Here is a 144,179-nt window from a genome sequence, read left to right as displayed (position 1 = left end):
GTATTTTACTTCCTTTTGTGTTCGCGAAAAATTTCGGTTTTTAGATTTCAACGAAATATCCATTTTGACCACCACTGAATCCATTTTGACTAGTTTCGGCATGACGTCTGTACGTACGTACGTATGTATCTCGCACAAATTAAAAACGATTAGCTGTAGGAAGTTGAAATTTTGGATTTATGACTGTTGTAACATCTAGTTGTGCACCTCCCCTTTTGATTCCAATCGATTGGACCAAAAGTGTCCAAAAAAGCCAAAAATCCAAAAAATTTAGATATTGGATTTTTTCTTAACTTTTGCAATAAGCCCTTATTGAAATATTTTCAACGATATATCATAAGTGGTATTTATTTTCATTGGTTCCAGATTTATAGCCAAATAAAATGTTAATTAATGAAATATTTGGATCTTACAAGGCGCATCGGTTCAAATCCGACTTCATCTCCTTTTTTTTAACTTTATTTCTTAATTTAAATATATTGATTTACTAATAATTATTAACTTCTAATTGTTAAAAAAGTTTTACTATATATAATAATTCAGTAATAACAATAAAATAAAAAAAATATGAAAAAATACCAGAGGTTATTATTGAAATAATAATCTAATAGTAATCTAATAGGCGTAAAACGAAGTCATGTGATCTTTATATCAGATTTTTTTTAATTTAAATGAAGGAAACTATTATTATTACTAATAATAATAGGCTATATAGATATATAGCCTATAACACTCCCGGTAACGTAAGGATTCTAACGCGAGGTCATATATCTAAATCGGTTCAACCGTTGAGTAGTTACGTTGGAACAAACATACGTACACCCTAAATACGATACAATCTTTTTTGGGTAGTCGAGTCAAAAAAAAGAACAAAAAATTTTTCATAATTTAGAAGTATATTGAAAATGCTTTGAGTACATATGTATACTTTTAACGGGATGCAGAAAATTCAGGATTCTGTTAAAACCTTTTAATTATATTTTAAATAAATTAATCGGAAAATTTGTTTAATAATTCGGTAATTTATTTAAAAAAGGAAACGGACGCATACATTCTTTCTCATATTACGAAGCATGTTGAGTAATAAGAACAAGTTCTGTATCTAGTATGTAGAGGTTTGTGTTTTTTCTTTTCCTTTTTTTTTAGCAAAGATTGTAGTTCATTAGTATAAACGCAACAATAAGTTTACATGTTTGGTAAAGAATATATATATATATATATATATATAATGTCGGAGAGGCGAGGAGATTTGTCAGGGATTCAACGTTTTGTGTTTCACTCATTTTTATTATTACAAGTGGAGAATATATAAGATTATAATAGAGTTCAATCAATAAAAATGAGTAGATAACTCGTACAATGAAATAATTACAAATGATAATTATCACTTATCAATAACTCAGTAGCACACGAATTATAATATAAGATTAATTTAATTTAGAATTCAAATAATATTAAAACAACTTGCGATAGACCGAGGCTCAGGGAAATAACGAATTCGCGATCACCAGGACGTCTGTTCGATCTGGGTTCCAAAGCAAGACTACCCTTTCTCAATATTCTCAAATAATATGCCTACTGCATATTTCCTTTTCCTTATTAATTTTATGATACCCCTATCGTCCTGGGATCCCGACTACGTTGACAACCATGTGCCTACCTAGGCCTAAGCCTACCGCAATAAAACAATTTAAACCTTATTTTACAAAATATTACAAGTAATAGTACATTTCTTAAAACTACTAAAAATACAGATATTCTAAAGAATATTCTCATCGTTTTGTCGGAAGATACTCCACTGTACTTTATTCTCCGACATATATATATATATAACATAGTTTTTTGTAAACTATCGTTAAATATTGTATAAAAATATATTAGTAAATATAATGGTTTCCGATTTAAAAGCCTCTTCACTTGCAGATTGCCTACGGTTACTTAACATTATACTCTTATGAGTAACGTGTTAAGTAACCACTGGGTTTTGAATGACTTTCTTCCGACAGCTGGTTTGTATTGCAAATTTCATACTTCTGTTATAATTGGCGTGAGTGTTATTGCAATTACAAGTTCGCTTGTAAGACGATGAGAACGTTATTTCTGGACACTTACATTTGACAAATGAACGTGTATAAAATTGAGCCGATGGCTTTCTCATACCTCGTCCCCGATATAACTGTAATTTACATATTCTGTCATTCTACAAACCCATATCTCATGCTCGGCAGTAGTTAGGTAGATTTCATTGAACCTATTGTAAAAGGTACCATGTATCGACTTCCGGAAAATTTCGACATCTCTTCGCGTTTCACATCCCCCAGACCCTAAAACCACCGTCAGTTTATTTATATTTATATTTCACTTTCTTGTGGACACGATAACTGCCGTAATTTTGCGCCAATCAGTTTCAAATTGATACATAAAATATAACGATCTAAAATCAGAGTTCGTTAATGGGCAAAATCATACCATGGGGGTGGTGATGGGGAGGGGGCTTTCCGAAAAAACAAAATATTACTATAACCTTCTTATTAGGTAAAATATCGAATTGTTTTAAATTTACTACTATTTTTTGGATAAGGGCCTAAAACATAATTTAAGTAAAGTTTTTTGATATCACCAACCACTGGCCCAGGTAAGGAAAAATGGAGTTTCGAAGACCAAAAAAATCATACCTCCCTTAATAGGCACAGTATTGATTGGTTTAAAGTGGTCGTTAGTCCTCCAAACATTACCTAAAATTTTGTCTGAAACAATTTTTGATATGACCAACTCTTACGGCAAGGGATGACTAAAATGTTGCTAGAATTCTAAAAGGATGGGGCTTATTGTATGCTAAACAATTGAAACATTTTTTCATATGCAACCATTGTCGTATTGGGTAAATTCGAAGTTTTTCTTAACTTTAAGGTGGAAATCTTTTTTATCCCCTACTTAGCACCGGTGAAATCTACCTCCGCCTTCAGACGTGCCTCCGTTTTAAGTCTTTAAATAGAATTTATTATAACACAATTAAGTTTTTTTAGCATGGCATCATTGGTATTTTATATAAACTACATAAACAATAAAGGCTCAACTAACCAACAATAGTGAATGTTAAATTATTCTGGCGCTATCGGATTTTATTCGTCCATCATCAGGAACAATCGATTAATTATAAAATCTATAGTTGTGCATTTAAATAGTAGAATGGAAATTAAAATGAAACAGTTGAGAATTTCTTACAGACAAGACGGTTTTATTTAATGTATGACTTTATATAGTTTTAATACGTGACAATCAACTGTTAGGAATATACAGATTTTAATAATTTATTTTATTTCATTTTAATTTCTATTCAGCTATTTAAAACCACAACTGTAACTTTTATAATTAATGGATTATTCTTGATGATGGACGAATAAAAACCGAAAGCGCTAGAAAATTTACCATTCACTATTGTTGGTAAATTGAACCTTTGCTGTTTATATATTTCATATAATAGAATTATTATTGTCGTAGAACCACACAATTAACAGTAATTGTTATATAGGTAGTCTAATTCTGTTAATTCTATTTATTTTTATTCATTTTGCTATTTCTAAGAAAATCTTTTTTTTTAATTTATAAATGAATTTTAAGTTCACGGCAATTTTCTGCTACTCTTTTATTTAAATAATTATTTAATTTAAATTAAAATTAAAATTAAAATTTAGACTATTAAATCAGATAATTAAAATATTATATTTTATTTAAATTAATACGTTTTTGTTAAAATTAAATCTACGCATTCATTTTCTTATTTTTAACTAAACTGAGGTTTTTCAGGTTTTAAATTTCTAGTGAAAGTTTTTTCCCATTCGGATAGTTTTTACTATGGATACACATATTGTATTTTTTTTGTACTCTTCTTGTATTAGATAAACTATTAAAAAAATAATAAAACACACTTACAAAATGTTGAAAAATAAAACTTTTACAATCCTTAAATTTTTTTTTGTAAATATATATAAAATTAATAGTATTGCTTGTTTATTAATTAACTTGTTTTTAATTTGGTTATGATTATAAAAAAAAATTGAAAAGTAAAAATTAGAAAAGCGTTATTTTTTGCTTGTTAGCACATTATTTTTCTAGCCTAGTAAATACCGTACATAATTATAGTATTGGTTTGCTTGGCATTTCTCCTGTCACCACCCCATTCAGTCGCTCTAAAGCATAAGACCGAATGTCTGTGCCACAAACGGATACTGAGTCTCGAAGCAGTTTAGCAACCAGTGTCCTAACTAGCTCCTAGAGCTAACCTAAAAGTGTGAGGGGATAAGCGTGGTATCATACACCACTTGCTTGCGTGTCCCACCGCCCACTTGTCACATATCACTAAAGTGGATAGATAATTATAGTATGTGGAGTCCACGTAGGGACTTACAATTTGCACCTCTGGATCTCCTCGTTTGAAAGAGGGAGGAGATGTATAGGTGAATGGGTAAGGCGGATGCAAAGCCATCGCTTGTCCACAGGTGGTAGGAGAGATGATATATCGACAGATTGATTTCTGACCTTCAAATATAGCTGTAACAAAAATATGAACTGGGGTACAAGTTGACCCAGTTTCTTACCGATCACAGATGTTTTAAGGTATATCTGTGCACACAGACACCAAGACCCTCTGTAGAGTGTGATTATTGCAAGGAGGAAGATACCACAAAACACATGATGTTCATGTGCAATCAGTTCCTGCATCTTAGGGAATCATGTCGGAGAGAATTTGGTGTGCTAACCCAAGAGAACGTCATTGGGACTATGCTGCAGACCAAGTAATTGTGGCAAGCAGTGTTAACGATGTTGATAAGATCATCTGAACAAAGGTGGCAGAATGAATGTTCAATTTTATCTGAATCACCCTTAGGGCTATGTTCATATTAAAAAGCAGGTCTGGCCTCAATGTGGAGCAACAAATAAAAAGGTCCCACACATCACGTCATGGTTGCCATAGTAACAATGCTTATATTCTGATTCACCGTAGAATACAGTATTACTGGCAAAGGATCTGATTGTACATAAACTAAAAGAAAATAATTAAACTATATTACTTGCATTTACACATAATAAATGTTCGGTTTCATATTTGTCCCAATTGTGTAAAATCATTACTGGAAATCTTTCCTAATATTTGTGGACTTATTTTAAATACAGAACAAAGCAACATATAATGATTGAAACCAATACAACGGATATCTTTAACATTCTTATCAAAATAAAAATAGTCATCAAGTGAAAAAGAAACAAAAAGCAGCTGCAATATCTCTCAACCAAGTTTCTAAATTTTACTTTTATTAGAATAGTAATTTTGCCGTATGCTTTCATGTGATGAATACATCAATTATTTTGATCTAATTGCTTATACTTCTGAATAGAAAAGGAACCAGTCGAAACTTTGTGACTCTTGGAATAGTATCCCCTGCCAGTACTTTCTAAAGATTTTATTACACATAATGGTGCCATTGTTTTCCATCAATAGTACATTTACAACTATTACTTACATGAGCCCACTGCTGAAAGCTTAATTAATTTTCAGTCATCATTTTTATTGTTTTAATTTTTATTTTATTTTGCCCTCTGAATAAAATTCAACAAGCTAAAGATGGATTACTTCCATAAAAACAATATTCTTTAAAAATTTCATTATGTTTGTAATTTGAACATATTTCTATCATTACAAAAGTCTATCTTTTAACCATTGTAAAAGAGGAAATCTGAATCTACTCTTAAACATTTTGTTTCATTCTCTGACAACAATGGTGTTTAATTTATAACAATTTCCTGTCATGAACAGAACAAAATTATTATTTGTAGGGCTGAATATCATCTTCATTTCATTAGACTTGATATGTTGATGTGCAAGTGCATGTTTAGCTCACTGAAAATAACAACAGAAAACTACCTCATTTGTAACTTAACTTATTAAGCCCGGCATCGATTACTTGTGCTACATATGAATGACTATTTCATTTAAAGTTTTTAGTTCAGATAGTCTACAAACATTATAACTTCCTGACATTTGTATTTATCCGTAAAATCTGTTGGCATCTGTATCTCAAAAAACACTCAAACATTTTCCATGAAGCAAAAAACAGAATGCAAAATTATAGTTTCAACTAATAATCTAACTTCTTCTGTTACAATTATGTAAACACAAACAAATTTAGTATCACCTTTTTTTACTGCTACATTTTTGTATTCATGGATTAACAAATATATGGTAAATAAAAATGGGAAAAGACAAAAAAATGTTTCTCAAAATAACCACTTTCATTAAAAAATTCTTATTTCTTATTTGGGTAAAAGAATAAAACGTTACTAAATACTATGCACTTTTAATCTTTAGCAAATATATAATCATGTTTGTACCTTTCCCGCACTGTTTAAATGCCAGACAACTGCTGTACCATTTAACTTTTATATCTACAAACAGAATTCTGGATCTAATCCCATTTACTTAGAGTTAGTATTAAAAAATTCTGCTCATTATATTGTCACTGTAGTAAATGGATTTTCAACCTTTTCTATGCTCATTACATACACAGCATTTTTAAGTATACAAGAATGGAGTAGTTATTATAATTTACTAACATTTATATGTAGTCCGTTTTCAAAATTAAATTTTATTATAATTTTTAAAATGGGTAAATTTCAATCAAACATTATTTTACTACATTATAACTGACATAGGTTTTGTAAATATTATGAATCCAATCTGTAATTTAATAAGTAAAACTCCTAAAGATTACATGGACTACTTATCACATTCATTGTTAATGTACTCATTCAAATAAAAAACTGTCTCTTTTATTATTGAAGACAAAAAAATAATCAACATACTTTTTCTCGAGGGTTCACTTCTCTTTATGTCACATACCATATTATTTTTTCCATGTTTCCATCATGTAAAAAGTGAAAGTGAACCTTCATATTACAAGTTTTTTAGAATATTAAAGGCATCCCCACTAACTAACACTTTGGTGACTGGACTGATCTCTACACAAGTCCTAACTAATAGGGAAGAAATAACTTGTCTCAGTTCAGATGAACAAGGAAAACCCCCCTACATCATAATGAAAAGAATAGAGAGGAAAGAAAGAAGGAATAAATTAAATTGAATTTTTATTTTTTAATTAAAAAGTTTACAATATTTTTTATAGTTGTTAATTAGTCTTAAAAAAACATACAAGTAATTCTGTAGCATCCACATATTATTTACATATAAACTACAATTTTTTTTTTTTTTTTAAGTTAATAAAAATAAACATCTAATATTTCTATAATTAGCGCATTAAGCATTCTAAATGTTTTTCTGCATCAACAAACTTTTTAATTGTCATGATAGGAAAGTTCTATGACGAACAAAGTTGTTGAAATTGTTCAATACCAGAACACATCTGTTCATTAAGAACTACTTAATACTTTGACAATTAGCACAGTTTTTTTTTAAATTATAATTTACTTACTTTCAAATGACATGGAAACTGTTTCAAATAACTTTTTGGGTCTAATATAGGAACTTCTTCTTAAGAGTTTTAAACTGCTCTTATGTTGTTATACTGTTCAATGAATTTAACTAAGAAAAGATAATAATCCTATGCAATGAATAAGTATTAGTCTCTTGCTTTAACATGTGCAACATTAATAACAAAACCACAGGCGATTAATAATACTGCTAAAAAAAAAATGATGTTAATTAAATTCTAAGAATAAAAGATTGGATAATTAAGTAGAAATTTTAGCATTTACATCCGCAGGTTGACACACTATTTCTTCTCATAATATTTCTTCTTTAAACTGTTATAACAAGTTGATACTTTTATATATTGGTTTTCCTTTTATAATTTTAATACATGTATTGTAATAATCTGATCTTTTTTGTTCTTTATGAAGAGGGGAAACCTTTTATAGGCACCATGTAGTCTTATATCTCATAGTAGTGTGGGACTCTCCCTTGTGTGCGTAACCACTAAATACCCTCCCTATACAACATGAGATGCTGAGTCCAATTTTCCAGTGTTACCACAGCACCCCATCCATGTGATCTGTCTCCATCCACACCTCCACTTCTGGCCCCACACCTCAAACAGTGTTATCCTTAGGGTTTTTTAACCTTGATCTTGGGGTCAGATACCTGCCTCAAGGGAGACTCAGAGGGAGTTATTCCCTCCTGGACATCTTCCACCAACTTAGTTCAGATGATCTTAACCAACATTGTGGACACAGTATGCCACGATCATTAGGTCTGTAGCACAATCCCAATGATATACTCTGGGGTTAGCATTTCCTATGTTGCAGGAATCGATCAACTCTGTGTTCTGCGGTATCCTCCTCCCCTCCTCTGCAGTGGGTCTCAGTGTCTGTGCACATAAGTATACCTTAATAAATCCATGACAAGTAAGGAACTGGGTCAACTTGTACCATAGTTCCCTGTGTTTTTGGCACAGCCATCTCTGGAGGTCTGAGATCAGTCTGTAGATCCATCTGCCTTTCATTGACTGATCCCATCTGCAGATAAGTAATGCCTCCTCATCCACCTTACCCGCTCTTTGACATCTTACCCCCTCCTCCTACTGGACTGAACAAGGAGATCCAGGGGCACAAGTCTGGCCACTATACCGGCACCATCGCCTGAGAGGTCCAATTCCCACAGCGTACCCAGAGGAAGACAGCCCTGTGTACACAATTAAGAATTGGACAGGCTCTCCCCCTCTCCAGCATGACGGATCAGACTGGAGTTCTATACTGTACTTTCAAGATTGTCATCTGAGACAAGACCCTCCGCTTCGATGTGCAGGAACCCACAATGTTGGTCATTGTACAACTGATTCCAGTAGCCATTTTTTTGGCTTTAACCAATACTTCTATTATGTGCCTCTGGAACATTGGGTACTTGTCTATTCACATTCCGAATTTCACTGCAGGGGTAGGGTGGACTGCTGTATTACCGACCCTAAATGAAATCGGAGTTAGCTTATGTCCACCTGAGACTACGACTACTTGCGTCATCTGCAGTGAAAGTTGAAGCCCGATCTTCTTCAGGCACAAAACAATAATTTTTTATTGTTCCCAGTGCCAAGTGGCCAGTGAACATGGTTAGGGTTGCCCCAATAGGAAGTAATAAACTGATCTATCTACCTGAGAAATACATAAGAAGCAAGTATTCAGCCAAGACACATAAGTACTGCAGTACTATAAGATTTTTCAAAAAAATGTAATTGTTCCCATAATCAGATTTAAAAAAAAACAAAATAAAGCAGATAAAATAAATGTGGGAATTATTGGATAACCATCAGATCTTATGCATTGAAAACACTTGTCAGGCAGTTTCAGAATACCCTAGCTACAAGGAAGATTATTCCGGCCATTCGGCTTAATCACAGATGGTAAATTTAAGAAGAATAAAGCCACCCACATGGCATTTATAGATCTGAAGAAAGAAAAATCAGACCTGAATGTTGGTAAAGAAGATTTATTTTAAACTCTGTGAAAGACTCAAATTAAATTTATAAAAATAAAATTTGAAAAGCAAACTCTGATTTAGAAAAAAAATGAGATAAGGATGTAGTATTTCCCTGTTACTTTTTAATTTGTTTGAAAAAAAGCAGTATAGGCATTGGAAAAAAATATTAGTAACCATCTAAGTGAAGAAAATATTAAGACTCAATGATGATATTGTTCTTCTGACCAACAAAATATGAATTAAAATGAGATGGATTTATTAATAGATGAGAAATACAGTTTAAAAATAAAACTAAAATTAAAAAAAAAAATGTGACAAATAGAACGATAATGAGGAATTAAATGTTGAGTCAGTGGAATGCACTGATTTAGAAATTGAAGAATTTTGTTACTTAATAAAATTACAAAAATATGAAGGAAATCCAGATGTCAGAAGCAGACTGGTAAAAGAAAGAAGACTTCTCCTTTTAAGAAGTACTCTTCGTCTTTCTTCTTCTTCTTTTGATACTTGTAATATTAAATATATAACCTAAGAATTAAAGAGTAATTTTTAAAAATATTTGTCGAAACTTGAAAGATTCAGTTAAAACTTAAGCAGTAAGAAAAATGAAAAGGAAAAGAAATAACCCTTTGAATTATGGTGTTGCAGGAAGATACTGAAAGTAAGGTGACTATAAAATTAAAAATAAACAGATCTTGAGGTAAATAGGGAATAAGAGAATTTTTGACAAAATCTTATAGGTAAACTGCATTGATGAATCATATATTTACTAATACAACCAGATTAGTTAATCTGATAATAAAAAGAAATCTCTGTAGTAGGAAAATATTTAAAGAAAAAGATTAGAATATATAAAACAGATAATGTAGGATGCTGTAAACATATTGAGGTTCAAAGATTGAACAGAACAGAAAGGATAAAGAGTAATATCAAACCAGTCAGTAGATTACAACTCTATAAATTAAAAGAAAAAATAATTCTTAACCAAAAGCCAGGTTTAGCTTGCACAGTATACCATCAACTGCTATATATAGCCAAGATAGCACTACAGATATATTTTAACACAAGAATTAGGAGGTAATTAAGACATTCAAATAACTAAGTGGTTCATTAGCCAATAAAATATGTAAATTATGGAATTATTTTACATCTACAATATTTTAACTAACAAGCAGACCAGAGGCAACAGTATTATTATTATCATTATTATTACTATTACTATTATTATTAACTGATGGAACATTTCCTTTCAATTCGTTAATTGATCCATTGGTAACCTACATAATATAATATTATTTAATAATAATAATACAGGGTAATGTACAGTATCACTTACAGTTTATATCTGAATAAGCAGTAAAACAATAACTATAATCATTGGCAATACAATGTAAAAGGATGATGGCGAGATGGGGGGGGGGGGGATATATCTACTTGCTGTACCACCAGAGGCAATGGAGGGTTTAATTTAATAGTATTATTATGTATGCCTACTAATTCCATCCATCTATCCCCTTTTCATTCACTAACACACACCAGCACACTTTAACAATCACCCGTACATTCATGAAATACGGCATTGAAAGGAAATAACAAGAATTTGCACAAATACAATGATATATAATTACATTTATATTTTTTCCCCCATTTTATGTTAATTAATTTCATTCATAATTTAACTCTCTTTATCAGCAATTTTCATTTTTAATGCTTTATAATGAGTTTAAACCGATCTATGTTACTGTAATCTGAGTATTACTTATTGAATGTTGCTGAACAAAATATTTATACTGTATCATTAATTATTTTGAATTATATTCAGTAACTTGAATTATATTTTAACTCAATGCTTTGAAATGTAAAAAAAGGAATTAAAAAAAAACCTAAAATCTTCAACGTTTGTTGTCATGTGCTAGATAATACAAGTAAAACAAGATTAATTATTTTAGATATAATCTTGATTTAAAATTACATTTGTATATATGTTATATGCCATAATCGAAACATTTATTGGATGAACTAAGATGTATCATGAGTCATTGTAGAACATGACAAAGCCATTTTAAAGCAAATTAAACTCCAGTTCCAGGCATATTTGAGAAAATGAGAAATGAAATGGTCTCTTATTTTATTTTTACTGGTGCAGAAAGTGGGGATTGAAATGGTTTCCCATTAGCCTTTTTAATGAATGTACACAGATTATACAGTTGCTTATCAGTATATTAAACCCACCAAAATATAGATAATATTCAGTCCTACAAGTCACAACTTCACACGGTTAATCTCAAGGATTGGCTATTCAGTAAACATTATTACTTTCGGTGAAAGCAACTTTGATTGGTACCTCTTATAACTTATGTATTTTACATGTGCAACACATGTACAAAAAATAAAAGAAATAAATTGATTCACTATTATAAAATAATGTTGCTACATACAATGCTTCAGGTCAAAAGGGAAAAAATTATTAAAAAATAAAAATAGTATTAATTATTGTTAAAGAGCTGCTAATAATGAAATTTATTTTTATTAGCCAATTTCTTTGGATTTGCAGTAGATATATGTATACATTCAAAGAAATAAATTATGTATATCCATTAAGGCTTTCGATTTGTAAGCAGCCTAATGCTAATGTAGAAAACACACTCAGTAAATCCACTTAAGACTTCCAAATTTATGATCAAATGTACCTTAAACTGTAAATTCTACCCAACCAACAGAAATTTTTTAACTTAAAACAAATTGCTAAATATTACAATCTGTATGAATTCTATCAAACAAAAATCTGTCAAACATAAACTTAAAAAAAAGGTAATAATAAAATTAAAATAAAGATTAAAGGTTTTACTGTCACTCTATCAAAGTTAACTTGTAAAATAAAATAAAAAAAATAACATAAAGTATATATATACATAAAGTTATGCATCTTCATTTTTTAAGCTTGATCTCTTTTCATTTTTTAAGCTTTCTTAAATTTAAATTAAAGTACATTTTAATTTATAAAAAACAAAACATTTTCTTAATTGTATTAAATTATATTACTTGCAGCAGTCCAAGTGTAAAAAATTAAATAACAAAACTTCAAACACTGCTTTATTCAACAAACCAGCACCACGTCTGTTCAGTGCAATCCCTAATATCCCTATTATGTATATGCTTTACTATGTACGGGGATGAGAGGTGGAGAAATAATCCAGCCAACAGTCCTAAAAAACATAGTAAAGTGTAACATGGATAGCATATCGTGGCTTACTTTTCTGTATGCATCAATGCATTTAAATATATAGCGACTATTTGACTATTTCTCTAAAATGTTAGCTTAGAAAATCTGAGCTTTCTTTGTAAACTGGTCTTATTCCTTTGAAATAAGCAATTTTTTCAGATATCTCTCATAGTGTGTTCAACTCTTATAAGTATGAATTCTCTGAATATAAGTTTTGTCAGTTTAGATAAACAGCTGGCATTCCTCCAGGAAGGATTTTAATTTATTCAAAAAATTTAAATATTTTTTTTATGTAGTTATTTCTATCATAGGAAAAGTGCTTCATGATTTTTCCAATTGTATTAAATTAATTAGTGAATTTTTTTCAGGTTGTGATTACGTTTTAAAAACTTATTTTTAAATCAATTTTCTAAAAGTAGGAAGGCTGTTTTTGGTCATGTAAAAACTTTTTACCCTTTATCTAATATGTGCATTATCAGTATTGTGTTAGCCAGATTATTTTTTTTAAATTGTCAACTTTATTTATTTTGTTTACTAGTTTCATTTGCCAGCCATATTTTTTTCAGTTTATAAACTTAAATTAAATTATATTCATTTAGAAAATAAATTTTTAACAGAATGAAAATTAATGAAACAAAAATTCAGTATTTGTTTAAACCATTAGATTAAAAAATTAATTGTCTGTAAATTAGTATTACAGCATGTTAAACGTAAAACTAAACTTTGAAGAAAAGCAAACAAGTTAGATTTATCAAAACATAAAATATGTCTGTTCTAGACTAAAATAGAAAAGCATATGTTTTCCTAACCATATTACCATATTAAAATTTAATACTAAACACACACATCAGTCTACATAAAATATCAATAACAATTATTTTAATATGATTGATTGGAACCAATCGAGCTATACAAATAAATAAAAGTAATCAATTTTTTATACTCTTAGCAAAATTATTGTACTATTATGAAGGACTTTTTAAATATAAAACTCTGAAATTATAAATAAATTTACTATATTCATGAAATAAGAGTAATCCTATATATTTTAGCCATAAGTCAAAAGAAATATGCAATATTTTTTATCAAAAGAATATCCTACAAGAAAGAAGGGTGAAGAGTAAGGTTTCTTAATCTTAAAAAAACAGAGCTTATAAACAATTAACAAGTTATATACTTCTGGATTTTTTCAAATAATGCTGGTGTATATAGGTGTAATATATATATAGGTGTTATTACGTTACATTAACAAAACAATACATTAGAGTTGAAAACTCACCTCATGTGCAATACCAATCAAGACACAACCCTATCTTGATTGGATTACACCACCATCTGTTTCAAAGCACCATCCTCAAATTTTAACATCCGAACCCCATAGAGGAAGACCCACCTTGTGAGGCTTCCAGTCACCACACCACCACCACTGTTCCTAGCCCTGATGAGCTTTAATGGGATTTAAATTTTAACAGCACTAATTTTCCATGTATACTAATTCCATGTATTTTCCATGTACCATGGCAAATTTGAAGATTTTTTACACAGCCAATCCCAAGTTATTAACACAACTAGTCATCAATGTCCATACACACCCACCTACTCATATAAAGAATATAAAAATTTATTTAGATAACTTACAGATTCAGTTGAGGTCTAATTTCATAGCAAACACATCTAGTTTTGACTTGCATAGTTCATTAGTACTGAATTCGGCCACCAGCATTATCACCGGTGTTGTTAAAAATGGATACATTTACTAGTGTGGAACGTACTTGCTGTATGTTTTGATTTCATGATATGCAATCAGTAACTGCAGGTCAATGTAATTTTCATAGACACTAAAGAGAGCCTTCTAGTAGACATACAATTTACTCTTGGTACCAAACCTTCGTTGAGATGGGCTGTTCTACAGCAGCTTCAGGAACTTGATATGCGTCACATGAGACTAGCATTCCACATTTAACTGTTTGGCGAGTATTTCGTAAATGATTGCACTTGAAGCCATACAAACTAATCATGGTTCAACACATTATAAATGTTGACAAAATTGCTTGCCTGCAGTTTTGTGTGGAAACAATGGATAGAATTGCAGACGATAAATTTTTAGACAATGTAATTTGTAGTGATGAGTCAACTTTTCACGTAAGTGGCAAGGTGGACCATAATTGCCAAATATGGGGAGTGAAAAGCCTCATGAAACTTTGCAGCACAAAGATTCATGATAGCCCCAAGGTCAATGTTTTTTGTGCCCTAGGCATACAAAGACTGTACAGTCTGTTCTCTAGGAGACAACCATAAATGGTACATTTATTTGGACATGTTTTAAAGTATTCTGATTCCTCAGTTAGGTGATAATGACCAAATTGGATGTCATTATTGTCAAAAAAATGGGGCAGCCACCTCACTACCGCCTAGAAGTCCAAAATTTTCTTGATACTCAATTCCCAGGTCAGTGGATTGGCCATGAAGGTCAAATTGCATGGCCACCTCGCTTCCCAGATTTGTCTATGCTAGATTTTTTCTTGTGGAGGTTTCATTAAAGATTGAGTTTATGTAGTACCTTTGCCTGCTGATCTTGTTGAACTAAGACTTCGAATTAATGCCACAGTCGCAAAAGTAACTTTCAACATGCTGCCTAGAGTCTGGAATGAAATCAACTTCAGGTGAGATTATAAATGGAAGCCATATCAAACCAAAGTGAATGTTGAGTGACAAACATGATGTGTTTTTCTAGGAAATGAGACTTTAACCAAATCTGTAAATTATCTAATTAAATTTGTAAATGCTTTTACAATTGGGATGTTTTTTTTGAATCACCTGGTGTTTTATTTTAATGAAATGACCTTGTTTATTTATAATTAAAATGAATTATGATATAAAATGAAATTTTTGAATTGTTAGCTAAAAATTTAAATCGTGTTTGTCATTTTTATCAAAACTAAAATCCTGTTATCATGTTTAAAAGTTTAAATATTTATACATAGTTGTATTTTACAAATTTTGCATAACAAAATAACCACTGAATAAAAAAAAAAATTCTGAAAGAAAATGAAATCCACCATGTTAGTTCAATAATTTGAAGTAGTTGTTTAGAAAATTATGATATCGCATAAAGTTATAAAACCATTTCGGTGTAGTTTAATTTCAATAAATGGTTGTAATATATAAATGGTTTAAAATGAAAAAAAATTGTCGTATTGAAATTATTAAAAAATACATTAACAGTTAATGATTTTTTTATTTATTTGTATTTATGAGTATTTAAAAGTAAAACTTTAGTCACAAGGAAAATCAAAATATAAGTTAAAATTAAACACAATAGGGACTGCTTGTGGTTACAATACATTAAAATGATTAATTGTTTGCTGCAGGATCAAAAAAAACCTAGTGGTAAAACAATATCAGCGGGTTATATTTTATTGTATGTGTATAAAATAAAATACAAATAATATAATGTCCATCATAAATAACGAAATAATAATGTCCTTTAATTATTTATTCCTTATTTACATAATTAACTAATTCTACAATGTATAATACACTATTATATAACTTCTTATTTTTTTGTGAAAAACGCTTTTGCGTTATCAATGCCCCAGGTTAAAATAATAATAAGAGGCTTCCTTTAGGATATTAAAATATTAGCAAAATATGGTTAAACTATGATAAAAACTAAGATAATAATTGGAATAAAATTGAAACTGTAAAAGAAACGCAACAATTAGGATAATACATGAAACGATAACAACAAAATAATAACAATATGATAAAATAATATCAAAATTTTGACGAGTTAAATCCTATTAAGTATATTAATTCTTTTTAGAAGTAATAATACCCGGCCTCTTGTGCATTCTTGTCATTTCCTAAATCGCTCCATATGTCTCTCGGCAACTTACATTTGCGACTTAGGCTGCATAGCATATGCAGTCCACAAGGATGTGGTACACAGTCAAGCGGCATTCGCATCGGACGCGCAGTGGTGTGCTCTCCATTGACATCAGGTGTCTGTTCTATGTCCTAATCGCAATCGACACAGGACCATTTCCTTTCAGCGAATTTTCCTGCATGAAGAGTCCCACAATAACACCGTGTCTTTTATGTGTCGGAGTTTATTATCCGTTGTTGCAGTTCAGTCATCTTGCCATCTTCTTCGAAGTGTATGTTTAATTGAATTGATGAAATCGGCAGTTGTAACTCGAGTAGAGAAAGACGGTTGGCTACATGCATCTTTAGCAGCGGAATCTGCACGTTCATTACCCAGGATTCCCACACGGCTAGGGATTCAGTAGCAATTCATCTGTGGGATGTAACAATTTAATTCAGCAATTGTTTTATGAATTTCGGTGACAATAGAAATTTGGGGTGTGCTATACGAATCGGTACAGATAAGGATGTGACGATATTTTGATCTAATGATATTCAAGACCATTTTGATGGCGTACAGTTCAGCATTGTAGACACTTGTAATACCAGGTAGGCCAAACACATAAGTTCTGTCATTTACAACAAAAGCGCATCCTACGGTATCATTCTGTTTTGATTCTGCTGTGTATACTACTGTGTCTGGGTTTCTCTCTGATAGAAAATGGTAAAATGTTTGCTGAAAGACGAGAGGCGTTATTAATTTTTCATTACATGGTGAGGTCATAATTAAAACTAATGGGGTCAGGTTTCCACGAAGGGTATGTACAGGGACAGTTTGGGAAAATAGATAGACAGTTTGGTCAAAATGTACAAGGTACATTTATCGCAGGGTACGGACACCCATTAGTGCTGTATTATGTGGATGGTTTTCATATCATTGGGAATGAGGGTTTGCGAGGACTGCTTTAAAAAACACTGTTGTCTTTTAAGAAGGGCAGAGTAAGGTGCTAGTAGCTGGTCCTGCCTACCCCAAAATGATGGCTCACCGCATTCAACAAGTATGCTTGCGACAGGGCTTGATGTAAATGCACGAGTAGCAAGATGAAGAGAAAACAGTGGTGGTACAGCATTCAGCATCTTATGCGGTATGACACACTGAAGATAGACGATACAACCATAATTTAATCGGAATTGGGCTAAAGGATAACAAAAACGTAACATACATGATCGATCAGCTCTCCATTTGGTGTTGCTAAGGACTTGTAGCATATCATATCTTGACTTTTTAAACATCTCGCCTTTAACTGTTTTAATGTGTTTGGCCCATGTAAAACGACTGTCGAAAAGTAAACCTAGAAATTGAACGTCAGGAGAGATTGAAACTGGCTCTCTATTGAGCAGGACTTGTGGAGTGAAATGGTCTCGTAGATTTGAAAAGACTACACATTTTGTTTTCTCCAGTGAGAATGTGAAGCTAGTGATTTTGGACCAAGTTTCAAGGCAATTTATAGTATTCTGTAGTAGTCTCTCAGCTGTGGCTGTTGAATGAGTTATGGTATATTTAGCGAAATCATCAACAGACAGAGAACATGAAACAGGTGGTTGCACACATTTAGTAATGCTGTTGATGGTTATAATAAACAAGGTGGCACTTAATGCAATTCCTTGAGACACTCCATTCTCCAAGGTAACGCTACTCAATACAGAATCTCCAAAACGAACACGGAATGAACGGTCATTTAGAAAACCCCTAATAAAGGCAAGCATATTACCCACATTAATTGGTTTATGGTCACTGTTGTGTAAGTCATCACAAACAGACCAATTAATATGAGGCAGTAAGCTTGGTGAGCATAAAGAGATGTCAATGTTGAATAAAATACCAGTCGATGACAACATAAACGTGCATGATCTGTCATTCAGTAGACAGAGGTCCAACTCCTGTCTCACTTTTTTTATGATATTTCCTTGAGGGGAACAGATTGTTGAGCCCCATGAAATATGTTGGGCATTAAAGTCTCCTACTATTAGCAATGGAGACGGTATTTGGACGACGAGATTTTGTATATCTAAAGTATCAAAGTATAATGTATGAAGTATAATGAGAGGTATAGATTGCAGATGTGTGATTTGAATGGGAAAGAGATCTCTATGGCGACTGCAGGGATGTGGGTAGTTAGTGGTATCCTTATAGCATATACCCCGTTCTGCAAGAAGATAGTAACCCTGCCACTTTCTCTACCATTAACGAGACAGTCATATCTCTCATAGAAATAGTTTCTGAGGGTTATTGCATCTTGTAGAAGATGCATTTCTGGAAGCACATTACTAAAGGTTCTTGTGCACATATCAATATCTAACATCTTCTATCTGGGAATAAAGATGGAAGTAACTATAGAATTACAGATATATAAAATTTATTTATAGGCGATTCTGATTTTCCTGCTGTAAATAACATACACTGTGACTGCAGATTATTTGTCGAATATTATTCAGGGTTTTCTTTCTTGTATTTATAATTTTTATGAAGTGCTTGGCTTCTTCGAGCACTTCATCCCTTACCATATCCTCAAGGAGACCTCAAGAAGGTAGTGGAGATTTGGAAGCCAGTGATGCCGTACCAGGCATTGATCCTTTGATAGATCTCTTTAAGGGATCTTTTTAGTTTGCTGTATAGGTTGTGCAGCAGGGATTTTATTTGGTAGTGTAACGATTAAAGGGGTTTTCAGTAAACCACTGTTGTCATTTCCACCGATAATAACTTTTTTTGTCTGTACTCTTACTTAGCTCTGAAATAGTTTCTGCGAGTGAGACAGCATGACCAGACAAAATTTGAGTGGAAGGTTGAAGGTTAAAATAGGGAGAGAATAGGTTCTTCCATCCCACTCTGACATTTCATTATTCTCTTCACCTCCATAACACCTTGGGGACAAAGCTCTTTGGCAATTTCGCTAACATCCATCTCAAGAAGATCCCAGAAAAAAGTACTCCTAGGCTAATATTCAAGGTTTTTATGACATGCTGCATTAATACTTTTACCACCCATATTGGTTAGACATAAGAGCAAACTACCTGCGCATCACTGAAAGTCTCTAGTGTTGATCTTGTGAAAGTCTTAGTCTTGATCCGTCTCTCAGTTATTTTACCTTCTTGGGGAAGCCGCTTAAACCAATTACTCTACCTTACTGCTCAGAAAGGTGAAACCTTATGAAGGGGGCCACCTTCCGGATAATTGTGTAGAACTACAAATCTGACACTTGCATATTGCAGGTGTGATTTGTCACCATTTAAATTATTATTTACCTCAGGGTAATTATTGTCATCAGACAAAGCTGATCGAGATCTTTTCACAAGTCTTAAAGTTGGTGGTCTTTTCAGATGTACCACCAACCATCATGGGGTTTATCTGTGAAGTACTAATTTTGGTCCCACAAGTACTGGGTAAATATAGGACTACCTCTACAGAGCCATGTGTACAAAGGCTAGAGCTAAATACAACTGGGTTCACCCAGCTACCTAGAGGACATTGTTCAACACTGACTACGTAGAGCCATCCACCTACCATGGCATTGGCACAATATTTTTCACCATGGGTTATGCTTTATTTCATAAGGTGTCACAACACCACCAAGTGTAAATGTAATAAGAAACAGTGTAGGATGTTGTTGCGTAGTTGTGTAAGGGTATATGTTGTAATTGGTGTAGAGTATGTGTATAGTGTAAAGTGTTCTGTAAAGCTCTGTATGTAGTGGGGAAGACAAGCTGCAGAGGCTAGGCCTGTGGGGACACCAACCCCCTATACTAATAGATCACATATTAGTGATATAATATTTATGGTATAAATTCTGATATACCAATACTTATGTATGTGTAAAATATATAATACATTATATGAAGTATTACAGATGTAAAAAATAGACAAGAATTAAGGCTTTCATTAAAAAGATTGAAATAGGAACAGTGATTTTCTTATTTATAAAAAAAATTTTAATCACCTACTTTAAAGTACTCTAATTTAAGGTGAAATTATAAAACTTTACCTAAGTCTGACTGAGCATTTGCAAATTTCTTGTAAGGTTATGCGCCTGAAAACATTCATTACAATGCACAATCACATAAACCATGCAACATTCCACTTTCAAGTGACTACCAGCATGAACTAGACACAAAAAAAATTATCTGAAACTAGCTGATGCAACAGAACACTGACAGACAGATTTATATACAAATTTTAGAACCAAAGACATTAAGACAAATAATTACTTTTAATTCCTGATATTACTTTTTGTAATAACAATTCAAAGTCTTAATCATCTCATACAGAACTACGCAAAATAAAATACTGAACAAAATACTTGCTGCCAGACAAAAACTTGCACAATAAAACAAATTAAGTTTATCTAGGGTACAAAGACTTGACTGCCTTTAGTATAATTAGTTATGCGTAAGACAAACAGGATGATTATTTAATAACAAATAAGCACTTCACTCCAATAAAGAATCTAATTTTACAAACCAACCTAATGAGATAGGTTAAATATTCACAAATATCAACAAACAACAATAAATCTTACACAAAACACTAGAAGATGTAAAATCTACATGAGTGATTCAAAATATAAAAAAAAAAACTTTTTTTTTCTAAATTCCAAATGAACTACATGCAGTCTGTGAATACATCCGAATAATCCAGTTATTTATAAATTAATCCAAACATCTGTGCCATATCCAACAAGCATGAAAACTATTAATCTTCCCAAAATCATTCTAAAGAAATCTCATGTAATGCAAAGGTAGGACAAAATTTCTTTTAAAATATTTATCTTAAATTAGTGTCCATGATAATCAGTTTATTAGAAATGATTTAATTAATTGGATGCAACATTTAATTTATTTATTTCATTATAATGATAACAGATTTATGACCATTACAGTTATTTTTGCTTTATTTTTTTTATGGTAAGAAATTTATTTTGTAGCATTTAAAAATGTCTGTCCAGGATTCTAACCCAGAATCTTCTGGATGAAAAGTGTAAATATCACCACTCTGTTGTGGTGGTCAGTGGAGTGATAAGGAATGGGGGTTTGTAGTAAAAAAGCAAATAAATAAAAATAAAAACATGAGATATTAATCATTATGTTAAGTATAACATGATAATTCACCTCATTAATTTTTTTTTGAGTATTTTTTATAATTTATTTTTAAATGCTTTTTTTTTTGTCTTCAGTCATTTGACTGGTTTGATGCAGCTCTCAAAGATTCCCTATCTAGTGCTAGTCGTTTCATTTCAGTATACCCTCTACATCCTACATCCCTAACAATTTGTTTTACATATTCCAAACGTGGCCTGCCTACAATGCATTATTATAAAATGCATTATTATTATTAATATTATACTTTCAAATTCTTGGTGTTCGTGTGTTAGATTTTGAAAAAAATAATAATAAATTTATCACAAGCTGTTATTTATCTACATATATACATAATATAAGGAATCTATTAGACAAAAGAGAAGAAAGACTAAGTATAGGTGAAAAAATAAAGTGCATAAGGTTCCTGATGATACGATAATTCTAGCTGAATGCTTCAGATTGTTAACAATTCATTCTGAAGTAATGGAAGTAAACAACAAAGAAGATTTAGTGGTAAGGACAAATGAAGGAAGAATAGAAAAATTAAAAAAATATAGATATTTGGAAACTATGTTGATAGAGGACTGAAAAAGAGCAATAGAAATTAAATTTAGTATATCGATTGTAAAGGAAGCCTTCAGTAAGAATAGGAACTTACTATGTGGTAAAAGTATGGACTTAGAGTTAAAGAAGAGAATAGCCAAATGCTAAGTATGGAGGATATTTACACTTTTCATCCAGAAGATTCTGGATTAGAATCCTGGGCAGACATTTTTAAATGCTACAAATGAACAGGATTAAAGCAGACAGAGCACTTTTGCATAAAGTGTGAAAAATAAAAGGAAATTGTTCAGGATGTATGGTTGACAATTATATTGGAAGGATCAGTAGATGGAGAAAAGAAGCAAGGATGAAGAAGGAAAAGTTAATAGATGAGGTGAAGATTAGAATCTTCATGAGGATGAAAAAGAAGGCTTGGGACAGAAGTGGATAGAGGCAGCAGTAATGTAAGGGATATACACCAGGCAGAACACAAGATGATACTTAAAATTATATATATATGTTTGTTTGTGTGTGTTTGCTTGCGTGCACACACTCGTGTATTTCCTAATTTATTTTACTAATATGGTGAACATTTAATAATATAAGTAGTTTCAGCAGTTAAGTACATAAAATCATTCTTGATAACAAAATGCTTTTTATTGAAACATTTAAGTACATTATAAGTAGACTCCATCATAATCCAGGTCTTGTCTAATCAATAAAGAGATTCATTAGTACAAGTGTTTAAAGCTTTAGTTTACATTCATTTTGAATATGTTCCTGTAGAATGGAATAGAGAAAGTATAAAATAAACAAAGTAGATGTTTCAAATTTTTTTCTTTATCACCTGAATTTGAATTTTACTAATGATTGAGATAGTTGTAATAATAGTGAAGCAATAAAATGACTGTATTCTTCAGCCTCTTTAAGACTTAATAGGTTAATAAATTATTAATAGTGAAGTATTATAAGGTTATAATATTGGTATTTGAGTATCATATCATTCATTTGGAACAACAGTATATAGTCAAAAAGGATGATTTATTTGCTACACTCGAATGTTTGGCGAAGATAATAAGTTCTATGAGATAATCAATTTTTATTTACCTGATTACATGGAATTTAAATAAGAAGTTATAAGAGTCTATATTATACCGGATGTTTAATTTTAATCCCCCCCCCCCCCCAAGCAATTTTCTCGTAAATTATGCATAATACAAAAAAATTACATAACAAAAGTTGCTTGAGCTGGAGGGGGACACCTCATGGTGACCTTGAAGTATATCTTGACCTTTATTTCAAGGTTAATATGATTTTTTTTCAAAGGGAATGATTTATTTTTGACCCCACAAATGAAAATTGTACATTGAAATATGTGGTCGCACACATAACCTTGGAATTTTTTTGAAAGTCATGGCTAATCATCAGAGAAATGGCATACAGGTGCTGGTTTCTTTTCACAGATATTTACAGTCAGTGATTTGTAAGTTGTGAGAAGAGGATTTCTATCTGATACTGTCTTCAAAATTAAGAGAATTTTTTCAATCGGATACGGTATGTGATTAAACCACAAACTTCAAGAAGATGAAAAAAAAACAAATAAAACAATCGTAAAACGTCATGACTAAATTCAAGTATGTCGGCGTGACATTTTTGGCTCTTTTCATTGGCGCTATCGAAAAAGGTAATTCCATTTGAAAAACTTCGATGATCTTGGAACAATTTTCAAAATGGACCTCAAGGTCATGGTCAAGGTCACCGACGGATGTCCCCCCTCCTATCACATAACTTATGTAAAGTAATTTTTATGCACTTTCTTATAGTTTGCTAGATAAATGGTCTGGAATATGGATATTGCATTGTGTGACCTTCAAAAACGTATAACCCGTATAATGCTGTCATCTATATAACACTGTCTCTGTTGACCGTCAAGAAAGCCGTATGACCTTCAAAAAGTTCCAAGGTGATATGTATGATCACATATTCCGATGTAAACTATCTATTCTGCTCTTTCTATTGATGAGGTTAAAAATAGGTCATTCCATTTGAAAAAAAATCGTGTTAACCTTGAAATAACTGTCATGGTCAATTCCAAGGTCACCAAGAAGTGTCCCTCGCAATATGGGGGATCTCAGCTCAAGTAATTTTTTTTTAGGTAATTTTTTTTTGTATTGTGTGTGAAGATTACGAGAAAATCGCTTTGGGGGATTAAAATGAAAAATTATGGGAATTATGATTTAATAGAGTATTTTTACTTTTTTTTAGAAAGACCTTTTGATTTTTTACATCCCTGTACTCGTACAAGGAAGTATTGTAAACACGAAAAATTGCAGTTTTCAGATTTCAACGGAAATATACATTTTGAACATCACTGAATCCATTTTCACTAGTTGGGCGTGAAGTCTGTACGATCGTATGTATCTCGCATAACTGAAAAACGATTACCCGTAGAATGTTGAAATTTTGGATATAGGACTGTTATAACATCTAATTGTGCACCTCCCCTTTTGAATGCATTGACTGGACCAAAGTGTCCAAAAAAGCCCAAAATCCAAAAAAGTTGGTTTTTGGACTTTTTCTTAACTGCAATAATAAGCCCTAATTAAGAGCTATTCAACGATATATCATAAGTGGTACTTATTTTTATTGGTTCCAAAGTTATAGCCTAATAAAATTTTATGAAATATTTGGATCTTACAAGGGGAAGGCACATCGGTTCGAATGCGACTTCATTTCCTTTTTTTTATTTTATTATTTATTTTTTTATTTAAATATATTGATCTATCAATAATTATTAATCTCTGATTGTAAAAAAAATTGTACAATAAATAATAAAAAAAAGTGTAATAAAAAATATATGTAATTTAATAGGAGTACAAGGAAGTCATGTAGTGTTCACATTATATTTTTATATTTATAATATGTCAGCCTGTAAGGATAAAAATTGGATTTTATTTTATTAATTTTTTATTTTTTATTTTTTATTGAGTTCAGGATAAGAATTAATAAATTATTTGAATCACATGATAAAATTATCCTGGATAGAAATAAAAAAGGAATAAATTATTAGAACTTGAAATTGTTATCAAAATATAAGCTTTTCTTTAATGTAGTTCAATATTTATTGAACTAACTATTTATAATTAAGTGATAAATAAAAAAATCAAATGAGATTTGTTAGAGATCTCAAAATATTATTTACCCTTTCCTGGAAATGTATTAATTTAACTTTGAAAATATGAGAATGGTGTTACTGAAATCTTAAAATATGTTTGTTATGTACTTGAAGTGGGATTGGTCAGTTTTCTTAATCACAAACAAAATGGTATGTTCAAATAATTGTCACAGTTGAACAATATATCTGTACATCTGTTGTCATATACCTCATAATCACTTAACTGCTCAGTTCAGGTAGACATATTTTCACAAATAAGAATCAATCGGCTAATTTCTTTGCTAACAGGTAGAATTACCATGACTAACAACTATAAATAAATTTATTATTACTTTGTATGTTCAAAAATAGAGACCTAACCTTTATTTTTAAAAATATTATTTTAAAAGGTTTTATAAAAAAAATTAAAATTATTAATTTTAATTTTTTTATTTTAGGTATATATTAAAAACATTTAGATGTTTAAAATTATTAATTATTAGTGACTAAATCACTTTCAAAAAGTTGAACTTTTTACTTATTTCCTTAAAAAAAAAAAAAAAAAAAAAAAATATACATAAGAAGATATTACAAATGTTCTATCTCAGCCAAATGTCTGGTATTTTTTTAATTTAATTTCATTGATCTTGTCATTCTTGTTTAAATATTTTCACAGAATGTTTATTTATAATATTAAAAGAAATGAAGAATAAGTCATAAGCTACTATATATATATATATATATAAATATTTTTCAGCTTTTCTCATCAACTGTTTTTAAATTAATATAGAAAAGTTGGCCTGTAGGTTATTTATGTTTGTAATAAAGCAACAATGCTTAATTTATATTATCATGTTATTACATTAATTTCCATTATCATGTCTACAGCACAATAAGGCTATCATTAAAATAGTGTATTTGATAGTCTTATCCACTAATAAATTATTTTGTAATAACTTGATTATTTTTTTATTTTTTTTTTTTAATAAAAATGTATGTGATAAAATTTTATGATACATTATCTATTACTAAAAATTTGTGTGTATTGTAGAATGTTAAAAATTAAATTAACACATTTTAAAACAACATTCCTGCTGTTTGTTTCTATTATTACACATAAATTCATCTTTGGTGAGTGGAAAAATACTGATTTCTTCTCACATTAATATTGAAATCAGTATTTCAAAATAATTATTTTAGATTTAGACCTTTTTCTTAAAAACCATCCTTAAGAGGATTAAACAGAATTAATAACATAATCCCTAACTCAATTTGTCTTTTGGATTTATTGTCATTAAAACTTAAAATTTAATATAGATAATAGTTCTGATACTGTATAAAAATATATAATAGTTTCTCCGTTTATAACAAGCCTAAAAGAATAAAGGTGATAGAAGTTAGAATCTTTACTTGATTATAAACATGAAAAAAAAAATTGGAGTTATCTTTTTAATCACCCCTAGGAGGGTGAAGTAGGATAATACTAAGGTAGGGTGTTCCCATGGATATTTCTAACACATTGAATAGAAACTAAAAATTTGGTTCTGACTCTGACATTCTACTAAAAAATTTACAAGGATTCTGTTTTTATTAAAACACCTTCAATTATTTAAAATTACTAGGTATTATAGCAACTCACTTTTAGATTAATGGATTTTTTTTCAAAAACAGAGCTAATTACTGGCTCATTCAATCTTCAGTAAAGTAGCACTAATGTTTAGCTCACCGGGCTGGTCTAGTGGTGAACTCGTCATCGCAAATCAGTTGATTTCGAAGTCGAAAGTTCTAGAGTTCAAATCCTAGTAAGGTAATTTGAATACTAGTTCATGGATATTGGTGTTCCTTGGTGGTTGGGTTTCAATTAACCACACTTTCCAGTAATGGTCGACCTGAGACTGTACAAGACTACACTTCATTCACATTCATACTCATTCATTCTCTGAAGTAATACCTTATGGTGGTTCCAGAAGCTAAACAGAAAAAAAGAGAGAATAGTACTAATGTTGATGGTGTCTTTGTTGAAAAGGTTAGGTAACTCCTTGAGTATATAATTGAATAATATATTCAATCTGTGTTTTGTTTATTAAACCCTTATGTGTTTTTAAATTCGCATGAGGTTCAAGTGAGTTGAGATCTTCATTTTTATCTTAATATTACTACATATTAAAATTAACATTTTGTGGCTAATATATTTTGTACGTCCTTTTTTATATGATCTGATTTGCAAAATTTGCCCTATCATTGTGAGTAGTGTCTGAATCTGTATCTGTTCTTTATATGTGTCCAAATTTCTTTATATATCATTCTTTATATATACATCATATGTGTCCAAGTAACATTTAGTACAACTATTACAATTTAATTTTAAATCTCTTGCTTATGAATTGTGTTTCTTGTTTTGAATGCAGCACAGTAACCATGTTCTCTGAAAATCTTGGCACTTCTTTTTTTTACTGTTCATTGTTGTGTGTTTCACACATACCTAAATAACTAGACCTAAATATACCTATTCCTAATACCTATATAAATATACCTGTACCTAAATAAGTAGACACATGTGTGTGTGTGTGTGTGTGTGTGCGTGTGTGCATACTGACACATACACAGATGTAGATAATCATTATATATTCTGTAAGTAGGTGTGATTTTGATGCTATTCTGTATTTTATATAGTCTATTGTTTAAAAAATGGGTAAATAGCGATTAACCTGCTCTAGGTATTTTGTTGTATTTAACTGGACTTGTTATCATCTGCCTGGCAAGTGTAATTTGATATGTGATGAATCAGCAACATGAGTTTTTAATATCAGGAAATATATCAAAATGTACAAATTCATCAACAACTGTACTTTATAATCATCGAATAAAAGACAACCTTGCATAAATGATTCTTAATCTTTCAAACATAATTTTCATGAAGTGAACTTTATCGTATATTTGGACAAATAAAATAATTAATTTTCCCCAGTTACTGATATGAACAGTCAAATCTTTTTTAATCAAATCTTGAATACTATATTTTCTATAAATGACAATGAACTTACAAACTAAAACTAGAACCTACTATTTTCAGAGATAATTTAAATATATTTTTAAAACAATAAACAAAACTAGTACAATAATAATAATATTGCACTAATAAATAGTAAATAATATTATTTTGTACATTCAAGGAATCGAAATATATTTTTGTGGGTTGGTTTTTTTTTCACTCTAGTTCAGGCGATTTTGCCACCCTAAATTTTGCTTAAAAACTTAGAATACCATAGGAAATTTGAACAATTTTTTTAAAAATTTTGATAACCACCACGATGGACCATGTATTAAATAGAACAATTTTACTCTTGTATGCTTAAGCTTTTGCTTTACTTCAAGATTTTTCAGACTGCTGCTAGAAATGCTGGGGGTTGCATACTACCAGACATGGCATTACAATTGTTCAAAAAAGAATTTGAAAGATCTTTGTTGTTTATGATGTGTCTGAATTAAAATATATATTTGTTTGTTGAATATCATTTCATTTTGTGTATGTAAAGAATGTTGAGGAATTGTTGGAATTGTGTCTTTCATTGTTTATATGCAAGATTAAAATATTGTAATTTATGCATATGTTACTTGTTTCAAAGAGGCAGTCTGCGAAAGAGTTTTCAGTGACAGAATGCAATGCTTTTATGTATTCTTTGAATCTTGAAAAAAGTCCATCCTGTTTGCCCTACACAGATATTATTACAGTCTGAGCAGTTAAATTTATACATTCAAGATGAATCAAATTTATACACTACTTATGGCAAAATTATATCCAGTGCTGTACTCTGCTTTCTAAATCTGTATGAAGTTTTTTACTTTATTGTCAATCATGAATTTTAGAACAAACAACAGAACTAGACAAAAATGAAAAATTCTTAACACTTACATTACTTAATACTTACATTACAATTACTTTACATTACACAGATTTAACACTTTAATTGTGGCAACTTTGTAGATCAACATAATATTTACAGAAATATTTCTTAACTTTTACAAAATAATAAAACTAACTAATTTTATAAATCTTTGGATATATGCTTTAAAAATATCTGTTCCAGTAATTATCCAATTCCTTCATGAAGTGGTCAAATTAGTATACCTGTTCATTTAGTGTGGTGGTTTTGTTAAATTTTGTGTTAATTTTCTTCTAGTTGAAGCTCTATTTAGTTAATTTTTTTTAGAAAGCAGCATCTTTAGAGCATAGTATTTAACAACACCATTTTACAAAACCTCAGTGTGATGAAGTGTTTCAGAATTAAATATTTCTAAACCACATTACAATTCATGCACTTATGGTGCCCTGCAGCTATTATTTATTATTTATTTTTTTTTATGAAATCGCCACAGAAGCTTGAAGCTTGTGCACGGGATATGAAAATGGAATTTTGTAGCACATGAAAAATGTCATGCCTGATCAAGATTTGAACCCAAGACCTCTGGATGAAAGTAATCTAGTTTACTATGGCCAGCCATAGTGCAAGTGTTAATATTTTAAAACATTGTAATGGTTATAATGACTAATCTAATATTCAAGCAGGGTTTATCAGAATTCAATAAATAGTATTTTCTTTAGTATTTTTCCAGATGAATTTATACACATTATAATGCTTGGAGACTGGCCATACTTCATCATGGTGTACAAGCCCAGATCACACAAACTGCTGTTACAACTGTGGTAGGTCCAGTCATAGGAAGGCAGGATATAAGGCTCTCCAGAAGTGTCTGTCTTGTGGAACTGTCAGGCACTGGATGGGGCCCAAGTCTGTTTGAAATTTCAAGCATGAAGATCATCCTATTGAATGTAAACAGGAGCCGGGCTGCGCACTACCTTGTGCGATAGACGGCTTACAAGCACAGCGGGGATTTCCTCATCATCATGGAGCCGAATCAGGCTAGGGTGTCCACTGCTCTAGATGGACTGATTCAGGTGGACAGATAAGAACTCAGATGTGGTGATTTTGAACGTCTTGGGGCAGTTTGCTGTGGAGCAAGTCACCTCTTGTGATAACTCCGTCAAGCTTGAACTCACTCACTCTGATGTGTGTGGCCTTCCCGAACTGAGAATAGTCAGTTTTCAATAAATTCCTTGACAATGTGGAGGTATGTGCCAGGAGACAAAACAAACCAGTTATCACAGCCGAGGACTTTAATTACAAAAGCCTAGAACTAGATGGACTCCGGGACACAAGAAGGAGCTTTCACTTCGCAACAAAGTTAGCTACCACGGATCTTGTGGTCATCGGTAAGCCGGCAGTAGCCACCTTTACAAGGGGAAGGGATAGATCTATCCTAGATGTAGTTGCGGTCTCAGCGAGAATACACTACTGGGTAGAGAACTGTAGAGTGCTTGAGGAAGACCTTCGCAGCAATAAAAAGGCTGTTCTGTTCCAGATAGGACATGGAACCACCACACATCTTGTGTGGTGGCTCTCACAAGATGGAAACCCAGTGAGAGACAGACTGAATGGATCCTCCGGGTCATCACTGAGGATCCAGAACTGAAAAGGTTGCATGAACCTGCAAGATTGAATAAGCTCCTGCAGGAAGAATGAAAAAAGTATTCCAATGCGATAAGGCCCAACAGGAATCAAATCTACTGGTGATCCGATGAAATTGCTGGGCTGAGGAGAACAACATATAGGGCTACAAGAGTACTACAGATGATGAGGGATAGACAGTCGGATGATATTGACTTGGCTAAAGTGAAGTATAAAACTGCTAGGAAGAAACTAAATGCTGCAATTAAAAAAGCAAAATCAGATACTTGGAATAAATTAATTTCTTTCTTGGACTCCGACCCCTCGGGAAGAGGCTCTCAGATAGCAAATAAGAAGCTGGGTAGACGGCTCCCCCTGACTGTCTAGGAAGCAGACAAAGAGGGTGATTATCCCTTTTCTGTGTTGAGGAAAAAGAGTGGATTGAGATTTTCAGTGATAAGGTACACAGGTTCTCTCTGGGGGAGTTACAGTTGATGAAGAAAAAGATCAATAAAAAGAAAAGCCCAGGCCCGGATGGGGTGCCAGGGTTGGTAATAAGATTGGCAGAGTACCATCCCTGGGCCCTGTTGGAGGTACTGAACATGGCTCTTGGAAGGGGAGACTTCCCCTACAACTGGAAAGTTGCAAGGTTAGTCCTGGTCCTTAAACCGGATGCAGGAGAATAAGAATTATAGACCTACAGGTCTTATTAATTCAGTAGGAAAACTGTATGAACAAATGATTGCTAGACGGATACTGGAGGAGATTGAGCTCTCCAGTGGTTTCACAGACAACCAGACAGCTTCATCTTGGGGTGCTCTACTGTTGATGCTATTGACTACATGATGCGATCGGCTGTAAAAAAGGAGGAAGAGCCAGATTCCCCTGTTAATTTTACTGGACATACGGAATGCATTTAATAGCGTTTTGTATACTTTGGAACGTGGCATACGATGGCCTTCTGCACATGGAGTTACCAGGGGGCTTCGAGATGGTCACCTACACCGATTTGTCCCTGTTGGTGGCTGTAAATACAGACAACCAGGTTGAAGAGTTGTCCAAAAAAGCTATAAGGAGAGTCAGTGGCTGGCTCAGAGAAATGGGGAAGGAGCTGGACTCCCAATAAGTCGGTTTCTATATTGAAACCGCTGTTGCCAATCGTTGGCTGGCAGAAATTAAGAGATATGACTGTTGGAGAGATCCAGGAAATTTACTAGACAATGGTAACTGGTATCAAGTATGGTAGCAAAATATTCTCAATATGAAGGAAAGAGAAGAAAGAATTGGAATGCTGACTGAGCTGGGTACTTGGTAGGATTTTTATAGTGCCGCCAGCGGAATGATAGTTTCTGGGAAAAGTCCTCAGAGAGAGGCAGAAGAGCACGACCAGAGGACAAAGGGGTGAAGGACAGTTTTCTGCTGAGCTGTCGCTGGTCTGCGCTTGTGTGGATCCTCCGAGTCTGAAGGCTCCTGCCAGGGCCGTGATAATGCTTCAATGCCTGTCTGATCCCCTGACAGGGAGGGGGGAGTTGGTGCAGGGGTTTAGGTTTAGTCAGTAGGGCACAGGAACACATATGCACTTTAATTAACACCTTGTGGAACCTGTGGTGAGTCTAACACTAACCCTATGGGGCGTATGCAACTGATATTCCCCATCCTCAAAAAAAAAACTATAATAGAACAAAGAAACATTTCCATTTATCTTGGCAGAGCCAAACAGTATCCTTTTAAGTTTTGTTTCTTTTGTTTATGTGCAAGTTTCTGTTACATGAAGTGACTTATTCTTTATTTCTTGAGAGTAGTAATTGGTTTTTGGTTTATTTGTTTTATATTTTGAGATTAACGCTGTAAAAAATAAACTGAAATTAAGTAAAAAGGCGATGATAAAATCTAAATACCTAATAATCTTAATACAAAACCCATTTCACATAATGTCAACCAAATCAGTTGCATACATGTACCTGATTTTATACTAATTAATTTAATTTTGCAAAAGGTTGCTGGTTTAGTAGTGCAAAAACTTGTTAAACTGTGACACTGAAATTGTTAAAAACAGACTAATTTTATATATTTAAAAAAATTGTTTATCAACATACTTTTTTTAAAAACTTGTCATACAAAATAGTAAATATTTTTAATCTTATTTCACATGAAATGATAAAAAAAACAGAACTTAAAATATATAAAATTAGAGGTGGTGCTCAAGACTGTTTGAGTTGAACCTTTAAGAATTGTCTTAAAGGGGGGTTTGATTAACTAAAGAATATTAACCTACAAAACATTCTATCAGATTTTCAGATATGCCTCAAACTTGTTTTTTCCAGATTTTGATTTTCTTACTTCTATGTCAATCGGGTAATTTTATTGACCTTCATTAAAAATGAACTAAAATTAATTTTATTGACAATCAGACATTTTTCTTCTTAGTGTACAATTTCCATTACTTTGGAATATTGAATACGACTCTAATGAATTTCACCATATTTAATTGCTCTCAGATGAGTATGTCTATCCATACTTGTTAAATTTTTTTATATTTTATAACACCAACAGCATTTTCTGTCCTCACCTTTCCTTCCTAATTAGGCCAAAGTAATTTTATCTCTATATATTATACATACGTGACCAACAGAGCTAGTTTTTCTCCTTGTGATGATACTAAAAAATCTGTAAATGTATTCCTAGAACTCTTTTATTCATGATATAATTTCAACACCCACATTTCAAAGGCATATGATCTTTTGATAATTATGTTTCTATGCTTTAGACCAAAACAGAAAAAAAATATATTTTAATGAATCTATTTTGAGTGAAAATGTACTATTTGTAAGCAGGTTCTTCAAACTGAAAAACACTATTCTTGCCATTCCTAAGCAAGCTTTATTTTTATCTGCTTTTTCTTGATCATCAGTTCACTTCTCAAGATATTTCAAATTTCTGGACATTCTCAATGTTTTGATAAACTAATAGTTTATACAGAGTTCTCATTCCTCAAGCCATATTATTGTATCCTTTGAAACACCTAAGTCAAAACATAAGATGAACAGTACTGGTACAGAATGCAACTGCAAAAACCCTAACATTGTACAAACTTATTTCAGTCACTTATTCATTTATTTTAGGTTCACCAGTTGATCTCTAATCACTAACAATTTTAATGCATAAACAAAGGAAATGTAAAATAAATAAGAAGTAGGAATTTATTGTAATATTTTTCTTTATTATACATAATATATAATATAAATTTCCGTATACAGTGAATATATGTAACAAAAAAAAAGAACAAGAAAAAAGCCATCTTAGATATTTCATTAAAATAATACTTTTATTATAACATTATATAAGTCTTTAAAAATCTTATATACAAATAAAAAACACACATATTATAACCTATTGCAAAAAAAAGTAACTTAGTATATTAAGTTTCAGAATATACGTATAAAAATAATGTAATCATTTTCAAATTTATTGTAAGAAATACTGTAAAGTACAATAAGCCTACATTTACATTATTTATTGTATAGATATAAAAATAGATTCATATGTATAGATATAATTTTTTATTCCCAGTGTAATTAATGTAAAAATGTATTTTTAAATGTTATTAAAACATAACTTAAATATGAAAATGTTTTCTAAAAAAAACAAAATAAAAAACAAACATGGTAGCCAATCAAACTTTTTTTAACAGTACAGCCACAACAAGAACACACTTTGAACTTAATAGCGACACTTATAATAAATAATAAAAACAAATTATTATTAAATAAACTACAAAAATCACCCAATAAAATCACTGCAAATTTAATTACATAATAAAATTAATATTATCTACAAAAGTTTAATTATTAATAAATAAAACATTCCTTTTATAATAAAATTACTTAATACAATATTTTAATAATAAATTTTTTAAAGCAGCAAACAAACTTTAAAAAATAATTGTTCTTTAAAGAGTTAAAAGAAAATTAAAATTAAACTTTTTAAATATATATTTTTTTTTAATTTGATGTTTTAAATTGTAAATTACGTGTTAAATAATAATAATAATTAGGTTTTCTAAAATAAAAATAAAAAATTCATTTTTTTATAATATTTAATATTTACTAGTGGCCTTTATAAAATATTATCTATAGATAAACTTTGGCATTGATTTTGTTAAAATACATTATATAATTAATATAATTAAAGTAAGTAAAAATGCCAACAATTACACTTTTTAATCGTTTAATTTTATATAATCAGTACATTACAAATAACCAGAGTTAAATTAAGTACTATTACTTTATTGATTTGATCATTTTTTTATGTTAATTATGAATTTGTTAAAATTATGTTTGATATTTTACATTAATTTTCAGTCTATTAATTAAAGGCACCCTAAGAAATGGTTTTAATTGTAAAAAATTCTAAAATTTTTTTTTTAAGGCAAAACCAAGTAAGCTACTATCACCCAAAATTCATGATCATCAAAATGTCGCACTAAAAGCTATATAAAAATTTGATTCCCTTATATTACTTACAAAATTATAAAAAATTATCTACAATGCATTTGTTAGATTTTTTTCAATAAGGAAATAAAGCATAATTACATTAAAAACTTATTTTTAATCTACATTATTTATAACTTTATAAACAACAATAATGAAATTGTTTTGCAATTCTTGTGAATCTAATAACAAAAAATTTATGTAGTAGATTCATGAATAGAATATTAAGGATGAATAAAACCCCTGCAGTAGTTAATCACTTCTTAAGTAACACTTTAAGCTTGTATCAATTTCATAAACTAAAATGGCTATAAATAGACACTATCACTCACTAAATTTACATAAAATATTACTCAACAAATTTATTAAAAAATTGTAATTGTTACGGTTTAAATAAAAAATCAGCAATGTATTTGACATAGGTGAATTGAAAAATCAGGCTTATTGCAATGCGCCCAACAAACTGAAAAATTACTGGGTAATTGAAAATTATAAATATCTTTTTTTTTCCTGTTTAGCCTCCAGGAATTATAATGATGATATGTTTGACTGAAGTATAGTCTTGCACAGTCTCAGGTCAACCATTTCTGAGATGTGTAGTAAATATTATATATATATATATATATATATATATATATATATATATTTTTTTTATGAACCTTTTTTAATCACTTAAGGCAACCGGTAACTGCCTATATGAAGTTGCCTTGGTTGGCCCTAAGTGACGTGGCTGTAGACTAGCCCACCCGATGCATTCAGCCTTCAACTGGTCGAAGGCTGGTTGGGGTCCCTCTTGGATCATTGAGACAGCATGATCCCCCACTTCTGGTTGCCATGATGTCTCTCCTCAAGAGGGCTACCCTTCCTGTTCCTACCTCCTAATCAAAAATAAATATAATCTAACCAAACATAACCTAACCTTGCTTGACTTGCCAGTCAAGGTTAGCAAGCGTAAATTAAGTTTGGTTAGATTGTATTTATAATTATAAACAATAATGTAAATATATTATATTTAATTTAGCTGGATGCAATGCAATAAGCCTGATTTTTTAATTTGCTTGATATATGTATGATGACAAAGAAAATAATCTCTGAAGATTATACTTGACAGATTTTTCCTAGGTAAGATGAAACATAACCTAAACTATTCCAATATCAGATAATATTCTACACATTATTTTAGATTATGAAATATAATTATTTCATCAAAACTGTACCCAAGTGTACATTTAAGGTAAAAATATTTTTATTTTTTTTAATTTAGTATAAAAAATTTATATTTCAATGTTTATCGATAAAACTTTTTTTTATATAAAATTCAGCTTAACATTTTCATCAATACGCATAAAAGATATTTTAGAAAATTATTTTAAATATGAAGTTTGTATTATACAAAGTATTTTGTTACAATTTTACAAAAATAAATAAATTCGGCTTGAAACTCAATATTAAATTAATTTGTTAAAAGTACTATATATATATATAGTACTTTTATATATATATATATATATATATATATATATATACACACAAAAATTTTGAAATTTAATTAATAGATAAATAATTAGATCAATTCTCTTTAAAAATAATAATTTTTTTTTTTAATACAATTCCATTAGTTCTTCAGTAATTTTTTTTTTTAATTTTTGTATTCTTTTTTTATTGTTGCTTGAAATCAAAATAGGAAAAATAATTAGACATAGAATTATTTAATATCCTTAAATTAAATTGACTAATAAGAAATAAAAATATTTATAATAAATAACAACTAAACATAAAATAGAGATCAAATAAATAAAACTTAAAAACAAAATTCACATGATGAAAATAATTTTAATATATCATTATATAACAATAATTTATCTTTTGTAAAAAGTTTTTTAAAGCATTAAAATTGTACTGCTATGAAATAAATGTAAATGAATAAAAATATTGTAAATTACATTATTTAATATATATATAAATAGATACAATAATGGTTTAAATGTAAGCACAGTACACACAATGATAAGCAATAAACCCTGGGGTAAAAAAAAACCCCTTTAAAATCCATGGCTGGATGAAATTTCAAACAAGGTAACTTTTTTGTTTTAGGCTGTTAATTTTTTAAATAGCAGCTCTTAATTTTATTTTTTTTGTTACAGACAAAAAATAATGTAGTAATTAATAATCTGTTAATTTTTAATTGTATATATTTTAATATTATATCAACTGGAAGGTTATTTATGGATTTAAAAAAATATAACCAGGTTTCCTACTTAATATATCAATAACCCCCCGCCAAAAAAAAAACAAAAGCTTTTAATTGAATATTTGTAGCCTATTTAAAAAAAAGAAAGAGAGAATAATCAACACCTTTCTCCCACTACATAAAATCACACACACATATATATAAATTATGTTAGCTTTTTAAAGTCTAGAAAAATTAATGAAAGCACGTTATTGTCTCTAATATTAGACTTTTTTTTAAATCCTTCTAGGAAAAATAATAAGAATAAATACACAAAACATATCAACATAATTTGTCTTAATCTGTCAACAGACAGATTTCATACTGGCTCAAGCAGCTGCCCAAAAGTTGAGATTTACATGAAGCGCTTTAAATAACAGTAGTTAATTTAAATCACACTTTCATGTATGCTTGTATATTTCTTTCATTAAGTCTTAAATAAAGAACACTGTATAAAATTTCTTCATATATTTACTTCAATATATTATATCAAAACAATTACAAATAGTAGTTTCACAGATTACATGTGCTTTCATTTATGAGTCACAGAGGGTGTAGTTTTATTTCAAATTTACAAATTAATAATTGTAAGATTCTATTTTCATTAAGTTTTCTAAGTGTAAATGTTTGTACCTCACTAGTGCAGCTCTAAAATCAGAAAAAATTGATTTTAGGAATTTAAAATAGAGATTTTTAAAAACTTAGCACGATTCATTTTGTAATAAAGTTAAAGCGAAATCAATATTTTAATTATTTTATTTTGTTTAAAAATTAATAATTTAGTAAAATTATCATATTTTTTCTTTCATATTTAATCTATGGCAAATTTTTTTTTTAAAACATGTACAGTAAAATATGCTAAAATGGCTTTATAATTTTGTTGATAAATTTAAGCCACACAGTATTAAAAATTGATGATCTTTAAACAGTTCAATTTCTAAAAATAATTTTTTTAAAACAGAACAGATTTAAAAGTAGAAAAGATGTATTAAGTACATCAGTAAACATAAAAAGTAATACAAGAACGGGTTAAGAAAAATATAAATGCATAACATAATTATTAACTTTGCTTGTCGCATCATGTTTTCAGAAAAAAAAATTGAGAGAAAGAACCCAAAATTTCATTCTTTTTTATTTACATCCTAGAGAAAAGAAGTTTACAGATATAAAATTTTGCATGTTAAAACGTAATAATCACAACTTTTTTATATGACCGATCCCTATATTACTACTTTTGTTAGACATAATTACTTTTACTGAGAAAATAGAACTCCTGGTTATTAGTAAATTAAATAATACGTTTTTTCAATAATTAAATAAAGTTTATTATAAAAATTTTTTAAAATATCTAAATAGCAGTGGTAAAAAACTAATTTAATAACAAGAAATAAACTTAATTCCTTTTAACTAGAATCAATGAATATATAATTTATTTGTTTACTTTTTTTAAATATAATAAATTAGTGAGAAATTTCAATCCATCCATTTGTTCTAATCTAATTAAGCACTATAGTAGTAAAAGGCTTAATTATTTTAATACTGATGGAGTTTAGAAATACTGGATATATCGATACATTATCAACATTTCTAAATATCCATCAAATTATTATTTTTGTTTTTTAAATCACCTGCCATCGTTCTGATAGATCAGGTTTATAAACTTAATTCATCATTACACGGTAATATCTAAAATAATCACAAAACTACACAGGCATATTAACATAACACTAATTATTTCAAAAACAATAACACAAATTAAAAATTATTGAATAAATTTATATCAGTATTTTATTATTATATATTTTATTTATTTATTTATTTTTTTAATATCATCTACCTACCTATAAATCATAAAATCTACTTTTTTAAAAGCCAATAATACTAACATTTTATGTTTATTATAAATTCTTCTATTTTCTTAATTAAAAAAAAAAAATGAGAGAATTACATTTTTAAGCAATTTGTGGTTTGTTTATAGGTAGTTTTTCTAATGGTAAATCATCTTCTTTTTGCTTAACTTCTGAAAATTGTTTTTGAATCTGTGCAAAGGATTTACCTTTAGTTTCAGGTACAGTAAAGTAAATTATTATAGCACCAATAATACAGAATACTGCAAAAATCCAATAATCCAGATAGTAGCCCCAATTTACAGCGACGATATGGTACATTTTTAAACTTATGAAACAAGTTATGGTTTCTGTAATATTTGTCACGCCAGATGCGATACCTCTTGTATTTGATGGAAACAATTCAGCTCTTAAAGTTGATACAAGTGGTCCTAATCCAATTGAGAATAATACAAAATATGATGCGATAGTTACAAACGCAATCCAATCATATGGTTTTAATTCGTTAGGTATCTGAAAAAAAAGAATAATAAAATAATAAAAGACTGCTTGTAATAGTTTTACAATATGATACATGAAATCAACAATCGTTTTCCTACTTTACAATACTTCATAACTCATCATATTATTAAACAGGATTTTCAGTTCCATTATCATAAACTTTCAACTGCAATGGACTGTAACTGATCATCAAAGTGCTGCAATGCTAGCAATTTCTTTCTGTGAATACTTAATGAAGAACATTTTTGAGGAAATTGACTATTTGAATATTTTAAAGAAAAATATGACCTTAATTAGGCGAAATCTCAAGATACTGAGGGTGACCTTGCTCTACAACCTCGTTCCCCAGACCTTTTAAGTTGAAGATTTAATGGTTATCAATGCCCCACATATAGAAGTAATTTGACCAATTTTTGTTCAAAATCTGTCCAGTGGTTCTGGAGATATAAGGCGATTTAGAGGCCAACACTGAACACATGTACATGAACATTAAATCCGGAAATTTTCCAACCGGTTTTTTGCGTTCCTTGGATGCCAAATTGTCAAGATCTGGTGATAATGCACTTTTTTTCACAAAAGAAAGTAAATAAATTAAGTTTTTATTTTACATTACTTGTCCCAGTCTTTCTTACGGAAGGCTCATGTAAACTGCCTCAGATATAAAAGGCTTCTTTTTATTTTTCTGAGGATAATGTTCACAGTAAAGTCAGTCCCAGTGTTATATAAAATAAAGGTGTGCGGCATTTAGAGGGCTGAATATCAACTGAACAGTAGTTATTACTAGAATGCAATATATGTAAAATGCATCATTCTCACCATGACAAGACAATGATTTCTGTCACACCTTTTTGTAGACAATGTCAGCAGAGTTTGAAAAATTCATCTGCCATATTCCAGGCCTCTCAAAGAAAAAAATTAATAGAAGAAATAAAAATAAATTTATTAAATTAAATAAACTTATTTTCATTTAGGAAATTTGTATATGGATCCTCCTCTATGAATCATGAGACCTTGCCGTTGGTGAGGGGGCTTGAGTACTCAGTGATACAGAGTAGCTGGACCGAAGGTGCAACCATATGGTATCTGTTGAGAGCCAGACTAAGGAATGATTCCTGAAAGAGGGCAGCAGCTCTTTCAGTAGTTGTTAGGGGCGTGAGTCAGGACGATTTAAACGGCCATATCAACATCACTCAGTCCTCTGAGTACTGCGCAGCTGAAAGCAATGGAAAACTACAGCTGCTTTTTTTTCCAAGAAAATGTGGCTCTCTCCATTTTCATATAGCAATGATGGAGGCGCCTTCCTTGGTAAAATATTCCGGAGGTAAACTAGTCCCCCGTTCGGATCTCTGGGTGGGGACTACTAAGGATGGGGTCACCAGAAAATTAAAAAATAACATTCTACTAGTCGGAGCGTGGAATGTTAGAAGTTTAAAAAAGGTTGGTAGGCTGGAAAATTTAAAAAGAGAAATGGATAGGATAAATGTGGATGTAGTAGGAATTAGTGAGGTTCGGTGGGAAGAGGAAGGCGACTTTTGGTCAGGTGATTTTAGAATAATAAACTCAGCTTCAAATAATGGGTAGGCAGGAGTAGGTTTCATAATGAACAAGAAGATAGAGAAAAAAGTAGAATATTTCAAAACGCATAGCAATAGAATCATTGTAATAAGGATAAAATCAAAACCTAAACCGACAACGATTGTTAATGTCTATATGCCTACAAGCGCCCATGATAATGATGAGGTAGAGTGTGTATACGAAGAGATTGATGAAGCAATTAAACACATAAAAGGAGATGAAAATTTAATAATAGTTGGAGATTGGAATGCAAGCATTGGAAAGGGCAAGGAAGGAAATATAGTAGGTGAATACGGGCTGGGCAAAAGGAATGAAAGAGGGGACAGACTATAGTTTTGCACAAAGTATAATTTAGTAATTGCCAACACCCAATTTAAAAATCATAATTGAAGAATATACACTTGGAAAAAGCCAGGCGATACTGCAAGGTATCAGATAGATTATATCATGGTTAAGCAAAGATTTAGGAATCAACTCATTGACTGCAAAACTTACCCTGGAGCAGACATTGATAGCGACCATAATTTGGTGATAATGAAATGTAAATTGGGATTTAAAAACTGAAGAAAAGGTGTCAGATGAATCGGTGGAATTTAGAAAAGCTTGAGGAAGAGGAGGTAAAGAAGATTTTTGAGGAGGACATCGCAAGAGGTCTGAGTAAAAAAGATAAGGTAGAAAATGTAGAAGAAGAATGGGAGAATGTTAAAAAGGAAATTATTAAATCAGCAGAAGCGAACTTAGGCAGAACAAAGAGAACTGGTAGAAAACCTTGGGTTTCAGATGATATATTGCAGCTGATGGATGAACGTAGAAAATATAAGAATGCTAGTGATGAAGAAAGTAAAAGGAACTACCGACAATTAAGAAATGCTATAAACAGGAAGTGCAAACTAGCGAAAGAAGAGTGGATTAAAGAAAAGTGTTCAGAAGTGGAAAGAGAAATGAACATTGGTAAAATAGACAGAGCATACAGGAAAGTTAAGGAAAATTTTGGGGTACATAAATTAAAATCTAATGTGTTAAACAAAGATGGTACACCAATATGTAATACTTTCGTATTTTATACTTTACCTTTCGGTAAAGTCGATAGATGGGTGGAATGTATTGAAAAGTTATACGGAGGAAATGAATTAGAAAATGGTGTTATAGAGGAAGAAGAGGATGTTGAGCAGGATGAAATGGGAGAAACAATACTGAGATCTGATTTTAAGAGAGCATTAAAAGATTTAAATGGCAGAAAGGCTCCTGAAATAGACGGAATTCCTGTAGAATTACTGCGCAGTGCAGGTGAGGAAGCGATTGATAGATTATACAAGCTGGTGTGTAATATTTATGAAAAAGGGGAAGTTCCGTCAGGCTTCAAAAAAAGTGTTATAGTAATGATACCAAAGAAAGTAGGGGCAGATAAATGTGAAGAATACAGAACAATTAGTTTAACTAGTCATGCATCAAAAATCTTAACAAATATTCTATACAGAAGAATTGAGAGGAGCGTGGAAGAAGTGTTAGGAGAAGACCAATTTGGTTTCAGTAAAAGTATAGTGACAAGGGAAGCAATTTTAGGCCTCAGATTAATAGTAGAAGAAAGATTAAAGAAAAACAAACCAACATACTTGGCGTTTATAGACCTAGAAAAGGCATTCGATAACGTAGACTTGAATAAAATGTTCAGCATTTAAAAAAAATTAGGGTTCAAATACAGAGATAGAAGAACAATTGCTAACATGTACAGGAACCAAACAGCAACAGTAATAATCGAAGAACGTAAGAAAGAAGCCGTAATAAGAAAGGGAGTCCGACAAGGAGGTTCCCTATCCCCGTTACTTTTTAATCTTTGCATGGAACTAGCAGTTAATGATGTTAAAGAAAAATTTAGATTCGGAGTAACAGTACAAGGTGAAAAGATAAAGATGCTACGATTTACTGATGATATAGTAATTCTAGCCGAGAGTAAAAAGGATTTAGAAGAAACAATGAACGGCATAGATGAAGTCCTACGCAAGAACTATCGCATGAAAATAAACAAATACAAAACAAAAATAATGAAATGTATTAGAAATAACAAAATTGGATCAATGAATGTGAAAATAGGAGGAGAAAAGATTATGGAGGTAGAAGAATTTTGTTATTTGGGAAGTAGAATTACTAAAGATGGACGAAGCAGGAGCGATATAAAATGCAGAATAGCACAAGCGAAACGAGCCTTCAGTCAGAAATATAATTTGTTTACATAATAAATTAATTTAAATGTCAGGAAAAAATTTTTGAAAGTATATGTTTGGAGTGTCGCTTTATATGGAAGTGAAGCTTGTACAATTGGAGTATCTGAGAAGAAAAGATTAGAAGCTTTTGAAATGCGATGCTATAGGAGAATGTTAAAAATCAGATGGGTGGATAAAGTGACAAATGAAGAGGTATTGCGGCAAATAGATAATAGAAGAAAGAAGCATTTGGAAAAATATAGTTAAAAGAAGAGACAGACTTATAGGCCACATACTAAGGCATCCTGGAATAGTCGCTTTAATATTGGAAGGACAGGTAGAAGGAAAAAATTGTGTAGGCAGGCCACATTTGGAATATGTAAAACAAATTGTTAGGGATGTAGGATGTAGGGGGTATACTGAAATGAAACGACTAGCACTAGATAGGGAATCTTGGAGAGCTGCATCAAACCAGTCAAATGACTGAAGACAAAAAAAAGTATATGGATATAAGGATACTTCAAAGATTTAAAATTTTAATTCCTACTGGCACAAATGACAACTAAGTCAACAACTTATCTATATAATTCAAATTATTTGAAAATTTTTTTCATGAGGTACAAGAATTAATAATACTGTCAGATAATTTTATCAACACAAATGAATTTGGAAACAAGAAGACTAATAGGTTAAAGCAATTTATGATATCCACATTCCATCCCCACTAAAATGAAACAAAGCAAAACAATTTAAAAAATGTATATTTGGGTAGAATATACTATCAGTAAATAAAAAATGCACATGTGTATTTATTTTTTAACTAGATAAATGCAACATGGCATGAAACTGTAATACTACGTGATACTAGCCTGGTAAATGTCATGATACTAGCCTTGGTGGCGAGGGGGGGCTAACATATTAAATGAAATATTATATTAACTTATAACTTCTAAAAAAAAAAAACTGTCTGATTTTAGTCAACTTTCACTAACATTAATCAAAATTTTAATTAAATTATTAACATAATTAAAATTATAAGTAACATCATGAAAACAAGATTCATAAATTTATCTAAAAAAAGTATTTTATAAAAAAAATCTCATTAAATATTACAAAACAAAATAGTAATGGACAATAAAATCATAAGGAAATATTTTTAAAAAGTTTATGATCTTTAAATACACATTCTACAAAATTTGTATTTAGAATTTACTTTTGAACCATAAGTAAAAAAAAAAACATTTTAAGGAAAAGGTGGCGTGAGCCCATGAGTTTTTCATTAATGAAAACCTTCAAAAAATTACCTATTATTTTCTTATTTATTTCAGACACGGAACGGAACGCAAGATGGCGGGAGTTTCTCCCTAGATCTCAGTGCCTAGATCGCATGTCCCTTGCTACTGTATCTTTCTATTATCGGGCGGATTTCATCGGTTATTTAGTGGCGGTTATAAATTTTAAGTTCTATTGATTGATGGATTTGGTAATTTGTGTTCCTATCCGTATGGACCAGCGTGAAATTTATTTACTGGTTCTGACCGTGGGAGACTAACCTTTTGAGCCTAGTAATACCGGCGTGATTCCCCTTCAGTACATCCGCTGAAGTTCTTTCGGTACCAGCACCTATGGGCTAGCAGGAATACGCCTACCGGGGCCCTAATTATTTGGAGGGAGAAATGCGCCCCCTTCTCCGGACGGAGTCGCATATGCTGACTGAATGAAATTGTGGTCTCTTCGTGGGACGGTGTAAGGTGTTGTCTAGGTTTTTATAGTTTTAACAAAATTTAATTGTGAAAACGGTCACTTCGCGGCCGAAATTTTCGCGCAGTTTCCATTTATAGTTTACGCGATATAGAGGCTCCTAAACCTGGTTTGTCCTTTTTTTTTTACTCTCGTACCGCCTCTTCACAGTAGTTCGTATAATACGGCAAGAGGCCGTTTCCTTATACCCTGTGGAGTGGGGTCCTCTCGGCAGATGTCTCGGAGATGGCCATGTTCGGACACGGCCGCTCTCCCGAAGTCTGCGTGCCTGCACCACCCCCACCTCGGATACGGTGTGTAGTCCCGCATCGTAGCGAAGTGACGTTTCTGACGAACCACGGGGGTCCAAATATCGTCCGCAACGCTATGTTTTGGATTTCATAGAAAGGCACCTGATATATAAATCTCTTCCACGTAGGTTACATAATTATAAAAAATTACTGTCCGTGGCGCGAGTGGTAGCGTCTCGACTTTTCATCTGGAGGTCCTGGGTTCGAACCCCGATCAGGCATGGCATTTTCACACACGCTACAAATCATTCATCTCATCCTCTGAAGCATGCCTAACAGTGAACCCAGAGTTTAAAAAAAATAAAAAAATATTAACTGCCACAATATTTATTAAAAGTAGATAAAAGATTTGAAAAAAATGTTTTTATATAATGTCCACCTGTCCAATTTTTACATAGTTGATTAAATTACCACAAAAACTGAATTTGTGTATGGGAATACGGAATTTTTTAGCTGAAAAGAAATGCCATGCCTAACGACCTTCTGTATGTAAAGCTAAGATGCTACCACTCTTGCATGGAGGTTGGCAGAGTGGCAATATTTTTGTTTTAAATAGTGTAACTAAAGATTAATTTACAGCAAAATAATTTTTTTTTTTTTTTTTACATAAAACAAAAAATGCATTTTACAACCTTGAAGTGTGATGAAATACAATTTATGTTTATGCTGCAATAAGTATATTAAATATAAATCGGTTTCAACTTACAAGGCCCCATCACTCAAAGTTTATATTGAATGCATATTTTTGTTGAAATGCATGTATTGGTGTGAGATGGGTAAAATAATTTGGAAGATGTTGGGATGACCTGAGCGGGGGGCTGTTTATCAACTGAACATTTGAGAATTGCCAGGCTGTGTCGAGCATTAGCTTTTGAACAAGGTTGCATAATTATGTGTTGTTTGTTAAATTGCGGTTAACTGTTGAAGAATGTATATTCTTCAACAAATGTATATTCTATTGTCGGCAAAAGTTCAAGGAGAAATTTGAAAAGGAAGTAGCAGTGAAAAGTGTTATTTTGAAGTTAACTGAAAAAAATTTCACAAAACAAGTTTGGCGTTACACCACAAATGAACCTGACACAGGTCAGTTTAAATGAGACAGGTCATGCATGCAGAGAAGCAACAGTTGCAAGATCAACTCATAAATTTTTGTAGAGACCAAGCCGAGGAAAGAACACTTCAATTGGTTTAGCCCAAAAATGAAAAATGTATTGAACGCAGGATTTCCACAAGCTAAATAATTCAGATTATGCTAAAAGTGTTCACTACTGTCAATGGTTCAAAAACTTCATTAGAGACAAGATTACTATTACATAAACTGGTTTTCAGAGATTAAGCATGGATTCACTTTGGTGGGTATGTTAATAGTCACAACTAATGGACCTGGGGTCCTGAAAACCCCAGGTCATCTCTACACCCGCAAAAAATAGGTGTATGGAATGCAGTTTTAAGGTGATAAATAACAGGACCCTTGATTTTGAAAAAACTGTGAATGTTGTGTCTACCAAGAAATTATACCACATTTCATAGAGTTGAAATGTGAACTGCAAGAGAATCAGCATGCCTGCTGGTTGCAACAGGACAATTGCCATACAGCTCACTCTACTAATGAAATGTTACAGGAATGTTTTGATGAAAGAATCATTTCTAAAGGATTGTGGCCATCCAAATCCCACAATTTTTTTTTAAATTTAGTATTGCCACCTTGGGGTTAATTTTTTAACATTAATTTATTTTATTGAATTACTCTCTTTGAAGTAAGGGGGCCCACAAAATCAAAAATACTGAATTGAAATATTGAATTTGGAATTGCAATTCCAAATTACTAAAACTTATTTTTGTAAACGTTTCACAAAAACGCCCCTTTAATGTGAGGCCCCCAATTTAAAAAGGAAAAACAAAATGATTTTTTTGCAGTTTCAATTTTAATTTATTTAATACTAATTTTTCAGCACATAAATGTCATTAAATTATTTTCTAGCTGGGAAAGTCATGCAATACTTTGCCACCTTGTTTACTTATTTGTACAAAGTAAAGGAAGCATTATGATCACAAAAGATGTTGATTTTCAGATTTCAACGGAAATATCCACTTTGACCATCCATGAATACATATTGACTAGTTTCGGCGTGATGTCTACGTATGTATCTCGCATAACCAAAAAACAATTAGCCGTAGGATGTTGAAATTTTGGATTTAGGACTGTTGTAACATCTAGTTGTGCACCTCCCCTTTTGATTGCAATTGACTGAACCAAAAATGTCCAAGAAAAAACCCAAAATCCAAAACTGTTGGATTTTGGACTTTTTCTAACTTCAATAATATGCCCTTAATGAGAACTTTTCAACGATAAATAAATTTTAATTAATGAAATATCTGGATCTCATCAGTTCTAATCAGTCTTCATCTCCTTTTTTTTAATTTAAATATATTGATTTATTAATTATTAACCTCCGATTGAAAAAAAAAATGTTAACAACAAATAATAATTCAATAATAACAATAAAAAAAAATATGAAAAACATCAGAAGTTATTAGTGAAATAAAATTTTATGTACTTTAAAAATTGTATATGTAATTTAACAGGTATACAAGGAAATCATGTAGTGTTCACATCAATTTTTTTTTATTGTTATTGAATTATTATTTATTTTAAAAATTTTACAATCGGAGGTTAATAATTAACGTAATAAAACATATGTACATACAGAGGTCATGCCGAAATTAGTCAAAATGGATTCAGGGATGGTCAAAATGGATATTTCCATTGAAATATTAAAACTAAATCTTTTGCAATTACAATACTTCCTGTACTTCGTACAAGGAAGTAAAAATGAAGAATAAAAAAAAAAACATTTTTTACTATTTTTTTTTTAACATGAACTTCAATTACAGTTGTGTTAAACTAGCAATAAAAAGCATGTTAATAATTAAAAAATTGTTACAAAAGCATTTCCTGCAGATGAGAATTGTGGACATATCCAATTGAAATTTAAAACAACTTACTTTGACCCACTGGTTATGCAACATCAGAAATAGCAAATCGTTGATAAATCTTAACCAATCGCTGAACAAGCAGTATTTTAATTGTTGCCATAAGAATATGTGTCAACAGAAGAACATGCCATTTACTCTCATTGCTACCTAATACACTGTTTAACCTCTACAAACAACGGGAATAATTTATAAAATGTAGCTTTGGCCATTAGCATTTTAACTTGCTTCACACTCCTCAATTTTCAGCATGATACTCACAAAGACATTCTAATCATTGTGGAACATGATGGTAACATAACCACAGATGTAGTTCATCATCTTACCAAGGAACCAAAAAAATCCTTTATTTAAATTTTATAAAAAATAAAAACTTTTAACAATTAAAAAGATGTTTCCATTCTTAAAAATTGTAAGTTTCATTTACTTGTCACCTTATTACAAATAACTAACAATTGACTTTTTATTAGTTTGTTGTCACCTTCAAAAAGTCTTAATTTAAAAAAGAATTAACAGTAAAATTTCATAAACTTTAATATGACTTGTTTTTTTAATTTTATTTAAGTAGAGATAGGCCTACAACATTTCTAACAATTTGGTTGACGATTGTAAGTAGGAAAGCATAGGTAAAGTTTTTTTCTTGATAAAAGTAAGAAAAGAAATCTTGTACCTTACGTTTTCCAATATTTTTGAAAAAAATTATTTGCACAAAAATATTTTTGATGATTATTATGGTATCATGAAAAACATATTTAGTTACAATAATACAATAATAAGCGATGATGAAAACATTATATGAAAAATTGTCAAATCGGGAATACCAGAAGAACTTCCTCTACAAAATGAATAAACAATCATGGAAATAATCCATTTAGTCAAGATTAACACTAGAACACATAAAAAAATACATGTTGCTTAAATTACAAACCGTTTTTTAAATCGGTTGAAAACTAAAAACAAGCCGCTTTTAACACTAGAAAAAACAATGTGATATAGCAATTCAAGAGATAGATCTCAAGAGAATTATTGTTCATAATTTTATTGTTACTATCATCTAATTCAACCTACTGGCCGATTAAGCGAGTAAACCATTTCAGTGACACTGGTTTAAATCGATTTATAATTATGTAATTATTAGGTTTGAATGCAACTGTTACAGGAATACGTATGTCATAAGGATTCATTTTATGTCAATACTTGTGAGTTTGAAATTTTGAGAAGATAATTGTTGAAATGAAATCTGTATTTTATGTTTGACAATAACAATACATTATTATCTGGAATTAAGATAAATAAATAATAAATCACCTTAGTTTGTGCAAAGTAAAATAATCCTGCTAATATTTCACAAAAGGCACAACCAATCGCCGATGTCAATAATAACGGCCTTCTTCCGATACGATCAGCGAGTGCTGCTGTAATGAACATAGGTAAAAATAATAATAAACCCAATAATATGGCATAATGTTCTGATTTTAATGAAGATCCTTCAGTACTAGAAAATGTTTTTTGTGCATAACTTAGTACTCCTAAGTAACCACTAAGAAATTTAGTAGTCGCAGCAACTTGTAAAATGAAAAACGCTTTACGACTGCTAGGAGTAGCAACTAAATCCCACCACGTAGCTTTCTGACTCATGTCTTCTTCAACGCTGTCCTTTATTTCCTGTAAATAAAAAATAATAATAAAATCAGTGGTTTTATTTTAAATTCAAAAGAATTTTTATCGTTTAATAATGAATTCTGTTATATTAAGTAGTAAACAAAGAAATGACTGAAAAAAATTAGTATTTCACCAGTTTTTATACATAGGTAATTTTCAAATACATGAATAAATTTAACACTTTTAAGATTTGTTATTAAGTATCAGTGATGTGAACTTTATTGACATATATGTAAAAAAAAAACTTATATAATTATGGTTTTCCTTCAATGAGACTGTTTTGAAAGCAGAAAAATATTTACAGATATCTTAAAACAGAACTGACTGTGGAACATAATACATATTAAATTACTTTGTTATAAATCAAATCAATTTGTTAACTTTAGATAACTAATAATAGTCTTAATAAAAAATATTAAAAACAAATAATAAGTAATAAATAATAATAATTACCAAAGCCTTTTAGGTTTTAAAATGAAAAATGATATAAATTACAATATATAACTGGTTGAAGTTAATTTAGCAGGACTTGAGAAGTCAAATTAAATGTACTATACCATACACATTTTGAGATATTACCCTCTTGTATCATCTTACTGATCAGCAATAAATGACCAACTAAGTGACTACATTACATTACAATGACTACATTACTACATGTATGTAATCAAATAATATACTTAGTTTATGTGATTGAGTTTGTTCATTCAGTTTAATTCGGTGGGTTTGTAAATTTGATATTATTCAACTGTGCTGAGATCTTTGTATTTATGAATTACATCTAATAATTATTGTATATACGATAAATGTCTTTGTATGTACATCTTGATTCTTATGAGGCGATCTATGAATATTGACCAAGTTATATGTACTACCAGTACTGTTCCTTACATACAACTGTGAGTAAATGGTGTGTCCAGTCTGCCCTATATAGTATTTAGTGCAATACTAAATTTTAATTTGTACTTATGTGTACAAATCATAATAAATGAACAAATGTAGATTAAATTAATTATTCAGTTATGCACATAAAGTGATTTCCTAACCTTCATTCAATTTACCAGATATTCTGCTGCCAAATAATTAGCTATGAAAGGTCTTTCAAAAAAAGTTCTGATAATATGAAAAAGAGTCTGTTATCATATTTTGTCATGCTGTTCAATGAAACCCAATATTTTGAGTTGGTTTCCTCCCTCACAACACATGTGTACTTATTGAACTATAGTTTATTTTAATGTACATTTTGAACATGTCAAGTCTTCATTAGAGTTTAAAAGAAAACAATAAAAAAAACCATTAGTTTATTCTATCATAAATAAATCATTATATTTTAAACATTTTATTACAGTAATATGATATATCATTTTGTTTAGAATAAAAAATGTGATTTAATCGAATAAATAAATCTTTAATAGATGTTTATATGAAGTTTATATATGATTTACAGCAATGTAATAGCATTAATGAACATTATTTAATCAGTTCAAAGCTTAATTTGAACCAATCAATGTTACAAATAGTCAGAATATATGTATGAATCAGCACAAAATTTTAAAGAAACATTTAATAAATTTTTTTAATGTTTCAACTGAATTTTTTATATAACATTAATACATAAAATATTTGTAATATATGCTTCATTATTACCTGTATTTGTATTTATACAGTACGTATTGTAATATTTAGCCAATACATTATAACTTTATGTAGTTTTTTTTTAAATAGCTGAAATGAAAGAAAATAATCAGTTATGCCAGATTTGAAAAATTATTTCTGCAATAATTAAAAAATTAAAAATAATTGTGATTTTTTCAGCAGGTTCAACTTCTTTTTAATTATAAAAATATTTTTGTTGAATTATTAATATTAAATTAACATAAAATATAAATTTAAAAAATAGAAGGAATTTAAATTTTGATAAATCTTATATTGTTATGTAAAACATAAATTCTGATTTGTTAGATGTAAAAAATTAAAAACAGGTGAATAATTTGATAAAAAAAAATGAAATAAAGACTCTTATTGATTAATGGAATGCAATTACGTTTAATTAAACATGAATAACTCAAAAGATGCACATCAAAAAGACTAAATGCATTCAAAATCAGAGTGTAAAATCACATACAGGAAAATTAGTGATATTCAGCAATGTATAACTAAGTAGCTTTCTTTAAATCATTTTTATATATCATTGAAATTAACAAAACAATAAACTTGAATTTAGTTTCACTGATCATTATTTTAATAACTTCATTAAAAGCGTAAAGAACTTCTACTTTTATTCATTTTAGGTAACAATTACTGAAACGTGAAAGCTAAATATACTTTCAGAATAATGAATCAAAATAATAATTCATTTAACTCTCTTCATTAACCTTGACATACGTTCTTTCTTTTCTTTTTGCACTCCGAGGTCATTCAGCACATTAATTATAAATATTAAATTTACAAAAATATAGGTGAACCAAACGTCATTTTGAATAAAAATTAATTTACAGAAAATTAACTATCCGAATTCATTCTATCCACTTAAGAAATTGTTTTTGTTTAAGTAAATGAGTATAGTTTTATTTATACATTTTGCAATACAGAATGCAATTGATATATGTAAATTAATTTTTTTATGATGCGATGCAAAATTTTGAAATTTTAGAAAATATAAGTAAATATTAAATGAGCCAGTTACATTTTAGGAAGAATTATTGGGTGATTGTGCTACCATCTGTTGTGAATCCAAGCATTATAGAGTCAAGTATAACTGCAAATAAAGCAGAATAGACATTACTACTATATGTTGTTTTTATACTATTTTTAGAGATTTACACTCCATCGATAAATTGTGAAAGGTTTTATCATTTAAAAAAAAAAAGTAATGCACATTACTTTTACAACATAATAACGTAATAAAGTAATAACATGATAAAGTATAAGTTTTTTTACTAGTTTGTTACTATATAGTGTTGCATGATGCAATTCTTAAAATTTTATCAGTATGGATTGTAATTTACAAAAATTATAAATCTTATCTTTTTTAAAGTAAGATGCAGATTTAAACCAAAAAAAAAATTGAATAAGCAAGAAAAATTTTTGTTTTAAGTATTTTGAATTTCTGTAGTTAGAAAGTTCATATTTATCCAACAGGGATATCTGCTGTAACAGTTATCTGGCCACAAGACAGATAACAGATACCCAGAAAAGTTTATAACCGATCACTTCCTAACCCACTATACCAAACGCATATCAAATCTACAGTACCCTCATATCCTTTCATGGACCTTGAAGGATGTGATTTACATCAACAAAACCTAACTGCGGATGGTTATAAAAAACTGAAATGGTTTTGCAAAAGAGGTGATCTACCCACAGAGGAACTGTAACACCCCTTCTAGAGTATAATTTAGAGACCTTCCAACTTTCTCATCCTCCCATTGGGAGATCTCTACTTTTTATCCTAGTTGGGAACAGAATATTATTAATCGAAGACTGACCAACTTAAATTCATCAATCAATGAAAATCAATTCCTCCTGAAATTAAAATTCCATCTGAAAAGATTGTTCAATAGAAAAACAGCACTCTTGCCACTCTCAGAATTATCCAACACGTAGCTAACTGAACTATAAAACATTCAGATGACTCCCAACTGGATAATTAGTATTAAATATACGCATATGCTAACATATGAGAAACTAAACACTTTTAAAAATATTTATGTTTATTTTAGTACTTGTACAGCAACAAACTGAGAAAAATGACTAGAAAATTAAATAACTGAAACCTTTACGCATGGGAATATGAAAATGGAAATTTGTAGCACGTAAACAATCCCATACCTGGCTGGAATTCAAACCCGGGACCTCCAAGCTGAGATGTTACCACTCTGCACAAAGATTGGAAGAGAAAATTTTGAAAATGTTACCTCATAAAAAGAAAAATAAGGTTTAATTCTTAAAGTAATAACGGGATAATTTCTATCATGTAATATCATGCTCAAAGTTTTGCAATATGGCTGAATCCCCAGCTATATTTGGAATTAAGGCAATGAGTGCGCTGACAGTGTGGCAAAGTAGGCTTGTTTCCAGCCTCCTTTCACCAACTGCGTCGCTTCAAACAATCTTGTTTCCTGAAGAGGGTGGTTCATGATGAATGGCAAAGTGAATGGAATGCTAACATGAACAATAAACTTCACTCAGTTAAGAACACTGTGTCACTATGGAGCTCCTTATGCAGAAATAACCATCAAGAGGAGGTTATTATTTGCCGTTTGCAAATAGGACACACTAGGCTCACTCATGGATATCTGATGACTAGACACACCAATTTGTGCTCACTGTGACTGCCAACTTACAGTGTACCACATCCTTGTGGATGGTATCTGTAATGCAGCATTGTGTCACAAGTTTAAACTAGGAGCCAACTATTCTAAGGGATAATGAAATGTTATCTTATGTTTCACGATTTCTTAGGTCCATTTATATCAATCATTTATATTCAAATATATAAATTACTGTAGTGTGTTCAAACTTTTCATGCCATTTGCCGTAAAGCAGATGGTAATTTTATTACTTTGAGATATATAATGTGATATATCTTTGTGTTTTGGTTTTGCTTTTAACACGTTACACTTTTTTTACTTTCCAATGTATTTTTGCGTGTCTGGATTTTTTGTTTTTAATTAATTTTTAATTGTCCATTTTTTTAACATTTATTTTTTACAAAACATATATTGTATCCGGACGATGATAACATAAACGATTTTTTCGCGCATAAAAACCTAAAAAAAAAAACAAGTTTTTTTTTCAAGAGCAAGCTTCTGGGATTATCATTCAAATCAGATCTCCATGGCCGAGTGGTAGTTTCTAAATTTTTCTCAAGTTTAAATCCTTACTAGTGCTAGGCTTAGCTTTTCTCTTAAACTACTCAAGTTTTATTCCATACTCCTCCAATACACAAACTTATAATAAAGCTTGTGGTAATGGAAATGATTAAATAAAAAAACTTTAAAAATACCAGTACTTTGTCAATGGACCATACAATAAGCCATCTGAGGTTCATTAATTTAATGTTAGATTCTTAATTTAACATATGAGAATACAGAGCGAGAATACATGAAAATGAAAATTAGAAATGCAGGAAACTATGACCAAAATGAAACGAGAATTTCAACTACAAAAAATTACTACACCTATTCACAATCAAGAATACCATCTACTTTATTGAAATTAGTGAAGATAGGCTATAAATAATTTCCTAAAGTAATCTTCATCCTTCATCTAATAATGTTTTAGAGCAAAAAACAATACTTTTTTAGATTCATACTCTGTCAGACTGAAATGTTTCTTATTTAGTCTACATCTTTAAAAAAGTTTATTGAGAATAAAATAACGCATCCAATTTTGTATTGTAAATGACCTTATGAACTTATGGTTATTTGTTTTTTTTTTCTTTAGAATTCGATGCTTATTTTAATTAAAGATTTTTGTTTCTATACATAATATCCATTTAACTATATCTTTAAGAAAATAAAATGACTGCATATCAATTTATGATTTCACAAAAAAAACTCTATATTTTTTTTAGTTTTTAGAAAGTATCTTTTTTTCAAAAGGTCGTCTATTACTTACATATCTTATCATATTGACTTGTGACATAACTGACACTGGAATTATTATATAATAACCATTATATCTGAATAAAATTAGGCTAGTGTATCATAATTAAAAATTGAGAACAGTAAATCACTAACATTTCTTTGTACTGACAATCATATATAATATTATCAGTAATCTTTCTTTCTTTAAAAAAAAAAATAATAAATCATAGTTATATTAATACAATAATATTCAAATAACTCAATTATATGTGGTGGTGTTGCATGGATCATATTGGAAATGATAGGTATGCAATCCACACATAGAAAAATGGAGGGCAGTTGCCAAGAACTATTAAGGAAAATTATGAAAATAAATTAAACAGAGTAGTAATACACATTAATAAAGAAAATAATAATATAAAAAAGAGGTGGTTGTAATCCATATTAATATATATTACTAAGGAAATACAAAGAAGGAGAAATTAATTTGTTTTCACACTGTTCCAGTATTTTTTATTACATGTAATGCATCTTAGGTAGATAAGGCATCATGTCAAGAGTTGTTCTCTCAGAATAATGCTGTTCACTACATAACCAGTAGAAAACAGAATGAAGTTGAGATGCATTTTCGGTATAGATTTATGCATTGTGAGCTTGGGATGCTAATAAACAATAGTTTTATACTCTGATCAGTAAAAAAGGTACAGGAAACCACTTCACTTATAGTGAAATGGATGCTTGTATTTTATAAGAATGTATGTCATTTCCAGGAAGGATTAGTGACTTATGCTAATGTTTTCTAAAGTTGTATAGTAAGTATACATCCAATTAAAATGACTCAACACAGAAATACTATGTAATAAAATTGATACAGAATTGTGAAGTCATTATTTGAAAATATATATTAAATAAATATGAAGAAAATTTAGTTTTATCTAATAACTATATTTAATTAACCATTAACGGAATAATAATGCCTTTGTAAAATGAAATGTTTTAATTGATAACACTTGTTCTGCGACAAAGAAATAATGTAGACCATGTGTCGCACAGTTGTTCCATCCCTTTACCAAATTTTTTTTTAATTGGAAAGGGAATTTTCTGCAAATCGCAGTCGAATAAGTAATCCAACAATCATATGGGTGCTGATCATAACGTCAGAATACATATGATCATATTCGTTTCTGGACTTGGTATTAAATAAGGAAGGGAAGGTCAGGGAGGTCAACCTCTGATGACAGCGTATCTGAGGCCTCAGACATGGCATCGTCTTCCTCTATTTCGGATGCCAGTGACGTTCTGCGGCTGACATCAGTTGATGAAAGTTTCGTCGGTGCTGTTAGCATCTTTGCTAGGGAATCTAAACTAATAAGCGATGATGTCTCCGTGGCGGATGAGCCGGACTCTATCTCTACTGCAGTACTGGGACCAGCTGAAATAGATGCTCTCACCGAAGCTGATCTTTGCGCTTTTGGAGGCTCTATTGGTACAGGTTTTATATTCTCTACGTCTGGTGGTTTCTCAATAATAACTTGTACCTCCATTTCCGTAGATTCAGATTTTCTTGTCACAATTTCTTTAAGCTTGTGAGTAGACGACGGAGTGATAGCCAAATAAGCTTTTACGTAAATCTTTACTGATTCTATCAGCATCTTTCTTGATTTTGTCACACTCTTTGCTCTTTTTCCTCTTCGCTTGTGGCGAATCGGAGGATTCTAAACGAGGGTGTTTACGTGCACCCTCTGCCACATTTGATTGTTCAATATTCATGAACGGTTGATCCCTTCTATAGCAAGGCTAGCTGCCGGGGTACATCCCCACTCCAGGGCTACTAACCTTGGAGGTCCGATCTGGTACTCCGGTGGAACCGGCATATGTCCTAGCAGAGGGCGGATGCGCAGTCTCTGCACTGACTCCAGGCTCCTACTCACCGAAGCTTTCAGAGCTCCCATGCACCGACATACATGGGCACCATTGCTACATGCTTGCCATCACAGGGGGCATGTGGACAACGGAAGGGTCTCCGTTACACCTGCAATAATATTGACCCTGGCCGCCACATCGCCAGCTCTAAGAGTGGTATGAGTCCATTTCCAAAATCGTTTATTATTCAATTTCCTGCAGGTAGCCGAAAAATCCAGTCCGTTTAGTGACCTGAAGTTGGAAACAGGTCAAACGTAAAAAAGCATAACCAAGGAATTAACTCGGAGCCCCGTTAGCCAGCTATATGTAATGTACGTAAGTACAGCTGTTGCCGCCCTGTACGTGGAACATAGATGTTGTGTTCCGGACGTGGGGATTATCTACCTCAGGGCAAGAATATATTATAAAACATTAAGAATATATTATAAATTTAACATTTAGAATATATTATAAAACGTTAAGATACATACATAATTGATATTTAAAATATTACAAAATCTGGTGACAGATGAAAATGTTCAAAAATATTGCATGGTAACCGACATCTTGAACAGAAATTTTAAATGACATGATTTTTGTTCATTTCCTCTTTTAGGATTGCAATCCTGGGAAAATTCAATAATTCTTTTGTTTTAAATTAAAGCATAGTATTAATATGCTATGCAAAATACATAATAAATAAGTACTTAATGTGAACAAAACAGTTTTCATTTCTTTTCAAAAAAAAAAAAAGGAAGTGTGTTATGTGTAAAATATAATTAACAAATATTAACAAAATAGAATGTCTATGATATTACAGCTGAAATATTTAGGAAGCATCCTAACAAGGATCTTGTTTTACATATTATATGTTAGTGTGATAACAATTGCGATGTACTGTTATCATTACATCATTATTGTTACCATTTTCATTATCATTCCATCAATTAATTCACCGTTACAGAAATAATCTGTCTACAACAGATGTATATTTAAATTGTACTCACAAAACAATAAATGTTTTTAAATATTATGTTAATATTATAACGGTCAGCACTTACCTTAAGATCATCTTTAATGTTCATTTGCGTTTGCTCCTTGTGTAACCACATGAGCGCTTTTGCTGCTTGGGCTTCTCTATCCTTCATCATCAGGTAATATGGAGATTCTGGCATAAATATGAACGTTACAAGAAACAATATTGGGATTACCGCGTTAAATATGGCCAGAGTCAAATAAGAGACATAAGGGCCTATACAATATTGCAATAAAATTCCTAAATAGAGCATTCCTTGGAAAAATGTACTGATCGAACCGCGAATTTCTTTTTCGGCTATTTCACCTAAATACGGAGGATTGACCGTACAAACGACACCAACTGCCATTCCTTGAATTATTCTACTGATACATAACACAATAAAATTTTTACTGAATATAATTAATAGCCAACTTATAAACCACATGGGTGCTGTAAATAATAACATATTTTTACGGCCCCATACGTCAACAAGGAAACCACACGGAACTGGTGTTATCAAATTTCCAATTTCAATTAATGATACCACCCATGACAATTGATCATCACTCATATTAAATTCTTTATTTTTATCCTCCTCCCATATTAACATTGTTGGTGAAGTCCATCCGTAAGCGGCTCCAGTCATTAACACTGGCAATGAAGCTGAAACAAACAAACAATATAACTTTAGATTTTATTTTTTCCAACTTAAAAATTTGCTTTTTATTTAATATTAACATGTGTGACTCATTTACACAAGTAACATATAGACTACTTATTTTGTATCAATTATTTCCATTTTATATTAAACAACAAAAAATAAATCCTGAAAGTATAGAAAGAGAGCACAGGAAAAGAGATAACTAGCATGAAAACAACCAATTATAATAAAATTATTACTTAAAAATATTATACTAATTTAGATTTGCCGCACTTTTTACAATAAAAAAAAAATGTAGCAATCTAGTTGTATGAAGAAAAGAATTTATCAATTTTATAAAATGTATTATCAATTAAAAATTATTTTAATTATTTTGTGAATTATGTAGTCTTTTATTGCGTTCAGAAGTTTTTTCATTAATTTTACCCACAAATACTTAGAGGGTTTTTTTAATAATAATACTGTTCAACTTTGTATTATGAGCACAGATATTTACATTCTTCTGTAAATAGTGATAGGACAAATATTAATTTATTCAGATATTCTAATACCACCATATCCATTAGTGATAACTTTCTTTTTTTTTTTTTGAGGGGAATAACTATTAAGTAGAAGTTGGGAGGATGCTACTAATCATCAACGACTGGAATAATCTGAACACCAGGATTGACACCTTGTAATGGTGCCTGTTTCCTAACCACACAGTTATGAAAAACAACAATATATATACATATATATGATAAATGGAAGGAGTATATCTTGAGCTTCTCTATCAAAATAATCAGTACTACATACATATAACATGATTTTTCAAAATATTCAAATTTTATATACTTGCATTCAAAATGTTGAAATCTTTAATACTTTTTAGTATTTGAGTAATCATTTATAACTCTTTCAATATTTTTAAGGTTAAATATTTTATATACCTAACACTTTCACGACTGTCAATAAATGTAGAAAATTCTACTTCTTTTTACCACATATTAAATGAGAGAACTACTTTAATATAGATTTTTATGAATTTTAAAAATTGTTTGAAAATTAGTACATGATATGATATGGCACCCTCATAAAGCAATTCCCATCTAATATGGGACATAACCATGCCCTGATCAATTGCTGTATTTAATTTTTCATTATTTACAACATTTTTTTTTTTTAATGTGTATATACCAGATACTACTTTACCAAATATAAATTATGAACATATTTGTCCGATGCTAAAAAGAATTTACAATTAACATTTTCATTTAATGTATTAAATGAATGTAATTAATCTGTTTTTCCTTTTATTAAATTTAATCTGAAATATAATTAAATATGTTTATATAAATATTAATTTCTTCATATTTCGATATTCACGGGCAAAGTATCCATCTATCTATAAGGCAATTTAGAGAGAGGTAATGCTAACTGAAAAAAATTTTCTGCAAATAAGGCAGTGCTAACCTGTATTATATTACTTCTCAGTTTACTTATGTATATCATAAATAAAATGATTTGTGGTCTTTATTCCAACATTGTTCTCCATTTTTGTCTTTTTTTTAAAGTAAATTTCAAATTAAACACAGTAAGCAGTTCCAGTTGCTCTTAATTTTCTTCTTATATTATAAAAAAAAAATAAATAGACATTAAAGAAAACTTCAGTGAAATCCAAAACAATAACTTTTTTTATTACCAGAATTTAAAATAAAATTTTTTTCCAAAATTAAAAATTATTTATCCTTTAAAGTATTCTAATAACCATACCAGATGGTATAGCCAAAGTGTACAGTTTGCGCAAGCATTTCAATAATCTGTATCCCCCAAAATATTTTGAGCTTCAATTTATTCCATAAAAAAAAAAAATCTGATCTTACCTTAAATATAATTTGCAAAGCAGTAATACAAATAAAACTAAATTAAATTTTCATTTTTTAGTATAAATAGTCATAATATTTTTAGATAAATCATAAAAAAAAACATTTAATAAAAATTAAACATTCTCAATTACATCTTACTTTGTTTTAATAATAAAAAAGTGCTATTTATGCTTGAATTAATACTAGTTTTTCACGTATTAATTTGACTGTCGGTGTTCAATAGATGATAGCAATACAAAAAGGGTTGGTGTATGATTGAAGAAAATCAAACAATGAAAAATGATTGGGCTTTATTCCTGTCAAGATGATATAATCTTCAAACAAAAAAAGATTAACAAGACAAGCAAAATGTAATATAAGCGAGATTTTTTTTTACTACTAGAAGAATAATTTCTTGAATTAATGATATAATAACAAAACAAACTAATAACGTATACGTAACACAAACCGCATAATGAAAAGCAATTTACTAATACAAATTAGATAAATCCAGTTTCACTTGCATTGTTTCTTACAAATCCACAAATGACACCTTAATTGTAAACCAGATTATTACTCCATAACACGTCAGAGCACTTTTTAATTAATTTCTTTAAGGCCAATGTCAATAAACTGCAATGCTTTATATTTACTATTAAAAGAGTCGTTGATTAATAAAAAACACTGTTATTTTTTCACAAATCAGTTAACAGCAACTAAATGTTAATAACCCAGCTATATTGATTATTATTTTTATTTGTTAAGCTTTAGTTATTAATAACTAACCTAATCACAACTTCTATTAAAAGTACAACAGTAATTGTCTCTGGAAGCAAAAAATTACTGTATGTCTTTATTATGGGAATTTATTCCCAAAGTTGAACACTGTAATCTACAACAGTTGTTCAATGATTAAAGAGACAAATAAATGTAGAAAGATTATTGTTTTTTCAATGGCAATCAAACTATCGCTACTTTTCAACACAATCCTAGAATAAATTAAGGGGCTTATCCCATCTTTCTATGAGCTTTGTTGTTTCAGTAGAAAAGCTTACTTATTCCAGTTCACCTCAACCATTATTGTACCACATTCTAGATCCACTTATTGTTGCCATATAAAAATTCTTTTGAAAACAAAACAAAAAAAAAACTGTTGATGTGAGAGCATCTCTCAGCTTCTATCTTGAGCAATATGGAAGGATTTATCAAGCAGAATTACACCATTTGAGAAAGAAATAGAACATTTCCTCCTTATTGCAGGTTTTAATTTATTTTCTAGTACATCACAACAGTACTCGCTGTTGTATGCAGTTATTCCAAATTATCGCACTAAACTTAACACTACCAAATCGCCATCAGCAATAACTTTACTGGCTGACATATAGATTTGAATTTTTTCTTGACAGGAAACTCGGAAGTTTCCATTTCATAATTGATGTTTGAATTAAGACTCAAACCAAAATTTCAAGTCACAATTAATATCCTAAAGTTTAATCACAAGTTTTAACGAGATAAAAAGAGATCTTTTGAAAAAAATTGGAGTTTAATTTCCATTCAAATTAAAATACTCAATTTCCATGGCTACTCATTAGTCAGTATTATGATATCTAAAGTACTTCTTGTATTCATAATATGTTCAAAAAGAAGCAGACAAGAATATTGTTTTTTGTTTAGTCTTCTACATGCACAACAGATAAATATACGGTTAATGATATATTTAGTAGACGAAACTCAGTTAGACCAATAGAGATCGCTAAACTCATAAACTCAGAGAAATTCAGTTTTGAGCAACAGGGTAATTATCAGATAGGCCAGGGAGAACAACAATAAAAAAAAAGAATTATCAATCTACATTACCTAATCTTGTTACATTTAATGAACACTTCTCCAGATCAAAACACAACTTAAAATAACATTTTTCCTTAGATCAGGAACAGTGAAACATGTTATGAAAAAAAAGATGTTTTATAATATCAGTTTTTACTATTGAATGTCATTTTTACACATGACGGAGCAGAGACGGTATATGTTTGGGGTAAGAGGGTGTGGGTGTTACAATTTTCTTCAAAAACTACTGGACCGATTTTGATGCGGTTTTTTTTCATTACATAGGAATCACTTCAGAGCAGGTTCTTAGGCACGTTTTACGGTTACAGGCCATCAGGGGTCGCTGCAGTAGATGTGTTTCTCTAAAACGGCTGGGCCGATTTTAATGCGGTTTTTCGCATTACGTAGGTATCACCTCAGAGCAGGTTCTTAGATTAGTTTTACAGCTATAAGCCGCCAGGGGGCGCTGCAGTAGATATGTTTCTTCGAAACGGCTTCGTGGGTTTTTAAAATTTCTTATTTTATTACTCCTCTATTAAATTTTTAACAAGCTTTAAAGCAGAATGTGTATCAACTTGTTAGAGTATAAACTAAAATCTTATTTCAGAAATTCTGAAATTTTTTTATAACAATGTTTTATCAAAATAATAAAAGGTGAATTTTATTACAGAACTTAAATTTTCATATACATATTTTATCACAGCAAACTTATTTTCATCGTTTTATATAATTTATATATATATATATATATATAAACAAAATTCACAATTTATAAATATTTTGTAACGGAAATTTGTTGTGATTACATTTAATCATTCAGTGTATTAAATCTACTTAAAAAAAAAATTACGACTCCAATATTTGGTGGGAAATTTATCGAACACAAAGGGAATTTTTAACTAGTGGCCTACTGATTATTTTTACTGTCATTCTATCTGAATACTGTTCATTGTATAAATACATAAGATTCGTGCTTTTGAATTACTTCGCTTTTTTAAAAGTTATATTACAAACTGAAGAAAATTTATTTAACGAACGTAAAAATTAATGTTATTTCCAAACTAATGAACGTGAAATTAATTATTCAGGGATTCACGTTTGAATTTACCAATCGATCGACAAAAAATAAATTCGAAGATACTTAAATGGAAAAATAATGAGACCAGATATGGGTCGATACACGATTTTTGATTACAGAAATGTATAGAAAAGAGGAAAAATAAGAAGAGGCAATATATTTATTATATACCTATAACTGCCCGTTCTAATTTCATCAATTCATTTTCGGGAATACTTATCTGTGATTTATGAAATATTAACATAAATCGTGCAGCTACGATGTTCATTCTCGTCTCAACAATAAAAAAGTTCAACTACAAATATAGCACGTTTTGTAAAAAAACAGATACAGTCAAATTGTGCGTTAATGAAGATGTTTTTAAAAATAAATAATTCGGATATTTCACATCCGAATCGATCATATCTATTACAACCAATACAAAATGAACAGTATGCAATGAATAATGTTGTTCATAGTAGCGGTCTTATCTTATCTGGTGTTCAGCGTAAGAGCTGCGGTCCACGCTCTGCTGGTTACTGATAAACTTAAAAACTAATATTCATCTATCACGTTTATATCACACGAAGAAATAATGTACAACATACAGTTTCTAAATAAAAAAATAAATATCAAAAGTCTACATCAATCGCAGTGTTTAGGAAAAACCCTTTCTTACGGATAATCGTATTACCAAATATATTTTTGTATAATCGAATACGCATGCGTAAACGTAGCGAATAACATGTGGAACGGATAACTTGTTGCATATTTTAGATTGTTTTCCCAGCAAAAAAAAAAGCGAGTACTTCCATGTGGATTACCCGTAAAAAAAAAAGCTTTAGTGTAATTTTTGGGATCTTAATTAAATAGAAAAGTTGGTGGTTTCTTATGTAATGTGAGCAGGGAAATATGATGAAACAGATCCCAGAACTGTAACTCCAGTAGTTTTTCAAATATCCGACGTAAAACACAAAATTCGGTGTCGAACAATTTTTTTTAGTTTTGTTATGTAGCTTTGTTATGTACTGTAGCTTTGTTAAATGATTAATAAATGCGGAAAATTTTTCCGGCCTCTGTGGTGCGAGTGGTAGCGTCTGCATCTTTTACCCCGGTGGTCCTGGGATCGATTCCTGGTCAGGAATGACATCTTTCATAGGCTACAAATTTCTTTCAATTCGAGCTAAAAGATCATAGCAGTCGATGCCCTCTCATTAAATAATAATAAAAAAAGATTTTGTAACAAAACTAGTAGAGAATTTATGTCTGAGCAAATTAATGTAAATTTATAATTTAAACTTTCTTCTAGGGTGTCCCATATAAAACGCAACCCAACCTTATATTGGTAGGTATTGGAATAATAAAAAGGCATGTGTAAATGTAAATGTAATTTTTACTATTACCATCCATTACCTTACATTTAGAGTAAATGTTGGAAGTGGCCGCCATCTTCTTGAATACAAGCTTCAATTCTTTTTACAGCGTTTCTAGCAACTTTTTTCAAAGTTTGTGGCTGGATATTTAATACAGCTTGTTGTTCAATATTGACTTTCAATTGTTCAAGTGTTCGTGGTTTGTTGCTGTAGGCTTTTTCTTTGAGGTAACCCCGTAGAAAAAAATCCGCCGCAGTCAAATCTGGAGATCTTGGTGGCCACAAGCCTCAACCGATAACACGATTACCAAAGAATTCTTCAACGAAATCAGAAGTTGAACCTGCGTAGTGCGATGTCGCACCGTCATGTTGTAGCCAGCAGTGTGTCTTCCTCTTCCAACAGTGCGCTGAACTGAAATAAAATATCCTGATATCGTTCTGCATTAATGGTGTTCTCGAAAAAAATAGGACCGATTATTTTCGCTCAACTTCTGCGGGTGTAATTGTTTTTCGTGATAAACGTGGGAATTTTCAGTACTCCAAATTCTACTGTTTTGGCTGTTTACGTAGCCATCCAAATGAAACCGTGCTTCATCTGTGAAAAATAACGAATCCATAACATTAATTCCCTCACGCAGAAATCGACGGAACCGTTGACAATATTGTAGCCGTTTTTCTTTGTCGGGCTCAAGAAGTCGATGAACCGTTTGAATGCGATAAGGTCGTAATTGTAATTGTTTGGTCGCCCGATGAACAGTTGATTTAGACAAATTAATTTCAGCAGTTTAAACTTCTGATCGATTTATTTGGCGAGGCGAGTAATCGGTCTTTGATTTCAGTGACTGTATCTGTATTCAACACTGACGCAGATCTTTTGTGTTCCTTGTTATTAACAGAATCAGTCTCTCTAAATTTTGCAACTGACCTTAATACTGATGTTTTGTTAGGAGCTGGTTTATCTAGGTACACATAGCGAAACAAATCTTGCACTGCAACCGCTGATTTCGTACTGAAGTACGACTCGACAATGAAAACGCGTTCATCTAGCGAAAACACCATCTTGTCTATAGCAATACACTGAACGTTATGATTGCATTGTTGTTACTATCGGTAGTGTTCTACTACGTCGCCGCGATGTTCAGATGTTGGACGAGTCCATTTCAGTAACGAGTAGGGGTGTAAGCTTGACTTTTGAAATTTCGTGGATGAGTGATTGATGGGTTGCGTTTTATATGGGACACTCTGTATTTTCACTGTAGAATATATCCTGAAAGTTTTTCTTTTTCTTCGTGGACACCTGTATTTTGTAAATAAAGTTCTTTTAACCTAAACCACAGAGTTGAGAAATTATTCTTTAAGTGGAAACAGGAAGTTAAATTTGGTAAAGTGCCCGTAAAATGTACAATGGTTATATCCCTTAGTTTTGCTCACACTATGGTACACTAATCATATCATTACTTGAAGTAATTTTATTTTTTAACTGCCAACAACATTATGTTGGCTTTTTGTATTCTCCGATCATTATCTAATCGATAGGTTTATATTTTATTTTATTACTTATATTCATTAACATATTATTGAAAAAAATTCAAATAAAGTGCCCTTTATTTCAAAATATCTTACATCATGTTAAGCGTAGAAATACTGACTGGTTCACAAATTTGTTTTTGGATCGGATAGAACTTGGAAACGACGCCTTATTGTTAAGTTATTTAATATTTTCCTTTTTTTTAGTTATATCCATCCATGTCTTCTCTGACTTTATTGTTACTGTGTACATGTAATTTAATAGGCCTACAAGGAAGTCATGTGGTGTCTACATCAGTTTTTTCTTTACGTTAGCCTAGTTTACTTTCAAATAAAATTTCCCTTACGAATTAGCACACATCAACCGTATTAATTTTAAGTTATAATTTATAAATGAATTTTGGGTTTAGGCCTTTAACCTTTCTAAAGTTATATCAATCACCTGATAGAAATCGTTTTGGCAAAAGAAATGATTAAGTTTGCCAAAATCAGCAAAGTCCATATAACAGTTTCGTCTATTTATTTTAGTTGAAAGTAAAAAAAAAAACGACGTTATGTCGGTTTAGTAATCGTTTCACCACATGATAATGCTAAAGTTAAACAGTCTACTACATCTACCCCTCCTTTGTGCTTTTTTTTTTTAAAGAGTCGACCTACGCATGTGCCTGGATGTCGTCGACGTTGCTAGTTTATTTTAGCAAATGGAAATACATTACAGAAATATTTATTCTTCGGTCGAAATCTTTCTTCACTCGTACATTTATAGCACCGCATATACTGAGATTATTACTCGTCTTTTTGATCTTGTTCTTTACAAACACGCGCACGCACGCATTTAAACCACATACACCCACGAAAGTATTAAATGTATTTCTAATTTTATGTCTATACTTTCATGATTTTAATCGTTTTGGCACTAAATTGTTGTGTTCAATAAACATTTGCAACAATATTAATCCGAATTCTTTTAGGGTAGGTTCATTGTACTAATAAAATATTTAATTATATATGACCCCATTCCTCTGCAAGCTTCGTATATTCAGATTATTATACAAAAAAGACGCTGGTTTAGAATTTAGGCGTCAGGCTGGTTTTTTTTTCGTAATATTGATTGGGTATCCTTTCTGGCCATGTCAGGAATGTATTTCATAAATTGAAAACGAACTGTCATAGCATTTATTTTATCTTGACAGATCGGGGGAAGCTATTATTATAAAATCTTTACCGTAGCAGCATCATAAAATACACAATTATTTTACAAAATACGAGTAGTTGTTTTAAGTCAATATTATTAATTAAAAGAAAAAGAAAAAAATGGGTGTGTATTTGTGTGAAATAGTAAATTAAATAACGATTTATATAGTAGTTACGTTACATCTTTACCGATGAGTTTGAAGATTTTAATTTTCTCATTAATAATGGTGCAAAATCAAAGTTTAGTTCATTTTTTAAAATTTTTCTTTACTAAACTAAATAAAACTTCTTTGATAACTAAATAAAATTACCCTTATTGATTATTTTTTAATATTATTCGATTCTATTTTCGTGTGAATTGTGGAAAAAAGATACCTTGACTTACTTCTAAACTGCTAATTTTCTATTTATTTATTCATTACACACATAGATAACTTTATCTATAAAACAATTTAAAAAATAGTATTAACTAGGCTGAAAATTATCATTTTTCCTTTGTAAGTAGAATTTATGATAAGATAAGGGACCATTACACGAAGCGGAAATTAATAATAACTTTCAACCGTTCGTTAACTTCCATAGAAGACTTTATTCATTGTTTTATATTAAGGCATAAAATTAATGAAAATCTGGTACTATCCAAACGTTCAGAAAGCTTTCGTTAGATTTAAAAAGTAGCAAAAGATCTCTCATGCAATGAAACGGTTGTAATAACCTATTGCAATTAAGGAAATAATTACTTGTGATAATTATGCGTTTAGTTTACCGAAAACGGTAACACAGAAAAACTGGTAATGGTCCACATCGATGAAATCTTCTTAATGAAATTGTGAAAGAATTTTCTACTGCTGAAAGTTGTCAGAAAATGACGCAAGCTTTTTTTTTTGGAATGCGTACCTGATTGATTTAATATACGTTGATGTAGTTTATTAAAAACAATGTTTTTAGATCACGCCGGCTTCCGTGGCGTGAATGGTAGCGTCTCGGCCTTTTATCCGGAGGTCCAGGGTTCGAATCCCAGTCAGGCACGGCATTTCTCATACGCTATATTTCCATATCCCACCACGCACAAGCTTATGTGGCGATATCAAGCAAAAGAAAAGAAGTAATATGATACGATGATTGGAGGTAGTATATACATCCGAAGTCAAAGGAAAGTTTTTGATCGCCTTTAACTCAGATCATCGACGTAATTTCGTCGACCCATAAATCACAAGCAAAATAAATAGATTGTGGGGTTCGACAAAAGTGAAGAGATAAAGAACATTGTTGAACAGCTAGGTAATAAATAGAATATTACCTATTTTTACGTGTCACCAAATATAACTGCAAAGACTTAAGAAACTTTTCACTGAAAATCACAACTTGAAGCGATTTTGGTTGCACTCTGTAATTTTTGGCCTCTAAAGACTCATACCGTACCTAAACGTACGGTCTAAAGACCGTACCTTCAGCATTTTAAGCACTACTAATTTCATAATTTAATATATTTAGATCGAAAACAATTGTGTAATAGGGTTCAGTTAAGGGAACTCTACTAATTAATAAATTTAAAAAACTTCCGATTGGTTAGATGACGTTATTAAGAAACTACCTAGAAAATCTTTTAAAATAGCTTATACATGAAGTTATAAATGAAAATCATATCAACCGAGAGCGCACATATATATTTATGTAACCACTCCTTAAGTGTTTACAACTTGAAAAATGGCTGCTTACTGGAACACCGAAGGTCAAAGTAAGAAAAGATTAGTTATTAGACAGCTGATGAAATAAACCTTTTTACATTTTTTTAACATGTTTTACACAGGCGTAATAAGTTTAAAAAGTAGTAAAAAATTGTAATTTTCTTATTTTACTTCAGTTTTTCAAAAACATACATTTCGATTAATTATAAAATGAAATTTTCTTAGGTTGGCCAAAAAAATTATAAAAGAATTTTTTAAAAATGCCAAATTTCGATTTTCTACCATCATTATGAAGCGAGTTATTCAATTATCGGCGTAGATGTAATAAAGTGATTAGGCATATTTCACAAGCAGTTGAATACTTTTTTTTTTATGATTAATCAAATAAATAGATGACGTTAAGAAAACTTCCCGACAAACATAAATGCCATAGTAACAAACGAACCCACTCCTACACAGTAGACTAAACAATCAACATTGATCTGTTGCCAATTATTATTATTATTTTTTTTTTTTTTTATAAAGTTGACAGATTTACACAGCTTAACACGTGTTACGCTCTGAGTAAGCTTTTGTTCGTTAGGAGTAGTCACCACGTTCAAAGACAACGATTTTTTATTGTTTTACTTTTAGTCTACTTAACTACAAAATAGCAGAACCCACAACTCTGCAAGAAATGAAATGTGTCTTCCTTCTTTTACAAGATACGGTATTGAGGTATATGTAACAATATATAAAGTCTTTTTTTTATCGTTTCTACAGCCTTAGAAACTACGTGGCCTTCCTCAAATCTCATAGCTCTAGATTTGGCACGTGTATTAATTGACGATAGGGTTGATACCATCAACGCTATAATACATCACTGTCCATGATGTATTTTTCCTCTCGTATTAATGATGAAAAAAGTATTTTAACGAATATTGTACTACTGTAAAAAAAAAAAACAAAAAAAAACGACATATTAAAGTTATTTTAAGGATATTTACTACTGTAGCCGACGAAAAGAGTAGAACTGAAGTAAATCATTTTAAAATTTCATTTCATTAAAAATGCCAAACATAAAAACTACATAAACGCGCGCGCGTGCATAGCGTTACTGTAAATATATCTTTAATTTTATATCAAAACTAAGAATCCTACTAAAATAATTTTCTCATCAGAAGTACCGAAATTCAAACGCCTTTATAGTTTATTTATCCCTGGAATTATCATGATACAATACAAATGAATTTGTAGAAATAATTTTAACTCCACTTAGAGATGTTTTGTAACCCAAACATTTTTTGTTATATAACTTTTTTTTTCCTTAAAAGGAAACATAACGAAAAAACAATTTTTGTTTAGATATAAGTTTGTTCTTGACACACTTATTAAATAATTTCTTATTTATTAATAATTTTCCATTGATCTTGACACAGATCAACGTAATGTTACGCAACATAATATACGAAATATTTTAATAAATATGGAAAAAATTTCTCGAGGTAACTATTTTTACCTATAAAATTATTTTTTAAATGTAACATTTAATATACTTAAAACTTAATTAGTAATAATTTACGACTCCTTTAGGTCGTTAAATAAATACATCTTTCTCTTTATTAGTAAATATATATATATTTACAAAACAGCGTAATCAACTGAAGATGTCATGATTGGTTGTCTGAAACTAAGTTTTATGAGAAATTTTAAATAGGGAATCTTCCCTAGATTTTCCATAATTAAAAATACAGTATTACCGTTTTTTGAAATCTTCGTCTTTTTCATTATGGCAGCCAACTTCATTATTTCAAACGAAAACCTAATATTTTTATTACATTTTTGGGTAGAAAAAAAATTAATATTATTTTAAGACATTTTTATTCTTGAATTTTTTTCTCTAAAGGCAGTCGTTACGGAGTTTTGGACTGACAGTTGTAAAATCAAATATGGCGACTGTCTTTCTCATTTTAAATGTAAACCTAATGAATTAGTATTAGTATTTTCTTTTTCTTTTTCCTGTTTAGCCTCCGGTAACTACCGTTTAGATAATACTTCAGAGGATGATATGTATGAGTGTAAATGAAGTGTAGTATTGTACAGTCTCAGGTCAACCATACCCGAGATGTGTGGTTAATTGAAACCCAACCACCAAAGAACACCGGTATCCACGATCTATTATTCAAATCCGTGTAAAAATAACTGGCTTTACTAGGACTTGAACGCTGGAACTCTCGACTTCCAAATCAGCTGATTTGGGAAGACGCGTTAACCACTAGACCAACCCGGTGGGTATTAGTACTGGGTTGTAAATAATTTTTTTAAAGTTCAAAAATAAAGTAAAAGTAACATTAAAAGACTTTTACCTTATGCAGTGTAGATCTAATTTTATTTATTAAGAAGGAAGAATTACAACAGATTTGCAGTGTCAATTACAATAGATTTTCAAAATGGCCATCATTAGTAAAACTGCAGGGAGTCGTTCTGCTGAAGATGTAATTACCAACAGCTTTCAACAATGCGCTGTGTACAAAATTTGGACTACCTTGACTGTTATTTCTTCCATTAAAGCATACAGAGATGTGTACAACCGGTCTTACACGTATTATCACAGAAATTAACTTAGTGGGGAAAGGTCTGGACTTATGACAATTCCTTGGTTAGCAATTCACTTGTTTTGGAAAAGAGCATTTAAAAATTTCTTTACTTCGCCACAGTTGTGTGCTGGAGCTCCATCTTGTTGCAAATATATCTGCATTCGCAAATCTAAAAGCAAGTTGTCAATAGATGGTAGTACAACGTCTTCCAGCAATTGACAGTATCGAGCTCCCGTAAGATTTCTCTCGTGGAAATGCACGGCTAAAATTTGATTGTTGATGGTGACGCACTAGCAGTTTATGGAAAATCTCACTTGATTGTGTCCTTCTCCTTCGATCTATTACTCTATTATTGGAGAAAATGGTTTATTCACACCAAATAAAATTAGATTAAAAAAATTAGGATAATTTACAATCTGTTTTGCAATCTAGCTGCTGAATTCAAGCCTTCTTCCTTCGTCATCAGACATAAAAGTGTGAAGAAATCCAGGTTTATAAACATAACTGCGTTTTCGCAACACTCTTGCTATTAACAAGTCATTAAACCAGAAGATAACGAGTAGCAATTGCGCTGCTTCCCTTATAGAATCTGTAAATAATGTTTCAAAGAAGGCCAGACAGAATATCTGTCTCAGCATTTTCGGTAACAACTCTGTTTTGGCAATGACTTTTTTCTGAATGGCCTATTACATCATAGATTTCCAATTAATCTTGTTAATAGTTTACATGTAGTGGATATCTCTATAGCTGTACATGTGTTTTTGTCGCTAATGTTAAATTAGTATTACTTAAAAAACAAATTTCCAGCATATCCATTTTTTAGTTAACGAACTGCATTATTAATATTAAAAATTATAAAAACAACTGATAAATAAACACTTAAAAAAATAACATAACACAAAAAAATGTATTAAAAACTGAAGTATTTATTAACTTCTTGACAACAATTCAAAGAATTAATGAACAAGGACGACACATTAACCATCAATGAGTATTCTGTAAAATTACAAATAAAGGTTAATAATTATTAATAAATCAGTATATTTAAATTAAAAAAGAAAAATAATTGAAAAAAAGGAGATGAGTCAGATTCGAAATGATGTGCCTTCTCCTCCCCTTGTACTATCTAAATATTTCAATAATTAAAATTTTATTTGGCTGTAACTCTGGAGCCATGAAAATAATTACCATTTATGATAAATCGTTGAAAAGTTCTCCATGAGTGCTTATTACTACAGTTAAGAAAAAGTCCAAAACCCAAATTTTTCTTGGATTTTGGGCTTTTTTGGACATTTTTTGTTCAGTCGATTGCAATCAAAAGGGGAGGTCCACAACTGGATGTTACAAAAGTCCTATATCCAAAATTTCAACAACCTACGGCTAATAGTTTTTATGTTATGCGAGGTACGTACGTACAAATGTCAAGCCGAAACTAGTCAAAATGAATACGTTCGTTGAAATTTGAAAACCGAAATTTTTTGCGATCACATTACTTCCTTTACTTGATACAAGGAAATAAAAATGTCTTAAAATACTATTTTCTGCCCAAAAATTAATAAAAACATTGGGTTTCTATTTGAAATAATGAAATTGGCCGCCAAATTTGATTTCACAATTGTCATTCCGCAGCTCCGTAACGGCTGCTAGAATAAAAATGTCTTAATTTTTTTTTTCTACCCAAAAATTCACATAAATATGGAATTTCCATTTGAATTCGCGAGTCAAGTTGGCCGCCATGTTTGAAAAAGAGCAAATATTTCGAAAACGGTAATATTGTATTTTTAATGTTGGAAAAATCTAGGAAAATTTCCCATTTAAAGTTACTTATAAAAATGTTAGTTTCTGAGATTCCAATGATGCCCATCTTGAGTTGATCACTCTGATTACAGTATTACTTCATGAAACATTCTGAAATTAAAAAAAAATAATAAACTGGAGACTTTGGTGAATTATTAATCATGCATCGTTGCAATAGGAACCTTTATAACATATGCAGTATTAGATGGGAATTGGTTGATTATATTAATTTTCCTGTTTAACCCTATTATTTTTTTTAACATCAAAACACCAAATGAATAAAACCAAGTTTACGTGACCTGCAACAGTCTCCTGGTAAAGTAAAATAAATAAATTACAAGTACGTACTCAAATATTCTAAATTATTATTACTAAAGTTTAACTATTTAAGATATATAGTAGTTGGTAGGTATAGTAGTAGGTCTTAGTAGTCAAAGTTAGGATTTAAGATAGGGTAAAACATAAAGACTGAAGTATCTAATGTATAATCGCCAAGACCACGTTTCGATGGCCCGGCGTTAGAAATTTTCTGCACACCGTGTCTCTCGTATATTTATTTCCTTTAAAGAATATAACAACAATTTTAAAATAGGAAATCTTATTTTTTTTAAATACTAACTTAAGTATTTTCGCTTTAAATTAAAAAATCTTTTCATAAAAATGTCATAATAATCAGAAAACGCTCTATTTATTCAGCCTTCGCTGAGTCAATTAATTCATTTAAAATTGTTATCATTGATTAAAATAAAATTTTTATTTATAAGAAAATTCAGTGAAAAACTTATAAAAATGAAAATTCCTGACTGAAATAGCTATTACTTGGATAATGATCGATAACTGGAAAAATGTCTGCTGAAAAATGACTAAATTAAGGGTACACAATGAAAAAATAAAAAATTCCTTATTAAAAAAACTTTATTTTTCAGAATTTAATATCTTTTTAGAATTTATATTTTACCAGTTTTACAAGGATGATCGGAGTTAAAACGTGATCAAAAAAGGGTCATTTTATTTATTTATTGAAATAAAAAAAAACGTCAGTAACGAAATGAAATTGTAATAATTAGTAGATAATTAGGGAATTAAAATCGGTCATGATTTTTTATCATTATTATGAAGAGTGTTCTTTCTTTTTTCCTGTTTAGCCTCCGGGAATTACCGTTCAGATATTACGTCAAAGAATTAATTAGGATATGTATGAGTGTAAATGAAGTATAGTCTTGTACAGTCTCAGGTCAACCATTCCTGAGATGTGTGGTTAATTGAAACCCAACAACCGGTATCCACGAGCATTCAAATCCGTATAAAAATAACTGACTTTACCAGGACTTGAACGCTGAAACTCTCGACTTCCAAATCAGCAGATTTGGGAAGATGCGTTCACCACTAGACCAACCCGGTGGGTTATGAAGTGTTATTAACACTTCAAATTCATTGACAATAGTGTAATATAGTAGAATTTATGGTGGGTAGTATACATAATAATTCCTCTATACGAGTATTTATAAATTCTCTGAAGCAGAGAGATAAGTTAAATTGCACAACTTCCTTGTGTTGTTAAATCATACAAATTTAGAACTTTTATTGCTAATTTTTTTCTGATCATGGAAGTTAAGCGTTTAGATTATCAGTAATGTATCATTCATTATGATTTTTTTTGGAATCGTGATGCTCTGAAAAACTCTTTGTAATACACAAAAGCTGAAAACACAGTTGTAGGACTTTTCCCTCACACGGCGTTTTTCTGATGCAAGGCTTACACACACGACTTAATTAAAAATATTTATTATTTTATTTAAAAATAATATTTTGTTTATTTAATTAAATGATTCTAACTAAAGCGCCCGCGCATACCGAATTTCATTCGCGCGGGAATGGCAGGCGGTACTAGCGGCCACTTTAAATATTATTCATTTATTTAATTCTACCGCACACCTGTGACGTTACAACATAGAGACGACTACAGCAGCTAGACGTCAGTACTACACTAGCACTCCTTGTCATGAAAAGAGGGTACTAATGACGTACTATACCCACTTAGCTACTAGTTAATTTATAGTATTTTTGAGGTGGGGGTGCAATTTTGCAAAAATTATTTTTTAATTATTAACAAACTTGCCTAAGAAAAATAAGGCCTCAATAGGCAAAATATCGAGATACTGAGAGTGACCGTGCTCTACAGCTTCACCCCCTTGATCTTTTTTGAAATATTATTGGCATAAATGCCCCATATATAGAAGTAATCTGACCAAGTTAGGTAAAAATCGGTCCAGTAATTCTGGAAATATAAGGTCATTTAGAGGCCAACACCGAACACATACACACACGTACATACAAACATCCGGTAAATTTCCATCCGGTTTTTGGGTGCCTTAGGTGGCAAAACGTAAAGAGCCAGTGAAAACGGTTTATAATCATATTGGACCGATTACAAAACCTTTCTTTCTAAAGCTATAACTATGCTATAGCACTAGACGGGAAAGTCAAAATAAAATTACGCGGACGCTTATGTATCTTCTTTTTTTTTAGTAACTATCAATATAATTATAGACTGATTTTTTTTAATATGTTAACAAATACTGCAGTTCTTTTTTAATGATCTCAGACATGATATGTAAGATATTCAGTAATAAACAATTGTTTTTTCCTGTATGCATAAACCTTACATATGTAGTTATTACCGTGAACGTATAGTTCACTCGTACAGTTCAGTTACGGTTTTTTAATAAAGACTAAAAACAGATTACCGCAATATTTCCTAATCTGTAACCTTTTTCATACTTCACGCAAGAACAGCTCAGTGAATACAAAAAATATTTGCTGAATGATTAACTTAAATGAAATGTTATAAAGATAATTGAAATCCTGACTATATATTAAAATCTTTAAGAGAGAAACAGAGCCACATTGCTTAGAGAAAATTAGTTTAATCTTCAATAAAAGTGTTATTTTAACAGATTATTAATGAGAAAAATTATATACAAATAATCTTTTTAACATGCATAAAGTTTTCTGATTTTTTTTCGATTAAACCTTTTTAGATTTCGTAGCACTTCCTTTCTTCTTTCTGTTGTTTCCAGTACCCTGTTCATTCTTTCCGAGATCGTTTTATTTTTCTTCTTCTGAAAATTTATGGAACTATTCTTTGGTTTTTCCTTTTTATTTACTTTGAAATCCTCAATAGTTTTTCAAAACTATGTTCTATCTGTTATTTTTTTCCAATTTTTATTAAGTTTTTCTAAACTTTAATTCCCGGTGTCACCCTATTTTTGTTTTTCTATCTTTGTATTTACATAAATTTTTTTACTTCCATGTACGAAGTATTGTGATCGCGAAATATTTTGGTTTTCAGATTTCAACAGAACTATCCATTTTGATCATCCCTGAATCCACTTTGACTAGTTTCGACGTGATGTGTACGAACGTATCTCGCATAACTCAAAAACTACTAGCCGTAGAATTTTGGATTCAGGACGGTTGTAACATCTAGTTGAGCACCTCGCATTTTCATTGCAATCGACTGAACCAAAACTGTCCAAAAAATAGCCCAAAATCCAAATTCTTTCGATTTTGGACTTTTTCTTAACTGCAGTAATAAGCCCTCATCGAGAGCTTATCAATGACATATCATAAGTGGTATTTATTTTCATTGGTTCCAGAGTTATAGCCAAATAAAACTATAATTAATAAAATATTTGGATCTTACAAGGGGAAGGCACATCGGTTCAAATTCGATTTCATATACGTTTTTTTTAACTTAAATATATTGATTTATTTATAATTATTAACCTCCGATTGTAAAAAGGTTTTTTCAATAAACATCAATTCATTAAAAAAAAAATATATATATCAAAGTTATTAGTAAAATAAGATTTTATGTACTTTTCATTTTAATTCAAAAAATTTTAGAGGTTAATAATTATTAATAAATCAATCATTTAATTTTTAAAAAAATTAAAAATCGTGTCGCTTACGGATCCGACACGTTCCACTTACATTACTTAACTACTTGAACGACGTGAAACAAAATTAAGGACACCACAAAAATGTGATTCAGTGTGGTGTCCACCACAATGCAATTTTGTAACTATCCATTTTATTAAAGAATTGGAGGATCGTATCTCACTTGTAAATGAAATAAGTTTAAATGAAGTGCAGCAAAAATGTGTATATATAATTTAATAGGCGTACAATTCATGTGGTGTCCACGTCAGGTTTTTTAAGTCTATTGTCACTCATTCCATAAATATTAGCAAAAAAAACCTCATTCTTCTTTTTCGTATTTCCGTTTCTATATCTTTTATTTCTTAGTACATATAGGTTTAAGCCTACAACCCTTCTGTTCTTCTGGGTCCAAAAACTTTCTTTTAAATTCTTCTTTTAAAATATTTATTACATTAAACTTTCCTAAATATTCGCTTGCATTTAAGGCTGCTGGATAAATTACTGTTTTGTAGTGTTGTAGTTTAACTGTATAGCTTAAGAATCTCGTATTGTAAACATCCGCTGTCAGTCTAAAAGCTGTTTCCTTTCTACAAATCATACTTTTAATTCTTTCTTTTTCGAGTACAGTCGGTGTTATTATCTCCCCACGATACTTAAATTTACTTACTGTGAGTATTTTTATCCCTTTCAAATATTATTTCTTCTGCACAGTTCTTATTATTAGTTATAAATCCTGTTTTTTCAAAAGACATTTCTAAACCTATTTTTTCCCCTTTTTTTGCCGATTTGTTTTTTTTTTTAAATAAAATTAAAAAATCAGAAAGGTAGGTTTTAGTATTCGATCATAATCTATTTTCTCTATAACGAAAATACAAATAGGAATTTATGAACAAATTTGTACGAGTTTTTTTTAACTTTTGTTTAACTTTTGTCTTTTTTTTAATACTCTAAAAAAAGAATTTAATGAAATATAATTTGAAAAACTTTTTATTCTGGAAACATTTTTTTAAAGTTAAGATTTTTCCTATTACAAGTAAAAATTTATAACTGTAGAAAAAGCCGAGTAAAAAATTACAAATTTTCTTTTTAATCTATTATCCATCAAAGTTTAGAAAGCTTAGTATATGCACAGGATGGGGATACATTGCTGAACCGGCGACTGCCATCTTGTACCTGTAACGGTGAACCATTCTCCCCCCAACCGTAGTATTAGTAGTACCAACATACCACAGACCCAACTACTACTACGCATCTATATATTTACTCTTTCTATACAATAGTAAATAATCTATAATGTTTAAAACATTTAAAATCATAATTTTTTTTTACTTTTACAGATCTTTTGAAATAAATAAAAAGGAGGAGATAAAACAAAAGATAAACGAACACGGAGTTAGCAATAGATGGAAAAGTTTCTAATAAGAATCGAAACTGTACTTCATAAAACTCATGTAAGTGCCTTATTTTTTGTATTTTTTAATTAAAAGTTTCTTAATTTAAAAACCTAATACTAATGTTCTAGTCTATTCTCTTTTTCTCCCATTTTTTACGTTACGTATTACATATTAGTAATTGCTCATGTTATAATTATAATTATATGGTATTTTGAGGTATTTGCAAAGAAATTATAAATATAATCTAACCAAACTTAAACTACGCTCGCTAGTCAAGGTTAGCGAGCGTAGGTTAGGTTCGGTTAAATTATTACTTATAATTACAGGCATATAATTATAAGAGCATCTTGACCCCGAGGGGAAGACACCTACCATGTGACGGGTCCGACCACCACGACATCCACTCCGTACCTAGCCCTTATGGGCTGTACCAGAGGTCATCTCCAGTAGCCTCAAGACATATTTCAGTCTGACCGCTGTCAAAATGCCAACGAAGCGAATGCCGCAAATGACATTCCCATCGGTGTACGTTGCTTAACATGGACACTAACCCTAAACCGACACCATTTATCAGTTTCAAACGAGACCACACCGATGAACTGCATGACCTACCCGAGGGGAGAATGAGCTCAACGAATAATACCAAAAAGAACTAGATACACATGAAACCACAATAATAAAGAACTAATCAAAACAACAAAGTAAAAATCAAAAGACATAAAACCTACAATTAGAAGACACTGATGAGAAAATAAGAACAATCAAAGCCTTGAAAGACAACAATAACACAACTAAACACGAAATAATAAACAACAAAACACAATAACAAAACTAACTAAACCGTAACAAGAAGACAAGTAGCCAAACAATAAAAAACTACAACAAAATAATAAAACTCGTTTACCCATTCCGGCTATTACGTAACGTAAAAAGAACTATTGTTGAGGGGAGAAACAGATGACCCTAATTTTCTTGAAATGTTTATTTTATGAAAAATAATTTAAAAACCAAAATGTTTTTGAAATGAGGTTACTCTACCCAGTGAAACATACACGAAAGTATTATTCTTTCTTAAATATTTAATCTCGATAAGTGATGCTAAATTAATAGTATAAATGTTTAATACAATAAATAGCCTAAAGTTGTGCCGATCTCCGTAGCAGGGTGGTAGAATCTCAGCTTTTTATCCCGGTTAGACATGACACTTTTTATACGCTACAAATTTCCATTCTCCATATGTGATCAAAGCAGTCAGTGAAAATAATATTTTTTTTCAGATGCGATATTTTTTTTTGTATACAAACAAAAAATCATAGTATAAGGAAAACAGATCTATTTACCGTTTGATTTTTGCCAATTGCGAAATCTGAAAATCTGTATCATTTTTAAAATAATCTTTTTCTGAATAGATTCCATAATTTTTTACTTAGCGGTCAGTTAAAGATGCATTATAATTCGACAGGGGAAAAAGCTTGATTCGAACTGTTTTATTCAGTGAACTTTTAAGAAAACGCGAGTTTTAAGTAAAGTTATACCTTGTTATTTTCTGCATTATGAATTGGAAATTTATTTGAAAAAACTTGTAGAAATTACGAAATATTGTGCATTAAAATTATCAAGTTTTCCACCTGATAGTCCGTTAGTTAAGTTTCCTGATAGTCCATTATCGACGTTCCATAACAACCGAGATAATATACGAGGTGTGATCAAAAAATATGGTGAATAATTTTTTATTAAAAAAAGTAATAAGGTTATATAGAATTCGATTTAATCGCCTTTAAAATACTGTCCTTGGCTAGCAATGCACTTATCCCAACGTTAACTCCATGACTGGAGGCATTTCTGGAAGGCGTCTTTCGGAAGGGCTTTCAGCTGCTCAGTCGTGGCCCTCTCAATGTCAGCAGTGGTGTCAAAACGTTTTCCTTTAAGCACAGTTTTAATTATTGGGATGAGCCAAAAGTCGCATGATGCTAAATCCTGTGAGTATGGCGGATGTGGACAGACAGGAACACTTTTTTCGGCCAAAAACTCGCGAATGAGAAGCGAGGTGTGACACGGCGCGTTGTTGTGGTGAAGAAGGAAGCCATTGGTCCATTTTTCTGGTCGCTTTCTTCGTACGTCGTTTTGCAAACGTTGCAGTACGCCCTTATAAATTTCAGAGTTTACAGTTGTTCCGGTTGGAACGAACTCTGATCGCACTATGCCCTCACTATCGAAAAAACAACGAGCATGACCTTGATGTTGGATTTTTATTGACGTGTCTTTTTAGGGCGAGGAGATGAACTGGTTTTCCATTGGGAACTCTGCATTTTGGTCTCAGGGTCATAGCCATAGACCCAACTTTCATCTCCAGTTACAATTTTGGCCATGAAGTCCGGATCTGCATGAAGACGACCCTTCAACTCCGTTCAAATTGACACACGATTTTCCTTCTGTTCATCACTCAAAAGTCTGGGAACAAATTTTGTACTCGCTCGTCTCATTTGCAATTCATTAGTTAAAATGCTTTGAACGGATCCGTACGAGATAAGGTCTTCCGATAGCTCTCGCATAGTTATTCGCCTGTTTGAACGAACCATTGTTTCCACTTTTTGCACATTTTCAACTGTTTTTGAGGTTACTGAACGTCCCGCACGCTGCTCGTCTTCAACAGACTCATTTCCGTTTTTAAATCGGCCATACCACTTGTACACAGTCTTCAAAGTTACCACATTATCGCCGTACACCGATTCTAACATTTCGTGAACTTCTTTGGCACTCTTTCGCAACTTAAAACAAAACTTAATGTTAATGCGTTGTTCAAAATCCATGTTACGCGACAGTCACGATAAACACAACCTCACTCTAACGGCTCTGGCAAGCTCGAACGTGTTACAACTTGTTCCTGCCTGTCTCAGTTGATCACGCTATTGGACAAATTACAGCATATGGATGTAGCATCAGCAGTTGCCGCTATAAAAATTCATTCACCGTATTTTTTTATCACACCTCGTATCTCTTTAAAAGTAATGTTTAATTTACTTTTATTAAGTGTTATTAAAATTTATGTTTACAAATATTTTCTGATTTTCAATATGGAAACCGTTAAAAAATTCTCTTGAAAATAGATTTTTTTTCATTGAATGTGTTTTTTAACAACACTACTACGTAGAATATAGTTTGATCATTTTAATTAAGTATAGTAAAAGGTTAAGAAAGAAAACCTTTTTCTTATAACTGATGGAAATCCAGGCTATTTAAATACAGCATTTCGCAACGAAATAACTCAATAGGTAAGTTACGCAGTGTGTCTACGCTTACGTACAGTAATTGTACTCTTCTTATCACTTTTATATTAAACTCTCTCTTGAACTATGTATGTGAGATTCACGGTACGGAACCTTTTAGTCGAATTTTGAAGCACTTCCGCTTATCCATTCGCGCTGAAATTTTACATACAGGTTTGCTCCTGATGACAACACAAATTAGCAACATTTTCAAGTCGCTAAGATTCCCCTAAGTTGCAAAGGGAAAAAAGTGCCTCAAACTTATGCAACCTCGTTTACAAGCATATTTTCTTAATGAAATATAACCTAGACTGTTTTGGTAAGTTTGGATCTAAAATTCGTTTACCTTTGAAATATAGAGAATTTTACCGAAACGTAGGTCTCTACATACTATAACAACCGACTGGAACTAAATGAAACACGTTATTACTTTTATAAACAAGTAAAATATATATTATGGTATACAGTTGCTACTAGAAATTCTGGATAGCTGTTGTTTTGGAAAAATTTAGTACTTTTGACCAGATCTGAATTTTCGGACGAAAATCCCAAATATCTCGAAAACGGTCGTTCCTAACGCTCTGAAAAATGTTATCGAATCCCCTTCGACGATACCCCATCCGCTCACAGCGATGCCCATCGAATAGTATCATCTTCAAATGCCCCCGGCGCGCCGTTCGGGAATTGGGAAGGGGGTGCCACCATAATATCTCGGCACCGCTAGTCCGATTTTCGTGATTCAAACGGCATATGTATCAACAAGTCGAACGCTAACTGTTTAACGCGTCGTCGGGTACACTCTTGATCTATCGGATCTCTTGGTTATCCGGAAATTAAATCGTTTAGCCCTACGTTTCGATTGCACTCATCGACCGTAAAACTTATCGATCCGATCTTTCGCTGAATATCCTCAACTCTGTACGCTAGCGCAGCTGTAAAGTACAAACTTATGAAGACTAAAAAAATAGAAAATAAAAAAATATATATAAAAAAAGAACTTTTTAATTAAACGCACTAAAGGGTATAAAAATTTAAAAAAAAACGTAAAAAACTTTTAAAACACCACTCTTAAATTAAATGCAATAAAAAGTAGGAAATAATTTAATTCTTTACCTTTTTATTTAACTTTACATTTTATTTTATTTTTTACCTAAAAAGGTACATTTTAAAAGGGTTTTTACTAATAGGTAAAAAAAAATGTTACCTTTTACTGCGTTTAATTTGAGTGGTTTTAAAATTTTTTTACAGATTCTTTATAACAGACAATTATTAACATTTCCACCAAAGTGTGAAATTTCTTGCCTTTACACCTTTGTTTTTCCGTCCGAATTATAAATAAATATATCTATTGTAAAAGCAGTTGAAAAATCCAAATAATTTCCTTCTTTACTGAAAGCTAAAATAATTATTTTTATTAAAACAGAAATATTTCATTCTTGATATAATTTCTAAACTTAGCTGAGAATTGTTGAAATAGCACTACGGTGTATTTTTAAGCAGAGTTTTATCTGTCGTCCATCTTATTATTTGATGATCGAGGAAAAAAGAAGCCATCTTGGCTTTCATTGAAGGAAGAATTTTAGTTTATTTTTTTTGCAATGAATTTTATTTGCATTTCAGTACGTTATGTTTTATAAAATTTTCAAGTAAAAATTGGCTGTTACAATATTTAAGAAGGAACGAAGAATTTTCATTAAAATGGATTCTTCTGGTAAAAAAAGATAAAATGTAGTCGCTTCACATTAGAATAGAACACGAAACAAACCTAGTATTTTACGTATATAATTATTTCGCGACTATCAAGCCGAGATTTCAAGCAAATTTAAAAACACGGAATTCTTTTGAAAACTCGTAGAGAAAAATATTTTTTTAAGTAATTTTTTTAATTAATTTTATTTCCATATGAAATGGACAAAGAATCTAAAATACACAAAATTAACTTTATTTGTTTCCTCATTGTTCTCAACCAGTTTGGACTTTTTTTGAGCGACAGTTTATCGATTATCAGTTATTTATTAACCAAGAGTTTATTTCATTTGTATAATTGTAAATTATACAAATTTTTTTTGTATATTTGTAAATTGTTAGTTTAAAAAAAAAATAATATAGTATTTTCTTGTTCAGTACTGCATATTTACTTGCAAAATATTTTAAATTTTTAGAACTAGATTTTTAGAAAAGGCAATAGGTCATATTTCAGATTATTTTTTGTTTTGTTTTGCACGAATGTAAAATTAAAGGTAATGGACTTAGAGATTTTTGGTTTTTAAAAAGTCACATCAGGTTGTCTAAAACATATTAATCCTTTGGAAGCCAAAATTGAGAATACATTTATTATCGGAAAATAACATTATGAGATTACATATTAACAATTTTTTTCTATGACTTACCGCCATTTTTCTGGCAACACCATAATTCCGTCGCTTCCTGGTCAAAAAATTGTGACACCTAGTTTTCACAGGTCTCTTTTGAAACTTACGTAATACTATTCAGATAGTTCTGCAAAGACCGGAATAAATGACATCCTGAAAGTGCCAGTTCCGGGCTATGTCGTGGATACATTAAAACCTCCCAGTCAAATTCTCTTAATTTCTTACAGGTCGTTAAAGATGTATGTGGTCAATGTAGTGTATGATACCCTTTCTGTTGACCAGTTCAGAAAGTTTCTTTTGAATTGCTAGGTGCAATCGCGCTAATCGTCAAAAGTATAGGTCTGATTCTATCGTTCGCCTGGCTGCACCAGCTCGTGATTCACGATCCCCTTCCCTTCCGAACCCAACAAAAGCACAGCAAAATCTTCCTGGGCATCAGTATTTAGCGCAGTGTATCCACTTTTAATAGCTCGTGATCAACCGCTTCAGAAATGACACGATTTCGTTACATTTCAGTAGAGATTCGCAGATAGAAATACGATCGAGTAAATTTTTGTGAGTCAGATCACGTGGCACCCAAACGTCGAGCTTCTTTTTGTAGCCGGCTTTCTCCGAATCGTTTAACACTGTTTGAAGGTGGACATGCCAATCTTCTTCGAATTTTGCCATAATACGCTAGCTCTCTCTCGTGCGCAAAAGCCTCATTACTTTTTAGACTAGTATTATTATTATTTCACAATAGTTTATTCAGAAATTAAATATGTACTACCAACTAAATGTAAAACTTGTTTACAAACAAGGTCATCTAACTAATTACAAAAATATTACTAAATTATACTACATCAATAAAACTGCTTTGATGGCTTAGGAAACTTACTCTAGATTTACAGCTAATTTATATAATTAACTTATATCTGCGTAATCTTTTATTTTTATTGATCTTACAAATCTTTAATTTTTGTTTAAATTTTCTGAGTACATTTTCAAAAACCATGTAGCGAATTTATTATTAAAAAAAATAAATTTTGAATTTTTAGTTTAATCTAAACAGGAGTTTTTTTGTAAATCAGAAAATAATATAGTTCTAAGTGAGCAGGAATAATATATTACAACACAATATATATTTTTAAGAACTTATCCTTAATAAATTATTTTATCTGGTGGAATAAATCAACAGCAACTTCAGTATTCACAGAAAACTTACTAACCATCAATAGCTGTCGGTAATTTCTTTTTTATACCGTTAAATATAAAAGTATGCATGATAAAAATGTAACTCGAACAGAAAAACATTTCTATTCCCATATATAAATTACAGTGAAATAATTTACCTAATGGCAGTCAAAATTTTACTTTACGCAATCATTTCAGAGGGAAAAAAAATGTCATTTGCTTAAAATAACGGGTCGAATGTTAACGAAGCGCGCAATAATGAATACGAGGTCTTATGCTCCAAGCTCATTTTTCCTGTCTTCGTATCTATAAATAAAATTTTTTGGCAAGTTTCATTCATTACTATTTCTGTCTTTACATATGAAAATTTACCTCGAACTACATTTTTAAATGTTAACTCTCAATATCTCATTAATATTTATGGTCGTGTTACAGAATTTTTAAAATAAAAATACATTGTAATTTCTATTTTTTTTTTTTTATTTTTTTTTTTTATTAATATATTATTTCTATTATTTAATTTTCAATTAATTCAATTATTTATTTTTATCAAGATAACAAAAAATAATTGATGTTCCATATTAATTTTTCTCCAAATTTCTTGTTTTATATTCGTAACTTAGATTTAAATCAAGTAAATTTAATTATAATAAAAATATATATTTATATTTTATTACAAAGAAAATAAATTAAATATTGATTTTTTTCGTTTTGATATAATATTACTCGTGAATTAACAGAAAATCACTGCAACTATATTAACAAAATATGTAAATATACAAGTAAAAATAGATGTTCCTTTACTTCGCGTGCAACCCTTTAATTTGAAAGACATTGATGCCAATAACCGCTGCATTGGTGTCTGTACAATATATCATAATGTTTACAGTGTTTCGAATGAATATGTAAAGCATTAAAATGTTAAATTAAAAATTGTAATTGTAATTTATTTCTCAAAAGATTTTCATACAGATGCAAAAAATTATAAGGGAAGAATTTTATAAATATGCAATAACTAGTACTACATAATCTCATGATCTTTAACAATAAATTTACAATTTTATTCAAGATAAATTGACTAAGGATCACATGAAGCAACATTTTGCACTAATTTCCGTTTTTTTTTTTTTTGTTTTTTTTTAATATCTTTAATAGTTCTTTCGTTTTTTTTGCCTTCTTTCTTCTGACCAGACGGTTTTAGTTTGTTTCATCTCCTTCTCTTTGGAAACTTAAACCAGTTTTCTAAACGTGGTTGTTCATCTTGTACAATTTTACTTTCCCGTCTAGACAGCGCGCTATAGCAAAGCAATAGCTCTAGAAGAAAACATATTGTAATCGGTCAAATTTGGACGAACACGGTTTTCGATCTTGACGTCAATATTAGAAAAAAAAAAAACGGATGGAACTTTTCCGGATGTTAATGTAGCAGAGGTAGTTATGTACAGCGCATTTTACTAATTTAAAAAAAAATACTATTTTTTAATATTACTCCAAGCCTTTTCTTTCTAAACTTTAGGAGGTTTATTATACGTTTGGATGTGTCCCGGTCATGACTTACATCTCATAATGTAGAAACAGATATCCTCTAATCATCCAACTGAAAAATGCTTCCAACTTCCAAAGTCATCGCTCTAACTAGTACATACTCAGCAAAATTAAAAAAAATAATTTTATAGCACATAACGTTTTTCTTTGTAGGATCCTCCGAAATGAAAAATACGACTCGGCAACGTTTCTACGACAAAATGCGAGAGCAACCGGGTGAAGATATAAACAAAAAAAATTGGAGCATGCTGAATTGTGTTTGTTGGATTCCTAGGATTACACAAAGAACCAAATAAAAGAAATGAAGCACAAATTATCATATACAAAATCAAAAATAAAACTTAAGATTGATCACTTCACATTACAGAGAAAATATTTTTCTTAAAAGAAATGATAGTTGGCTTCACGACACATTTGAAATACTTCAAACAAGAACTCAACCGGGGTGTCCGCAGAAGCCTTTCAGTGAAGCCACTGAACAAAACAAAATAAGAAAAAAAGAAGCTCTTCAAAGGGTAAGATGGATGCTACAAATGTGATAAAAGATTTAACACGATCTCCGACGCGCGCAAAAAATAAAGAAAATCGTTCATTGAAACTTAAAAAAAGAAATAACAAAAGCAGCGATTAACAACATTAGAAGCACTGTTCGTGTTCGCTGAAGCTGAGCTATCAAGGAAACAGTACGAAATTATAAGGAACTCCAATAAGAAATTCTAATTGTGCTGTATAACTCCACAAAAAGACCAAAAAAAAAAACAGTTATCCTATTCAAAAATCATTTAGAATTACAGATACTTGTTACGACGTAAATGTTCAAGTTCTTTAAAAGCTTGCTTCGCGGCTTTTTTCTATTTGTCTGAAATTGTTCAGCAGTTGGATATTGAAGAAAGGACCACATTAACTATAGTGCACAAGTGGGGATGTGACGGACGGGTCCCCAGCAAGCAACATTTTAGCAAAAATTAGAAAACAATTCAGATTCACATGCCAACATTTTTTAAAGTTCGTGAATCCCATTGCAATTGTCTTATAGCGAAGAAAATAGGATAATACGGCGCAACCCATTGCCTTCATCCCCACGATTTTGCAGACCAATTCGAATAAGATTTGTAAAAAAAAAACCAGATATCACGAAAGAAGAAATTAGTTATGTAGAAAATAAAATAAATGTTCATTGGACAACTCGAATCACACTAACAAACAAAACGTTTTTGGTAAAACATGTCCTGATGCTGACAAGCAAATGCTAAAGTATGTAATGCCGTGACGAACAATAAATCAACGACGAGATGCTACATCTGTGGAGCTTCTTCCAAGGATTTTAACGATTTAACAATAACAAAGCAGATAAATGAAGATTCTTTGAAATTCGGCTTATCGATACTGCATGCAAGAAATAAGAGTGTTTGAAGGATTACTTGCTTCATCTTGCTGCATATAAATTGCCATTAAAAAGAATGGCAAATAAAAACTCAGTGATAAAAGCGTTCAACAAAGAAAAATGGAGATACAAGAGAAATTTAAAACACAATTGGGTTTAATAGTAGATGTTCCTAAAGCAGGATTTGGAAATAGCAATGGCGGAAATACAAGTAGAAGATTTTTTTTGTGGATTGTGAGTTATCAGCGGCAATAACTGGCATACATTATAGATTAACATATCGTCAAAAAGTAATTTTTGGGGGCTATATCTAGTGGCCATAAAATAGACACTGATAAATTCAGTAATTGTACGTGAAATGATATATTCATGGCATCCAATGACACCACTTTTTACAAAATATTAATCCATGGATCTATCGTCATTGAAAATGCTTTATTACCCATAGGAATAATGTCAGAAGAGACACTGTTATTCATTCTCATAATTTTGGCCATCTTTTTCTGATGGATTCTGACATTTTCTTTTCTTTTTTTTTATTCCATTTTATTTTTTTAGTATTTCGTAATTTTCACCAACAACCATCTAACTTAAATGAAAAATGTTATTAATTTGATGTTTTTTACCTTCTTAGATGGTGGCATATGCATAAAAGTTTTTCAAAAATGGAATACGATTCTATAAATCCGTCTTTTGTTTTACGAACATTAGATATTAAAAATGGAGGAGTACGGAATTTTTTCAGCCACTTTCTTGAATAGTAAACCTATAATAGAGTTTACGATGTTAATCTTAACAACACAGTCTCCTAAAATAATTAACAAAAAAAAAACTATTGTTTTATTATGTTGAAACACCAAGCGATGGATGTTCTTATTATTATTTATTATATGAGATGTTCCCTTTGCAGACTTCAAGGTCGCAAAAGTCAAACGGCCGACGGCCTCAACAAAACAAGACGCTGCGGCCCAACTACAAGAACCGGATCTCTGAATCCTTAGCATACTAAAGAAATCAAACTATAAGATAAAATCTAATGATGGATTTATCCTTAAATAAATAAATACAACATCGACTTGAAGAATCTAAATGAATCAGGTTTTTAATCGGCTAAATATTACATTATTTTGTTTTTTTAGAAATAACTAAATTCCCCAAAAAATTGAGATCCGAATGACGTCGTATATTTTAAAACCTTTATTAAATAATTTTATAAACTTCACATTTAATAATTAAAATTTTATTTTAGAACTGCAAGTAAATATGCATTCACTCACATACACAAAAAAAATAATATTAACTTATTATTAAATCTGAAGTATTAAAACTTTTATGTATTATTCTTAAAAAAAAAAAAACTTTTTTTAATTCTTTTTACTAGTATTAAAATACTATTAATTACACATAGGCTTCATCGGTTTTTAAAACTATTACATTAATGTTCGGTATTTTTTGACAAAAAAAAAAAAAAAGCTAACAACACAGTTGTAGTCCAACAACTGTGGATAGATTCCCATGCACGGCTTACACACACAACTTAATTAAAAATATTTATCATTTAATTTATAAATAATATTTTTGTTTATTAAATTAAATGATTCTAACCAAAGCGCCCGCGCATACCGTATTTCATTCGCGCGGAAATCGCCGACGGTACTAGCGGCCATTTTAAATATTATTCATTTATTTAATTCTACCGCTCACCTGTAACGTTACAACATATAGACGACCACAGCAGCTAAACGTCAGTGCTACACTAGCGCTCCTTGTCGTGAAAAAGGGGGTACTAATGACGTACAATATCCACTTAGTCATTAGTTAATTTAGAGTATTTTTGAGGTGGGAGTGCGATTTTTCAGAAAACAATTTTTTACAAATATTTATAAATTGTTAATAAACGTGCCTAAGAAAAATATGACCTTAACTAGGCGAAATCTCGATATACTGAGGGTGGCCTTCCTGTACAGCCTCACCCCTTTGACCTACTTTTAAGTTGAAAATTTAATGGCATCAATGCCTCATGTATAGAAAGAAGTAATCTGATCAAGTTTGGTCAAAATCGGTCGAGTAGTCCTGGGGAAAAAAGTATGGAATACAAAACACACACGTACATGCGAACATTTCCATCCAGTTTTTGTTTTTTTGGGTTCCATATGTGTTAAAACGTAAAGATCTGGTGAAAACCGCACGTGCCCAAATTGGTCCGATTAAAATATTCTCCCTTCTGAAGAAATAGCTCTACTAATGCACTAGGCGGTAAAGTAAAAATATTTACTGCCAACATGAATCGGAGTTGACAAGAAAGTGAAATGTTTTATCAGACTGATCATTGCACAGATTCTTTAATATATACTTGCGAATCTTTCAAAACGTGATATAGTCGATAATTCATTATATAAATTTCCATAGAACAGAATGTTTTGTTTGCAATAAATCAGCATCAGTCAGCAGATCTTTACTGCGATCTTATTCGCGACTTTCGTTACAAGTACGTTAATAAAAATGAAAATAAATATATATATATGTATGTGTGCGCGTGTGCGCGGGCGCGTGCGTTTGTTAAAAATAACAATAATTATTATAAATATTAATTATAAGTATTATTAATATAGATAAAAATAAAGTTATTTAATTCATTGCTTTCCAGCTTTTTCCTTATCTTTAAACATTAACGAAAAGTATTTTAAAATGTAATGGGTTTTTATAAAAACACATTATGCATTAAATATGATACCATTTCCCTCTTGTGAAACTAATATAAACAGAATTCCGAATAAAATTTAAAGGATAAATACATACGAGTATGATCTAATAATATATAGACGACTCATAAATTATTTATGTAAACAAAGATAACAACATTGTTTTGTGAAGCGATGAATCATCACCTGCCATGTCTCCTCCAGTTTTTTTTTCTACAGAAAACATTCAAATTTTTATAAATGTAATAAGCAATATTCGATGAACAAATGATTTTTTTTTTTGTTTATTTAAATAACTCAATTTCTTTTAGATCAGAATTTTCTAAGAGATAATCAATAATAGCACCCGTATTTTTTTGACGTTCTATTTTATTTGGAGGATATATTGAACTTCCTTATAGGACATTGACTATAGACATAATAACTAACAAAGTTTTGTTTGTTCGGGATAAACAAAAAAAACTACTCGATCAATCTCAACCAAATTTTTACCCATGTTTCTTGGCAATATTGAAAAAGTTAGATAGATTTCATCTTGAAACAAAAAATATAGACATAGTAATGGAGATTTACCGGTTAAAGCACAAACTTTAATGAACTGTGAACTGTGAATCTTATCACTGTGTGAGCTAGGTTTGAACTGATCGATTCGAATCAATCGAATAAATAATTTACATTAAAAATGTAATTTAAATTTTAAAAAATTAAATTAAATTATTAATTTAAAAATTGAATTTTAATTTACATTAAAACTTTTTTTAATTTTTAAACAAAAATTTCTTTATTGATAATGGGCCTCCCGTGGGAACTGCGTGTGAGGCTAGAGTGGTAATGTATGCAAGCATCTCGTGGGAGACTAGGCCAATTTTCACCATCAATTGGTAACAAACGAAGTGCCCCTGAGGCGCTGTTTTTGGGAGATGCAATGGGAATGCCATTATATCTCTGCAAATAATCGTCCGATTTTCAAAATTCAAACGGGGTATTGTTAGTAACTTTTGCATGCATCAGGTACATTCTCGATCTAACAGATCACGGTTATTTATCGCATCAGCAAGAACCAACCGACCGATTATTATTAAGTTACAGGATACAGAACAGAGCTCTGCGTATATGGGGTAGGCCCCTTGACCCCGGGAGGACCCGAGAAGCCCCTTGGTTGACCTGAGCTCCGAGGAACTAGGTTCTGATTAGAAGGGGCGGCTAGTAATTCGGTCATTCTATGCGGCTTAAAAAATAAAAATTGGCTGACTTTTATTGAAAGCATTATTATGAAATATAAGATACTGAACCAATAAAGATAAAATATAATCATAATATACATCAAAGAGAAAATCTATTGCTTAAAGTTACAAAACCAACATTCATTAGATCGTTATTGTTTATGAACAGGCTTTCAGCGATTGCAAATAAACAGTTATCTGTTTATATCATTCGTTCTCAAAGTAGGCGATAAAGCCCCCTAGTGAACGATGGTGGCCTTCACTGGGTGGCGGGGCGAGGGCGGGGGTAGAAGGCCCACAGAAAAGTGGGGGGGGGGCGTTTAGGCGGTCTAGGAAGACAATGTCTGATTAACAAAAAAAAAAATTATGTTTTCCTGCTATTTCAAATTACTAAAATTAGATATCTACTACACTAGTACAAAAAATTAAAGGAATATTTTATGATAAAAAATTATTGTATTCAAACTACTTTAACTTTGCAACCAAGAGGCCTAGAGAAATGAATAAAAAATAGTAAAGTTTGAATACTCTACTTTTTGACAGTAGACTTCAGATTTCAAAAATGATCAAATTAAAAGTAGAAATCAGTGAGAAGAAAACGAAGGTCGATTGTTCAACGACTTCGACTTCTGTTAGCACTCCCATCGTCGCGTTTGTCTGAACGTGGCTTTAGTGCTGTAGCAACATTGCTAACCAAAAAGATAAATCGGCTGCATATGTTACCGAACGCGGCTGTTTTTAAGTAAATTCGAGCATGATATTAACACACTCGTTAAAGCACATCAGATTCAACTTTCACATTATTGTAACTGTAATTATTCAACTGAAAGAGCTTTTGTTTTAATTATTGTATTGTTATATTGAATATGCTATCACTATTGTTGGTATATAACTATATAGATACTATTGTAATTTTTTCGAAAGCAATTTTAATAAAAATACTTCCAAATATGATTAAAATGCGTTTTAATTGCTCTCATTTAAAATGTAATTTTCAACTAAGAAATAGGATATGCCACATTTAAAAACATAATTGCAATTGCTGTTTTTAAGAGCGCTTCTTATAAACAGCAATTGCAATTAATATTTTTAACAGATGGTAAGATTAAAGATTTTGGGGGCGCTAGAAAATTATCGATTCTCAATGTGAGCGGTGAGCGAAAACGTTTGAGAATCAATAATGGTTTATGTAGACCACATAAGGAAGAATACTGAATTAAAAAATATAATATTATAATGATTGTAGTTCAGTTTCAAGATATAGTATTATATACCGTTATAAAACGGAGGCTTGTTGTTTGGTTTCAATGTTAAATAAATGTTTATGAATTGAAGCTGTTAAATTAGGTATAGGTTTATTACCATATTGTCGTATATTTATTCAGATTTTTACTCAAATCGATAAAAATGAAAAAAAATCAGTTATTTCTAGAACTATATTTATTTTACGATTATATATACATAATATTTTTATATTATAATTCAATACTTATCTAGTAGACGAATACTGGATGAAATTTCCATTATTCGACACACATTATTTTGGGTAAAAAAAATATATATCTTAAAGATTTTTATTTATTTTATTTTTTATTTTTTTGCTTTATGGCTTCGTCACATAAGCTTGAAGCTTGTCCTTGGGATATAGAAATAAAATCTTTGAGCGTATGAAAAATGCCTAACCTAACTCGGATTCGAACACGAGATTACTTACATATAGTAAATTTTTTTTTTTTTTTTGTCTTCAGTCATTTGACTGGTTTGATGCAGCTCTCCATGATTCCCTATCTAGTGCTAGTCGTTTCATTTCAGTATACCCTCTACATCCTACATCCCTAACAATTTGTTTTACATATTCCAAACGTGGCCTGCCTACACAATTTTTTCCTTCTACCTGTCCTTCCAATATTAAAGCGACTATTCCAGGATGCCTTAGTATGTGGCCTATAAGTCTGTCTCTACTTTTAACTATATTTTTCTAAATGCTTCTTTCTTCATCTATTTGCCGCAATACCTCTTCATTTGTCACTTTATCCACCCATCTGATTTTTAACATTCCCCTATAGCACCACATTTCAAAAGCTTCTAATCTTTTCTTCTCAGATACTCCGATCGTCCAAGTTTCACTTCCATATAAAGCGACACTCCAAACATATACTTTCAAAAATCTTTTCCTGACATTTAAATTAATTTTTGATGTAAAGAAATTATATTTCTTACTGAAGGCTCGTTTAACTTGTGCTATTCGGCATTTTATATCGCTCCTGCTTCGTCCATCTTTAGTAATTCTACTTCCCAAATAACAAAATTCTTCTACGTATATATATATATATATATATATATATATATATATATAGTAAATATATTCTATTAAATAGAAGTGCATCCATGGTGCCTTTCCCTTCTGTTATATTAATTTTATTAAGCATGGCCCGTTAGTAATAATATATAATTATGATTTCCACTTACCAAAATTCATTAACAGAAATTATGTTCAAACGCTTTCGGAGATTACTACTCCATCTCAAGAACAATGATAATATACTTTATAAATGTTTACTTCACATATCAGTAATTTTAATGAAATAAATTTTAAAATAAATATAACAATTGATTGTCAAGGAGTTAAAATAAACTGAAATTATACGTCATGTCAGTAAGATATAACAATTGTTACCTTCTTACAGACATGACGTATAATTTCACTTTATTAACTCCTTGACGATAATTGTTAAATTTATTTCATTAAAATTATTGATATGTGAAGTAAGCATTTATAAAATATATTATCATTGTTCCTGAGGATAGAGTAGTAATTTCCGAAAGCGCTTGAACATAATTTCTATTAATGGATGTTGGTAAGTGAAAATCATAATATAAATACTTCTATTATATGACGTAACTATTTGAAAGCAAAGTGAGATTACAGTATATCTCAGCTATAATGATAGTGGGCAGAAACAATTCACGTGTAGGTATGAAGGTATTTAAGTGTCAAAAATGACAACACCATAAATTGTGACCCCTATTTGCAAGCCATTGATATTAAAAAAATGCAATACTCAAAAACATTGCACAGCATTTCAGTATACCAAAGCGCAATCAATGACCTAATTTTATTTATTTACCTTTTTTAATTATATATGAAATTATAAGATTAGGCCTGAGTTCGAACTTACATAGTTTTATTTAAGCGACTGCGTAACGCTTTCGATAGCTAGCCATCATCATCAGGGCATAATTCAATGATTTTTACTTGATACACTAAAATCCTTCTTTTTTTTATATATATTTTAAAACGAATTTTTTAATACGTTTTTAAATTATTGAAAAATAAAAATACTTTACTTTAAACATAATCTTATCGGCTAATCAATCAAGTCACCGAATACAGTTGGATAAATCAAACAATCCTATCATATCTGTACACGCTCTAATTTTATGTGCGCGAATAATTCTAGTATCACCCATATAGTTCCTCAGTTTTGAGGTCAGTAACATAATATAACCTTCATTTGCATCTCGCAGCGTTGTGGGTCGCAAAGAACGTTTAGATCCTCTCATCTAATTTAGATGAATAATATAATACAAAACTGCACAATTCAAACAAAAGTGTGTTTTCATTACAGGCAATGAGAACGTCTGTGTTAGTGATATAACACTTATTATGTATGTATGTATGTATGGTATGCTATTTTCTTGTAAATATATATATATATATATATATATATATATATATATATATATATTTACAAGAATATTAATTGTAATTTATATATATAAATTATTTATTACTAACACAGTAACAATTTATTATAATTACTAACACAGCCGTTCTCATTGCCTGTTAATGAAAATACACTTTTGTTTGAATTGTGCAATTTTGTATTATATTAAATATCTAAATTAGATCAGAAGATTTAAAAATTCTTTGCGACTCACAACGTTGCAAGATGCAAATGAAGGTTATATTATGTTACTGACCTCAAAACTGAGGAAATATGTGGGTGACACTAGAATTATTATTCGCGCACATAATTACAGGACAGCATATATTTATATGCCGTCCTGTAATTTATATATAAAAATTACAGTAGGGCATATAAATTAAAAAAATTTATTTTATTAGTAACAGAAAGAGATGTACTGTCGTCAAAGTTATCAGTGCTCAGCAATCGCGTAGGTAGGGAGAGAATTTGATTGGGTAGTGTGTGCTATCGCTCGGAGTTAAGAGTGGACAAAATATCTATGTGGCCTTGACGTACCTTAAGTTCCCGCCTTTTTTTCGCTGCTATATTTTTCGATCGTCTTTCTATAGCCTATCCGCTAGGATAGAATGTTGGTATAGGTTATTTTTTTATCTTCTTTTAAACAATTGGCAAAGAATCTATTCTTAATATCAGCCTTTATTACGAGGCAGTTTGTAAAGATTTGCTGCAGATAATTTGATTACTGTGTACTGCAATGTCAAAAGATACTAAAACAAGGACGAGATATGATTAATGAGCGTTCGTTCATTTACATTCAAAAATGAAAAAACACTACTTCTGAGATATTTAAAAGAAAATAATTTGATTTTTAGCATGTATTACTTTTTAGGAAGCAAATTTTTTTTCATTTTTTTGAACCTCCGACATTAGAAAGATTCCCTAATGATGATATAAAAAAAAAAGTCGTTAACTGGACATTCATTTTGGATGGCTTAGGAGTAATGATGTAAACAATATATCCAGTGGCTCTTTGAAGAAAGCAACCACAATTCATTACACTCATCATTTTCTTTCCTGTCTGCTTCGCAAGAAACCATGTTATTTCCTGGTACTGCTCGAGATATTTTCACGAATAGATTTTTTCTTATATTTGATCAGCTACAATGGTTTTTGATTTTGGTAACTAACGACGAACAACTGAACCGAGTCATATTAGCTTAATCAGATTTAATTTTTGGAATACACGTTATATGTAAGATTTCAATAGAGTAAAATTTTGGGAATCGTAAATAACATTTGATCATCGCTAATATTCAATATCTCAAGCGGTGAACAAACCGAAGTATAATTAAACACAGCCTGAAAGAGAAGATTATGTAACAAATAAATATCACACGGACAAGGTAATCGTGACCTCCTTTTATCATTCAACCGGCAGTTATGTTAATTTTTTTCGTATTGTCTTTATGCAGTTAAATGCATTTATTATTTGGGACACGTTTTATTTTTCATATAAATACGTGATCATTTTACATAAAAATACGTTGCGAGTAATAAATAATAATTTAAAAAATATAAATATTAATTTACAAAGAAATATAAACGCTTTGTTTGTAATTATTTATATAAATGCAGGTACATATGTATATTTATTTATGTTCATCAATAAAACTGACTACGGAAGGTTAGAATAAAACAAATGTGAATATATTTCTACGTATGAAGGTCTTTTTACGAAGGTCGGTGATAATTATGCCGAGATGATAAACGGAACAATTGCGCAGAACCAAATCAAAGCATCTCATACATACAACACAAAGATTCAATAAAATATATTAATTATACTTTTTTTTCGGGAAAGAAGAACTGATTAGGCTAACTTGTTAAATGATTTTTTGTATATTTATGTGGGTGTTTATAAAAGCAGTTTTAAGAATTAGGGGATGATCCCCCACATTGAAATAAAGAAAAACTTTAAATCAACATATATCCGGAAACGCTAGTTTACCAGTTATCCGCCATTTTCTATTTTTAACATAACAATGTATTTCTAAGGAATAGATAAACGTATCGAACTAAAATCTCGTTTATTGCTAGCGTACCTACAGGTTTAGATATATAAAGTAGTCCGTAAATTGAAATGAACCTGATATCTCAACCCAATTCAAAATGACGGCCATTTAAACTTTTTAATTGTTAATACCTATGCAACACTGCAAAAATTCTTAAACTGAGACATTCTAGATTAAAAACTTAAAAAACAAAAAAAAATTAAATTAAATTAAAACTAAAAAATTAATTTTATTTATGACTAAAATATTTTCATGATTTCGAGAATATTTTGCTATTGTTGTATTATTTTAAATAATATTAAATTATTTTAATTTATTACATAACAATAAAATTATTCCAGTTGAAAACGTATCCAGTTATTTAATTTTATTCGGGAGGAAATGAAAACTGATTTTTAAATACACAGTGACTCACTTCAAGAATTTTGGTGATAACTCTTGTTATTAATGAACGGATTTGAATAAATAATCTGTCTTTTTCTTTATCATAAAACGCTTAACATTTTATTTATACATAACATTTAAATAAACCAGTGGTACAGGCAATTTGTCATCAAAATAGGCTGTATTTGAAAATCCTTACCTACCGATTGATCTTTTGTCTATGCGTTAGGGGTGATGAGGGAAGCTTAACTCCAGATTTTTAACATACCCCCCATAGATTTTTGAAAAACTCAAAAAGTTTTTGAAATGCGTTTTTCTCTGAATCTATGCATATAATGCATAGATTCAAACAAAATATGTAGAGGACATTCTCCTCTACAATTAATGTCTTCGAAGTTATGCCGTATAATTTGAAATTGAAATACTAGGTGGCGCTGAAGTTGTAAAAATCGTTGTAAACGAGTAGACCGGTTTCGAACACGTACCCAATTCACAACATTTTCAAACTTTCACAAGCTACAGAAACGGTAAGTCGTACAAGAATATTGTTTAAATAAAAGTTGTGTGGTTTTTTGAGATTAAAAATTTTTCCAAATGGATTACAGACGAAAAACAATTTTTTTCGGTGAAAAAATCGAAAAAACACGTTTTTTAAAAATCTATGGGAGAGGGGATGTTACAAACCTGGAGTTAAGCTTCCCTTATCGCCCCTAACATATGGAAAAAACATCAGTCGGTAAGTAAGAATTTTCAAATAAAAATACAAATTGACTGTACTACAGCAATTGCAAAAATATTAACAATTAAAAGGTTTACATGGCAGTCATTTCGAAATGGATTAAGAAATCAGATTCATTGTTTTTACTTCCTTGTACGAAGTAAAGGAAGTATGTATTGCAATTTTTAGGAAAAATTGCGGTTTTCAGATTTCAACGGAAATATCCATTTTCACCATCCTTAAATCCATTTTCACTAGTTCGGCGTGACGTCTGTACATACGTATGTTATCTAACGTAACTCAAAAACGATTAGCCGTAGGATGTTGAAAGCTTTGATTTATGACTGTTGTAACACCTAGTTGTGCACCTCCCCTTTTGATTGGAATCGAGATGACCAAAAAAACTCAAAATCCAAAAACTTTGGATTTTGGACTTTTTCTTAACTGCAGTAATAAGCCCTAATTGAGAGATTTTCATCAATATCCATACGTGGTACCTACTTTCATTGAGTCATATACAAATGAAATTTTAATTAGTGAAATATTTTGATCTTACAAGGGGAAGGCACATCTGTTCAAATTCGACTTCATTTCCTTTCTTTTTTTATAAATTTAAATATTTTAATTTGGTAATAATTATTAACCTGCGATTGTCAAAAAATTTTACAATAAATAATAATTTAATAATAATAAAAAGAAAAAATATGAAAAATCAGAAGTTATTAGTGAAATAAAATGTTATGTACTTCTAAAAATGTGTATATGTAATTTAATAGGCGTACAAGGAAGTCATGTGATGTTCACATCGGATTTAGTTTATAAGTTAATTTCTAGATACTCTAGCAGTATAAGAAATCTCAGCTTGATAAGATTAACCATTCTGAGAAAAAAATTTTTATATTAAAAATACAAAACGGCCGGATAGCCGATAAACTAAGCGTTTCCGGACGTATGTCATATAATTTTTTTCCCCTATTTCATTACGGGGTATCATCCCCTGAATTCTTAAAACGGTTTTTACAAACACCCTTACCCTCCGCCTTAGAAACATCGTCTTTATAACAAACAAAAAAGTAATTTTGTTGTAGTTTTGCGTAAATGAAGTCGAAAATTGAGATGTATCATTTGCTGCTGAGATTCTATTACTCTGGGCATAAGCTCCAGGTAAAGAACGTACAGACGTATCACAACCACCGTTCTCACAACTGTTGATCAAAGTTTTATTCTGCTGAACTGAAGGTTCACTTGGAGATAAAAACGTTTTCGGTGAACGCTGAGAATTCCTTACCTCAATTTGCCGCTTTCCTTTACTGTACAAAGTCACTGCCTTTCAGCCCATATTTCCCAGTCCAAAATGTTTTTTTACACACATCAAAAAACCCACGATAGATATCTCTCTACCTCTTCTCAACCGACTTAATTTTGGGTGTAAGTTTACATCTAACCACTGGACATTAAACAGTCTTTTCAGATGCAATTAAAAATAATTAATTACCTAAAAATAAAAATTCATGATGATATGAGAAAAATTCTACGAAAACAGATAATAAACTTTCAATTTTTCAACGGTAACTTTCTGTTAAAATTTCACCAGTCAAGAAATTCGCAGGATTCTTTCTTTAATATAAAAAATAATAATAATTAGGGAATGTAAGAACAGGACATGTTAATGGATGTCTGACGCATTAGTTGTAATGTCCTGGGCGGTAGGATCGCCACTTCACGACGCCGGGAAAGTATATAAAATATATTTCTTAAAAAAAAATACTTTATTAATAACTAACATTCTTAAACTTAATTCGGTAACAAAAATTATCGGTAACAAAAATTAATTTTTTTTAAATATTTTGTAATTTTTCTTGATTTTTTCTAAAAAAAAACCTGACAGTTCACAATGTCCTGAAATTCACATTTCCTGCCTGTGGTAACCATGCGTATCATCTAACTGTGAGGTCCTTCTTAATACAAAACAATATAAATTATTTTAAAAGAAACTGGTTAAAAAAAACTATTACTAAATTTTATCTATAGACAATTATCAAAATAAAAAGGTAAATCTGTAAAATAAATAATCAGTATGCAACAAAGAATATTATTTAATAAATCATAGAAATGTAGTGTACACGAACATGAAGGAGCAGTTGTTTAACTGGTTTTTGTATAATTATTCCGTGAATTGTAAATATAAATGAAAACTGGTTTTAGAATGTTACGATAAAAATAAACATGCAGTTAATATATTGAAAAATGTTCTACGACTGCTAGGATCAAAATCGGAAAACTAACCATTCTTCTGAAACGTAAAAACAAGCACTAAATATTTATTTACTTCAGACAAATATTATCCGTAGGATGTAGTAGCATGCTAACAGATGACTTTAAACAAATAAAACGTTTTCGTTATTTCAACTCGTAAGTTTTTTCTTAAAGTAAAAATTATATTAAATAACTCCACACAATTATCTTGTTAGGACATCTTAAACGAATAAGTGATTTTAAATTGAAAATTAAAATACGATTTAAAAACAATCTAGTCAACCACAATTTTGTTTATTTTAACGATATGAATTTAAAGTAAATTAGTAATTGAATTGCTGTTAATTTAGCTTTTGTAAAGTATATTTAATATGGTACGATTAAGCGGCAGAAAAATGCAATTTTCAAATTTGAGCACGGTTTCTAAACCTAATGATATATTATTTATTTTATTTATATATAAATTCCTGTTACTAATAATAAATTAAATGAAAACGTAGTTCAGATTAATGCGCCCCTATTAAAATAATACTCTTCGTATGTTTTATTATTTTACGTTCAAAACGAATGTAACAAACTTTCATGACATGCTTCATTAGTAAAAATAAAGAAGGAAGTTCATATAAACACAGTTTGGAAACGCTCCTTTAGCAAGTTTCGGCTGGTGAAAGATTTCGCACCGATTTCTGCGCCTTCGGTAAAATTAACCCAAAATGTAACTCTTGAGACCCAAACTAAAGGGTAACCTTTAGTGGGTTTTACAACTGACCTAAAAAATCTGGTGTGGTCACCACATGACTTCCTAGTACGCCTATTAAATTACATTTTTTTTTTTTTCTTTTTTTTTATATTGAATTATTATTTATTGTAATTTTTTTTTTAATTCAGTGGTTAATAATTATTGATAAATCAATATATATATAAATTAAAAAAAGAAAAGTTAAAAAAAAAGGGAAATGAGTTCGAACCGATGTGCTTTCCCCTTGTAAGACCAAAATATTTTATTAATAAAATTTTTATTTGGTTATAACTCTGGAACGAATAAAAATAAGTACCACTTATGATATATCGTTGAAAAGCTCTCTCTATAAGGGCTTATTACTGCAGTTAAGAAAAAGTCCAAAATCCAATTTCTTTTGGATTTTAGGCTTTTTTGATTCAGTCGATTGCAATCAAAAGGGGAAATGCACAACTAGATGTTACAACAGTCCTGAATCCAAAATCTCAACATCCTACGGCTAATCGTTTTTGAGTTATGCAAGGTACGAGGGTTATTTTTTTTTCAAGGTCCGATCGGTCGCGAAATAAAAACCCGCGCAAAATTCGGATGAACGTTTGCGCATATGTGTTGTGCAGCGTCTCTAGTATGGCCTTCAATCAAGCCGCGTCACTTCGTATAGTTCTGAACACGCAGCTAGCACGTAAGTATATCTACAATAATAGCATCTCCCGCCAAGTGTGAAGTGCGTGCGGTAATTCGATTTCTTCAGGCTGAGGGGTGCAAAATTATCACAGGGGACGAGACATGGGTCCATTTCGAAACTGAAGAAACAAAAGAACAATCCAAACAGTGGATGCATTCTCATTCTCCCAGTAAACCAAAGAAGTTCAAGCGAACCTTCTCCAACAGAAAGCGTATGGCTACTCTGTTCTCGGACCGGAATGGAGTTCTCTTGATGGAATTCATGGAACGTGGAACGACCATCACTGCAGCCTCTTCAATGTCTACGAAGGGCAATTCAGAATAAGCGGAGAGGAATGTTTTTTTTCATTGCCTGAGACATCAGGCAATGTCTTTCTCCATGACAATGCTCGGCCGCAAACTGCAGCTGTAACAAAGAAAGCTCCTGCAGCGTTTTCATTGGGAAGTGTTTGATCATCCACCATACAGCCCGGACTTGGCTCCATCCGATTTTCACCTCTTTGCTCACATGAAACGCTGGCTAGGAGGACAACATTTTGGCACAGACATCGAGCGGCAGACTAGCGTAGAAACTTGGCTGAAAACACAGGCGGCTCCGTTCTATGACGAGGGTATTGGAAAGTTGGTACCACGCTACTACAAATTTCTAAATCGGAGTGGCGACAATGTAGAGAAATAGCGTAACTATGTAAGTACTTGTTACAAATAAAATTTTTTTTTATTTTCACTGTGGTTTTAATTTCGTGACTGATCGGACCTTGAAAAAAATAACCCTCGAAACTAGTCATGCCGAAACTAGTCAAGCCGAAACTAGGCAAAATGGATATTTCCGTTAAAATCTGAAAACCGAAATTTTTCGCGATCACAGTACTTCCTTTACTTCGTACAAGGGTTCGGTTAACTCTTGGATCAAAAACATGCCCAAAATTTGACGAAAATAATTACAAAAGAAGAGTTATAAAAGTTAAGAAGGCAGTTAATAGAGCATATTTTCATAATATTTTTGTGCGTTTCACAACACAATCGTAACTTCGAGTATAGTGAAAAGATTATCAGAAAAGAATAATTTCGGTACTTGTCGGTTAGCGTCCCACCTAATTTATTTTGGAACGAAGCAAGCGTTAGGGTACCGTTTGCAGATATCGAAGGTTATCAAAGTTTCGTTTAAATTTTATTAGTCTATCAATAACTCAAATCGTCGTAAATTTCATTGAAATTAGTAAATCAGCAAATTCATAGTTAATTAGTAGCTAGAGTAAATAATTAGTGATTCCGTGTAATGAACTTTGTGCGATATAAATATAACCGAACGCTCGCTAATCACGTCTAATTTATTTATCTAGTTAAATAATAGATTGGCCTATATACATTTTAAATAATTAAAATGTAAATACAAGATAATATTGATACAAACTCAAACATTACTCTTCCCGTTACGAGAATGTGAAGTTGTTTTTATAATTTTTAAATCTTTGTAAGTCAAAAACTACAAAAAAAGGGACACTTTTTTTTCTATATATACAATCAGCGCGGTGAAAATAATATATGCTAAGAAAATTATTAACTATTGAATGCGCGCAATCTTTCTAAATAATTACCTAATTATTTTTTTAAACTGAGGGGAAAAATTCTAAGGAAAATCCTTGAGTGTTTTCCGTTACAAGGAAAAGAAGGGGTTTGAAAATGTAATAATTCTATAATAATGCTCCGAATTGGGAGTTCAAATTAAAAACATGTAGTTATGAAGTTTGATATTATTTTAAATTATATTTCAAGTTTTAGTTCAGTTAACAAGGTTAGGAAGAAAATTTGTCGATTAATGGTATTTTTGATTCCAAGCTTTTCATTAAAAAAAAAACCTATATTAAATAAATTTTATTTTAAATATTATATTTTATATAAAAATAAAAAATTTCGTGTAATTTTGCTCAAGCTATTACAGATAAAACAATAAAGCTATCAACACTGCTTGTTTATGAAAATGAAAACAATTTTTATATGTTGCAAAATATAAATGAATAATACAATCAAAATATTACACAATTCTCTTCTCTAATTATATTTATGTTAAAATGTTTGTAAACGAAGCGATCCGCTACCTATTGTTTACAAACGTACTTTAAATTTACGTTAATACATTATTTCATCACTCGAAACGTTAATTATTTATATTAATTTTATGTATCGGTTGTTTTATTTGTTTTTATAACAGTAATTCATAACTACATTTTAACACTAACAATTGATTATTGTTGTTTTTCCATTATATAACTTTTGAAAACTTTTAAAATAATTTTCAAATTCAAACAAATTATGAGTAATATATTTAATATTAAATAAATATTTTTTTTTTAAATTTTAGTTATCGGAAGTAATTGAATAAATCATGTAGTAAGAAATAAAAAGATTAATAAATTATACAGCTGTGATAGCATAGTAATTGTTAATTTTTAATAGTGCAATTGATATTTGTATAAGGTTCTATTTTTGCCGATAAGTTACGAATCAAAATACATAATACTAATTTAGAATAAAATTTTGAATCTGATATGATTCACAATTACGAAAAAAAAATTGTTTATAGCCTTATTAGGTAGATTTCATACGGATTTGAATACTAGATCGTGGATAGCGGTGTTCTTTGGTTGTTCGGTTTCAATTGACCACACATCTCAGGAATAGTCGAACTGTGTAGTCTTGTACAGACAACAAACACTTCATTTACACTCACACATATCATCCTCTGAAGTATTATCTGATCGGTAATTACCGGAAGATAAACAGGAAAAAGAAAGTTATTTCATAAGAAAGCTACCTATTGTAACGGGTACTATAATTCGACTTCCGGAAAATTTCTACGTATTTTCGAGTTTCACATCTCCCAGATCCCAAAACCATTGTCAGTTCAAAAGTTTATTTATTTTTTTTTTAAGGCCGCAAAGGACCACTTTAGTCAGAATAATTCAAGTCTTTTATGCCGATCTTTTGGCCTTTAAGTTCTTAGCTTTTACTTTCTCCCAATATTTAGTCATTCTTAATGATCTTGCTTTACGATCGTCTTCTGAATAAACCCTTTTTGTATAATTAAAAGTTCTTACTTTAAAGTTGGTATTCGGATCTTTAATAACAAATTTTTATTTTTCCGATTTATTAAGTAAATCTTACGAAGATTTATTAAGTATAGAAGAACGTGCGAATAAAATTGCACTTAAAATTTCTTACGAAAAGACTAAAATGATGGCTATAGATCCTTTAGTTATTAATTCTGTGAATATTAATGAAAACAAAGTAGAACTTGTAGAAAAATTTAATATCTCCGAGAGATCATTACTTGTAAAACAAACAGATCATTACTAGAAAACAAAAAGACACGCACCGGGTTGGCCTAGTGGTGAACGCGTCTTCCCAAATCAACTGATTTGGAAGCCGAGAGTTCCAGCGTTCAAGTCCTAGTAAAGCCAGTTATTTTTACACGGATTTGAATAATAGATCGTGGATAACGGTGTTCTTTGGTGGTTGGGTTTCAATTAACCACACATCTCAGGAATGGTCGAACTGAGAATGTACAAGACTACACTTCATTTACACTCATTACATATCATCCTCATTTATCCTCTGAAGAATTATGTAAACGGTAGTTACCGGAGGCTAAACAGGAAAAAAGAAAGAAAGGACTGAAAGACTTAATAAATTATTTAGTGTTACAAGTAACCAAAAATACTTACAACAAAAAATATAAAGTTTATTTATATATATAATATTTTATTTTCTTGTGGACACGATTACTGCCGTAATTTTGCACCAGTCATTTTCAAATTGATACATAAAATATAACGACCCAAAATCTCGATCGAGTTCGATAATGGACAGAATCGGACCGTGGGGGTGGAAATGGGGGCTTTTTCGAAAAAAACAAAATATAGCTATAAATTAAGTAAAATATCGAATATGTTTAAAATTCCTACCATTCTTTGGATAAGGCCCTAAAACTTATCTAAGTAAAGATTTTTGATATCATCAACCATTGATGGAAAAAATGGAGTTTCGAAGACAAAAAATCATATGATTTTTTTTGCCTATTAAGCAATACTTAATAAGTATCGCTTATAGGCTATACTTATTAAGTATCCTCACTTAATACCTCCCTATTAAGGGAGGTATCTCACTTAAAGTGGTCGTTATTTAAACATAACTAAAACCTTTGTCTGAAACAATTTTTGATATGAACAAACCTTACGGCAAGGGATGACCAAAATGTTGCTAGACTTGCAAAAAGATGGGGCTTGTCGTATTCTAAACATATAAAACGTTTTGCCACATGCAGCCATTGTCGTTTTGAGTAAATTTGAAGTTTTTCTTAACTTTAAGGTGGAAATTTCGAACAATTAATGTAACTGAGGCTTGTTATTCTGTTACCATTTATAATTTCATGTATTATTCTTTTGTTTTGCCGTATTAAGAATAATTTGTATTACATACAGAAAGAATAATACGATTTTTTATCTATTTTTTGTCTCTTCTGCTTCACGAAAAAAACCGATTTTTTAAAAAGTTTTTACATACTTTTTATTGGCTGTATTTACATTAATTTTCGCTACAAGTTTTGTTACTAATTCTTTCGCATTTAATATTCATTTAACAAAGCTACTGCAAACCTCAAAAAAATTGTTTTTCGACACCGAATTTTGTATTTTACGTCGGATATCTTAAAATTACTGGAGTTACAGTTCTGGGACCTGTTTTATCCTATTTCCTAGCCCAAATTACACAAGAAACCACCAAATTTACTCCTTAATTTGGGTCAAAAAATTACAGTAGGGCTTCTTTTTATTAAAGAGCTGAAATCCAGGCGAAATCTTTCGCTAGTCGCAATTAAAAAACAAAGCGTTTCCAGACATATGTTTATATGAACTTTTTTTATTATTTTCACTGGCTGTCCTGAAAGTTTCTTCGTGGGACACCTTTACGTGTACGTATATACAAGACTTGTACATACACGTATATACATCTTCCGGAAATTTGTATATAATTTTTTTTTTTCTTTAAATAAGGGTTTCTCGAAACGTCAACATTTGCAAAAACCACCACGTTACTCGAAATGTTGGCTTATCACTGTACTTTCCTTTTATAACTGTTGCTACAACAGCAATACAGATAAAAACAGTCGGGTTAATAAACAGCCTTATTAAGAAAAAAATCTCAAAACATTACAGAGTTCAATAATTAAAACATATAAATAACAGACAAGAACAAATTTTCATGAGTTCCTTCCAAAAATAATTTTTTAAATCGGTACAAAAAACAATCCCAAAAACGTTCCACAGTCAGTTATAAATGCTTATTACGGTTACACATCTGGTTTTACTTATTAGCGATTACATATCCGGTTTTACCAAGGTTAACCCTATTAGAACCAATTTTGTATTTATATATACTGTTTTACCTTTTAAATACAATAAGCGATTTATTTTAAATTTTACTTTTAATATAAACGTTTTATTTTTTTGTATTATTTGATGGGTAAAAGAAAACGTTTAAATAATAATAATGAAATAATAAAATTAAAGAATGCCGTTAAAAAAAAAATCTCTTATTGAATGATTTGATTCGTAGAAAAAAGCTCAACGGAATGTTGTTTTACGAGTGGAAATTTTTCAGATTACGTAACTGACAGTTTTAATTCATTTGAGAGCCGTCTTTATTTTATTTACATTGTAAAAAAACACGCGCGTTTCATATAACAATATATTATACTAATGCATAGAGTAGCAATTAATAAATGAAATAACAAAATATTTGTTCACGGTATAATAGCAATTACGTTGTTATTTAATTTTTATCTACATTAACAATGCAAATATTATTAGCAGTATTTAGCAGCAAATAATAGTAATATTTAATAAATATCACCTCATTTCCTCTAGAAAGCCTGGCACGGTATATTGTTATTCTTAATTGGACACGATATTTTAGAAATAAATCGTAATTTGTCAGGTTGCCTACAACATGGCGGTTATGGCACATAACATATATATATATATATATATATAAAATCCTTTTTTCTATTTCTTCCCTCATAATTACTTTTTTTTTAATGTCTGCCTACATTTAATCTTTTGCTTACTTGATAAAAAAAATAATAATACAGCCTTAGGGCAAGTAAACGAACACTATGCGGCTGCGGCCATGGCCAACGGCCAGTCGTGGCCGCATTGCATACGGCCGAACAAGCGGCCAGCAAGGTGGTGGCCGCACCTCGGCCGTGCAGTCATAAGATGGATGTCACCGAGATAGCTGCAGTTATGTATTTATATAATTCCTTGAAATGGAAAAGAAAAAAAAATTTGTACCCAACAAGTTTTATCAATTTTTTTTTTCGATTGCGTTAACAAGAAAAAAAATTCAATTTCACAAGAATGTCAGTCAAAACTTTTGATGATTTATTAAATAAAATTGCAGACAACATAAGAGGAATTGTATTGCAAAGGAAATTTTTATTGGAATATTCATCCGAAGATAATCCCGTAAACTTGGTCTTTCTTTAACTTAAAAAATTAATTTTTCTGTATCGAAATCGATTTCCGACATTATATGAATATTTAAAATAGAAAAAAATCAAGAGAAAAAAACTAATTTGAAAAATATACGTTTGCACTTTTTTACTAAATTACGCATTAAAATTACAATTTAATACATCAAATTTTGCGTAGGTTTGCACAAAACTGAATAGGTCGCTGTCTGATCGCAAACTGGCCGTGTGTCGTGCGCGTTGTCCAATTAAAATTAATACAAATTTTGACGGTAAGATTTCGGTTAGTCGTGGCGGCTAGAAAGACAAACCTCTGGCCGTAGCGGCCAATTGTTAGCACCGACCAGGTACACGTTCATTCATACGAGTTCCATTCCCCCTCAAATTGGATAGATCCCCTCAAATTGGCCACTACCGACCAATTTGAGGGGATCTAGAACTCTCCTTGGTTTCTCTTGTATTCTATTTTTGTTGATTTTTTTTTTATAAATTATGTTTTTGTTGTTCTTGTCCTTGTTTTGTTTTGTTTTGTTTCATTGTTACTGTGTTGTTATTGTTCCTTGTAATATTTTTATCTTTCGTGTTGTGTATTGAACTCACTATTACTTTCTACTGGTAGGGAGTTCAATTCCTTTGTTGGTTAGGTATTTTCAGTCAACACAACAAGGTATTTTCAGACAACAAATTAACAAAATAAAAATCTTTAATTATCTTTCTAAATGAAAAACTAAAAATAACTATATTTAAGAAATCGTGAAAGATCTTAAGGAATTAAATATTAATGAAGAAAAATTTTGGAGGAAATACTTTCAGAAGTTTTATTAAAACTTTCAAGAATTTTCAGGAGAAATAAGAAAGTTTTCCCAAAAAGAGAGACAAATTTATTCAAAGAATGAAAATATACTGGCAGGAAGAAAACAAAATGCAAAGTAAAATTGTTTTTTAATGCGATCCATAGGTAGTCTAAAAAAAAATAAAATTTAGTTGACACAGGTCTTAGAAATAATTTTTCAAGGATTTATAATTATTTTTTCTGATAATTTTCAAATTTTTCTAATAGTTTTCTTTTGTAATTTAAAAATTCAGTCGAAATTACGTTTAGATTACAGGCTCAAAAAAATATTAAATGTCATAAATGACAGATTACAAATCCATGATATGCCAATTGTATGGTAATTGACTACAATATAAATATTTAAAGCTTTTTAAATTCTCATCTACAGCGATATATGTGTATGTGCTATACCTTACAACAGGAAAATATATAGATAGATAAAAAAAAATCTTTAAAAATTGTACTTTTTTAAAGTTAAGTGCCTTAAAAATATTCTAGAAAAATTGTAACATTTAAATAAATTGTAAATAATCAGCGAAAAACAATTCTTTTTATTTTAATCCTTCCAAATCAAAAAGCATCTGATGTGGACACCACACGATTTCCTTGTACGCCTATTAAATTACATATACACATTTTTGGTGCACTTCATTTAAACCTATTTCATTTGAAATAGAGATAAGATCCTCCCGTTCTTTAATAAAGTGGACAGTACACAGTTACATTGTAGTGGACACCACAATGCATCACATTTTTTTGTGGTATCCGTATCAGCATTTTATATTAGTTTATATATTAATTTTGTTTTACATCGCTGAACTAGGCATGTTGTGTAAGTGAGAACGTGTCGGAGCCGTAAACACACCACGGCATCGGTTCAAATCAGACTTCAAACACATATTTTCTTTTAACTTATTTTATTTTATTTAAATATATTGATTTATTAACCTCAACAAAAATGTTTGAATTAAAGTTAAAAGTACATAAAATTTTTTTCCTTAATAACTCCTATTTTTTTTTTAATATTTTTTTTTATTATTGAATTATTATTTATTGCTAAAGCTTTTTTACAATCAGAACTTAATAAATAGTAAGAGATCAATATATTTAAATTAAAAAAAAAGTTAAAAAAAAGATGAAGTCGAATTCAAACCGATGTGCCTTCCCCTAGTAAGATCCAAATATTTCATTAATAAAAATTTTATTTGGCTATAACTATGGAACCAATGAAAATAAGTACCAGTTATGATATACCGTTGAAAAGCTCTCAATGAGGACTTTTTACTGCAGTTAAGAAAAAGTCCAAAATCCAAATGTTTCGGACTGTCCTTTATCCAAAATTTCAACAACCTACGGCTATTCGTTTTTGAGTTATGCGAGACACATACGTACGTACAGACGTCACGTCGAAACCAGTCAAAATGGATATTTCCGTTGAACTTTGATAACCGAGGTTTTTCGCGATCACAATACTTCCTTTACTTCGTACAAGGAAGTAAAAAATCATTTTTGTCAGACCAAAGTTTGTGCGTATGTATATTGGCCTATATTTGGTCTTATATAACTCAGGACCCGTTGACTGATTTTTTTCAAAATAGGTATATAGTAACTACCTTCGGAAAAATGTATTAATTTTTTTTTTTTAAATTGGGAAAAGAGTTTGGGGTGTTTTAATCGAAATAACATTTTAGTACTTTACTAGGGTACTAAGAAAACAAATTCTTATAAAAAATTGAATTTTTATTTAAATCAAAAATTTACAAAAGTTTTTATTTAATATTCACCCGCTTTCAAAAAAAATGATTTTATGTTTGTTTTTTTTAGCTATATCTTGCTTCAGAAAAGAAGTTAATGAAAGTTTTTTGCATCTTTATTTTCTAAATCGGTAGGCCTTCAAGCCAAAATAAGGCTTTTTTTCGACCCAATTCAATGGTCTATGGTAAAATTTTTTTTTTTAATTTAAATCTATTTCGCAAGTTACCCATAGCATTTAAAATGTAAGAATCCTAATTTTTGATTTAGAATTTTTTTGGAAAAAGAAATTAGCCAAAAAGTTTCATTGTCTTTCTAGAAAATTACAACTTTATTTATTTAGAATTATGATTGTACTTTGAATTTTTTTTAAAATTTATTATCACTTACGGATTAGTTCTGAAAAATTAATACCCGAATTCTTTCCCTTGAGTAAAGGAGCCCCCAAACTGATTTTTTTCTTCTTTCTTTCAAGCTTAAAAAATGAATTGCATAACTTGAATGGCTTAGAAGGGAATGGTTGAATGTTTTTTTTCTAAAGTAATTAAAATTTATATCTTATAACACAAGATGAAATGATTGTTAAAAAAAAAAAAAATTTTTAAATTACAATAAAAAAATAAAAACTCAATGAAAAAATTTTAAACGGTAGATAATTTTATTGTTTGCAACAGGAAAACATGGTTTAATACATAATTATAGATATTTGGCAACATCGCAATCTATTTAAAGTAATAAAGCAATAAATATATTCAATAGCACTTTCTACACCGATAATATTTGTATTTTTAAATTAAAACATAATATACATTAATAATGAAACAAAAGATCACATATCAAATCAATTAAACAATTGGGTTAAGACATACATACTTTTCTCCATATTAACACAATGTAAGTAATTAAGCTAGATTTAATATTACTTTTATTATTAACATTAATTTTTAAATCGTATTGTTATAAACGAACGCAATTTTTTTCTATGATACAGTACTTATAAAATCATCGAATTGCATATTATTATTTTTGTTTTTTTAATTATCGAGGGAATACCACTTTATATAATAGCTAAATGACAAGTAATAGCATGTAATATATTATTGTGTTGTATTAATAGGTGGAGTTGAATTGATTACAACAAACTCCAGCCAACTGTTGTGTTAAATTTGCAATTTGCTTACACAACTGTACCATAATCTACATAACAATGTAACAGATTATTAGCATAAAGGATACGTTTGTTATCAAGTGAACAACTGCATTCTGAAGGTGAGTAAATACAAAACAAACGAACATGTAATACTAACATAAATTAAGGAATAACACTGAATAAGATTAGTTCGTGTACACACACTAATATATATATATATATATATATATATATATATATATATACGTGTTTGTTTTACATACATACATACATACATTAAGCTAGAAGGAAATATTTCAGAAAAATTGTTATATGAAATGACAATTTTTTTTTACACTTGGCTGTTTGATAACCAAATAATTACGGCTGACTGACCGTTGAAGGTCGGAATATGCGCTCGAATGTTAATATTCCCTCCTTTCTTTCTTTTTTCCTGTTTAGCCTCCGGTAACTACCGTTCAGATAATAATTCAGAGGATGATAAGTATGAGTGTAAATAAAGTGTAGTCTTGTACATTCTCAATTCGACCATTCCTGAGATGTGTGGTTAATTGAAATCCAACCACCAAAGAACACCGGTATCCACCATCTAGTATTTAAATCCGTAAAAAGTAACTGCCTTTACCAGGACTTGAACGCAGGAACTCTCGACTTCCAAATCAGCTGATTTGGGAAGACGCGTTCACCACTATACCAACCCGGTGGTTTTAATATTCCCTCCAATAATTCTTTTCTTTTCTATTTAGCCTACGGAACCACCGTAACATATTACTTCAGAGGATGAACGAGGATAATATGTGCGAATGTAAATGAAGTGTACAATCTCAGATCAACCAACCATTCCTGAAAAGTGTGGTTAATTGAACTCCAACCACCAAAGATCACCGGTATCTAGTATTCAAATACGTATAAAAGTAACTACCTTTACTAGGATTTGAGCCTTAGAACTCTCGACTTCAAAATCAGCTTGTTTGCGATGACGAGTTCACCAATAGACCAACCCGGAGGGTCCCCTGCTATAATTCAGTTTGTCATCAGATTTATCTATGCGCTATGTCTGGTTAATTGGTTTAGGGTAACATTTCTATTATTTTATTAGAAAATTGATTTAGATTTTCTGAAATTGCGGAATATATTTAAAATATAATTGAAAACAAAGATTAGTTAACAATCTTGATTCGAATATTATTATTCAAAGAAGAAATGGTGAAGAATATTGGGAATTTTCCGTTTATCCTCCATGTTGTTTTTTTTTTTTTTTACGTTACGTATTATATTATATTTTTGTTCCAAATCAGTGGGCATTTGAAGATATTTGCAGAGAAATTATAAATATAATCAAACTAAACTTAACTACTAACTTTTTTTTTATTTTACTCGTCGATTTTATTCAAACATTGGTCTTCCAAATGTTCCTTAGAGAGATCCAATATAAGCATTATGCCAATAATTTTAAAAATAAATTATAAATATAATCTAACCAAACTTAACCTACGCTCGCTAACCTTGACTAGCGAACGTTAAATTTAGTTAGATTACATTTAAATTTCTCTGCAAATACCCACTGATTCGGAAGAAAAAAATATTAAAATAAAAGTGGCTGTCGGATTCCGAAAAAGTACTATAGGATATTGCATAGACAATAAACATAAAATTGTTTTGTTAAAATGTTATTACATCTAATAGATCTAATTTTTAATGTCAATATATGGGAAAGTCACTAAAAAAAAAAATAACAATTGTTTTTTTAATGAAGTTAAATAGAAATTAAAAAAAAAACTATAGTGGGAAAGAAACAGAAAAGACCCGAATATTGTATGAGATTAAAAGGACATTAGAAAAATGTTAAAAAATCATTAAATGAGCCCATTTCAATTTAAATTCGTATATAATCTAATAAGAAGTGACGATTTTGTCAACAAATAAAAATTACTAAATAATATGTAATAGCAGATTTATTTTCCGTGTAAATAATTATTAAATAAACCAGATAATACTAGTACAGGTAATAATACCACGAATGATGACGATTATTTAACCTCGACTGTTTAACGAGAAGTTTATCGTAACCAGCTGACGACCAGATGTTGCGACCTCTCTAAACATGCGGGTCAGACACTTTCCACGAAATAATTTTCATTTCAGTAATCATTTCTGTTTACTGCGCAAATCTATAAAATCATCGTTGTTAACCGTTCAAACGAAATACTACTTTAATTTTTTTTTTTTGCGTGATTTCATTTTCACCACAGAAGCTTGTACTTGGGAATATTGAAATTGAAATATTGTAGCGTATGAGAGATATCATGCCCGACTAGGATTCGACCCCGAGATCTCCGGATAAAAGGCTGAAAGACCGAGGGGTACCACTCCGCCATAAAAATACAAAAAGGAAGGAACAAAATAAAAGGAGTAAGATAAAAATTCAAATTATAGTATTTTTCGGTACAAAAAAGTATTAGAGGGCTGTGAAGGCCTCTAATATAGATTATAAATATAATCTATATTAGAAACCTCTAATATAGATTTGGTGTCTCCTTTATTTCCCTTATGGAAAATAAAAGAGAAACCAAATCAAAATTTTACAATTTTTTTTCCAGTAAAGAAAATCGCGTTTCAGATCGAAGTGTGTATCAGGTTGCCCGCCCAAGGTCAATTTAAGTTTCTAAAAACTTTATTTTGAAATGAAACTCAACGTTTCATTGTAAAATGTCTTACAACATTATCTTACAACAGAAATAATTTAATCTAACGTTTCGATAATTTTTATTTGCTTAAACGAAGTAAAGGAAGTACTATGCTCACGAAAAATTTTTAGTTTTCAGATTTCAATGAAAATATTAATTTTGACCATCCCTGAATCCATTTTGACTAGTTTCTGTGTGACGCCTGTACGTACGTATGTATCTCGCATAAATAAAAAATGTAAATGTTGAAATTTTGTATGTAGGACAGATGTAATATCTAGTTGTGCACCTACCCTTTTGACTGCAATCGACTGTACGAAAAGTGCTTAAAAAAAGCCGAAAATCAAAAGAATTTGGATTTTGGACTTTCTCTTAACTGCAGTAATAAACCTTCATTGAGAGCTTTACAACAATATATCATAAGTGGTAGTTATTTTCACTGGTTCCAGAGTTATAGCCAAATAAAATTTTAATTAATAAAATATTTGGATGTTACAAGGATGTTTACGAATCAGAATTCATCTCTTTTTTAACTTTTTTTTTTTTTAATTTAAATTTATTGATTTATTAATAATTATTAACCTCATTGTAAAAAAAAAAAACTTTTACGATAAATAATAATTCAATAATAATAAAAAAAACATGAAAAATATCAAGTTATTAATGAAATAAAATTTTATGTACATTTAAAAAAAATATGTGTATATGTAATTTAATAGGCGTACTAAGGAAGTCATGTAGGGTCGATATCAGATTTTTTTAAAAGAATGTACAAAACCTTTTGATAACAACAAACTCATCCTTTACGTGATGGATACACAAAAAACTACGATATCCGATTAAAGTATTTATTTTCAGTGAAGCGAAGAGACGTAAAAGAAAACGAACCAAAGAGAAGTGTCGTTTTACGGTTGCTTGCAAATCGATAAAAGGCAAGGTGAAGAAGTGAAAACCAATCTAAAGTATCTAATCTTAATATATACACAGCAAGCAAATGATTCACCTGTACTGAAAGACGTTGTTGAAAACTCACCCGATTAATACTATATAGTTAAAGGATGACAAAAATAAAATATTTTGGCACTTCACTCAACCAAACATCGGATCATTAACGCGAGGAAGTATGAAGCGATGTTGTCTGCGTTATTTCAGACTTCTTTCGCGGCCACTTCAATACCCGTTTCTGCAGCAGGCGTGGTTTTTATTAGCTTGATTTTTTAGTAAAAGAAATTCTCTTCTCTTTTAATTACATAGAAACGTTCATGTGTCATCCTACTATTTTATGTATGCAACCCGGTAAAAACTTATTTTTTAAAAGGAATGAACTACTTAAAAATTAAAATACACTAGTCTGGTCCATTTTACCGTTTATTCATTACTTTATTATTGTTTATTCAGGATATATTACAATAAAAAAATACAGGCACAAAAAATAGGTTAATCTTTACAGTGCCAAGTTCGTAGTATTTCCAATACAATAGACTGGCCATGACCGAGCAACTTAACACAACCAGCCAGAATTTTTCAGTTTTCAAGGCTATTAATTCGACATCAATTGTACCTGTAAGTTTGAATACATGCCAGAAAAATCGGGAAGAAAGAATATTATTAAAACAAAGCAGATTGACTTTTATGTTTGGAAACTTAAGTAACATTTTCTTTAGGTGGATTTGTTTAATGTTACAAAACATTGCCAATTTTTCGTTTCAAAAAAATATCTTTTTTAACTTTATGTTTGCAATAATTAATAAATGCTATATTTAAAATTAGAATAATGAAAAATACTATTTTACAATATAAAAAAAAAACATTTATTATTTTACTAATTTAAGACGGCAGAAAGAGAATTTATTTTAATGGTAAATTCACCATATGCAAACTTTACATCAATTTTCCTTAAGACTTTTCAATAAAATTTTATTTATTTACTTTTTTTTAGAACTAAATTTGACCTTACTTATAAATCCTAATATCATTTTGAAAATTACTACACGTCTCTTCTATCGGATAACAGTGTTTTTTATAAACTTATTTCATGTTCAACCAGGCGAAAGTTTTATAATCTAAAAAGATTGACAATTTTAAAAGAAATATTTAATTTAAAAAAAAAAAATAGAATTATTTATGGATTATCAGGTTTTAACTGTGAATTCCCTATGTCAGCGATTCCCAAACGGCGCCCGGGGAGCCGCGAAATATTGTAAAAGCTTGATAATTAATTGAACCAAGAAATTTATAATTATTAATTTAATGTTAATAAAGTAAAAAAAAATAATGAAGATACACGAGTTTTATTTATTTTTATCTCTAACTTACGAGTAATCATACGTTTACTTAGGGTAAGGCGCCATGGAAAAATTTTAATTGAAAAAGGGCGCCGAGACTCGGAAAAGTTAGGGAACCACTGCACTATTTGAGTTACGCTAAGATAATTTCAATTCTTAAACGTTATTATAATATTTGTTTCAATCAATAAATACAGAGTAATCCACGAAGATAGTCACAAAGTTTAAGGACAAGTTCTGCTTGTGAAAAATAAAGAAGTTCATATAAACAAAAGTTCTGAAACGTTTCACTGACGAGTCTCGGCTGGTGAAAGATTTCGCCCTGATTTCTGCGCTTTCGATAAAATTAAGCAAGACTGAAATTCTTTGCACTAAAACTAAGGGATAAATTAAGTGGTTTTTTTTTATGAAATCTGACCCGAAAAATTAAAAACCATAGGTTCCAAAACTCTATTTTCAGTAGTTTTCGAAAAATCTGGGGTAAAAGACAAAAAAAGATTTTGGTCGAAAAACACACTATTTTATGTTTGGCGTAAAATAACTTTATTAAATGAATAAACACATAAAAATTTTAAACATGATTTATAAAGAATTTAATTATGAAAAAAATGGTATGAATTAGGTCCAAAGAAACAAAATACAAACGTAAGAATTTGGAAATTTAAAAAACAAATCATATCGCCGTTTAAATCACAGAAATTTCTTTTTTCAAAATATACTGGATAAATATTACTGTAGAAGAGAGTTTCTATTTATATAAAGGGAAAAAATTGTATTCTTAATGGTACACAAGTCAAAGAAGCAAAATATTAAAGGTGATAAAATTTTAAGATATATTTTCCCCACAAAATAGTAAACAAATTGACGAAAATATTTCTTAACTATTCCTCATTAATCACAAAAAAAAGGAAGTATATAATTATAATATAATTTTAAAATAAATAAATTAAAATGGGTACAAAGGGCAAAATAATTATTTTTTTTTTTCTAAGTAAGCATTTGAAACATCAAACATTAATGATTAATTAACGTAATAGTTATTAGGGATCGTACTAAAAATGCAACAAATTAAAAAAAAAAAAAAAAACGTAAACGTAAGATAAGAAGAACGATATTAAATAGCACTTTATAACAAATTCTATCAGTATACAGCAAGCAATAATAGCCACCGCCGAGAATACGCGACTCTAACCGGTATAAACCGGATTTAACCGGTAGAATAATTTTTCATGTCTAGCAAGAGTGTTTTGTACTCGCGCGTATGATATTCGATGTATGAACGTGTGTGGTGAAATCGAGAATAGCAGACCTTGCCTCCTTTGTATACACCGATTTTATATACAAATACATCATGTTACATGCCCAGATTTGACAATACCATTAAAACATAACTTGGCATTTTTAGTAACGAATGAATTTTTGAAAAATGTTTGGACCATTAAATTGTTCTGAAATATTTTTAGAATTTCTAACAAGATTATTAAAATTAATATTTAATTTAATGTTAAGATGTGGCCTTTGCATTATCATTGCGTAAAATTTATGTAAAAATTTATATGGAAATAATTTAATAAAAAAAAAATCTTCCTCAAAGAATTACTTCATTTATAATTTCTTTTATCGTGAAAAATTTCAAATAATCAGTCACGACCTGAAAATAAATTTTATACACCACTTTTTTTTAATAGGTTTTCTATCATAATATATATAAATATAAATGACTAACCTTCAAATTAATGGCAATTTTCCTTCTCAAGCACCTTTCAGAGTTAATTAAAAACTCTAACGATGGTAACTACACGAAAGAAGGTATAGCAATTAAAATCGTAAGAGCCTTTAAAAGAAAATTTTCTTATTAATTTGAAAGGAAATGATATCATTTTTAATAATTACTCAAATGTTATTCCGTTTAGTTTTATGTCCTTCACCAAGAAAATTACATCATGATAGTTTAGAATAATAACACACCGTAAATTATATTTTTACTTTCCCGTCTAGCGCTATAGCTTTAGAAGGGAAAGGTCCAATTTGGGCATATGCGGATTTCGCCAAACCTTTACGTTTTGACACCTAAGGAATCCAAAAAAAGCGGATTTAAATTTTCCGAATATTCCTATGTACGTGTGTATATTCGGTGTCGCCCTCTAAATCACCTTATATCTCCAGAACTCCTAGACCGATTTTGACCATAATTGGTCAGATTTCTTTTATATATGGGGCATTTATGCGATTAAATTTTCAACTTATAAGGTCAAGGGGATGAGGCTGTACAATAAGGTCACCCACAGTATCTCGAGGTTTCGCCCAATTACGGTCTTATATTTCTTAGGCACATTTGTTAAAAATTTAAAAATAATATTTGCAAAAAAAAAATTTTGCAAAATTGCACCTCCACCCCAAAAATGCTCTAAGTAAACTAGTGGCTAAGTGGTATACTGCATTTTTAGTACCCCCTGTCACCACAAGAAGCGCTAGCGTAGAACTGACTTACAGCTGCTGTAGTCGTCTGATATGTTGTGACGTCACAGGTGAGCTGTAGAATTAAATAAATGACTAATACTAAAAGTGTAAAAAATTATTTAAAGTGGCAACTAGTACCGTCATAAATATTTTAAAGTGGTGAGCTTTATTCATTTTCTGTCTGACCCGCGCGAATGAAATACAGTATGCGCGCGCACTTTACTTAGAATCATTGGATTAAATAATCAAAAGAATATTATCTATATAAATAAAAATGTAAATGTTCGTTTGTTCAAAATGTTAAACCTCCGAAAGTTCTTCACCGATTATTTTGAAATTTTGACACAACGTTGCATTCGAAACGCGCGTTTTTTATATACCTACTATTATATAGATGTAACACCTGTGGCAGGTAAAAACATGCTTTTTTAAAAAAAAGAAGCGCTATCTGTTGGACGTAAAACCAACACACGCTATACTAGATATTTTACGATTCCATTTCAATGTTTCCGATATGTGTCCCTTATAGACTAAAAAACTACAGAACCGATCTACATGCGGGGAAAAAGGTAAAAATCGAAAAAAGTAAAAGTGAAGAAGGGGATAATGGAATAAAGAAAAAATGGGAAAACGGAGAAAAGTAAATGGAAAGGGAGAGGAGAAAAAGAGAACGGGGAAAGGGAAGGGAGAAAAATAAATGGGGAGAGAGGAAGGTGGAAAGAGAAACGGAAGGAAAGGAAAGGGGAGGAAGCGGAGGAAATTGGGTGAAAGGGAAGGGAATATGGTAAATATGAAAAAGGAAAATGGGGAAAGAGTAAAAGGGAAAGGTTAAGTTTTATGAGTTTATAATGTTCATTTTGTTAATGTTTTATCAAACTTTCAATTGTGTTCATTTTATCTATATATCTACCCAAATCTAGCAATAGCGAAGCATTACCGGGTCTGCTAGTATTTAAATAAAATGATAAATGTTTTAAATTAAGTTGTGTGTATGTGTATGTAAGCCGTGCATCAGAAAAAATCCGCGTGACGGGGAAGTTCTACAACTGTGTTGTCCGCTTTTTTTTTAACAATTTTCATAATAGGATTCTTCATTTCGGAGAGTTGGTATTTTTTCCTTATAAAATTGTAAATAAATAGATGAATCTTTATTCTGATCGAAAAAATAATTACACATTATAAAAATCACGTCGATGTAAAACAATTTTTAAATATAAAACCAAAATTTACGATAAAAAATAGATATGTTTAAATTATATTATAATTATTTAAATAAAAACGCATTTGAAATAATATTAAGGATATTAATTATAAACAATCGCTACAAAATAAAATAATACACATTCAGAAGCCGGCTGCTGATAAAATTATTTTGGCCACATATACAATTATTTTATTTTTTTTGTACGCACTGTACGAGATGCAGATAAATTTTTATTATTTAAAAAATATCAACAGAGTAATATAGTTTCCATTAAAGAAAATTATTTAATTATATTTCAAATAAATTGGTAGGAAGATTTTTCAAATAATTCAGCAATATATTAAAAATAGCAACGGAAGCATAACAAGTCTCTTTTTCGTATGTGATCTATTGGATTTTAATAATATAATTTAAGTATAACCGAGCCAACGAAACTTCCGGTCGAGTAACCGTTAATCGCACGGACGAGAGATTTTTGAAAACATCATTTGTTATAGCAGGAGGAAACAGACTACATATCCCGCACCGTTCTCAAACTTTCATCAAACGTTCATCACGCAACGCCGTAGAGGGAAGTTGGTTTAGGTTTTTGGCTCTCTCTGTTGAATTGTGCGATGATGCCTAAATCATGTTCGAGCTAAGTCCTGATGATGCTGATGCCTGTAAGTACGAGCTAATGCGCACGGAGACTATTTGCCGGCTCGATTTATATCGGGTCGGCGTTAGATCTCCGTGTAAATTGGAGGGGCCGGGCCAAGTGGGCGATCGTTGATAATTTCATAAATTACTTGGCAAGGTAAAGGATTGCCAAAGAAGTTTAGGGTTCCGCTTGGATTTGCCTTATCGTACTTTTTTTGTCTTGTCTTATGGTTTATGTTTTTGCGTTTTTTTATTGTTTCTTGTTTTCGTGTTATGTTTTGCAATAACGTTGCCTGTTGAACTCAACTTTTTCCTATTTCGGGTAGATAGTTGTGATTTCACTTTTCGTTCTAGTTGTCTATTCAGTCTTGTTAAAGACTTGGACTTGGTGTTTTGTTTTTAAAGAATTATATATTGGGTAGTAGTACACCGATGGGAATGTCACATGTGGCATTCGCATCGGTAACATCCTGACTTGAGGCAAGAATAAGGCTGAGACATGCCATTTGCCGAGGTTTTGAAGGTGACCTCCGGTACAGCCCATCAGGGCTAAGTACGGAGGGGGTGGTGTGGATACCGTCACACGGAGGCTGTTTTACCCTATAGGGTCAGGATGTTCTCACTCTAATTTACAAAAAGGAAACCCATTAATAGAATATCTTATATAAAATCAAATTGCAAACATATATATATATTTTATTTTATTTATTTCCATTAAAGAAACAGAAATAGAACTTTGGCGCATAAGATGATGATATGATAAATGGAGGTGTTTACAGTAACTAACAGAATGACGTTTTATTCCCGGTTGTTACACTAAAACCCCTATCTTCCCTTCGCCTTTTTTAAACTATATGCGGCTTATGAACTATATCGCTTATGAAACTTTATAGAGCTTATGGTGTTACAAATTAATTTTTAAGATATATTATTAAATAAAATAAGCGATATAAAAGAATCGACGCGTTAATAATAAAAGGGGAATCGTGCTTATTTCTCCTTAAATGCTACTTTCCACCAAGCTTCCATTATTTCCTTAGTTCCTCCGCGCCGCCTTCTTACTCATTTACTACCCACAATAATTTATATGGTCAGCTGCTTTGAAATAATCAAACTCTTACACAAGATTGAGTAATTGTTACTACCAAGAAACAGAAGGGAATAAATGAGAGGCAGAATGCGTCTGTTATATTCTGACCCTGCGTATTTCTGCCGAAATGACAAACTTGTAAGAACAGAGACGAAATGGTAAATCTACGATTAAAAAAAAAAACAATACTAGTTCAGCGTTATTTCTTATATATCGCACACTATAATATTAACATTTATTACCTAGTTGTATTTTCTTTTTTAACATTCAATTTCATTTTAGATTGACTAATAAAGAATAATTAAAAAATTAAATCAGATTAATCATGTACTCTTCAATTTTTCTTAACGTGAACTAAAAATTAGAGTTAAGGAAGAGTTAAATTTGTAAAAACATATAAATCGCTTACCACAAGCCAGTAAAACTAAATGGTATGTGTAAGCCACATCGTACAATAGTTAGATGTTTTTAACTCAAATAATAACCGGAAATATGTGAATTTTAAGAACTGTGTATATTTTAACTAAATGTCTTCTTACTTTCTTGTAAAGCTGAATTTCTCCTACATCATTAGACTTGGTATGCTAATATACAACAGGCTTAATGAAAGGAGCGACGAAAAACCACTACATTCCTCACTGTTCTGACTGGTGTAAGACCTTGGTATTCGTAACAATGCCATTTTATAAGGAACGACTAAATCTCAAGTCAAGTTGCCTATATTTTTATGATGTCTCTATGTAATGTAATATTCAGACGTATTTTGCCATTATCAGATTTTCATAAGATATACAACAAAAATTTAACTGTTGTATTTTTACCTTCGTTAAGTGTCATTAAAGATTTAGATTCTTTATTATAGAGAACATTTTTCATAAATAAGCAAAAAAGCTTATATTTAGAGTTTTAATCTTGAACTTTGTTTTTACAATGAAAAAGCTTTGAGCGATTAAAACGACAAATTTGTAAACAGACTATCCAATTTTAATGAACTATTTGTCAAGGTGCTGACAGATCAGCTAATTTTTAAACCAAATATTTATTATATTTTTATGCCTTTTATAAAATAACTGTGAATCACAACTCGTAAAGATATAGGAATCATTACATTGACTTTGAAACGAACTCGGTATATTAATAATTAAGTATCCCAGTTAATTGAAGAAGTATATACAAAATTGTTTTACAGTTACTAAAATTAGGCCAGAGGTACAAAAAGCACCGTCGAAAATCTCTTCCTTTGAGTGTAATGATGTTCTCTACACAGCCAATCCTTTTGTTGAACAGAATAAAGATATCATATCAGAATATCAAAAGTCAAAGTTTTAAATATTATAAATCATCTCGATGGGTTTGGCATGCTGTTACGCAGCCGTACATTTGACTAATTGAAAGCAGTAACGAAAAACCAGTTTACCTTCACTTTCCCGAAGTACACATGGTATGGGATGCTTGTTACTATTTTCTTGAGAACTTTAGTTTTACTTTCCCGTTGAATATGGCTGGAATAGTAGTTATATTTAAGGGGAAATAATTGCGATTCTGTCAAAAATGGAGCATCGGGTTTTTTTTGCAAATTAGGATCAAACTAGTTCATGTAGATCAAAAAACGTATGGATATGTGTCGCACTGATTTTGGTCTTACATTTAAGGATTGATCTAACCTACTTTCTTTAAATTTGGCTCAAATATTATTTCTATATATGGGGCACTGATCATATCAATTTTTTTCAAAATTCGTTAAGGAGTTGGGTGATATAGATTTTCTTCAGAAAATTTTTCTTCGAAAAACCAGATTACGATTATCTTCCGAGACATTTTATAGAAAATTTTATTAAAGCAAGTTTTTTACCTACAATGCGTATATAAGTAAACCAAGATTTTTTTTTTAAATCAACCTTCACCTCTTAAAATTGAAATGCTTTTTGTTCTTTCTCTCTAATCCCCCTTTGGTTTAAACATTTTTCAAACCTTTTTTGAAAGTTTATAGTCATATTCCACCCTACTAAAGGACATTTGTCTGTCAGTCCAGTGTGTGTGTGTGTCCGTCCCTCGTAGCTTGGCACCGGAATGTACCAATCACTAGCGGAAAATCCCGATTTGTTGATATATGTCTCGTGGTGGTCAGTTATATACTTATATTATTATATATTTATTACTTCTACTTCTTTAATTAATAAAAGAAAGGGATTATTAGTTAATATTTAGCATTAAAAAAAGGATTCTAATTTAGCGGGAGAGTCTCGTTGTCGCGCATCCGCCCGGCGCACCACGTGGTCCGTTCTGCGCCAATAGCAGCACCTGGACTGGCAACTAACACAACCTCACACGAACACACGCAAGTCAACTCCCTATTATCAGTATGGCTTGCGTTAAACATTTCTATTAAAAACTATTAAATTCTATATCTACTCGCTCCTTCAGCCTACTTTAAATATAAAAACACCAAAATGTTCAGAAAAATATTCTTTACTCACTATTTCTTTTCTTAAAATATTTCTGTATAATACTTAATATTCTCACAAACATGAGGATACAAACGCGTCGGGGGTCCAGGGGGCAGAGCCCCCTGCAGGCAAGCGAAGCGAGCCCTGACCGGCTAGTATAGTACTATTTATAAATGTTTACATTTATAAAAAATTGTAGTTCCGGACCTAAAATGCAGAAAAGTTTTTTAAAGATTTTTGTTTTCTTATTTTACTCTTAATTGAGGGGATGTTAGATTTAGAGAAAACTTTACTTCAGCAAATTTGTTAAACTTAACAATATGAATATTTTTAGAAAACGTTTTCTTAAAATTTATTCCCCACCTCTAAAAAAAAAAAAAATATTTTGTTTGTTTATTTGGCTCAAACTATTTTAATATTTATTATTAATAGCCGGGAAAGTCACGCGATACTTTGCCAGGGTTTTTTTTTATTTACGACTCGCATCCAGTTGCCTACAATCATTATATTACGGTATGGCATGTAAATTAATAAAAGATTTAACGTAACTACAGTAATGTTACAGTGAAGTTATTATTAGTGAGAGAACTTTTTATTAGAATTTTTTTAAGTTATTCTTAGATAGGCGACGCGGCGGAAATGAAATTCAAATGTTGCCAGAAGTTTTACAAGTAACTAACAGTGGATTCCGGATAATCGGACCAATTAGGGGCTGGGGTCATACGGCCCTAATAAACGGCTGACCCTATTAAGCGATATTAACAAAAAAAATGAGGAGATATACACATTTACAGTACAATACATAATAATTATTAAACACTATTTAACGTCATATTACTCGGAATTTAATTTCTAATACAGTATTAAAGTAGCATAAATATTATTAAATTATTAACTTTTTTTGTTTATATTATATTAATAGATTTAAAAAAAAACTTGATAAACAAATTAGATGTAGAAATCCAAATAATAAATGAATTTTATGGTCAGAAAAATACAAAAATATCTTTAGAAAAAAATCTTGAAAAATTCTTATCTTTTGCTCTGTTTTCCCTTTACATTACATGGCGTTCTACATATTTGGCACAGACTCGCAGTTCTGCTAGCGAGCTTCCTTCACTACCTACTTGCATAAAAAAAAAAATACTGAAATCCATCAATGAATTTTTTTGCTTCTTGTGTAGATACGTCTGTGAATTCGGTTTCGACGATTCAAACTTCGTTTAGTTTTTGTGTATTTTTTTTTTATTATTTCGTCATCACTTCCACACAAATTGAAAGAATTACGTACCGTGCAAACCAGTACATACAAAATTTTTCTCCCACCGGTTAAGGAGAAGTTACCTCCATCCGAATAGCGTTTAAATTACTATTAAACGACTTGCATAATTTAATAAAATTTAGTTATTTTACGAGTAAAGTAAAGAAATATTGGGGACCTTTTAAGCGGCATTTTGGACGGTTAAACCGGCGTAATTTTACATGAATTATAAAAATTCGAATGTATATAAAAAAACTGTCTCAATTGAACAGCTGCCAACCGGTGGTCCTAATAATCTATTAATTCACTGCAGTAGGAATCTATTTAATTCTGTATCCAAAAAAAAATATCAAACATGGTTTTTTTTTTTTTTTTACTTTAAATAATTTAATAAATGTTATAAAATTATTATAATAAAAATTCATAAATGAACAATTAATTATCACATCAGTGTACTTATTTAAATGTTACAATATATTGTTGCTATGTTATAATATATAATGTTATAAATGTTATAGATATACTTATTTAAATGTTAATTATCAATAAATTTTCTGAGTATTACGGTCATAAATTTATACTTCTTCTTTCTTCTGTTTTTGGAGACCAGTTAAAGAAAATGTGTAAGTGAAAATCTTATATATTTTTTTTATTTTTCTCTAATTATTACTTGATAATAGCTAAAATAAATATAAATGATGTTATAGCACCCTGATATAAAAGTGTTATATTTGGATTGATTAAATTTATGTTTCTTTTTAAATAATAATTATGATTAAATACATGGAAGTTAATGGTTTTATGGTTACGTAGTTAGATAAAGAATTAAAATATTTGCGGTGTAATCTATCTTTACGTAATATGTTGTAAAAAAACCAATTATTTATACAAGACGTATCGGGAAAATGCAATACTAATAAATAACTTAGCGATGAAATTTTAAACTGTTTGTATACAATATTTAAATAAGAAATAACCGAATTGATATAATTAGATTTTAAATGTCTGTTCAATTTCACGCGATTAATCGAAACCCACGTACAAATGTACAAAAAAAAACAGTTCTGCCAACATAAATTACAGTGTATGCTCCACCAAATTAAAAGCTTGGATTGTTGATTGTTACTATCCAAGATAAAAACATTTACTCCGCGTTTGATAACCCCCTGTTATCAAATAAATTCCTCACATTTTAAAATGTATTAAAATAAATAATAAATAATGATAATTACATTAATTATTAAAGAAAAATGTATTTCTAAATTAAATAAGTAAATTATGTATTACGCTATTAATTAATCAACATTAATTTACAATGTTTATATCAATATAAAAACGACTAACTATAATCTTAACGACTTTCACTAATATTAATAACAAACAAACGCTATAAAACCAAAACAAACTGAATTAAAGATTATGTAAACCTAATATAAAAAAATTATAAATAAATTACGTTTTTAAATATAAAATTATAATTTGGTAATTTTGTAAACAAACACATTTTTTAACAAAGATGAATCAGAATCGACGAATTCATTAAATTATAATTTAATTAAAAAATTATTTATAAATATTTTTAAATGGTTTAATTAAATTATTTTTAATAAGATTATAAATAATTAATTAATGGAAAGAAGACTTACTGACAGATAAATTATAAATAATTATTAACGTTCGCATTGTTTGCATTTAACGTTTTCGAAAATACTAAAATAACGCTGACAATTGGTCAGCGTTGATTGATCTTCCGAGATCGCAAATTACTGGAGCGCTCAATACAACTTATTTATAATTACTAAAGTTACATCTACTAGTGAGCAGCATTACGTTACAAAATTACAATTTTTTTTTTAGAGAATTACTATTTTCAATGGCTGAATCAAAAAGTCCTCCACTTTTTTTCAATCAATTCAATGGTATCGGATTTAAAGTTGAAGTACTGGGTTCATTTTAATGGTATATAACTAAACAATGCTAGAAAAAAAAAGAAAAATTTGTGTAGGCAATATAATCTATTTAGAATTAGAAATGTTGGAGCAGCATATGAATTTATTAAAATGACAAGAAATTAATGGGCACTGTAAAACTTTAGTTCGAATGTACTCAATGGACTTTGAAATTTTTTTAAATTAATAGCAACAAGAATTAAGATGTAGTTTCAGAAAAGTTACGTCAGTGACGACAAGATTGGCAGACATATTGCATTTTTACGCTTTCGGTGACTTTTTCATCAGGTTTATAATTTTTTTTATATCAGAACAGAAAATAGGATTTAAAATCGAGGAAGGCAATGACGCTTTAACGGTAGAATGTTTTATAACAGGAGGGCACACAATTATAGACACTCTGTCACTATTATAGACAACTTAATCAAGATACATTCTGAGTGACGGAAATATGATGGCTGTCGGATGAAAGAAGTGATAATGCTTCGACCGATATGTTGTGTTGTGACCTACTACTTGTAATAACAATCGAAGGGATTCGGAGAAAAAACTGCAGTTCTTAGAACACAGATTGCTGAACTGGAGCGTTACAGCCCCACATTAACTTTCGGGGAATGACTATGAATGTTCGTGTTGCATTACATTACGTATTTTAATAGTCAGTCGCCGCTTTTGTGTAACATCCACTAGAACAAAGTTGTGCAATATCATATTGTAAAACTTTGGGATCTTTTCTCATTCAAGTAGCAGCATTTGCGTTTATGTTGATAATAGTGTAAACGCGCCTCGGTAAAGGATGGAATGACATCACAGCCGCATACGCGTCAACATTGATTTATTTATAATATTCCGTTCCTCCGAAATCATTCTTGCAAGTTAAAACCTTCATTCATATGTTTATTTCTGTATAGTGTACGTTTATTCTTATGGTACATATAAATTATTAAATAAATTTAAAAATACCCCTTTGTAAAGATAAAAGAAACCATTAAGACTGTACAATGGAATACCGAATCGTTACTGCTCCGAGAATAATCTGACGGCGCCGACTAGCGGCCAGTCACTGCAGTATTGCCGGCATTACGCAACAATGATGTCATTCTAACCTATACCGAGGCGCGTTTACACTATTCACCAACAAAAACCCAAATACAAATGCTGCAATTTTACGTTAAAAGTCCGAACTTAGTTCTTCCGGTTTTTCACTTAACGGACACAACCGTGTACCACGACCAGCCACATATAGAATATGAAAAAAGCAACAAAAAAAGTTTTTTGCATTTTATTAACAGAATCACCACAGAAAATTGAATGTATAACGATATTTGTAATTTGCATAATGTCAGTAATCACAATCTATAAAATAAATAAATTATAATTCCGCTTACCAACCAATGTAATTAATTATTATTATTATGTTCTAGCGCTTTCGATTTTTCCATCGTCAGGAACATCTGATGAAATTGTATATAAGTATTCAATTCACATATTAATTTGATGAAGATTAAAATAAAATAAAATTTCAATAAATATAACAATCGATCGTCAAGTTATAAAACAGTCATACAATTGTACGTCTAGTCGATAAGTGTCTCAATTTATCATATATTTATATGTAATTTATATTTTTATATTATATATACCAACGGACCATGCTAAATAAAATCACAATCTATACTGTAAAGATTCAGTTAAAAGCATTCAATTATAATAGGTATTTATGTTAATTACTGCCATCACTGCTCGAGTTTTCATCTTTCGTAGAATTCCAATTATATTCGTAATCACTTATGGTTAAATCTTACTTCCATCGAGTGCGGTCGAAATAAGTTCCTAGAAGGATTTTTTAATCAGTCATCCGGTATTTCTGACCAAGCCGCAATAATCCGCTCACAAATCTATCTCAAAGCCGGTATCTTAGTTTCACCAGATGATGTAATCTCCTGTGTCGTATTGGCCAACCGGTTCGGTGTAGTGTTTTACGGTTTGATTTTAAACGATCGGTTTACCCAAATATATAACAGTTAATGAATTTACGTCATCCCACCAAAATAATAAAATAAACACATTTTCCAGCAATCGGTTTTGGCTTTAGAACATCGGTCCAGTCATTTCTAAAATTGTCCATTACAAGTAGGGACGTTTTCAAAATAAATCTCCTGATCGACGATCCTAGATGCATTTAATCCGGTCTAGTACTAATATATTTTTTTCTCTATTTAGCCTCCGGAACCACCGTCAGGATTACTTCAGAGGATGAATGAGGATGATATGTATGAGTGTAAATGAAGTGTATTCTTGTACAGTCTCAGGTCAACCATTTCCGAGATATGTGGTTAATTGAAACCCAACCACCAAAAACGCCGGTATTCACGACCTAGTATTCAAATCCATATAAAAGTAACTGCCTTTGCTAGGACTTGAACGCTGAAACTCTGGACTTCCAAATCAGCTGTTTTGGGGAGATACGTTCACCACTAGACCAACCCGTTGGGTTACGTGAGACTTACTAGGAAAAGCTTCCCGCTCAGCAAGTGGTATTTCCCTCTTGACTGAGCTGTCTGTTTATTTACTTTAGGATTGGAAAATGAAAATCAATACTCTTAAAGAAAGCAAATCCGATTTGTTATATTTAGATGATTTACCATTCACTATATTTTTTTTTTAAAATACTAGGCAAAACAGTAAAAGCCAGTGAATTAATGTATCTTTTTTTATTCAAGTAAAATGATTGATTTTTATTTCTCCAAAATATGGAGCGAAATAATCAAAATAAAATATAACTTTATATAACATAAAGTTATATTTATAACTGTATAAATATAAAGTTTTAATTATAATTATATTACATAATTATTTTATATCAGTTTTTTTATAATTTCGAGTATTCAAATTACTGGGACCTCAATTAGAAACAATCGCGGAGTTCTATAGTAAAAAATATTTAACGATAAATGTAAAAAGTTTATTAAAAAAAAAATAATAATAAAAACTTGATAAGATATAATAGAATAAGACAGGATAATTTATATATGAGACTAATACTCAAAAACAAAACTCATACAATAACGGGTCAAATAACACACTTCCAAGGCCAAATATTTATATTACGCAACAAATAAACGCAACAACGACAGAAAGGAATAAGAATATACGTATATACATAAATAATACTAAATACATATATATGTATATATATATATATATATTAATAAATAATTCTACTAAAATATCTAATAAGTGAAACGTCATAGTTATGTATTGTCGCACAATCTACACTAAGTGCTTCTTAGAGTAATATAAAATAAATAATTTTATGAGACGTATTTTAAAATTTTTTTCTTATAATACACCAACGTACACTTTTAAAGTAATTTATTACCTGCATTATATTTAAAATTCCATGGAAATTAAAATACTATTACGTACGTTTTCTAGTGTGGTGGATAGTTACGCAGTAGAGCTTAATTCGTTTCTTGATACGGGCTTAATTTATTACTAAAAAAAAGGCCAAATATATTAAGTTCCATAACTAAACAGTTATAAAATGTATAGCCATTCATAACAGTAAAAAGAATTCTTCTAGGTTTAAAAAAAAAAAAATTATATCTTCACTCTATTTACTCCCACACTGAGACTGGTTGTATAATAAACATCATTACTCTAATAGAAAGATTCTTTTACTAGTACTTTACGTATAAAAAGGTGCAGATAGTGTGAAAGGAAGAAATGAATTAATCCTTTATATGGGAAACGGTTAATTATACACACAATCTCCATTCAACAAAAAAATATGGTTCTTAGATAGCTTACTTTACCCTTCCTGAGTTAAACTTAAGCGTTTGTCAACGCTCTGAAAGCCTGCCATGTGATGTTATTATTCTTAAAGATGTTATGATTTTTGGGAGAGACTTGCGGTTCACGTCAAATAGTTAACGTCAATAGTTACGGTTTCGACCCTCGATTTTTTCTGTAAGAATAGTGACAGTAATGTTCACTATGTATCCTGTCCTTCAGATGTAATTAACAGATTGATTATCTCCAATATTTCGTTGGGCTGGGTAAGTTATTGTTCAAGCGTATATTAAAGATGGCAATGTGAAATTACTCATTCCTCATTTACGCCTGGCATGCGATGTTTATTATTCTTAAAGATATTAAGATTTTTGGGAGTCACTTGCAGTTCATGTAAAATCACCAACTATAGTTACAGTTTTGACTCTAGTAACATAAATTTATTTTGAAATAATTTGCGATTTATTTTGACTTCTTATACGGTTTAACTAATTATGGGAATGAAATTTGGGGTAGCAATCTATTACTCATACAAAACCACATGGTACATACCTAGTAAAGAATGATAATTTGCCCGTGGTAGTTATTTGTTCAAACAATCGAAGTTTCTCTTACGTCCTTATACGTTTTTGAGATACCAATACCAGAGAAATAAAGTACGAGTAGGTTTTTCCACAGAATATGAGATAAATTAGCAAAAATTCCAAATATGAGCGTTATTTGTAAAGAAAGGACCAAAATCTTATACATCAAATCAACTATTTTTTTATTATATATGATATGAACTGCTTACCAATATACTACTGGTTTCCCTCAAGCGCTTTCGGCTATTCTGCCATCTTCAAGAAAACTTATAATATATGATTGAAATAATTGAAGTATAAAACTCACATATTTAAATTAAATACACATCAATTGATCGTCATTTTGTAAAAGTTAAAGTCTTGAAGTCAAAGTAACTACATCGGTTTTGTAATAGTATCACAATTTGTATGCTTTTATATATTACAATTATAAATTATAATACTCTTATAGATGGCAGAATAGCTGAAAGCACTTGAAGGAAACGAATATATTGGTAAGCAGTTCATAACATATATAATTGTATTTTACCAACGGTGCCATGTTAGAAAAACCTCAGCTATTTTTTGGAAGAAAGAGATGAAAAAAAAATCTGGTGCAAGTAATTTCTCAACCTTGCTGAGGTTACTTTTTCGTGAATTAAAAACCACCCAAAATACTTGAATAGCAAACCACAATGGCAGAATTGTGCAAGATGAAGAAAGTTTTGAAAAATGTCATTTAAATATCCTCAGTAGAGTCCATAGTTAACCAAACTTATACTTTAACTTAAAATTAACCGTTAAAATTATATATATATATATTTTTTTTTTTTTAACTTTTTATGAAAACCTTTTATTAGGGTAAATTTTTATTGAAAATTCAATTGAAAAACTTACACCACTTCATTTCACTATGTTTCAATCAGTAAGGAAAGGATGTGTTAAAAGAATATGTTAAAATTATACTGACTAGTAACAAACCGTCAAATTGAGGTTACATTGTGTTAATGATATTAAATTCGGCGTGACTCAAGAAACTCGATCAATCTTCAAATTTTCACATGTACAACTTCAGATAATTTAATAGGTTAAAACTACATTTCATTCATATTGATCAAGCGGTTTTGGAGATTTTTGAGCCACAAACTTTTATGCACATATATATAAGGAAACCTAATTTTAAGTGAATGGTATTTTCGTATTCCTCTAATCGTAAAACGGTAATAAAATTAATTTTCATCCCTTGCAATTGAAAGTAATAGTTAATGTTTCTCTAGAAATCAATGGAAAAAAAAGACAAACTATTATAAACTAAATTTAGAATGAATACGCTTTTATTAAAGACACGAGATTGATTAGGTTTTTAAACTGTAGGGATGCCCATCCCCTAACTGTTAATAGTTAACTATATAATAGGGGGACGGCAGACGCCACTCCCCTATTAATAGAGCATTGGCGCCTAACCTATCAATTCACATTAAATCTACTTGTAACTGAGTAATACTCTAAAAACCTAATATACCTTAAAAACTAATATTTTATTTAAGTAATTATCTTCGTCCTTCTGATTATATTTGACAGTTTTTTTGTTTTTTTACACGATCATCAATTCTAAGTGTAGATAACAAAAATTCATGAGAAAATCCATTACAAAAAGAACAAGCTGTTTGGTTATCTGGGTTTTAAATAAGATGAAAATTAAATAGTTTAATTTAACCTTCTGTAAATATAAAACTGGATGTGCGCGCGCGCGCGTGTGTGTGTGTGTATGTGTGAGTGCGCGTTTTTTAGCATAACTCCGGAACGCCAGGGGCAAATTCAACCAAACTTGGTACACATGTGACTTACTATTTGGAAAAAATACTGAGAGGGTAAGACACCCCTAGCAGTACCCATGGTGTGGTATGGAGAGGAGTGGCATAAAAATAATCGAAAACGATCGATATTAGTGTCGAATCCAAAGTATTCGGGGTAGTTAAGCTGACTGGTTACAATTCCCCATGACATTTCAGTTTAATCGAATAAAACTCTGTAAAACCTAGAAGGATGTGGAAACTAATAGAACGCTTTTTCGGTAGAATCTTCCGGAAATTATTAGAAAATATTATGTCCCGGTCTTCGATGATCGTTGGAGCTATCTTACATTTTTTAAAACCTGTAAATTTTACACTATAGATAGATTTGATTTCTTCTCCTAATAGAAGACTGGAATAAATAAACAGCCGGGCAACGCCGAGTAATCGGCTAGTTAATTATAAAAAAAAAACAAATGTTTTAAAAATGGAAATTTTAAAGGTGTGTAAAGGTGTTTAAAATGTGTAAATTTCTGGCTTAAACTCATAATTTTTTACGCCTGAAATTGAAAACATTTTGAGGAAGCAGATTATAATTGCCAAAAGAATTAGTATCTGATACAATAGAATATAAATTTTTGATTGCAGAAAAAAGTTAATTAAGGAGTGTTTCAAATGTAGCAGATATTTTGAGATTAAAAGATTTTCGTATAATAGAGAAAAATACTAAATTTTACAAATAAATTTTGAGATGCTATATATCTTCAACTTATTTTATACATTTAAAGTTTGGATTATGTAAAATAAAATCTATTCCAAATTTGAGGTTCCAGAATTATGGACATAATGAAAAGGAGTTTGCGGATGAATCTAATATCTAATGAATATACATTTAAAAGAATGGATAAAATACAGGGAAATGATGTTGCAAAATAAAAATAACCAATATAATGCAATAAAGCCAATTTTTTATCCAAGGAAAAATGGAAATGCCAGAATAAAAAACTTCATTTTGAAGTTGGCTCCTGTATGGATTAACAATATTAAAACTTATGTTAACGTTGAAAAAAGTACGACCTTCTTGATAGTCATACTGATTTCCATCTTTCAAGATAGAAGCGTTACGTATACACGAAAAAATACTTCTAAGAAATTCGATATTTTTATATCCATAATTTACAAGAAACAAACCGGTAAACACAGCGTAGCTGCCAAATAACTTTTCCAAAAACTTAAAATATATTTTTATAAAGACATTCATAGTTTTTTACGTCATTCCACTTTATTAAAACATTTATTAGTAATAAATTAAATAACTCAAATAATTGAAAATTAAAAAAATGATTAATTAATTCGTTGTTTATTTTACTAAATACGTTTTATAAAAATTCAGTACAGTAACCTGTTAAAAAAATAATCAATTTAAATAATTGTGTTAAATAATCGTTAATTAAGAAGAAGTGAACAAGTTGACATAATTTTTTATTCACACAGATTTAACGGAATAGCTTACGTCATGCACTAGTTCACCTGTGTTTTTTTTTTACCGTTAAAGATTAAATAGCTATACTAAGAATAAAACAATTATCGATCAATAAAAATCATTGGTAATGAATGCAACTGAACGTATTAGTAAATTATTGGACACTTAACAGAGCCATAATATTATATTTCTCTGATAACAGCTAATATTATCAGTAATGATTCTTTTTTGCAATTTTTGGTTAAATTAAGTATAATCAATAAAGAAAAAAACGACTGTAATTATTTGCATAAAAATAGAGGAAAAACATAGAAATTACTGAGTAATTAATAACAATTTACCATACTAATTAGTTTTTAACTAAAAATATTCAAGTTTTTTTTTTTTTAAACTAACAATAAAGCCCGTTTCAAAAAAATGCAACGGACTCCGAAGTATGATGTAAAAAATTTCTTTCACTAAAATTTAAAATGCAAAAGCGTTAGGTAACGCTTTTGCATTTTAAATTTTAGTCCTTTTATAATCCTTCCAAAGGAAATAATATGGATTCCCTTTCGAGTATTTTTTTTTATAGGTTTTTATGTTTTAGTCATGTTAAAAGATTTCTGTATATACAAGGCTTTTTTTAAAAGATTTCAACAGCGTTAAGTAAACGAACCAACGATTGCATAGCATGACTTTTTAAGGTAGTATTGATATGGCCGGAACGTGGGAAGGAGTAGATGCATAAAATTTACGAAAAGCATTTAATTTTATTATTAGTAGAAATCAGTCAGATTTAATTAATTCTGCGACATATTTGTTTTGCACAGATTATCTAGCTTTCAGAGTTTGGGAAATCGATTTAAAAAAAGTACTAATTCAGTAACATACACAGTTGACGGTTAAGAAAAGGAAAGTCTTTCTAATAAGTTGTCCAAGAAAATCAACAATTTTTAAAAAAAATGTACTAAGAGAAGTTTATTGAGATCGCTCTATTGGAACAACAGAAATAAGCATGTATGGCCTTATAAAAAATGTTAATGAAATTAATGCATAAGTGAAACTTAATTTTTCCAGAACTTGAAAAATTCGGTTGAAACTTAAGACATTTATGAAAACCGATACCTCAAGGTATATAATCAAGTCCTCTGACTTGATTCTGGATTCTTCCAACCTTTCTACACCAGTGCCTTGTTTCATTTAAACTATTATGATTTATTTTTATCTATCTTAGTACATATAGAATATGACATTCTAAAATGGTTTTTTACATATAATGTTTTACCTAAATTATTTTCATAAAGACTTCGTAACAGAATAAAAAGTATGTAGTATCTCTTTATCCCATAAATGTATCTGGTGGTCTCGTACTATCAAATTTTGAAAAATACTTAATGTTGGATCCATGATTTTTTATTAATTTTACAGTAGTGCTTTGAATAAAATATATAACAATATTTAATAATTTATTCCAAAAAAATTATGTACTCATCAAATAAAAATTTTTGCAATTATTTTTTAAGCGACAAAATTTGTTTTAATTTGTTTGGGAAATAATTTTACTTCAAACGCCGAACACGACTACAGCAATAGAAAAGCTGTGTTGGCCGGTTTTGCCAAAATAAGAAAAATTTTTTCTAGTCATACCCTATGACTGCTATATCCATATCGTTTCTAGATCTGATTACTATATCATCGGATACGATTCCAGACACATCCTATTGAAAACATTAAGAATCTACGGGAAGAACAATTAAATGGGGTTTGAAAAGCACTTTTAATGAAAGATTTTTAATCTTTTTTTTCAAAACATATCCGGTCATAACCAAAGTAATGCCCCAGCAAAAATTGCGGTCGGTTTTACTTCATTCCAAATATCAATTTATCTATATAATTTCCAGGCAGAAACAGCGGAAGTTATTCGTACCTAGATGGATTGATTATATAACTGGATTTAATCAAAATTATGCATCTGCGTCAAAGAATACGTTTTGCCAACATTTTGAGGACTATATATCCACAGAGTATTACGCTTATAGTTTATGCGATTTAAAATTTTGAATATAAAGCATAATAAAATATTTCATTTGAATTCATTGTAGTTCAAAATACATACAATGGTTTTTACATATCAAAACTACCAATAACTGTCAGCAACGTACTCGTCTTCAAAAAAATGAACAAGACTTTCATTAAATTGAATTGTTAGTCTTTTTGTAAGTCCCCACCTCTCTCTTTTTTCTGTTTAGCCTCCAGTAACTACCGTTTACATAATTCTTCAGAGGATAAATGAGGATGATATGTAATGAGTGTAAATGAAGTGTAGTCTTGTACATTCTCAGTTCGACCATTCCTGAGATGTGTGGTTAATTGAAACCCAACCACCAAAGAACACCGGTATCCATGATCTAGTATTCATGTAAGTCCCCACCTAACCAAGATTTACGGTCCATGATAAATAATTTTACCATTTTTTTCTTTTTATTACGGTATCTTACGTTAAAAAATTTGGCCAAATCCATTGACACTACCTGAATCCAGCCATTATCAAATCACTGTATTTAATACTTTCATAACAGGATATAATCTTTTTTTAAATCTTGTCTTATCAACATTAAAATATTGTACTACGTTTAAAATTGACCTAAAGATTTTTACACCGTATTGTTTGAAACAGCCATATTATTTCAATATTTCAGAACTAAATTTACCTACAATCGAATCCAGGCAGAATATACATTTTTTCTCGACATAGACATTGTAACGGTTCATCACAGTCTAGTTTATTGAGGTCTAAATAACGGAACCTAATAAAAGCGTTTGGTTTTTTTTTTCTTTCGAATCGTCCACAATCATGCTGAATCAACAATATTAAAAATGTGTGTCAATAAATCCGTCAAATTGTTATGAATAGCTTAATTTATGAATAAGTTTTATAGAAATGCTAACAAAAGTTTATTTTTGCAGATATAAGGCATAATTTAAGAAAATTAAGCCCTACATCCGAAAATCTATTAAAAAATATGCAGAAAATTACTAGGAAATGATTTTCATCGAAGGATGTAACCTCCAATAAAAATACTCTAATATCCCAAACCGTGCTGAACAATTTTAACAGTGCAGTCATTTTCTAAAAGAAAACGGGGGAAATAAATGTTTTAATTACATAATAATTATATAAATAACTAAGATTTCCAGACGGGAACTAAAACAGATTGGATTTTAATAATAGATTTCAATAATGGTCTGTAATATTTATATTTATTTACACATAGTGGAGATATAAAAAAAAAAAAACTTGAATAATGTGTTTTTGTGGTAAATTTCACTGATCTATAACGTTGAAATCAAATTTTAATTCTACTTCAAAAACCTAGTAATAATCTTATGAAAAATGATGTAAACCTAACCTGTAACAAAATATCATCATTTAACGGTCAATCATACGGTAAACCAACATGAATAAAAACCGGCTGTTTAAAAGTAAAAAAAACCTTGTTAAAAATTATTTTAATACATAAACAAAAAAAAATTAACAAAAATATAAAAATGACATGAAACAAGAACTAAATTTTTAAAAAAACTCGAAACAAGAACTAAATTTAAAAAACTCACCTAAAAACGCAGCTAAATACTGTCTTCCAATTCCATGGGACGGCATTTTGACAGTTTTTTTTTATATCACTCGTAACAACAAAAAACAACAAAAATATATCTGACGCAAAACTAAATAACAAACAACTTATATATATATTTTTTTAATTATAAAGTACTTTATAATATTTCAAAATTTTAATTATTAAAAATAAAGTTTTTTTTTATCTCGCGACTAAAATAGCTAATAAATAACGTACTTTATCAAATTGAAATTTAACTGGATTTATATGTTGAAAAAATGTGATTACCATATCGCGTATATCAATACTAGGTAATGTTTTTTTCTTTATGTAGTAGCACTAAAAGACTACCGTTAAACAAAAAATATATATAACAAAAATCAGAATGTTATTAACATCATGAATAAAAAAAATAATGTAATGAACACTCTGAAAAACACTGCCACAAGACAACCTAATACTTTCGACGCACAACAAGGACTGGCTTGACTTGTTGTTGGCAAGAATAGTTTTAGACAAGTCAGTTTTTTTTTTTAATAGCAGTGATGTAAAAACTTAGTTATAAAAATTACCTTTTACAACAGAAAGTTCCCTCTTTTTATTAATGGTAATGATGACAGCTTTTTTTCATAAAAAAGAAAAGAATAAGATGTAATTTTGTACCTGGCTCAAGAGAAGTGTGATTCTAGTAATTGTTATTCTCAAGGCTTTTAATTTACATTAAGTGAAACAGAAACGTGTTTATACCATTTTATTTCTACAATTCATACACATATACGTGTTAAAAATCCATTTCTAAAAATTTAAATATTTTCTTTTAAAAAACAAAGTTCTTTTTAAAACTTTTTTTTTGAAAAGAAGTGTTAAAAAATATTTTTTAAGTATAGTATATTTACTTGTAAATTAATGAATTTTTGAACGGGCATTCCACTTGAATTTTTTTATTTTGATTTCAAACATTAAGGATAAATTTTATTTAAAAGTTTCAATATGTAGAAAGGAAATGATATTCCCAAGTATGTTTTACAATAAGATTTAGTTTATTTTTTTATGGCCTTCTTCCTGAGGATAATTTTTTGAGGACATTTTTATTTAAAAACTGTTTTTATAAATTCCGTTTTTTCTTTTTTTTGTACCAAATTGTTTATTATTTTTTCTCTTCTTTCTAAGGAAATATTTTGTTAAATGATTTATTGACGAAAAAATTAATGTAAATCGTTCTAGAATTAAAAGAAACTGGGTTAGCAAAGAAATTAAACCAAAAACAAAATTGTAATACTTTCCTGGCGCGTTGGCTATTTATGCTTATATAGTGAAAAAATAATTATACATTAAAAAATTTACCTAAGTTTTATTTTTTTGATTGTTGGGTCGGGGAGGGGGGGTAATTTATGATGACGTTTTATTGTAAAATTATCATTATATGTTTAAATAAACCAAAAAAGAAAGTTTTTTAAAATTTTAAATATCGGTATTTTTTTCTGAGCCTCCACCTGCAAAGTCACCTTCCAAGAAACTTTTTTTTATTTTTCTACGTGTACAATGTTAACTGGAAGAAACTGAAAAATATCCCACTAAAAAATTTACAACCAATAAAAAGTTACTTAAGATTTCTTATACATATAAATTAACAAAAAATTTTAAAAAATAAGTTTTTTTTAAGCCCGCCTACACCACTTGGCCCCGCCCACACACCTGGGCCCCGCTCACACCTAGGCCCCGCACAAACCCTTTGGCACCACCACTTGACCCCACATCTTGGACCCGCCCACACACCTTTGCCTATTAGTCACTTTGCCTATTAGTTGTCTTTCACCATGACCTCTTTTTAAGAAATTTTTCCAGATTAGCTGCCTTAATGAGTATTATCGTTAGGCCCCCTCAACATTTATACCGAAATTTGATATTTGCGAATGTACGCACGTATCAAATCTCGGTAAAGGCCTTGGGACCTGTACGTCCAGTAACGCTTTTGTAAACTACTAAAAACATTTAGAGTAACAAGTACGTTACTGAATGAGGGTTTAAGGCGGCCCTGAAATGGGCCTTTTTAATATACTCACAAAGTAATCTGATTACTTGTCCACAAATATCACATTGTACGACTTGTCATTAATACCATTATACTGTAATTTTAATTCCAGTTCAATAACTTTTTTCATATGCTCTTCGCTAATAGTTTCAGCAAACCTCGTTGGAAGAAAAATCCCAGTTACGAACGAAGTGTCGGACTCGCAACAGGTCCCTCTAGTTGTTAAGGAGCGTATGTATTCCTGCACCCTACCGACTAAACCTAACCACCTCACCAGCTCCCCTCCCGGGGCCGGATTAGCAATCAAGCACTATACGGCCCCGGGAGTTGCTTTTGGGCAAGTGGGAATCCAGTGTCAACGTGCATCATCACCTCCGCCCACCCGCGGAAACGCGGACGAACGACGGCTCCGCAGGGAGTTGTCCCTCACCCCCCGCCAACCGGTCTTGTTCTTCGGCCTCTCAAAAAACTTTTTCATGCTGACAATTATTCTCAAAACTTTTCTATTTGGCTTTTCCTCAAAGTCCATTCAGTCCTGACCCC

At 30.3% G+C, this 144,179-nt stretch overlaps 1 protein-coding gene across 1 annotated transcript; it reads right to left on the bottom strand.

The window, feature by feature from the left end:
• Nucleotides 1–34,217: 34,217 nt before the first annotated feature.
• Nucleotides 34,218–142,094, bottom strand: LOC142330333 (facilitated trehalose transporter Tret1-like). Its single transcript, XM_075375559.1, has 4 exons — nucleotides 141,603–142,094; nucleotides 59,017–59,636; nucleotides 50,109–50,465; nucleotides 34,218–39,991 (listed from the first exon to the last, which is right to left on the bottom strand). The coding sequence occupies exons 1-4, from the start codon at nucleotides 141,646–141,648 to the stop codon at nucleotides 39,584–39,586; spliced, it is 1,431 nt and encodes a 476-aa protein (XP_075231674.1). The 5' UTR covers nucleotides 141,649–142,094; the 3' UTR covers nucleotides 34,218–39,583.
• Between the last annotated feature and the right edge of the window lie 2,085 nt (nucleotides 142,095–144,179).

This window comes from Lycorma delicatula, chromosome 9 (assembly GCF_047948215.1).
Source record: "Lycorma delicatula isolate Av1 chromosome 9, ASM4794821v1, whole genome shotgun sequence".
Taxonomy (NCBI): Eukaryota; Metazoa; Arthropoda; class Insecta; order Hemiptera; family Fulgoridae; genus Lycorma; species Lycorma delicatula.
The sequence above is the reverse complement of the archived record's forward strand: the minus strand, read 5'-3'. Positions and strand labels throughout refer to the sequence as shown.

Bases quoted from the DNA above. Each gene is read 5' to 3' on its own strand.
- LOC142330333 (XM_075375559.1), bottom strand. From the start codon at position 141,648: ATGCCGTCCCATGGAATTGGAAGACAGTATTTAGCTGCGTTTTTAG. The intron at 50,466-59,016 runs GTAAGTGCTGAC...TTTTATTTACAG, and splicing joins ACATTAAAGATGATCTTAAG to GAAATAAAGGACAGCGTTGA. The intron at 39,992-50,108 runs GTGATTTATTAT...CTTTTTTTTCAG, and splicing joins TTTACTTTGCACAAACTAAG to ATACCTAACGAATTAAAACC.